The sequence below is a fragment of the Nymphaea colorata genome, chromosome 2 (genome assembly GCF_008831285.2).
Source record: "Nymphaea colorata isolate Beijing-Zhang1983 chromosome 2, ASM883128v2, whole genome shotgun sequence".
Classification (NCBI taxonomy): domain Eukaryota; kingdom Viridiplantae; phylum Streptophyta; class Magnoliopsida; order Nymphaeales; family Nymphaeaceae; genus Nymphaea; species Nymphaea colorata.
The window spans coordinates 10565524-10705561 of record NC_045139.1 but is presented as its reverse complement, the minus strand read 5'-3'; the positions used below and the strand labels follow the sequence as shown (position 1 = coordinate 10705561).

The 140038-nt window shown below is 38.8% G+C and overlaps 14 protein-coding genes and 1 pseudogene across 24 annotated transcripts in view; 6 read left to right on the top strand and 9 right to left on the bottom strand.

Annotated features, from left to right (window-relative positions):
• Positions 1-6430: 6430 nt before the first annotated feature.
• LOC116248346 (PLASMODESMATA CALLOSE-BINDING PROTEIN 4-like) lies at positions 6431-9758 on the bottom strand. 2 transcript variants are annotated; one of them, XM_031621086.2, is made up of 3 exons: positions 9150-9752; positions 8018-8051; positions 6431-6958 (listed from the first exon to the last, which is right to left on the bottom strand). In XM_031621086.2, the coding sequence occupies exons 1-3, from the start codon at positions 9664-9666 to the stop codon at positions 6562-6564; spliced, it is 948 nt and encodes a 315-aa protein (XP_031476946.1). In that variant the 5' UTR covers positions 9667-9752; the 3' UTR covers positions 6431-6561. The 2 variants fall into 2 exon arrangements, with proteins under 2 accessions (XP_031476946.1, XP_031476947.1); XM_031621087.2 differs by having other exon boundaries at positions 6569-6953; positions 9150-9758.
• Positions 9759-13341: 3583 nt separating this feature from the next.
• LOC116249180 (uncharacterized) lies at positions 13342-17582 on the bottom strand. Its single transcript, XM_031622358.2, has 2 exons — positions 16784-17582; positions 13342-15197 (listed from the first exon to the last, which is right to left on the bottom strand). Exons 1-2 carry the CDS (start codon positions 17014-17016, stop codon positions 13766-13768), a joined length of 1665 nt encoding a protein of 554 aa, XP_031478218.1. The 5' UTR covers positions 17017-17582; the 3' UTR covers positions 13342-13765.
• A 2368-nt stretch (positions 17583-19950) lies between these two features.
• LOC116248350 (uncharacterized) lies at positions 19951-24983 on the bottom strand. Its single transcript, XM_031621091.2, has 4 exons — positions 24816-24983; positions 24510-24623; positions 20943-21047; positions 19951-20537 (listed from the first exon to the last, which is right to left on the bottom strand). Exons 1-4 carry the CDS (start codon positions 24913-24915, stop codon positions 20254-20256), a joined length of 603 nt encoding a protein of 200 aa, XP_031476951.1. The 5' UTR covers positions 24916-24983; the 3' UTR covers positions 19951-20253.
• A 1043-nt stretch (positions 24984-26026) lies between these two features.
• Positions 26027-29656, top strand: LOC116246880 (wound-induced basic protein). Its single transcript, XM_031618786.2, has 2 exons — positions 26027-26238; positions 29320-29656. The coding sequence occupies exons 1-2, from the start codon at positions 26165-26167 to the stop codon at positions 29390-29392; spliced, it is 147 nt and encodes a 48-aa protein (XP_031474646.1). The 5' UTR covers positions 26027-26164; the 3' UTR covers positions 29393-29656.
• A 6577-nt stretch (positions 29657-36233) lies between these two features.
• On the top strand, positions 36234-40480 carry LOC116248939 (nuclear transport factor 2-like). The gene is made up of 10 exons (XM_031621978.2): positions 36234-36452; positions 36736-36791; positions 36916-37053; positions 37396-37702; positions 37771-38000; positions 38084-38261; positions 38352-38476; positions 38569-38634; positions 39406-39472; positions 39704-40480. Exons 2-10 carry the CDS (start codon positions 36744-36746, stop codon positions 39991-39993), a joined length of 1449 nt encoding a protein of 482 aa, XP_031477838.1. The 5' UTR covers positions 36234-36452; positions 36736-36743; the 3' UTR covers positions 39994-40480.
• Positions 40481-44873: 4393 nt separating this feature from the next.
• LOC116248833 (protein DMP6-like) lies at positions 44874-46090 on the bottom strand. The gene has a single exon (XM_031621826.2). It carries the CDS (start codon positions 45731-45733, stop codon positions 45071-45073), a length of 663 nt encoding a protein of 220 aa, XP_031477686.1. The 5' UTR covers positions 45734-46090; the 3' UTR covers positions 44874-45070.
• A 1894-nt stretch (positions 46091-47984) lies between these two features.
• LOC116248832 (uncharacterized) lies at positions 47985-57415 on the bottom strand. Of its 3 annotated transcripts, none has more exons than XM_031621824.2 (4): positions 57259-57415; positions 55954-57182; positions 52395-52923; positions 47985-50769 (listed from the first exon to the last, which is right to left on the bottom strand). In XM_031621824.2, the coding sequence occupies exons 2-4, from the start codon at positions 56909-56911 to the stop codon at positions 48330-48332; spliced, it is 3927 nt and encodes a 1308-aa protein (XP_031477684.1). In that variant the 5' UTR covers positions 56912-57182; positions 57259-57415; the 3' UTR covers positions 47985-48329. The 3 variants fall into 3 exon arrangements, with proteins under 3 accessions (XP_031477684.1, XP_031477683.1, XP_031477685.1); XM_031621823.2 differs by having other exon boundaries at positions 55954-57070; XM_031621825.2 differs by having other exon boundaries at positions 52395-52920; positions 55954-57070.
• A 4023-nt stretch (positions 57416-61438) lies between these two features.
• On the bottom strand, positions 61439-72823 carry LOC116247338 (uncharacterized). Of its 3 annotated transcripts, none has more exons than XR_004170846.2 (4): positions 71253-72823; positions 64024-65200; positions 62983-63862; positions 61439-61843 (listed from the first exon to the last, which is right to left on the bottom strand). XR_004170846.2 is itself a non-coding variant. In XM_031619472.2 (3 exons), the coding sequence occupies exons 1-3, from the start codon at positions 71328-71330 to the stop codon at positions 63345-63347; spliced, it is 1773 nt and encodes a 590-aa protein (XP_031475332.1). In that variant the 5' UTR covers positions 71331-72823; the 3' UTR covers positions 62807-63344. The 3 variants fall into 3 exon arrangements, 1 of the variants encoding a protein (XP_031475332.1); XR_004170845.2 differs by lacking the exon at positions 61439-61843 and having other exon boundaries at positions 62807-63120; positions 63290-63862; XM_031619472.2 differs by lacking the exon at positions 61439-61843 and having other exon boundaries at positions 62807-63862.
• Positions 72824-83088: 10265 nt separating this feature from the next.
• LOC116246644 (elongation factor 1-delta-like) lies at positions 83089-87615 on the top strand. Its single transcript, XM_031618440.2, has 8 exons — positions 83089-83224; positions 84276-84387; positions 84484-84600; positions 84693-84786; positions 84974-85097; positions 86150-86263; positions 86351-86512; positions 87319-87615. Coding segments are annotated over exons 2-8 (699 nt in total). The 5' UTR covers positions 83089-83224; positions 84276-84301; the 3' UTR covers positions 87321-87615.
• A 2383-nt stretch (positions 87616-89998) lies between these two features.
• LOC116247997 (uncharacterized) lies at positions 89999-100666 on the top strand. 4 transcript variants are annotated; one of them, XM_031620525.2, is made up of 17 exons: positions 89999-90069; positions 90596-90746; positions 91061-91143; positions 92912-92990; positions 93265-93315; positions 93599-93690; positions 93823-94672; positions 94787-94854; positions 95098-95180; positions 95824-95923; positions 97201-97286; positions 97495-97577; positions 97666-97802; positions 97905-98006; positions 98218-98511; positions 98611-98733; positions 100062-100666. In XM_031620525.2, the coding sequence occupies exons 5-17, from the start codon at positions 93312-93314 to the stop codon at positions 100455-100457; spliced, it is 2418 nt and encodes an 805-aa protein (XP_031476385.1). In that variant the 5' UTR covers positions 89999-90069; positions 90596-90746; positions 91061-91143; positions 92912-92990; positions 93265-93311; the 3' UTR covers positions 100458-100666. The 4 variants fall into 4 exon arrangements, with proteins under 4 accessions (XP_031476385.1, XP_031476383.1, XP_031476382.1 ...); XM_031620523.2 differs by lacking the exon at positions 92912-92990 and adding an exon at positions 92095-92355; XM_031620522.2 differs by lacking the exon at positions 92912-92990.
• A 1203-nt stretch (positions 100667-101869) lies between these two features.
• Positions 101870-105837, top strand: LOC116249094 (uncharacterized). 3 transcript variants are annotated; one of them, XM_031622223.2, is made up of 5 exons: positions 101963-102102; positions 102405-102523; positions 103068-103703; positions 104757-105086; positions 105234-105837. In XM_031622223.2, the coding sequence occupies exons 2-5, from the start codon at positions 102500-102502 to the stop codon at positions 105507-105509; spliced, it is 1266 nt and encodes a 421-aa protein (XP_031478083.1). In that variant the 5' UTR covers positions 101963-102102; positions 102405-102499; the 3' UTR covers positions 105510-105837. The 3 variants fall into 3 exon arrangements, with proteins under 3 accessions (XP_031478082.1, XP_031478084.1, XP_031478083.1); XM_031622222.2 differs by lacking the exon at positions 102405-102523 and having other exon boundaries at positions 101870-102102; XM_031622224.2 differs by lacking the exon at positions 102405-102523 and having other exon boundaries at positions 101870-102102; positions 105295-105430.
• A 3655-nt stretch (positions 105838-109492) lies between these two features.
• On the top strand, positions 109493-112502 carry LOC116248213 (glycine-rich RNA-binding protein 4, mitochondrial-like). The gene is made up of 5 exons (XM_031620872.2): positions 109493-109690; positions 111337-111488; positions 111700-111768; positions 112016-112122; positions 112197-112502. Exons 1-5 carry the CDS (start codon positions 109515-109517, stop codon positions 112347-112349), a joined length of 657 nt encoding a protein of 218 aa, XP_031476732.1. The 5' UTR covers positions 109493-109514; the 3' UTR covers positions 112350-112502.
• A 3668-nt stretch (positions 112503-116170) lies between these two features.
• On the bottom strand, positions 116171-116289 carry LOC116249352 (5S ribosomal RNA; annotated as a pseudogene).
• A 1722-nt stretch (positions 116290-118011) lies between these two features.
• Positions 118012-120289, bottom strand: LOC116246775 (UDP-glucuronate 4-epimerase 6-like). Its single transcript, XM_031618637.2, has one exon. It carries the CDS (start codon positions 119891-119893, stop codon positions 118538-118540), a length of 1356 nt encoding a protein of 451 aa, XP_031474497.1. The 5' UTR covers positions 119894-120289; the 3' UTR covers positions 118012-118537.
• A 19394-nt stretch (positions 120290-139683) lies between these two features.
• The window catches only part of LOC116247843 (transcription initiation factor TFIID subunit 8-like), a 7078-nt gene continuing 6723 nt past the window's right edge, over positions 139684-140038 (bottom strand). The window contains exon 2 of the mRNA XM_031620206.2: positions 139684-140038. This exon is cut by the window's right edge and continues 684 nt beyond it. The gene's annotated coding sequence lies outside the window, so the exon portion shown is untranslated.

Here is a 140038-nt window from a genome sequence, read left to right as displayed (position 1 = left end):
GGCAGGGCTAAGGGTGGGCACTGGGCTAAAGGCAGAGGCAAAGACAGTTTCTAGTGATCGTGTGGGCAATTGTCCACACAAGCCCACAAAAAGTGTTTATTTTCATATTTTAAAACTTCATCTTGATTCTTCTCATTTACATACAGGTGGCTCTTAAAAATTTAAAATCAGACAACTAGTGCCTATTAACCAAAATTTTCTGACTCTGCCCATGGCTGGAGGATTGGTCTGCAATAAGGTGTTCATGATTAGACCCATGCATGGTTCACAATTTCCTGGGGCTCACCTGCACAATAAAATACCAGGTTCGAGAAGGTCTGGTGCCTACCGATTAAACTGGATGTTTTAAAAGCAAATTCATTAATTTATATTCGCATTTTTAAGCGCATGCAGATTGAAATAGTAGATTCATATACACGAACATTTGGATCAAGTTAAAACAGTCATGTATTTCCAAATCTCAAGAAGCTCAACGAAGATTATGGAGTATCTGAATCCAGTTAGACAATCATGAACAAGCTTACTCTCATTGGCAATGAGGCCTTGGACAAGGATAAAGTATCGAATCTATATTAATTAGGCATTTTAATTCATGCATGTGTGAAGCCACAAATGGGCTGGTTTGCTGAAGAAGCAAAACTTCAATAAGATGATGTGAGCTTGTTACTGATAAGCTTCATAGTCACAAAAAATGCGTTTTTCAAAAGAAAAAAATGAAAAACATGATAAATTAAATTACCGTTTAAAACTTAAAAAAATGTGTTTAAAAAAACGTTTAAAGCGTTTTTAAAAAAACATGTTTTAAAGCGTTTTTTCTCGGTTTTTCACATTTTTATTTTTTAATGCCAACCAGTTTTTTTATTTTTTTATTTATTGCAAATTTACTTATTTTTTGATGTTTGTGTTATTAGGTTTTCACTTATTTTATGTTTCTCTCATTTTTAGTTTTTTAAATTTTTAAAAATTTACTGTTTTTTCTCATTTTTTTCATGCTCGTTGTATTATATTTGAGAAAAACATCACCGTTTAAAACTCCAAAACGTTGTTTGTGACTATGCTTATACATTAGCAGATTGGGTTGGAGATCCTGATGAGAGGGAATCATTGGGTATTATCGAGCAAAAGCTTGAATCAGATCGCAGTCAAGTATATCCATGGCGGCAAGGATTTTTGAGGTTGCATGGGTTGAACACGCATCAGGGGATTTGAGAGAAGATGCAACTCAATCTCTATTAACGCATGATAACCAAATGGCCATTAATATTTCTTTACACTTGCTCATGACCACAACTACACTTACTTAGAACATTGAGATATATCAACATTTTATTAAGCAGAAGGAGGATAGAGAAATCAAGCCATAATTTGTATGGGAGGTGGTCAAATTGCTTATTTGTTCAACAAATTTGAACAATTTCTGGACAGTGTACAATCATGTACAACTTGAGGATGAATGTTAAGACAATGTATCGTGTTTGGATCTGAATCGATATTCAAACATGCTTAATATAAGGTCAAGTTTTAAATTGATGCATATGCAAACTGTTTTCATTTATGCCATGCTGTATTTCATTGATGAAACAGGCACATTTTTTGTCCACTTTGTAATTATTCTTAAAAATATAAGGAATTAGGACTGGGGCAAGGAATTAACATTGTTGCCCATCCTTCCACAATATCTATTTCTCTCATTTTCTCTGTTCTCTGCAAACCATATATGTGGTAATTGAATTCAAGGTTGAAGTCACAAAATTTTGTGGCTTCCACTGGATTCACTCCTTCAGACATACTTTGCATTTGAAGATTAAAATAAGAAGCTTTAAGCATTAGAAACTTAACTAGAAAGCTTTTTCTATTGCATGTCCCTCTTGATCTCCTCTTGCTTCTACATTTCTTCTTTACTAAGACATACTTGGGCTCCTTTCATAGGCTGATTGGCAGCCTCTTCTTGATTACCTTCTTCTTCCAGATCAGTTGCAACAAAATTCTCCACAAGATGCACTTTCAATGGCTTGGAGCAACCTTCAACACTCCATGAGCCGAAATTAGCTTAAAATGGAAGTCCAGTGACAAATTGGTGTTAGAGCAGAATGATTTCTTAGAAGAACTTCAAAACGAAAGGAGTGGTGTCGTTGAGCTTTTCTCATTTCTAGAGGTTAAGCGAAGGTGGCATTAAAGCAAATTCGGAAGCTATATAAAAGAGAGTTTCTTCAACCAAGGTTTGCTAAAGTTTGCATCAAGGTCTAGCTGCAAACTAGGCTTCTGCTGATAATGACCTGACCCACTCTCTCATCGGACTCTGGCTCATGGTCCAATGAATCCTAACCTACCTCCTACCAGTTTAGACTTCAAGCCAAAAAAAGCTAAGAAGCAGGATTGCTAGGAGGCAGGTTGGGATCCGTCAAGATTGCTATGGGATAGGTTGGGATCCATCGGATCATGGCATGAGCCCAGTGTGGGGTTAGGTCGGGTTGTTTTATATTTCCCTCCTCTGCAGGGCAAAAAGCATGCAGGAGACGTGGAATGATTTTGTATTTTAGCTGGCTGGCCTCATCTTTGATGGGGAGACACCCTGCTAAATTCTGTTGCCCAAGCAAAAAACCAATTATTTTTCCATCTTGAAACATCAGGGGTCTGGCACAGTAAACTGCATGGCAGACATGATTTTTCCATTTTGTTGAATCAACTTAAAGTCGACGTACATTTTCTAAACGATACTATGATTCATGAAAGTCATCTTAGGAACCAGTGGGGTTGTCTCCAGTCTCCGGTATTGGTTTCTAATGAGGCCGTAGCCAACGGAGTTGCAAGAATAGTGGCAGGTTGCAATCCAAGCTTTGTTTGTGTTCAGTTGGGCAATTGTTCAATTATTCGTGAATGCTCTGCGAGAGGCGCAAACAGCTAAGTTTTGGTTGCTGCAGAGTAGAAATTTTTCATGAGGAGGACCGAATGACAGTTTCTAAAATTTTGACACGGATTGAAATATCATTCTTCGAAATTTTTATTTAAAAATAAATAAAATTTTCTAAAATTTAGATGTACATTTAAAAAAAAAATTGAGGTGCTTGGCTTCGCCCCTAAAGCTGCCCCAGGGATCCAGTGATATCACATCTAAGCTAAAGACTACCAAGCATACACTTTTTCGGATAGAGCACAAGCAAAGTAGATTGAGTTGTGTGGACCGTTATGGGCATACAACATTCATATGTAGAGTCTAAGTACGGGACATTTTAATAATTTTTTAAAAAGGCATGTCCTTTATAGTCTTTTTCTTTAATTTTTTGGTTTTTATTTTTTGTCTTTTTAAAAAGTTTTCTTCTTTGTGTGAAGAGGGGTATTTTTATCATAACCATACTGACGCGTAATTCGTTTGTGGAAATCGAGGCAAAGCCTCAAAGATCTGTATCTAGCAATTCTGAAAAAAATCAGAATGATGCCAAGGTAATGGAAAATGGAAGACGCATTTCTCAAAAATTGGTTGAAGAGAGTTTTTCTTCCAAAGAGATGATGCAGTTTTTTAGTAGTTTTACATTGTCTAGCTTGTTGTTGATTAATTCTCCTTGTAACACAAGAATTCTCCCACCCCTTTGGTTTCTCAACTGAAAAGGAAAAAAGAAAGAAAAAAAATGCACAAAGAACAAAATCTATGATCAGCTTTCCGCCCTTTTCAATATTTGCACCAAGTAAATGAAAGAATCTTCTTTTTTATGCGACGAATTTGCTTTTGTGTCAAGGAAGTTGAAGCAAGCAAAAAAATGTGAGGAAACACAACCGCTCTTGTCCAGTAGTTTGGCGCTTTCTTAGGGAAAGGCATCAACAAGACCCAACAAAGCAATCAGGCAAGAATAATCAAAACATTACTTGAAGAAAGGACTAAAGAATTTTGGAATAGCTTTAGCGCTTCCAAAGGGTCAACCTATCAAGCAGGGCCCTAGTTAGGTGGTGGTTGAACATGGGTGCCTTTGGATCCAATTATATAGGATAAACCTACGAGACCCAAATCACTGTCTCATGGTTAATTGAAAATTTATTAATTATATATTAAGGATTCCATAATATATATATATAAAGGAGGCTCTACCCTCACTACAGGACCTTGGTTCCCACGGGTGGAGCCCTAATTTTTTTTTAGGGAGAATAAATAATATTTCAATATTTTTCAGATTTTAACATAAGACAAATTTAAATTTTTCAAAAATATAAAATGCAACCATAGCATGCAACATAAAGCAGAGACATTAAAGTTGAAAGCGGTCAAGACCCCAGTCCTTCTTGAGTAGTGGAGGTAACCCTACAAAAAGAAGATGAATTCACTACAAGTTTGTCTTTTACTGACATCCCCAACTCAAACGTCGCTAAAAAATCTTTTTATGGATCGCCTTATCCGAACGTCGGTAAAACTACTGAAAGAAAGCTATTTTAAACAATGTTTGACCATTCTCCCATCAAGGAAACTGTTTTTTCGGTGCAAACTACCAACATTTACTATGAAAGTCGGTAAAAGTTCATTGTAATTAGCTAGTTTTACTAACAGGTTACCATTCTCGCGTCATTGAAACATTTTCCCTGCCAAACATTACGGAAGTTCAACCCGTACATCGGTAAAAACTCTCGGGGATGGTTTTCACTGATACTATCTTCACCGACATGTTCCGGCCGTCCGTAATGCCTAAAGTTTTTATGTTGTAGGTGTAGGCTGATACACGACATTGCTCGTATTATGTACCCATAAAAATTGCTTTATTTACAAATTGATACCTTCTTAATTTTTTATTTATTTGTATATAAGTGCCCCTTAAAGCTTAATCAATTAATACCCCTTAGCCAAAATTTTCTAACTCCACCATTAGCGTTTGAATCACGTAAAGGCCTGCCTAAGAAGGCTGCTATGGCTTGAAGACAAGATGGTGCGCTGCTACAATAAAAACGCCGGAAATGCAGCCGAAGAGGAGGATCGTGAAGTTTTCCTTATATCAAAAGTACATGGAGAATTATAAAATTAGCCCTCTTAATAACGTTATATATATATATATAATTTGTCGATAGATACGAGACCACTTGAATAAAAGACAAAAACTAAAGCATTTGTTTGAAAATTATTTTAAAGAAAATGTGAATATGTTATTGTGTTGGTAAATACCAATTTAATGTAAATCATGTTTTAGTGAAAAAACAATATTAAAGTGAAAAAAAATAATCATCTTAATATATGTTCCTCATCAAGTCACTCTTAAGATCAAATCTATAAGGTTAGATTACAAAAAACGCTTTAATAACTATTTTTAGTGAAACTCGTTTTTATCCCTTACCAAAGTAATCTAGTAGTTACCAATTTTTCTCTCTCTCTCTCTCCCTCTCTCTTTGTGTGTGTGTGTCTATATATATATCCAACCCACTTAAGTTATGGGCAAGACCAGACGTCCTAAATTCCGGTAAGACAATATTTTAAACAACATGCCGACATTTTAATGTGTGCTTATGGATACTAATTCAACGATATAGAATGAGCCTTAGTTCAAGTTGTTTCTAAAGAAATCATTGATTTTTATACTATTAAAATTTTGAAGTCATACATTTATTATTTAATTGCTACGAAAATGACTAAGTTAGTGTATAATTTTCGTCAAAACATCTAAAATCATATACATATATATATATATATATGATTAAATTATACAAAAAGGTACTTTAATAATCAATTTTAAGTGGCCTGGATTTCTTGTCTCTGTCCTAGTGGTCTGGTCTTATGAATTACTAATTGTGTGTGTGTGAGAGAGAGAAAGAGATAGAGCTAGCCGGATGGCTAAATAATTAAACTCCAAATGGGTAGATAATATATTGCTAAATCACTATAAATTATTGCTAAAAATACTATAAAGCATGACTCCATAATAAACCATAGTGAATGCCCGTATAGCTAAATACCTCCGGTGATGGATTTTAATTATTTAATCATCTTGCTGTTTAATTATTTAATCATCTTGCAACAACCAGCAGGTAAAGTTCATACCTTTTTCTTCTTGTTTAGTAAATAAGTCCAACTCGAACTCTAGTTAAAACTTGAGCTATAAAACTGGTTGAGTTTGAATTACACGAGCTAGTCTTGTTTAAACTCGATTCAACTTGTCTCTTTTCTGTTTGTTAATCTTGAGGGGTGGGTCCATATTTTTTACGAATTTTAACATCTTTTTTATGGTTTTTGTTTTTACTGAAAGAAAAATAATAGATGAATCAAGTGACACGACCTTAAAACGAAGTCCGAGCTCAAGCTTCTTCCATAAAGCTCGAGTCAAGCTCAAGTCGACCTTGAGCCGAACAGTATGTGACTCAAGCCAAGCCCGATTGTGCTCGGCTTGCTCGTTGTACATCCCTAACCTTCTATGTTTAACCAAGATAAGTGTATTATACATTTCTTTTCAACATGCAAACATAAGGAATTTGTAAATAATATAGTAATTGTACAAAAAGGAAAAAGGAAACGACAATTCAAAATCAAACTAACAACTTTACATTCTTTGAGATTTTTCACTTCATCTTCCTCATAACCATCCTCCTGGAGTTTTAATCCAAAAGGAAGAAAAAGGGCAGCGGCAAGAAGAAGAGAGTGACCACTGCAACTGGATGGCTGGTGCTTGTCTTGGTCATCATGGCATTGGACGCAGTGGGTGAGCCCAGCCCAGGAGGACTATTGAGCCCAGGAGGACTAAGTCCGCCACCTGTGCTGGTGATGGGTGTGGGGTTGGCAGGGTTGTAGGTTGGAATTGTGGGCGTATTCGTTGTGGGTGTGGGTGTAGTGATGGGCATGGTCGAAGGCGTGGTCACCGGCGTGGTCCAAGGTATGGTCGACGGCGTGGCCCAAGGTGTGGTCACCGGCGTGGTCACCGGCGTAGTCACCGGCGTAGTGGTGGGTGTGGGTATAGTTGTTGGTGGTGCTGTCGAGCCGATTCCACTGGCTGTACTGCCAAACTCAAACACAAACAAGCCAATCAACAACTCTTAGCATCTCATCTCAACTAACAATCAGAACGTAAGATTTTCCAGTACTCCAACAAATGGAGCCCAGCTATATAAAGAGCAGGGATGTGAATGGATCGGATTCGCATCATATGTCCAATCAAATGGATTCAAAAAAAACAATTAAAAGTCTGATTGGACTCACATTTAAAAAATGACATCGATCCGATTCGATCCAAATTCATACTCAGTCAGACAATTAGTATCAATGTGGCAACTTAAACTTTCCTATATCAACATGCATGCATTTTAAAAAGTTGATTTTTGACATATCACAATTGTGGTTGAGATTTTTTTAAATCATATACGGAGTCAGCTGTGAATTTAAAAGCCGGACTTAGATATGGCACATAACTCTTTTTTTTTTATTTCAATCTGAGTATATAAACATTCAAATAAATCAGATACGGCAAAGGTGCATGCAATTTTAATTTGATCCATTGACATCCATATTTCAAAATATGCATGATTCAAAATATGCATGATTTGCTGTCTACAAATACACTCGTGATCCATTTGGCAAATGAAACAATTTATAACCATTTCATGAATCTGCTTCAATCTTTGCATCATATTCATGAAATAATTACTTACCATTCCACTTGTGCAACATTCCTAGGATGCCATGAACAAGGCATCTTGTTCTTAGTGTCCGAAGAATTGCTTTCAATCAAACATCCTCTAGGGATAGTTTGGCAACAGTAATACATAGTTACGGTCCTATGAATTTGTACCAAAAAAAAAAAGCAAGAGGAACATTTGTTTTAGTGTTCTATGAATCTACCTTATTTTTTTATAGATTTTTAAGATAGTAACAATGTGTTACTGCTTTCAAACAGCCCCCTAGGTATGTCAAGAGTTGTTTTTCCTTACAAGAATGAGCAAGTGGGTCCCCCAATTCTGTCGGGCCAACCGAATTTTTTGTATTTCCATTGGAGGACTCAAAAGGGTGCAGCGCAGAAATCAGCATAAAGATAAAACAGGACTCAGTATGTTTCTTTACCTTGCAGATGAAGGATAGACGCAAGATCCATAGCCTGGAAACGTATAGCAAGAAGGTTAAGGAGGAAAAAATGGATGCTAACAGAAAATACCAATAAATTTTGCTTAGAAGAACTCGATCTGCTTTCATGGTAGCAAAAAATTAACATCAACAAAAAGAACAGGGTGAAGATCAATCCTGAACGAAGTGCCTTGGAAATAAAACATCTAAATTGGAAGCACTAATATTCCATATTTAAGATGCAGGACACCCATTAGCACCTCAAAGCCAAATGAGAAACTTGATTACGCCATCTACAAATATGAGGTCCTGTAACGTCAAGTTGCTTTTGGCCAACCGAAGATTCTTGTGAATGTGAGAAGTCTGAATTATAAAATTTATAGAAAGAACTGTTCAAAATCTGATTACACATTGGGTCTTATAAAATAAGTTTAATCGAAGCCAAATCTTTGTGACTTAGTTTTGGAATGTCCACAAAAGGGCGTAGCGTAGCTGGCCTTCGATGTGAGTTTGGTCGTTAGTTTGATTATCATGGACGTTATGTTTTTTGGACCGCAAATAGTGGCATACATGACAAGTAAATTAAAAGATATACTATTTGGCCACTAAGGTCCCAAAGCAACCTTAGACTCTCAGGGTAAGAAGAAGAAGAGGGTAGCATTCATCGCTATGTCTTGTTTACGGGCATGCTTAAATTTATAAAAACATTCTCAAATCAAGAAACCCCAATGTTTTTCAGGTGAGTGGAAGCGGTCCAAATAGTGTTGAACTCATTCATTACTTGTCTATTCCTGGGGTTTAAGGCTGCTTCGAGATTCAAAAGGACCCTTGGTGCTATCATTTTTGCAATCTAAAAGAATAATACCCATAAGAATCAAGGACAAAGCTTCTCAACCTCACCTGCCCAACCAACCAGACTATACCCGTTGCAAAGAATTTGAGAAAGACCCATGTTGTTTTTTTAATCTAAAAATATCGGACTGTCAAGGAAATTCATTTCACTGTTAAAAGGCAAAACACTAAACCCAGGAGGTCGAGAGTCAGGTGCATGGAGCTCTTCATGGCATATAACGGTCATAAGGAGTAAGAAGGAGAGGACAAGGAAGAGAAGAAAGGTGGGCAAGAGAGGTACTTGGGTCGGTCATGGCAATGACTCCGGCACCGGAGAAGTCGCAGGAGGTAGGGCCGTGGCCGCTCCGCTGGTAGTAGCTGTTCATGGCGTAGGAGGCGTGCGCCTGCAGCGTGTTGGGAAGGAAGCAGAGGCCGTCGGAGGAGATAGGCGAGCAGTCCGCACCGCCCACGCCGCAGGCATAGTCGAGCGCCGCCTGCAGGGAGGTGTTGTCCATGCTGCTCCTGGCCACGCACCACGTGGTGGCGGCCACAATTACTCTGCTCGTAGCGCAACCACCGTCGCCACCATCACCATCGCCGCCGGCTGATAGGAGCAGGAGGAGCAGCAGCAGCACCAGCAGCCGAAAGGAGAGCATGACGGGGCAATGACTCGGAACAAAGGTGGAGGATAACAAAAGAAAGGATTTAAAGGGGCAAAAGTTGGGAGGTCGAGCGATCCAAAGGAAGCAAAAAATAAAGGGAGATAAGAAAAGGCAAGTTGATGGAGAAAAGTGTCTTCCGAATCCAGAGAGATCCATGGGTGAACATGAACTTGAATATGAAAAGGGGAGAGAAAAGAGAATTTTGGCCGTAAAGTATTGCAGTTCTTTCCTCTGCTGTGTGCACCTTTTTGTGTTTTCTTATTGCTCAAGGAAACTGCATTCTAAACAGTGAAACTTTGTAAAATTTTGACACGATGGTAGCAAGCAACTTTGCCTTTTGGAATTGTGTACATCGAGATCATGCATGGACCTATGAATGAGAAAAATGTTCATTGATAATTTGAACTTTGACCGCCTAATCGACAATGGGGTCTACTGAGCTCCTCCACTGAACATCATGGATTCAGAAGATTCTGAGGCAGTTATTTAGCTTATGTTCTTGAGAGCTGTTTATTTTTGCTTTTGAGGGATGGAATGATGTAAGCTTTAGGGGAGAAAAGGAATTAAAAGGAAAAGGTAGCATAGACATACATATATGGGCAGAGCTGATTGTAAAGTTTAAATAAAATGCATATGATCAGTAAGATCATGGGTTATGACTGGACATGGGACCGGCTGACGAGACTACTACGACCTTTGAAACACATGACCATGTTTTGTAGAAAGAGAAAAAGTATTTGGGTACGAGTGCTCGTTTGGTATTAAGAATACTTGGCGAGTATTTCATAAATTTGTCTCAAATTTGAAATAAAACCAAGTGTTTTATTAATCTTCTTTAATTTTGAGACAAATTCATAGAATACCCACATATTGTTTCTAATGCAAAATCGCCAATAAGGCAAACAGTGCTTAAGAACTCAACACAATATTCAGTTTCAAATTAAAGTTAGTCTATTTGGATTGGGATCATAGGTGAGGTGGAAACCATATTCAACTGGTTCACAACCATGGATATCATGGAACTCATGATTGAATTATTAACAGTCGATTAATATTAATCCCAGTGAAACTGTATTTCATTTAATGGCTAACTTTCTTTTTTTTTGTCGAAATCAGAAAATTGATCTCTTTTTTCTGAACTTCCCAGGGACTTTTGGGGTTCTGAAAGCTCCAAGCAGACGAATGCTTACTAAAGGTTCAACGAACTTGAAAAGAAAAATATGGTCGCACCTCATGCCTATTCAAATCAAATCAGTAGCAAAATTGGCTTAAATGATCTACCAATCTAAAGGCCTGTTTGAATACTTGGAACTTTAGTGTAGATGCAACTTTACTGTAGAGAGAACAGAAGTTCAAATTCGGTGGAAAGCTCCATCATAAAACAAATCCGGAACTAAACACCCGGGACTTTCTATGTAGATGTGGAACTTTACTTCCAGCAATAAAGTTATTCCTGTGCTTTTTTTCTTTTACCATTGAAGTGTCTGCATCGTTTTTAATTCACTGTTGTTGAACTATTGTTAGAAACAAATGATGTTTAAGCTTTATGCATAAACAAACATGGTACTAAAATACCCGAAACAAAAGTTATAAAAAATCAAACAAACTGGGGTATATGGAAGGTAAAACGAGAATTTCACCAAAAAGATATCCAGTACTCAATACCAGCATTTTGATGGCCAGGTGTTTAGTTCCAAGTATTCAAACTTTACCTCAAGATAGTACATGTTATGCAATACTCTTTTTCCAATATTTTTTACTTAGTTTTGCATTTTTTTTTTGTCTTTCTAAAAGGTTGTATAGAATAATATTTTGCCAATTCAACTTACCCACTGAATCAGCGGCTGGGCAATTTCGATCCAATTTCCAATTGTGAGAACAGTGCCTGAAACCAAGGCATTCAAAAGTGGGATGCTTACTTTTAAGATTAAGGCAAAATATCTGTCCCCAAATGGAAACTTGTGGAATTAATTTATTTAAAAAGATTATTTTTTTGAGTCAGCAAGCTGAGATAGGCCCTCCCGCACTACATCTTGTCAAGAGATCACAATTGCACAGTAGCGACCTTTAACACGTTATTAATCAATTAGCTTTACATCTTTCCGTTTGATCTAAACAATTTTATCTGTATAGTAGATCTGGTTGTCTTGCACTGTCTCCTCCAGTCTTTACTCTCCCAGCTACCATATTCTCATGTCGAGCTCTTAGCCTGTGATTCTCGCCGGCCGGCGGCCTTTCCTCTTCATCGTTGGAATCTCTGCTTTCCCCATTCAACGGACACCCAGCTGAATATATAGGCCAATATCGCTCCATATCTGCCCCGCAGTAAGAGACAGATGCCATCTGCATCGCTTGATACAGACTGATACGCAACAATGTGCATAACATCTTCTTTGGAGACATTGAAGAGGTTCTTTTATTATAGTTGTCACTAAACTACACGTGAAGCTGTTCAGTGAATATAATATTTGCTGTTGCACCATTCAATTTATAAGTTGCTTGCAGGATAAAGAGAGAGCAAGTTGTAAGCAGACAGAAAGACGTGAAGGACGTAAGGACATTAAGGTAAGGACTCTAGATGAAGTCATGATACTGTCGGTTTGAACCCCTTTGCCTTTCCGTCGTGTTGTTGGTGGTGCTGGCCGGGATTCACCTCTTCGGGGTCAGGCCAATGCCCATCTGGTCCGGTCTTTGGAGGGTTTCTGCCATTAAAAAGGCAAATGGAACAACACTACCTCTCTTTAAAAGGCAAATTTTTCTATCACGACTTTGAAGTCCGGCCCATGTGGGTGGTAGTGGAACTGCCATTCTCGGTTCCAACCAAGTGCAGCTTAGCTTCTCTTCACTTTTGCCGCAGCTCAAAATTCTGGATTGTTAATGCCTTCATTTTGACATGGTGTGCTGTACATTTTCTTGCTTTTTCTTTCCTTTTGTTAATTTAGGTTCAAGCCAGCCGCTTCGTCTGCAATTTATTATATAACCTGCCAGATGACTTTCCAAAAGATAAGTGTAGTTTTCAATCTCCATTTTCTGCTGATGCCATTATAAGCATGAATGATGTAATTTTGCTGGGCTCCACTGTCTGCGTTTGAAGCCATTGGATGAAACCAAGAATGAAGATGTAAGGTCCCTCTAGAGAGTGATTTGTCAGATGACTAGATCTGATCCTTTTCTCTTTTGTATGATGTGCATATGCATGCCTGTGTGTTGGGAGAGGTGTGGGTTTGTAGCTTCTACAGGCTTAGAATCAGGCTGCACAACTACATAACACATCAGATGATGAAAGGATCATACATTGTCATGGAAGTGCGTGCTTCAAGCCGACTTCCACAGGAATACTAGAACCGCAATTGCATTAAATTGCTTGACTGCAGTTACAGATGTTTTATATGGAAAAATACCAGAAAGATCTTGATGAAAAATAAATGAGTTACAATTCCAAATTGAAAAAATTCACCAAAGAGGCTTAGAATACATGGTCAGATAGGTCGCTTAAAATCAGCAAGTTGAAGAGGTTTGCTGTGCAATGCCTTGCAGTATGCTTCTGCAAGGACAAAAAGATGAAGACGCTTTCTTAGTAGATAAGGAAAAGGTGTCTACCAGGCTCTTACATCAGGAGTCGCTTCAAAGCAGAACATGGAAAAAGTGCATTTCATAGGCCCACCTTTTTTTTAGCACCAGGGTCTCCTTCCTCTTTCCAGGAGCACAAAACGTGGCACTTAAGAAGAAGATTGTACCAGGGTAAGTGCCCTTCATACATGATCAAGTAATTGGCTGGCTCAGGCATGCAGATAAGGAAAAACAAAGTTAAATTTGGACAAATAATGCAAGTAAAACCGTAATGTGGGTCTGCCAGCAAACCCCATGTTCAAATACCATATCATTCACATTATATCATATTAGAATGGGCACAACGTCTGAACTAGATACAGCAGAACTGTGCTCCAAATTTATAATGCAGCAATCATAATCCTTAGGAAGCATTTTAAAAAATTACAGATTTTGTATAAGAGACGAGCAAAGATGCTGTTGATTTCAACTGCCATAAGCTCATCTCATTTCATTAACATATGTGCACTGTTCAAACAAATTATTCTTTAAGAAGTGAACGTGCTACATATGCAATTACAAAAATGGTGATTAACTAACAGAGGGTAAATAAATAGGCATAAGCATAAATAATTAAGACATTCTCAGGATATACAGCAAGCACACTATGCTTGACTTTGAATGTGGTGCCCCAGGAAATCATTGTTCAAAACATCCACCTTGGAGATAGCTGCACGGCACTCAGCCTGGGTTTGACTGCTTGCTGCTCAGTACTGTTACGCTTTTTCATGATTGAAGAAACTGTTGGGCTAAAGTAATCATGAGTCCTGTAAGTAGCAGTCTGTGAACCCATTTTTCTCCCTGTAAACAGGCTCCGCTGTTTCTCTAGCATTGGCTTCTGTCCAGGTATAGAATTTCTGCGAGTGTTGCCCCACCGGCTATAGCTCACACAGCTCTGGCTCCTCCCAACATGTGGAAGCCTCTGCTCTCTTGGGCTGCTGTAGTTTCTGCTTTCCCTCGTCTCAGCCGAATACATTGTCTCATTATCACTGCTATATTCAACTGGGTATCTGCTGTCTATATTCTGATGCGCCGAAACCTCTACAGGAGAACTGGATTGAACTTCACTGTGAGTGTCATCAGCAAACTCTACATTGGAAGCCCCTGCTTCTACATCCGATACATCCAAAATAGCCTCTGCCAGCGGGTTTTCAGCTACTGCTGACCCATTATCCGATACAAGTTCCTGTGCATCGTTATCATGTTGGCTTTTGCCCGATACTCCAGAACTGTTTGCTGGCACTGTGGTCTCTTTGACTGCCAACGGTGGCATCACAGCTTTGGAATTCATTGGTGGGAAGTTGATATCCAATAGGTGCACCTGAGGATTTTCCATCTTCCTAAGAGGGCATGCCGTCAATTTTGGAGACTCGTAAATTTCTGGAGTAGGTATTCCCTGCTCATGACTTATATGAGGTTCTTGACATATAAAAGCAGATGAAGCAGCAGACCCACTCAATCCATGTTCATTTACAGGCCTAGAGCAGATTTGAGAAGAGAGAGTATCATTATCTTCCTCTTCCGTTGATTTAAACACTCTGCGGAGGGTAAAGGAAGCACTTGAAGGCTCACTTTTCTGCCCTGTGGACATCAAGCGCATGAGTGGTATTTTGGGTTTGCTTAACTCATCCAAACTTCCCTCCCAGTGCTGTTTCAACCACTGGCATATAATAGGGATAGGAATGCCAAATTGTGTTGGATGATCCTTCTTTGAAGATGTGGATGATGAAGTGGTTGATGAGGATTTAGTGGTGGGGGATGAAGCAAGCTTCATAGGATCACAGACCATAAAGGCTAAATTTCCCTGGAGATCAAAACCTGCAGATCCTGGACTCCACGTCACTCCATCAGTAGATACCTTTATGAGATTATCAGTTGCAATCACCACTTTTCCATCACCGACTGTTAACTCCTTTTGACCTGTATGACCTAAGAGGTAGACCACGTTGCCTAAGTCAAGGCATGGATTGGAGCACGCCTTCAAGGGGTGAGGTTGCTGGGCCTGGCTGACGTTATCAGACTCCATAATGTCGAAGCCAACCACAGTCAAATCAAGAACAGAACTGGTAATGAAAAATCTGCACCGTCACAGTTCGAGCATAAGGATATAGAAATGCCATAAAAATATCAGGAAAATACAAGTGAAGCAAGCCACAATATTTAGGAAAAGAAAAGGTTATGGACAGTGAACTATTCCTAGACTCTTTAAAGTAGGACATTCACATTTGCCTGAGGCAAGGCCTCTCTTGGAGGATGACAAATTTTAGGGATTTAAGAAAGAATATAATACCAAACCTTTCGTCTTCAAATAAATAATGGTATCACTGCCCAAGAACTTTTTCAAGCTTCCCTAGTGGCAAATTGGCATTAAAATGTTGGCTGCAGTTCTGGTCAAGCACTTCTGTTTCCCTCCCTCAAAACACAGATGCAGGTGCTTGAGACTTGAGAGAATTTTATAAGGTCATTTTGACAAATGGACAACCTAATAAAAGTTGTGATGAAAATCAATCTAAAATGTCAGAATTGAATCCAAATAAACCGGAATGTATCTGAATGTTTTTGACATATAGCTGAATGCATCTATATGCAGTAACTGATGATAACAGGATTTTTAGTCTCCTCAATTAAAAATTTAAAACGAGATCAGCTGTCCAGCATTTAGATTGCAGACCTGGAAAAGTCGAGAATATAAGGATTACAAATTTAGAGTGTCAAAAGATAGGAATCTTCATGCATGCTCATACTGCATTGCCACAGTGCTATCACTGAGATTTTCTTCGAATAAGTTTTCTCTTCCTGTAAAAGATTTCTAATATTCCTGATTCTTTGGCTATCAACTAAGATCAAACTTGCCTATTAATCCCAACAGACCAACTTAGACGGAAAGAAATAATCCTCAGAATTTGCTTTTTCCTTTCCTTCTCAACAAATCTAGCAAAATACCAAGCTGAAGAAATGTTTTCACATGGAAATAGAAGATCGGCACCAACTTATATTCAAGAACTTTTTGTACAATAAAATTTGGCGATTTGCATGTATTGTGAACTGGTTACCAGAAGGATCCTTTCAAGGAACTAAAGTCGATATATTTTCTCAATTTGAAAAGAATCAATTGAACCACCACCCTTTACAACCTCAGTCCCTCAAAGGGGGAAGCATTAATGTATAAGGGGAAAACTACTTGGTCTACAAGCAGGCACTGTCACATGTCTATCTTTCTCGCGAGGCCGTTATACTCTGCACGATCGTCCAAAAGTGCAAATCTAAGTTCTTCTATGACAAAAATAAAAGAAGACCAAAGAAAGAAGGCACAAAAACATTGGTGCGAAGATCCAGCCACTGTTTCTGTATGCTGCCGAACTGCACTTGGATTGTCTTCAAACAATCATGGCACTCTGAAAAAGAACGAAGGAAACGACAACCACTCCTATTCTATCAGATCCTGAACAGGACAAGTCACATAATCAAACCCAACTAGACATTCATTTGGTTGGACGACTTGCTACCAGATTCAATATCCCATTTGTTCCAAAAACCTACACCCACTTAACGATATCATCAATTTTGGTTGCCTTTGAAAACCGCCACACCAATGAACAAAAACCAACATGTAGAAAAGGAGGAAAAGGAAAAACAAAATGGAGTGAGACTCTAGTGAACCAACCTGTGAGGCATCAACTTAGCCGCAGTCTGGCAGTGCAGCCGGATCTCGACGCCTTCGGCGGCAGAAACCGACGGAAGATTGGTGTGTGTAGTCAGCAGCAGAGCTCTGTGAATTAAGAACCCCGTTCCCCCGCACACACTCGCCATTGCCGGACCTTTGCTGCCAAAGATGCTCCCCTTCATCTTCTCCGACTTCCCACCGCCGGCACAGAAACACCACCCGTGGACACCCATCGGCGAATTCCACCAAATGGAGAGAACACACTTCTTCTTTTCTCTACTCCACGAACTCAGATGTCTCTCCTAAGCCATGGGCGATCTAGTTTGTTCGTGAGAATGCAAGGATGGGACTTTGTGGCCGTTTGAGGAATGTGATTAGAAAGAACTTCAGGGGAAATGAGGCGATGCTCGTGAAGAAATTATGGGCAAATTAATGGCAGAGGTGAAAACAACCCTAGAGAGAGAGAGCGAGATGGAAAATTTGTTGGCATGGGAGACAACAAAAGGAAAAGAAACAAAAAATAGACAAGTCTTCGAGAAAGCAGCTTTGTGGAATGTGGGAGTTCGATCTTTTATTACTTGAGTGAAGTTTCCCGAGTGACTTTTGTTTGATTGGTATCAATGAGAAATGGAGAATGGGGAAGAGAGGTTAAATGGAATCACTCACCAACGACATGTGATTGGAGGGTGGAGCTGTTGGTGGTGGGGTTGGAGTGTCCCCATGGCCAAGATTGCAAGTGTCTGGCAACACAATCGTCGAGACTACCCAGTGTAAAGGCCGTCAATATCAATAGCGAAGTTGAATCGTTCTGCAAAATGAGACAAAGAATCGAGCTGTATCATGTTGTATCAGACTCTCAGAGACAATACGTCTCTTTCTCTTTTCAAAAATACATTTACGTCATTAATTTGTTCTAATGATCACAAGAAAACTCTTTACTGGTTCTTCACAAAGCCGCACTACAACTAGCGATGAAATATGAACAGCAAAATTGTGATCTCGAAATTGGTTTGCATACAGCAAAAAATGATAAACTTTGCGTACCAGATCTGACTTATTGCGCTTATAGTAAGACACGGATACTTTTTGGAGTCTTTTCGAGAGCCAGAGATGATTCCGCAGTGTTATTAAAGCCGGCTTCTGAATAGGGATCCAAAAAAGAGTTATGGGATGTTGTTGGTTCTTTAACTGTATTGAGTTCAACCGAATCTGACATTGGATGTGTTCAAATTATCTGGATCAGAACTGTTCATGCGCCGACACATGAGGTGATTCATTTTTCACACAGATCTTAAAACAATCAATTTCCATCAACCAGAAACAAGTTGGCCTCGCCTTAAAAGTCTTTTTATTTCATGCTACTGTTTGGTCTTATGTGAATAGATTCAGCTAGAAATCATTGATGAACTGTAGTCAATTCTGTCGATTCTACCACAAAAAAATTATTAGATTTATGTTGTAATAGAGTCAAACCAAAACGCAAATTATTTAGTGTAAGTTGTTGCGACCAACTCTGCATTTCTTTTTTCTTTTTTTGAACGTCAAACATGAAAGACATAGGTTTCTAATTTTCTAAAGATAAAAAACGTTTTAATCTTCGATACTTGCAAATAAATTTTATTAGATCAGAATGGGATGGGCACTGCCAGCCCGAGAAGAGCGGAATGGGGCCGGAAGTCCAAGAGCGATTGGCAGCTGCGGTCGTCTTTGAGGCAGGACGAGGCGACACGCGAATAAATGGGGAACTGCCCTTCTCTGGCAACAGCTGCCGGCTGAGGCGCGGACCAAAATCATAAAACTCAAAGATTTTGACCGTTACATTGCAGAGGTGGGAAGCACGTACCTCTTGGCGATCGCGGAGCCACCAAAATTTTATGGAGGGACACTAATTCACAGACCCTTCATACACAATGAGGCATTTATCTGAATGTAAAAATGAAAGAAAATTGGGAAGCTTGTGTGGGCAACTGCCCATACCAGCCTACATGTAGCTCAGGCAGTGATGTAGCTCGGCCACTGCCTCTGTTAGTAGAGGAAAAGAAAATAAAAGTGAAGTTGACCCTCATTACTTGATTTTAGCTAAATTGCTTTTCTAGCTTAAGCAAGCGCACCGTATAAAAGAAAGTAGATGCCGCCGGTCAAGATTCCTCTCATCAAGGTCGTCCGATGCTTTTGATCCGGCGGCCTCCTTTCACATACACGCATATGCTGTGAGAGACCAAAGGACTTTACATATGTGGTAAATTTCATATCATAGGGAGATTGCTAACTTGGACTTCTTAAAGTTGATTACTAAGATACTTTTTCATGCAATCTAGTATAATCTTAAGAATGTTTTAATGGGAACATATACTAAGTTAATCTTTTCTTTAGGTTTAGTGATATTCTTATAGTAATTAAAAAATGAACGGCTATTATAACATTTAACAACTTAATGGTAGAAAATTTAATATTATTCGTAAAAGCAACTTGAATTGAAAGCATGTTTTTTATTAAATTAGTATGCATGAACATGTTAGAATGTAAATATGTTGTCTAAGATATTTGTTAACATGAATTTAAGAGGTTTGGTTTCTGTCTCGGATGACTTTTGTACAATATAAGAAAATAAAAATAAGCCAGTTGTTAGTAGAGCTTTTAAGCATTTAGTCAGCAGGCAATATCTGACATCCAGCTGATTTCAATTATCATATAAATAAATGCATACATACATGCATTATATATTATATATATGTATTGTATATTATATATATGTTGTGGGATGGCTAAAATGAATCTTGATTTTCCTTGTGTGGATATGGCTTATAACTGAGTTGTATCTCATTAAAGTCCTTGGCTTGTTTTTTCTTTTTCGGTTTTTAGTTGAAGATTTCTCTGTGGAAACATTTATTATTGGAAGACAAGTGGGAAACTTCTAAAGTTCAATAAACTAATCCGAACCAGGCTTCTTCAAAAATAGTGAAACTAAAAAAAGGAAAAGAAAAAAAAATCAAACCAGCGCTACAAGGATACCTGCAAAACCCTACTTTCCATATCAACAAAAAAAATCCGAAAAAGGAATCCAAAATTTGCGTCCATTTAACTACTCCAGATTGATTAAAATCATTCAATTTTTTTAAGCTCATAAAAAAAAAAAAAAAGGCAACAAAAGCCGATAGCCATCAAACTGAATTTTATAAAGAAAAGGGCTGAATTTCCATTATCGCCAACTTTTTGCGCAGTAACAAGAGCATCAATTTTGGATATAGGATATTCCAAAGTTCTGCAATAGGCCTCGGCTTTATGCAAAGAGCAGACGCTCGTAGGAGTCGAACCATGTCCGTCCGCAGCAGCAGCAGGGCCACCCTGCCAACCTCTGGTCTATACAGCTTTTATGTTGCTCAAAAGAATCAAAGACACAATATATAGGTCAGAAAGACCAATCAGCTGCCTCAAATGAATTAGACATACAATAGAGAAGAAAAGACCAATCAGCTGTCCAAGGACTCTCTCTTGTCCATTTTAACCATCCGGCGTTGTGCAAAGAACTGTTTTTCCTGCTCCTTTTTTGCTTCAGCTTCTTCATCATATAATTGAATCGGTGCCCACTCAGGCCAACTCCACCAACTCTTCTTCTCACTCTTTTGCTGAGAGTTCTCAAGGACAGAGTCATTGCTGCTCTCTGCTCGAGACTTCATTCTCAAAGCCGCATAATCTAGCGCAGTACCAGTGCATGCAAATATGACGGCATATCGAACTGCACCAACTTGACCACCTGAAAGATGTTTACAGGACAGTCCACTTGAGTAGCTCTACTAATGCATTATGCAATAAGCAATAACTCAGAGGGGTAACAGCCACTTGCAGAGCCAAAAATTTTGGCTAGAGGAGCAATAATTTAATAACTTTTAATGCTTTTAGGGGATCCTATATAGATAAGCAATCAAATATATCAAAGAACTAACGTAAAAATAAATAAACTTTCTGAGGCTGGTGTGGGCAACTGCCCACACCACCAGTCATTCCGCCACAGAGAATAAACCACCCAGGTCAAACAATGAACTCGGGCGCAATACTAGGCTGATATGTTTCAGGTGGCATAACGAATGCCACCTAAACTGCAGCTCCACTTACTGCAAGTGGGGAGAAGAAAAGGGACTATTGAAGAAATCTTCCCTACCTTGAAGACGTCCAAGAAATGCTCCACTGGATATTCCTCCAATCACCGAGTTCAAAAGGTCTCCATTCTCAGAAGCCCGAAGCTCTCTGGTAAGCTCACGTGCACCTGAAACAAGATTCACCAGCAAAGTTCAACGACAATTGAACTGCTTGTTTACAGACAAAACATTAACACCAGCACAAATCAGGACAGAGGTGCAGACAGAGAAGAGCACAAGGCAGAGAGATTAGTTCTCAAATGCTTAAAGGAGCATCTCAACAGGCAAGTCACAAACAGATCGGCCTCTTCTCTGGACAGACGAGGTTAAGGACCCATATATGATCGGTTCAAAGCTGAGAAAGATGTGAAGACATCAAAAAGGGGTTCAGACTGGAAGCAATTTCCAATCTTGGGACATAAAAAGTACATGGAAGAACCACAAAAACCAATATTGTGGATCAGACAAACTTGACAACACCATCAGTGTCTACACTTTACAGGATGCTAAAGAACTGCTTGGACTTTGGTCCATGATAACAATGAGATTCATGGTGGTGGTATGAAAAATCATCTATCTCTATTAGGTCTACGTTGAAACTTGGTCACAAGGAAAGATGGGATGACATGAAAAATGAGGTAAAACATAATTGAGCAAAGAGATGCATTACTGTCACTGTTCAGTAGTAAGACTGAATGAGGAGAATACAAAACACAAACAAATAGAAGCACATGATCATGTTTAAAAACATGAAGGTAGCGTTTGATAGGCTGGAATTCTACTGTAGCACAGGAAATTTAATTCAAATTTTCAAAATTTTTCCAGTTTCATCAAACATGGATTTTTTTTTTTTTACCATTGCGGCTCAAAACGGAATAATATTTCCGGAAATATTATTCCCGCTGAGAGCCGGAATAATATTTCCGGTTTTTTTTTTTTTACCATTGGGGAGGAAGAAGGGACGGGGAGGAAGGAGGAAAAGGGAAGGAGGGAGGAGGAAGAAGAAAGGAGGGAGAAGGAAGAAAGAGGGAAGGATGGAGGAAGAAGAAGGGAAGGAGGGAGGAGGAAGAAAGGAGGGAGGAGGAAGAAGGAGGAAGAAAGGAAGGAGGGAGGAGGAAGAAGGGAGGCGGAGAAAGAAGGGAAGGAGGAAGAAGGGAAGGATGGAGGAGGAAGAAAGGAGGGAGGAGGAAGAAGGAGGAAGAAGGGAAGGAGGGGGGAGGAAGAAGGGGGCGAGGGAGGAAGAAGGGACGGGGAGGAAAAAGGGCAGGAGGGAGGAGGAAGAAGGGAAGGAGTGAGGAAGAAGGGGGCGAGGGAGGAAGAAGGGAGGCGGAGGAAAAAGGGAAAGAGGGAGGAGGAAATTTGTTTCCAAAAATTTAATTCCAAGTTAACAAACGATGAAATTTGTTTCCAGAAAAATAATTCCAAGTTAACAAACACAACCTGGTTTTAGAAATAAGGAAATTTCTTTCCCATTCACCAATTCCAGAAATAAATTTCAGGCAACTTCTTTTCGGAAACATATTTCCAGCCATCAAACGCTACCGAAAAGAAAAAAGAGAAAGAAAAGAAGGAAAGATGATGACAGCAGGACATCAACACCAACATATCCATCAATTTTAGGCTACAAATGCTGCATTATCATTCATACGCATCACATGTGGTCAAATAGGGTAATATACTGCTTGGCAAAGTTAGGGCCAAGGGCAGGAACTAAAGGCCTTGTGGCAACATATGACATAACAGAGAGCCTTGCTTTGGAAGAGACATGGAAATCAACATTCGTTGGGTCTAAGCTACTTATAGAAGTGTGACTGCTTATAAGCCCAATATTCTTTTCGACTTCCACAAAAGGCTAATATTATCTTCATAATGCAGACTAGTTATCAATTTTCAGTGGCCTTAGTATGCCAGAGTTCCATACTTTTGAAATGGCCCGTTCTGCAGGACTATGTTTCATAATGTGTACAACAAGTCCTCTATGTGAACTAGGCACTATGAATTTGGCATGGTGGCATGCCACATATATTGGTGGCAGAGACTTATCTAACGAGGTAAGGGTGCAGGAGGAGGCCAGGAAGCCAAAGGTCAATAATATTAAGATCCAATGAAACTTAACAGTGTTCCTCCAGAGGAGTTTTCTTATCAAAGTATCAAGCAAATATTTAGTAGTCATTTGCCATCTAATTTTTGCATTATGCTTTGCTCGAGCTCAACCTTTAACATAATTTTTTCTTTTGTCTCAAAAAGTTTTTAAATATTTTCACCAGACTATGCCTATCTCACACAGTCTATTAGACAGAAAATTGTGCCGCTTTTTATCAGCAAGACCTCACGGGAGTCGAACATGAATAGACCAGTTACAAAGCATCTTGATGATGAAGGAATAATTAAATGAAGTGCAACATTATATCTGAAGCCTTAATTTAGGATCCAGAAAGAAAATCACTTGCTACGACATGTTGGTGAGGCCAACTATCAATTACCCATTTCATTTCTCAGAATGGAAGAGGACAAAGTGCCTAAAGTAGCTCCTAGGCCCATTGATCCAACAATTATATTATTAGAAAAACTGATTTTATTCTACTTGATAAATCCAAAAGTGTGCAAAAAAAGTGATTATGAAATCAGAAAATCGATTACAAGGTACAAAAGATCAACAGTACAAAGATAGCAAAGGTGAAGTTATATATACAGTAAGAACATAAAAGTCAATAGCAATACTAACACAATTCTACATATGATTTGGCTAAAATATGCGGGTTGTAGAGCTCAAAGAAGGAAAGGTCTGTTTTTAAAAAGTTCACTGATGCAAAGAATCACAAGCTATACAAATAGACCTTGCTTGTGGCATCATCTTCTGATCTTGTTTAATCTCCCGATCAGCCAGAATCATGTGCCATTTCATGAGATTGAAATTCACATTCTAAAGAATAGGAATATAATTTTGAGCTTTACTCGCACTAATTAGTATTTAGTAATTACAATTATTTCTGTCATCACAAACTCAATACTATTGTGTTATTGTAACATATGATGCAGCAAGTATCACACAATGAGAAAAGGCTCAAAGATGGCAGCGATTTTCTCGCTCTTCACAATTTGTTTTCCAAAATTGGTTGATCACGACCATAGCACTTGATCATTGCACTGCACACTTCTAGATAAAGTAGTTGGTCGATTAGGTAAGAATTCTGGTAAATGAGTACCCTCATCTCCCGTCACTTATTTTGTGCTAACAAATCTTATATGAAAGATGGCACATAGCTCAAAGAAGCAATAGTGATCGATCAACAGACTGGAAAAAACATTAGTGCGAGATATTATATCATCCAAACGTTTGAACCTGATGTATAAGAGGTGTCACTCGACTCACTTCCCCTCTTTCTCTTGTGGCAGCACAAGATTCAAGAGTAACGCTAACTAATAGAAAAAGACAACGCACAGATAAAGCATCAATCTCCGGTTCTTCCATACCTCAACATACACAAGAAAATGAACAGAAACCACTTTGATTACCAACCAAATGGAGACCCTAACATACTGATTAAAACAATGAAATAGAAAGCCTAGAATTGGCAGCCGATTATTACCACAATAGCAACCGGTCACTATAGACAAGTTAGCAGCATATGTTGCACACAGCTTGGCGACCCCAAACGCCTTCCTACGCTGGGACAAGATTCCACCCACTCCACCGACAACACCTACGAATTCAAGAAACAGAGCAAGTAAGAATCGTCTGTGTGTAGTCCCACAAAATCGCGCATGACCCACCAGTCATCAGAAACTTCAATAACCGATATTCCGCCACGATAGACTTGATCGTTCATGTTTCCCGAATCTAGAGATTCGAGAAGGACAAACTATATACAAGGGTTTTGTAGAACGTCGGTCACCTGCAAGAAGTGTGGGAACGATGATACGCTTCTCCCAACCTTGTGAGGCTGAACTTCCGGGCGGTCCCTTCTCAGATGAAGCCTGATCGGGAGAAGACATGGCTCAGTTGGATCCTTGAGCAGTAACGAAGGCTAATTTTGTGCCCAGGGAGAGAGACGGAGAGACTCAGAGGGGCGACACCGGATTGGATTTATTCCCCTTACCTGCTCCAACCCGGTTCCGGCTGCCGTTGTTGAATAAAACTGAATCCATATTACTAAAGTTTATTACGTACGAAACCACGGCCCCATTGATCCAAACCCTCTTAGATCTCAATGTCCATCTTAATATAATGCATTTCAAATCTTATAGAATTTCTTTTCCATTTTACTTGGCCTTGTTGAGACTCGTCTACAAATGTAGACGGACCAGATATATCCAACCATCAACCATCTCAAATCCATTTAATCAGATCTGGTTAAGAAATGTGCACCTGATAGATCCAGATTTAGCATCCAAATTCTTAACTAAAAACGTAAATCCAAGATGGAGATTGGACTGGTATCCCGTAAAGATCCGACTCCATTACATATAATGTCGGTTATTATATTTCTTTAAATCAATTTTTAAATGTTTTAAATCGATTTTCGGATTCATATTTATTTAGATGTCTAAGTTATTTTTAAGACAAATACATTTAAATTTCGACATAAATAAATAGGAAGCAGATTATATGTTATCGTATGCGGATAAAATGACCAAAATGTCCTCAATAGTTGAACAAAAAGACCCCTTTTTGTATTATAACAGCAAAACTGGGGAACCCTATGAAAAGACTCAGATCCGTTTTGTGTGTTGTCAAGTCCCACTAATTTGGTCTGGCCTGATCAAATAAAGATTTGGATTCGAGTCCAGATGCGGTTTTATCTGCATCTAGCTAAGTTCTAAAAATTGGCATTTTGTATCCACTTGAGTGTATATCAGATCTCGTATTTGAGTCATCCTGAATCCAGATATGAGTCGGGTCTTGTTTCTTTCTTTACAAATCTCCATTAGTCAGAGTGGGTCGAGTCGATATCCGACCCAAATCCATCACCAATTTACTATCACATTATGGTAGTCAAAACCCTAAGGGACGTTAAGGTCGTCTTTGACGAGCAAGGCTCGGGGCAATTGGGTCAATCACGATATCTATATCTTCTTCCAGGTCACCGTTCCCTTCCTCGGGCTATAAAAGCCCGCCACCGCTTCTCGGCCCTTGGGCGGTAGACAAGAGAGAAGAACAAGTTTGCGGAAGCAGCCAGAAGAAGGGGAAGAAGGTTTAGGGTTTTAACGTCCCAGGCCCCTTTCCGTTCCAATCGTGGTCGCCATGATTTACGACGTGAATTCTTCTCTCTTCCGATCCTTCCTCAGCCAGAAGGGAAGCAGCGCCGCTGATAAGAGGTCGGGCTTTCTCTCTCTCGCTCTCTGATGTGGTTTTCATGTTTTTGGTTTTTTATCAATGTTAGGAAAGAATTCGTAGTCGTGTTGTTTTTCTTGGGTTTCTACTGATTGTACTCTGGTAGTTTTTTGTTGATTTATTATCGGTTCCCTTCTGGGGTTTGAGTTATGAGGTCATCTTTATCTTCTAATCTACCGTGATTTCTGTATCGTGCTTTTGTTAAATGGCTGGTTAGTGTCCTGTGTATACTTTCCTGGTCGGGGTCGATCGGTTTGTGTTCTCTGTAGTTCTATGGTAGTAAACTTGCTAATCAGCAGTGTAAATGTCCGCATTGGGTTGAAGTTTGCAACTTTCCATGGTTGTAGTCGTGCAGTTGACGTGTTTGGTAATCGTATTTTGCTTCGGGTATAGTCTGTATATTGAATGGGTATAGGCTGAATTTTTTTTTCTGAAAAAATAAAAATGCTGAGATTTTGCTTGCCTAAATTTGTAGAGTAGTTCAAATGGTAAAACTCATGACAAACAAGTTTTTAGAGTTGAAGAAGGTTTAAAGGAGGTTAATGTTAGTTGTAGCTGAGGCTTTTTAGGCTCTTCCCCTCCTTCCACCACACAACCACCGCCCCCCCCCGCCCCCCCCCCCCCCACTAAAAAAAAAAAAAAACCAATTATCTTCCTACTTCCTAATGCATCAGAACAGGGCGTAGCTCCCATGTATTTCCAATGAAGCATGTTAACACTACATATGATGGGGCTTTTCATCTATCAATCGATGATATAATCTTCTATGAACTATGAAGCGTTTTAATACTGCAGATGTTGGTTCCTTCATCTATAATTTGATGATATAACCATCTGTTACGTTTATTCACTGGAAACGAAATAGAAAATATGAAATTCCTGCTCAAGGTTGCAGAAGTAGACTAGTGAGTGTATGACATACTTGAATTAGGATTTTTTGCATGTGTTTATAGGATCTGATGCATGTGTGCGATTATGTGTGTTCCTTTAGTCTGTCTACCCAGTGTTGTAAGTATTGTACAATACAGAGCCATATCGATACGTATCGTCGCTTTTTGAATTTACGATACGATACACCACTTGTGTCGCAAACAGGTGGTGTATTGTATGTGTATCGCATGTATCGTGCGAAACACTCTGTATCGCACGATACATGTCTATTTGGAAAAATATGGGGTTAAAAGCGTAAAACCATCCTTTTTCAAACCAATTTTTAAAATTTGCCTCTCTCTTTATTTTTTAACATATCTAATAGTTGAAGGAGGGGAGACTGTGGCAATTTTCAAAAGAAATAATCATCAATTTGATGGCAGATTTATGCATGGATGATTAATTCTTGTTTAGATAAAGAGAGTTTATATCGGCTACGAAAGATGAAAATGAGAATGATAAAGATTATGAATGAAGCTGTTTTTGTTTACTATTTGCATTAACATTGAACAATTTCGTCTTGTGATGTGTTGTATAATGTACGTAAAATTTGATTTTTGATGTGTTATGGATCTTATGACTTACTTATGAGTTATTATGTAGATCATCTTATAAATTATGCTTATTGATGTCTTAGATCATGCTATGTTACTATATGATATTATGACCACTTTTTAATGTTTGTAACTTTGTGAAGTAACTTCATACCTATAATAAGCCTGCCATTATGTATAACATGTTTTTTTTCCTTAAAAAAACATAATTTTTATTTTTCTTGGTTTATCTGATTTTGTTTTATGTTTTCTATTCTTTTCAAATTAAAAAAATAAATTTACGATACACATACAATATATTACTATACTTTACAATACAGCATATCTATTGGCTGGACCGACACGGCTTATGTTATGCTTTCTACAGTGTAGCTGCCTTTATGAGGGTCACAACTAACTTTGGTCAAAGCACCTAGTTTTGTTTAATTGAATTTAGTCGTATTGAAATCTGTTGTTTAAACCTTTTGTTTCTTCGGGCACAAGAAAAAATGGCCATTAAAATATGTACATCACACATTGAAATTGATGCTCCTTGAGTTTACCGTGTCATCTTTGCTTTTTGAACTACTGCAACAGGACACTTTATCTAGTTCCTATCAAGGATTGAAGTCGTGGAACCCAGTTATTCATTTCCAATGATGTGATATAGATAGCTTCAAGACTTTGTAGTCTGTACGATATGGTTAAGATCGTAGTGGTGTAATGAGGGAATTGTCAATTGATCTCAAAAGTCGGCGTCCTTAGCCAAGGGTTCCTTTCTTCCTGTTCCCTTTCAAACTTTAGCTTCCATGTTCATCATGTGCATCACCATTTTCTCCTGTTATGAGCCTGGGTGTCTGCATATCATGCACTACATCAACTTCATCCATTATATGCTGTGGCTCCAACTGGAGGTTCCTCTAACATCGTGGAAGTTGTATTTATGTACGGCTCATAAGTAGCCTTAGTTTCCATGGCTATCCTAGCAGCTCCTATCTTCCATTTCACCTTCCTATCATGTAGGACAATGTGACAGGTCAGCTTCTTTTCAAACTTTATCGGAGTATCAACAAACCAAGTCCCCAGTGTTAGACTCTTCAAATGGTTTATTGGAAGTAGCAGTTGCACACATGCACTGATGGCTTTACCAACGTAAACAATGAGAGCCACTAGCTGCACCAAGACGGGCTGTAGTTATCGCTGAAAACAACATTTCAAATAAAAAAAAAATGGTTCCATGTAATACATAACTAACCTGTATTTTATATGTAATGCCTACGTCCCCATGTTGGCTGTTGAAATGCTGGACGAGTTGCCCTGCTGATTAATGGATGCGTTATTGTTTGAATAGTGGTTGTTTTTTAAAATTAATGTGGGGAGTTGCCGAAGTTGTTAAGAGTCGATTTCGAAATGGCGTGATTGTCTATGTGGTACTGATTGCATGCTAAGATAAAATGTGCAAGCATGCTGAGCTCCTTACTGCTTTTTCCCCTCAAAGCTCTCATTTATGTGAAATGGTTCCAGATTGGTCATCTAATTCGGGTATCTATACCTAAGAATTGAATATTTTCTTGTGACGTTGGGATTTTGATAATTTATCAGGAAAATGGAGGAGCAGAAGCCCAAGGAGCAGAAACCGAAAGCAAATGAAAACAAGCCTGTTATGACTGAGTGATGCGTCCGACTATGGAGTTCTCCCCCCCTTCCTGTTCTCTTTCCTGAAACTTGCGTGGTGGGTTCGAAATGTGAAAATCCAACTTCGTTCACCTGGATTGGCTGAATTAACGTGGTTTTATCTGGTTGCACGAAAATGAGGTTGAAACGTGAAACCTAACATGGCTATTTTAAGATCAACTTCTTGGTGGTGACTTGTTTTGCTCTTTTTGTAGTATAGTACTTTGTGATGTTTATTTAATCCAGTCCGTATCTTTTAGACCCATCACACTCATTTTGATCCAATGAATGATGAGCTTAGCCCCAACAGGAATATAGCTGGTCGGCTTGAAGGACACACAAACGATGCCTAGTCGGTACAACATTTATCAGAGAAGTCCTCAAGTTCTATTGGTCTGTGTGTCAACATGGGAAGAGCTTGGAACCATTCAAGCCAGTACAACTTTCAGATCTCTCTTAATACTCACGCCCAAGTTTTCTTCTGGACCGCCTTTCGAAGAGTTGCAAGCTTCTATCCTCGGTTTCCCAAGCCAGATTAGGGCGACATGGCAATGCACGGCTCAGAGGCCACAATGCATTGACAGACACTTTCTGCTGAAAGTAAAAAAGATTAAAACGTGGAACAGAACCGACGAGAGTCACCTGAATATGGAGGGAAAAGGAAAATTTAAACGCCATGACTGTCATGCAGCGGTAACTGGAATTCAATGTGGGACAACCGTACGCGTGCTTTAGCTGCGGTCTTAACTCATGTCACAAAATATGGTTTGACTTGACTTGGTCAAAACTTGCTGTGTCTACCCAGGGGGAGTAGATGGTCGAGTTTCCCTTTTGAAAAAGATGAATGCATTTGAAATTGTTTTAAAAATCAGGAGAAATAAAACAAAATGAAAAAATAGCAGGTGAATTTCATGGTCACATCCACGAGTCGCGGAACTGAATTGCCCCGTAATACTAAAAACTCCGAACTCTGCTGGTAGGGCGAGAGAGAAACAAAGAATCGTGCTAGTCTCAAGATTTTTCTTCACCACTAATGCAAGAGGTGAACTGGACTTTGTACTCTCTGTTTGCCTTCAACTTGAAAGTTTCAAATCCAGTCCATTCAGGGTGGAACTCTCAGGTGGTGCTAAATCCCTTTGCGCTATATGGCACTTTGAATTTTTATCTGTTTTTCTCACATTTATTTAGTTGTGAATGATCGGACTGACTGTGCCAATGGGGTGGGAGCGCAGTCCTAGTTGACATATACTGAACGCACCAGACAACAACACATCCTTGTTTAAGGTGGGAGGCATAGTTGGCAAACTCATGACTAGAATTCGGATCGGCTGAAGACTAGGTCACTGCATCAGAATGTTGACTCGGCTAGGTTAGCGCCACAAATTTTTATAGTGCACTTTTTTTACAAATAGATGAAGAAGGTAAGTGGTACTTCTCATTTGATTTTTTTATATAAACTAAATTGAAAAATATAATATGAATATATTTGTACATATTTATTAAAGTTTATGATATTTTACAATTCACAAAGAACAAATTTCAGTATTCAGCGATGCGCGGCAAAAAACATGTACTTAGTTGACGATCCCAGCGGACTTGGCAAGCCTTGACTCATGTGACCTAATAAAGAGGCGATCCTCGCTGACTTGGATAACTCATGAGTCGGATCGATGAGTTTGCCAACTATGGTAAGAAGGGCTTCGGCTTTCATTCTGAGTCATGGGACACAATAGTCCTCTCACTCCCCTAGAGAAAACAGACACCAGAAAGTTAGACACCTTGACTGAACTTACCACAAGAAAAATACATGTACTTTCTTTAGATGTGCTCAATCCAGACACTTTTGAATTTTAGCAGACCCACATTCGACCTGTATAATGCTTGCATTGATCATCACTGGTTCAAACTGCTTGCGCGAATCATATCTGGGTTCTACAACGGCCATGCATATCAGATCATTAGAAACTGACCACACACAGCAACAATGGCAATTTTTCTTGTTTTCTTTCCAAGCTCCAAAAAGAGAGAAATTTTTAGCAACACATCTAATGGTGCGATAATAAAAATTCAAAACCACACCTAATTTGTTGATATTGTTGAAAATCTACATAAGTTTTTTCTCCACTAATAAAAAGTAGACATCCATCGAATTATAATATGTTATCATTGACTTGGAAAAAAAAAAAAAACTAAATACCCTCAACATAAGAAAATCATGCTCAATAGTTTGCATTTACCCAATTGTGCTAATACATCAACTGTATTAAGTTAGGTTCTTAATTAATATCAATGCTGGTTGGGAGAATGTTTTGCTCTTAGGAAAGTTATGTGAAAAAGAAACCTGTGCGTATTCACGAAGTTTAGACATTTTTTTATGTCTAGTGGAAAGTCACGACCGCTTCCGTGACAAGAGAGTGTTGCGTGCGCCGTTGCTCATCCAACTTATATACACAAATTTTGTGCACCTGTATGGCACATATAACCAGGTTCCCTCCGGCCCGGTTCTCTCCCAGTACTGGGACTCCATTGTGCATGAATGGTAACTTCTTTATCTTTTGGTTCTTGGACTCCGTCGCAAATCTGCATTTGATTCCAATTCACATTTGTGTAATGCATTGAGTTCACAAGGTCGTACATGTGATGAACTTTAAGGTTTAGCAACACCCTGTTTCCATAATGCCTAAGGTGACTTATGAGATCCAAATAGTTGATTTCTGTTTTGAATGTCTGTGGCATCAAGCCTCTGTACTGCAAAAGCGGGGTCACTAACGTGTAAGATGAAGAACGGTAAAGACAACAACCTGATGCACCGAAAGCAGACCATGTACCTTAGGAGGATAATTGGTTGGGTAGAGGAGACACCCTCGGCGATGGCCAAGAAGGTTTGAAGGAAAACATAACTCTTCATGAAACTCACCAGCATGCCGCTGCCTTCTTATATAGCATGGGCGAGAGAGAGATTCACTCAAACTTCAATAGGCCATCAAAGAGGCATTAAGATCTTACTTCGGGGATCTCAGATCCAAGGGTCCTAAAACCTATTAGGTCGAAGATCCGAGGGAAACAAATGCAACCCAACTTTATGGTGGATCTCTAATCCATGAATTTGAGACAGGAACTTGTTATGCCCTCGGATCTGTCATGAGATCCAACCTTGGATCTCAAATCCAAGGGTAACAAATGCCAATGCCAACTAAACTCTAATTCACCAACAAAACCAACTATACACATGAGCCCAATTTCTCTCTTTTTTTTTTGTTTTTTTTGGTTATTGGCACTTTTTCCTAAAGAGTGCCAGGAAAAAAAAAAACTATGATGAAAAATGAATAAACAGGACCATGAGAAAGAGTAGACAAATAATTTACATAGTAGTCACCATCCCTGAAATCTATTTTATGCACCAAATATTTCAGATCAGTCTAGAAATTTTGAAACATTCTTTCCTTGCACTGGCAGCAAAGCAGATGCCACTTGGCAGGCACCCAAAAGGCCACCCATGAAGGTGGGGTGACTCTTTCCTCAAGGTGTCTAATAAATGGAAAAAACAAAAACTTCTCATATCCGAGGCAACCAAACGCAACCTATTTTCCAAAAACTTTTCATATCCGAGGCAACCAAACGCAACCTAACTCGTTTGGTTGATCTTTAAGTCGTGGATTCGAGACAGGAACTTGTTATTCCCTCATATTTGTCTGTAGCGGAGTACTTGTTTGCTGGAGTGAGGCCACTGCCCATGCAGTCCGTTAAAAATCGCATTACAATATCCCAACATCACATTCTTATGACTAGCATTATATGTAGTGCATGTAAGTGTCCAACAGCTAAAAATTTCTGGCTTTACCGTTAAGATCTGCCATGCTTGGATCGGAAATTGCAAAAGTAACAGATGCAAATACCAATTAAATTCTATTTCAATAAAAAAAAAAGCAACACACAAGCTCAATTTCACTTTTTTATTTGGTTATTGGCGCTTTTTCTTGAAGAGTCCGAAATGAAAAACTATGACAAAAGATGAACCCGAACAAACGGGACCATGTTAAAGAGTAGACAATTAATGTACATAAGTCAGCGTTCCTGAAATCTCTTTATATTTCAAATCAGTCCCAAGAAACATTCTTTCCTTGCTCTACTAGCAAGGCACGTGCCACGTGGCAGGTGCCCAGAAGGTCGGATGGGCCAATTGAGATGGTAACTCTTTCTTCGAAGCAACCAATCGACGGGAAAAAGAGACGGCTCTCAGATCAGGGGAATCAAACACAACTTTAACTCTTTTTTGGATTAGAAATCCACGGATTCGGGATCAACCTCTGATCGGAAATCCAAGGGTAACAAATGTCAATACCAACTAAATTCTAATTCAAGAACTAAAATGCTGCACGCAAGTTCAATTTCACATTTTTGTTGTTGTTATTAGCGCCTCTTAAAAAAGTATGATGAAAAATGAATCCTAATAAACCAGAACATGAGAAAGGGTTTTGTTATAATTCATGTCACCTTTAAATCTATCTTTTGCACCCAATAAATTTTTTTCTTTCTTATTCAGGGTAAGTGGTTCATCTTCAATGTCCATAAGAGATACAACTACCTATCCTCTTATACCCATCAGTTTCACGGACTACAATACTTATTATGGTTCAAAGAATGAGAGTATTGGGTCGTGACAATAACTACGGGATTTAAACCTTTAAAATAAACCACCTTGCCACCCAGTAAAAAAAAAAAAGGCTTCCAATAAATATTATTATAAATTTTAAAGGAGCCATCTTCCATCTTTTTTTTTTTCGTGTGTACGGATTCATCAAAATTTCATGCTAATTATTTCTAAAGGTCCCTTTAGGTGAGTGGAAGGTTAAAAGGTTAAATATCTGTTGTCTCGATGAGACTCGAGACTCATCTTGCTTCTTTTCCTTTCCCTTCATGATCTCAAGTTGTGTCGGAGCTTGGATGGGTAGTGGCTGCTTTTAAGTCGATGGAGTTCACCTCACCTTTTGCGGCTCAGAGAAATATGGAAGTTGTAGTGGAAATGCATGTCTATACATCCCCAATCTATGTATTTTTGAAAGTCCTTGGTTAGATATTTCCTCTCAAAGAAACATTAAGAAACATTAGGGAGGTGTTTGTATGACATCACCAAACTATATTTTTGAGGCAAAATCTGATTTTGCTTTCAAAACAAGACTTTGGAGTATTTAAGTGCAATTAAACCTGAGTTTAAGGAAAACAAAATTTCTGCAAAATCTGGTTTAAAAAAAAAGTGAAAAATCTAATTCCATTCATGTTATTTATGAAAAACCAAGTTTTGAGAGTGACGCCTGAACAAATAAACCAAGTTTTAAAAAACCCATTTGAGAACTTGGTTTTTATAAATGAAAGAGAAGAGAAAGAGCTTCGTGGCACGACTAAGGTGAGTTTGTTTTGGACGACTTATCCCCTCAAACACGGAACCAAAGCTCACAGGATAAATATTCGAGTACGAATGTGGGGACGGCATTGGAGAAAAGAGCTTGTTAGAAGTACGAACGTCGTCTTAGTATTGAAAGTTGATCGCACGGTTGCAAATTTCATTTATTGCATGGTCTATTTGTTGACTTTTTAATTAAAATAAAATTAGTATTGGACTTATATAAATGTTTAAACTTGGTTGTGTTTAAAATATAATATAGGAAACATATAGCTATCAGATCTATAGATATGTTAGATTTGGTGACAGTTGATTCATCCAAATAATGTCTAAGGATCTTAGGTCATCAGACGGAAGATCCAGCTCCTTATTTTATTTTATTTTTATTAAAAAAAGTTTGATTTAAGATCCGGAGATGGTAAAACATAGCACAGTAATTTCATTTCGTCGTTTTTTTTAGTTTTGAAATACGAAATCTGTGAGAGAAATATGGAAGATTATGAATTACATATTTGTCCTTTGTTTTTAATACATTTATCGTAAGAGAAATATGGAAGATTATGAATTACATATTTGTCCTTTGTTTTTAATACATTTATCGTAATTTGTACCGACGTTATGTGACCAAAATATCGGCGAACTTAAAATAGTAAAAAAACTGAAATTTCGTTCCCGCGGCGCCCATAAAATGGGAAGGCCTCAGTGAAGGCTAACTTTTAGAATCCATTCCATTATGAGGATCTAAAGTCCAGAAATTCCCTTCTCGAGCTTCATCATATTGAACGGGCATCGGCGTCGGAGCTTATTTCTTTTTAAGTTGGCCTGTTTTTATTTTTACAAGTTTTAAAAGTGGTTCAAGGGTTTTACAAATACAATTAGTATTCTTTTTTATTTTTTTCAAAATCCAAGTTTGAGGGAATTATTATGTTAATTTTCTTCCATTCAACTTATTTTTTAGAATATATTAAACAATAAAAATTAATAATGTAAAACAAGTTTAAGGGACTCTTTGGATAATATCCAAATACTACATAAAAGAACCACCAGAAGTATTGACCATGAGGAGAAAAAATGATAAGTATCAAGTTGAAGACCTTTCATCATTCTCAAATATTGCCGTTAGCTTTTCTATTATGCCACCTTCATGATAATCGTTGATTGAAGTTCCAACAAAATTGCGGTTTGGGCCGACCCCTTATGAAAAGAAAAAGTACTGTTAGGTATTTTTCAAAAGTTGTAGAGTTGAATAGAAATTCCACAAATGTAATCATTCTTTTGTCATTAAGGGGAATAAGTGGACCCCGCCGGAGTTCCGGCGAAACCCTAAACCGTCAAATGTGGGGCGTTTATGCAATTTTCGTGAAAGGTAAGGGTAATGAAGTCGAGGAATATTGGTTTTTAATTTCCTTTTTTCTCTCTCCCTTAACCCCCTGGGTTTTCCCTCCTGGTTGTTCATCAAAGGAAGCATAAAAGGCAAACCCTCGTTTCCTCTCTCTCTCTCTCTCTCGATCCCTCTGAGCTCTCTACCCCTCGCTGTTGCAGAGCCGAGAAAAGAAGAAAGAGAGGGGAAAAGGAAGAGAAATTCGTCTCTCCTCCTCCCCACCATCTTCGCTCGTCTCGTCTCGTCGCGATTCGTATCGGATTCGCTCGATCCGATCAGGTCTCTCTCTCTCTCTCTCTCTCTCTCTCTCTCTCTCTTGATCATTTTGCTCTCGGCCATTCGTTTCGCGGATTCCTTGTCGTTGTTCTTGTGATCGCTGGATCGGCTTTTGGAGCTGTTGACGCGCAGAGTTGGTTAGGGTTTGTCCGCTTCCCGGATCGGGCCGATTTTCAGTGTTTTTCTTTCTTTTCGCGCTTTCGGAGCTCAGATTTTTAGGGGTTTGTTGTACTATGGGCATTAAGACTTCTTTGTTTGATATTTTGGTTTTGCTGTGATGTTTTAGGGTTTGGGATGGCTTCTCAGCAAGCTGCTGCGGGATCTTGCCCTACCGCTCAAGTGGTGCGCAGTTTTTTGTTTCTTGTTCATTTCATTTTTATTTTTTATAGTTTGGGATTGAGATTGTTGAATTTTTGTTGCTTCTGCTGCTTACGCCATCGTGTCTGATGGCCGTGCTGATGTTCAGGTGGGGAATGCCTTTGTGCACCAGTACTACCACATTCTTCACCAATCGCCGGAATCGGTGTACCGGTTTTACCAGGATTCGAGCAAGCTTGGTCGTCCTGATGCGCAAGAAGCGATGAGTTCGATCACCACGATGCAGGTACATGGTTGTTACAATTGTTGGCTGATTTAAGTTGTTGGTTTTGTTTTGAATGGTTAGATCTGCGTTTTATACATCTTTTATTTCCTCATTTGTCTTGTAAGACGATGCGTGAAATTGATATTCGGGTTTATTTTTCAATTTCATGTAATAAATTGTTGCGCTTGCGAATTTTATTTTGCCGTTCTAAATATTCCTCAACTGAGAAGGACAATGGTGCTTCAACTCTCTGGCGATTTTTAACGTTCCCGTCAATCTTTTTCTAGTTTTTATTAATAAGCATTTTAATTTCCTTGACGTGGATTCGATGTTCCTGACTTTGGTATATTAAATTGATCACAGGCGATTAATGAGAAGATACTTTCAATGGATTATGGCGAGTTCAGGTCAGAGATAAAGACGGTGGATGCTCAAGACTCCCTTAACGGCGGGGTCCTTGTGCTTGTGACTGGACACCTGATCTCAAAAGACAATGCCAAGAGGAGTTTTACTCAATCTTTCTTTCTGGCTCCTCAAGACAAAGGAGGGTATTACGTATTGAACGATATTTTCAGATACGTGGAAGAGGTAGGACGGATGGAAGGAATTGTTGATGTGGTGAACGCTGGAACCGAAGCTGCTCACGGAGCAGCTCCACCACCTGCGGAAGGTGCGGCATCCTCACTATTTTGCCATACTTGTGTTTTATTTGGTATCTGACATATGACTTGTTCGCAGAGCCAGCTCCTATTCTGGAGAATCATGTGACTGAGGAAGCTGCTCAACTATGTGAGGAAGATCTTGATGTCGAGGAAGCATATGAACATTCTGAGGGGGAACGCTCTGGTCTGGAAGAGGAAGTTGTAGTGGAAGAGGTGGTTGATGAGATTCAAAGTGAACCAGCAGCTGCTGCTGACTCAACTTCTTCAACTCTAGAAGAGGCTCCGAAGAAGTCTTATGCCTCGATTGTAAGCTTTTGGCTTTTATACCTGACTTTCATTTGTCTCTGCCACCACATTAATGTACTCATTGTCGCTATCGGGTGTTGTAGCTGAAGCTGATGAAGGAGAATGCATCTCCTTCCCCAGTTTCTGGACCTTCTCCTGTTAGGCCAGCTGCCCCAACTCCAGAAAGAGTGGTAGCTCCTCCACCAGCACCAGCTCCTGTAGCTGAGGTGTCTGCACGCAGTTCGAATGCTGCTGAAAGCATCACCTCACAAGAGGCTGAAGGTCTTGTTTCTGATAACATGTCCTGAAGATTTTTCGACTGAATTGATGCTCGATTTTATACATCGTACTGAATCTTTCATGTTTTCACAGCTGCTGATGGGCATTCAATCTATATAAAGGGTCTTCCTTTAAATGCTACTCCTTTCCAACTTGAGGAGGAATTTAAGAGGTTCGGTCCCATTAAGAGTGGTGGTGTTCAAGTGAGGAGTAACAAGGTGTGAACCTATCAAAGGGCTTCTTTTAGACTTGTATTCTTCTCCAATCAATTTAACTTTCTAACACATAATTTACGTATTTCTTTCGGCAGCAACAAGGATTCTGTTTTGGTTTTGTAGAGTTTGAGGCATCAAGTTCTGTGCAAAGCGCAATTGAGGTGAATTTTGAGATTCATTATAATTGTGTCGTTAAAACCATTTTATATGGCTGCATTGAAAATAATTCTTTTCTGGTATTGCACAGTGACACGATTTAGTGGCATTTTTCCTTTCCGAGATTTGCATTTGAAAAATTTATAATATGGAATGGCTCTCTTTGGTCCTACGAAATGCTATTCAACGGTTCCTCAAATTAATTTTCACATTATATGAGTACCTAAGCTTTTCAAATGATGAAAGTGGTGCGACATGTTCCAAATTTGTAGCGGTAAATTTGTTTGCGACGATAGATTATTTGGATTGCGTCAATTGTATGCCATTAAGCGGACGGCTTACTTTGTCTGTTTGTCTCTTTTACATACTTTATTTTAAAAGTTAGTTTTACCATCTTGTCCTATCTTCCCATTTGTTAATTCTTTCCGTTGCCATGAGTAAATATTCGGGAATTTTAAGACCTTGTGACTTGAGCCACATCCTGTTTTGTGAACTCTGCTTTGTGACCTTGAAGTGACGTGGGCAGTCTAGCTTTTCATTCATCTGGACTTGGTGTTCTTATATGTGGATTTATATATGAACAAACAAAAAAGAACACACATACACGTGGTGAACATGGAATTTGTGGAAAATGCGTGTGAGATATGGTTACACGTTATGGCTCATGTTTATTTTTCATTGTTTTGTTGTTGCCTTCATTTTCTATTTTTTTAAAGGCCAAAATGTGTCTTCCGTCTTCTAGTTCGATGTCAGAATTAACTTCCATGATGTTGCAGGCTTCACCTATAACTATTGGTGGTCGTCAGGCGTATGTTGAAGAGAAGAGGCCATCTGGTTCACGAGGCAAGTTGTTGTCTTTCATAATTTCATTGCTATCTAATATGCATGCATGCAGTTATGAGCCTAATTATGGCAGAGCACCTGGGCGTCATGAGTGTATGTAGGAGTGGTTGACACATCATGTCTGGCCAGCCTGAGTGGTGTTGATCTAGATGTCATACTTTGCTAATTATTCATTTTAATCATGTTCTTTTGGTCCATAATAAGTGACAACATTTTGTGGTCATGGTGCAGTTGCCAGGGGCCGCTTCCTAAGTGGGAGGGGTGGGTATCGCAACGATGGGCCAAGGGGAGGGCGTGGCAACTATGGTGGTGGGAGGGGCTATGGCAGAGGAGATTTCAACAGCCGGGCAGAGTTTGCAGGAAGGGGTGGTCGTGGAGGTTCATCCAACCGTGGCGGGGAGGGAGGATATCAGAGGGTCGAGCATGCTGGGAATGTAGGCGGGCGAATGAATCGCAGTGGCAGTTTGGGTATGAATTCATCGACGAAAGCTGTTGCACCCCGGGTGCCAGCACCTGCTTAAGAATTGCGATGAGCTCTAGTTGGTTGGGATCTTCAGTAATCATGTGAGTGTTGGCGTGAGTAATTCTTGGGACGATTCTGACATTGCAGGAGGCGGCAGGTAAAGTGAAGCTTCAACCTGTCTGCTGATTGAATTTTCAGGCAACTTGAATCGGGCTTTCCTAAAATGTAGTCTGTAGAATATGATTGTTAGGCGTAGATCACATTTTGACTTTATTTTAACCTTTTCTTTTTCCTTACGTGGGTCTATCGAGTAAGAGTCTCTTGAGTTAAATGGTTAGTTCACTAGAGTTGATGAGTGGTAGCGCGTCCAATTTTTCAGTTTGTTCTGTTGTCCCTTCTTTTTTCCCTTTTCGCCTCTGCCCATTTTGTGTAAGTAGGAAAGAAGGGGATTTGAGTTGTTCCTTCCTAATATGATGGCAGGGTAATGACTGGCCGTAGAATCTCGAACACATTCTTATAAATTTGTTGATCTATTGGAATTGCCATTCTCCCTCCCTCCCTCCCTCTCCCCCCCCCCTCCTCTCTGTCTCTCTCTCTCTCTCTACCCCTTTCACTCTCATCCTATGGAAGTACTTATGGTTGCTTGCAAATATCCTCTATTCAAAATATTCTAATTATGGACGCATTTTTTATATTGTTCTTTTGGGCATGGCCTTTTTAGGCAATGCTGGATTTTTGTTTTTTTTCCAACGATGCCCTTTATTTTCTCGGCAAAGCCCTCTTATTGACGTGTCAGGAAAAAACGAGACGGCATCGAAACGAAGCCTCTTTGCGGTGACAAACCCCATTCACCATGCACCCCTTGGTAAGGAATAGAAGACAAACTACGCAACTAGATGGGAATCACCATGACCCTTGAATTTGATTTCTGGATCCTTCTGCGGTAAAGGTTAATGGCAGACAAACTCCGCAATAGTTGAGAATATCCAAAAACCCTTGAAGTTAATTTCTGGGTGATTCTGCGATGAGGTTAATAGGGTCAGACGAACGTCCGTGGTTCAATAAGTTATGCTCTTGTTCCTGATTTGGAAGATCTAACGGGTTTGGCTTAAATGTCAAGGCACGCATCATTCTTTTGATTTCCAGCTGAGCCCTCTGCCCGTTGCCACACCTACTCAGACACTTGCTGAGGGGGAGTCGAGCCTGGCCCGTCCATCTTCAAGGAGATGAATATGACTCTGCGGACATAGCTGCTCAGCATCGAAAACAATTAGCTTCCCGCATTTCTGCTTGCCGATCTTTTCGCTACCATTTGTGAATCCTTTTGCCTCCCGCTTCATCTAACCTTCTTGTACTTAGCACGGTTGGTTCCAGCTGTGGGTCCCTGGTGAAAGAAACTTGTATCCAATTACTAATTGGATTCGGAATTGGTATGCAGTTTCGTGACCGAACCCAAATTTGAATGAGGTGTCTGTGTGGAGCAAGAATAATGTTGTCTGTCGCTTCAGAATCCATCAGGAAGGAAAGCTAAGCTGCTTTACTCGGCCCATTGATTTTTTCACAAAGCTGTCTTCATGCTGTATGCAACTAGCTTGAGAATAAATTAGTATAAGTGAATTGCATAGTGTAATATATCTGAAATCATGGACCCGTATGTGATCCTGTTTCTGAATGGGGAATATTATTGCGATTAATCTCTACAAGTCAGTGCGAGAGAGCTCTTAATGTTTGGGTTTTTTTTTGAGTGGTCGGCCTGTCAGCAGGGGTGGAGCTTAGAAAATTCTCTTCAAGGGGTCACTAAGTATAAATTTTAAAATGTTAAGGGGCACCAATATGTAAAAAGAGAAAAAATTGCAGCAGACTTTACTGCACAAAGACGTCTGCAATCGAAAAAATGAGCAAGGATATCTCTTGACTTTCCATTGGTAAGCAATCAATTGAAAAATTTTTGAAAGTGTAACCTGAAAGTGAGAAGGCACTTCACATGAAAGGTCAATTTCATGTGAGTTTTCATGATAAAATCTTTACGCGGGATGATTATCAGGTCTATGCATATGAAAAATCTAATTTGGAGAAGAGCGTGGGATCTTTATGAAACAACAGGGATGGAATCTCGCCTAACGAATCTCTGAGCTGCATGTAAGTTGCCAACTCCGAATGATGTCAGAAACTTATTCGGATTCAATGTGAAGAAAAGGAGATCAGTTTCAGGTCAGATATCCAATTCACGCCCATCTGCTCTCCATTTATTATATTAAGACACAAGGAATGACCAAGTTCCAGCATCAGCAGGCACATTGAGAAAGAAGTTCTGCCATTAAAGGGGTGGAGCCAGAATCTTTTTTTTTTTTTTTATGGAGCACTAAATATATAATTGACAGATTTTCAATTGGCCTTCCGGCACCATCTTGGGTCTTGTGGGGCTGCTCCATATAACTGGACTCAAGTCCACCAAAATCCAACATAATTCAAATTTCAAATTGAGCTTTGTGACCCATAAAGCCCCTACCTATCTATGCCCCAGAACTCTAAACTAATCCTCAATGAATTTTGTGTGACAAGAAATGAAAGGAAAAAAGTGGATTACAAGGAGGACTAGAACCAGCATTGCAAATAATGGAAGTATGAAACATCTCTTTACCTCTATGGATAATGACTAAAGGTAGGGGGAGGAGGAGGTATGTGTGGGCATTTGCCCATACAAAGTAACAAAAAGTATTTATTTTTATATTAACACCTTAGCGTAATTTTTCTTATTTACATTTGATGCCTCCTAAAAATTTAAAATTTATTACTAGCACCCTTTAACCACAAATTTTGGCTCGGCCCCTAAGGGGGGGGGGGGGAGTGCTTATAAGACAGAACCCTTGAAACAATTGCAGAAGACAGAAGTAGACTGAGGACAGGACGATCATGTTGGCTCATTTCACGATGCTGTCCAAATCAATGCTAAGGACGAACCTTGCTTACTAGTCAGACTGGTTTAACTAAGGCGGGGCTCTTGAAACCAGAACCAAAGATGAAGAAGAAGAAAGGAAGAGAAAGAAAAGAAAAATAAAGTTACCAATAAAAACAAATACCGGAAATTCCCATTCATTTTCAGTTTGTGTGTAGCTCAGCTAAAAGATAACAGGGATTCAACATGTAAATGAGAAAAATTGCTTTGAGATGTCAATATAAAATGGGTACTTTTTACGGGTCTGTGTGGGCAATTGCTCACACCTATCTTTGCACATGCCTGCATGGAAATAGCCTCGAAATGTTGTAGCCATGTGGCCTAACATGGCCAGTGGAAGAAGAGACCGGCTACTACGGTAGGACTACTGGGAAAAACCTCTAGCTGCCAAAACCATCTCACTACTACTATAATCACTCTCATTTATTGAGATGCTGTCAATGACTCAATTGCTTTCTTCTTGAAGTTATGAGAAGCCTCTTGATAGAAACTATGAATTTGACAACTATGGATTTAAGATCCCATTATGCCTTCAAGTTGTTTGATTGCTTCAGATTTTAGAATCTAGGAGTACGTTTAATATGAGGCCCAACTTATATTTCTGGTTCTACCAAATTATGAACTTGAAACCTGTGCGTTTAAGGTCTCATTACACATCAAATCTATGGATATCAAGTCACAATACTGAGGATTCCAATTTGAGATTCATGAACTCAATATGCAAAGTTTGCAAATCCTTGTTGCAATCATGACATTTATGAATCAAAGGTCTAAAATAATCAAACACCCATTTAGATTTTGACAATAGAGTGTCGATTTCTAGTGCAGATTATAAGTTAGTAGTTTGATAAGCTGTAGATCTTAGTAAGAAACCCTTGGTATGTCAACAAAATTATGCCACATCAAACTTATGAAGTTTGGATCACTGACTCCATTTGGTTACTTCAAAACTTAACTGATTTTAAGATCCTGAAAAAATTTTTAGACCTAACGGCGGTGCGGTTTTGTGAAAATGTCAGATCTAGTGCCTGTCGGACCTGGATTCAGTTTTAAAAATTCAGTCTCAAGGCCTAGTCCCAACTGTAAATCCAATTAGGAGACACCCAATTCACGAGGCTGGATCTGATCAAGTATCAGAGATCTGAAAGATGGATCCGAGCCGCTCAGAATCCAAATGGTGATGAATGCGTATGGCCCTGCTAATGATGTTCAACTTTATAATGGACCAAAGGCAATGAAAAAATGACTTTTAATGTTTACAATGAGAAAAATTGCGTGGCTCTGCATGGGCAACTGCCCACACAAGCCTTATGAGGCAGATATATGGAAACATATGTATTAAGGTGAGAGCCTTGATTGTGCTGGTTTAATCTGTCATTGTAGTCATCCTTTTAAACAATGCAATATTTTTAAATTTAGAAAATCAATAAAATAATGCCATGCAAAGCTGATATACCTCATGATGTGTATTGGCAGATACGCCATACGGGCATTGGTTGGATGTGCAGAGTAATATAATCTCTATTCTTAAGGTGAGAGACTTGATTGTGCTGGTTTAATGTGTCATTGTAGTCATCCTTTTCTTTGCGTTCTGTTTTTCGCTTGTTTAGGCAAAAAATTTCCTCTGGCCGAAGAAGGTAGATAAGAACTTGAAGATTTTTTAGTGAATGTTTAATGTCTTCATCACGATTTTAACCCGTCACATTCATGAATTTGCGGTTTAAAGAAAAGAATGGACGTGAAAGTTGAATGTCTAAGAGGAAGGCCAAGATTGAAGTGAAGATCGATATCCAAGGAAAGTGTTACTGAAAAATGTGCTCCCATCTAGTTAACTTTCGTTCTGACATGATATTTCATTTTCATTTCTGCATTCATTCGATCATCGCTTTCATTTGAATAAGAAATCGAGTATAGATTAGTGAGGTATACTCTCCGCTTCAATAGCATTGAAGATGTATGAATGATGGACAGACACTATGGTGCAATCGTTTTTGTGGACCTTAGCCACAGAAGAATTATCATTTCTTGTTGGATAGTTTGTACAGGCAAAGGAGAGGAACAACCAACAAATTTCTTCTCCAAAACTGAAAGAAAGGGCAGAAACAAATGGAATAGGACGAACGATCAGAGCTGCAGGATTGGAAAAGGAAAGAAGAAGAAATTAAAGACCGCAACGGCATCAATCTGAGGAGGGTGTTAAGGGGAACCCAATTCCATGGCGCTTAGTGGGGAACGCGACGAACAGCATGCTGCACAAGACCCCGATGCCCACGGGCAGCGACGAGAGCACCTCCTTCATCTCCGCCGACGGCAGAGGGTAGAAGCAGCCGACGACGTTCTGATCGAGGAGCGCGACGGCGGCAAAGACCAGCAAGGACGCGAAGGCGTGGACGAAGTCGATCCACCTGATCCTGAACTCCGCGGCCTTTTCGGGTGCCAAGCTGCCGGCGTCGCCGTCGCCGTCGAGGACCAAGAGACCGCGCGGGGTGGCGATGCCGTGGCGGACGGTGCCGTCGGGACGCTTGAAGCTGTCGGTGAAGGAGAGGAGGAAGCAGGAGATGCCGCAGAGGGAGAGCAGGGAGGCGGCCATGAACCGGCTGGCGTCGGTGCACCTGCCTTGATTGGTGAAGACGGGCGACAGCAGCTGGAAGGCCAGCACCGTTCCCGTCGGCAGCAGGTTTGCGAGGTGGGCGGTGCTCCTGAACGTCTGGTTGATTGCCTTCTGCATTGAGCTGTTAGCGCTCCCCGCTTGCTGCTGTTGCTGATCCTCTACTTTCTCCAACAACGGACTTCTCATCTGCTGCTGCTCCTGCGACTCTACGTCTGATCCCTTCATTGCCATCAAGAAAGAGAGATTGGAAGATGTTGGGATTGCCTGGAACGTGGGTTAAGCGGGGATGAATTTAAGCAATGCGGGAGAGATGAAACAGAAAGGTTGTTGCTGTTTCTGGTCAGTTTTGTGGGGAAGGAGGAGGAGGGCAAGATGGTTGGGAAAGAGGCGGAGGCTTAACGCCTCTTTCCCTCTCCAGAGTGGCTCCGTCGTTGTGAATTCCAAGAGAGGAGCGTTTGCTTACGGTTACACCCGTCGTTAAGAACAGTATCTGTTACAAAGACGCAGTGGCCTTCCATGGAAGAACGGCCAGAGAGAGAGAGGGAGGGGGCGAGGCAATGACCTCCATTAGAGGGCAAGCAACGAACATTTCTGTCGTGGGGTTGGAATCCAAGCATACGTGAACAGCGACCTCGTTGGTGGATATTGTCCATTCGGGGGTTTAAGCCGCGTGATTTAAAATTCCAAAAATTGTCAAGGTTTGTTTGACATAGACACTTGTTTTACACCCAAATTCCAACAAGAGGAGACTGATTTATTTCACCAATTTTTATCTAAACATAAGTTCAACCAAATAATTCTATAATAATGTTCAAATGGCATATTTATTATGGAAATTTATAAGAATCAATATATGTAGTTCATATGTCTTGCCGGCTTCAGACCAGTGAATATAGGTTCTGCCAAAGTAGAACAACCAGCCGTTTGCTCCACGATACGATATGCAGCAAACAATCTCTGGAAGGAAGTTTTTCAATGAAAGGTAGGGAGTGATCCTCCCAAGCAACCTTTCATTGAGATATCTGACCTAGTAGAGTGTAGTCGGGTATAGTTCAAATGGGTGGGCTGAGACAAGTCATGCGGTGTATTTTCAGTTCAACTCATAGATAGCTATATTTATGTACGACAGAAAGGGTTGGTCCTACGTGCAAATTGAAGCATGTTGAGAACTCAGTGCACTGGTGCCGATACAGAAGAAATAAGAAAAGTTTCCGCTCTCGATCGAACAGTGGGATTAATTCTCTTGCATACTCGACATAAGATTTAGTATAAAGATAACCTTACCCCTTGACTTAGTAGTAGCAAGAATGCATATCCACCTGACGAAGCAAGAATGAACGTCTACTCCGCCTACGCTAGAAAAACCGTCAATGTATTTGAGGATCATGATAATGGCGAGAAAAATTGTGTCTTGCATCTTTTTACTCTGCTTTTATGCACCGCTTTATTCCAAGTCAACAGCGAGAAGGTACCACAAACTGAAATTGCATTTTAGGTAAACCACCAAACAAGCGCGAAAGCATAGTCTTATTGAAATATCGTTGACTAGACTCGAGAAGAATCTTCTCATGCTTTTTTTTTAACCAGATTCCTGTCAATATTTATATGTTAACTCATGAAAAACTCAGTGAAGGTACAGTTCATAGCATATTGTAGTTTTTTGGGTATCCATTAAAGGACAAAAAAACATGCGTTATGGTTCTATACTCATCCCTACATCCATATCTTTTTTTCTAAAACATGTTAGACAGAGACAAATTAGACCTCAGCTTAGGCGATATTTGTTATCATAAGGAGAAAAAAGGAATACGAAAAGATCAAAGATACAGCTAAGGCAGTTTCTAGAGATCCTATCTAGAGGAAGAGAAGATCAATGATAGTCTTACTTCCTCAATTCAAATGTGATCCTGAAATACTAAAACTGCAAAACCCCCATGATAAGAAATGGACTCTCCCTCGTCTTATATTTTTCCTCAAAAGCCTGCTGTCACCATCGTTGCATAAGCTGTAGACCAAATCTATCCACCGTTATCCATCTATTGCTAAGTCACATAAGTACGGCCATTTTGCACAACTACCGGTACCAGTAAGGCAGTACTTATACAGAAGATTTTAAGTCGTTCATTTGCTTAATTACAATTTCAACATGTTTCGAATCAAAACCAATTCAAAACACAATTGTTTTTTTGTTTTTAAGTTTTAAGCATTGTCTTCGTGATATATTTAGTATGAATTTTGCTTTTTGTGTTTTTGTAAAAGTTTTCACAGATGTATGTACACATGTTTGTATATACTTGTCTATACATACTTTTTTTTGTCGTACCATCGTATCTAAATTTTCTAAAATCGCCGTACCAGCACAACTTTCTTGTACCCGTGCCAATGTGACTTAGATCTACTGATATTTTAATACCGTGGTTGCAAAAAACCATGCTTCCTAACAGAGGAATACCTTCAATGTTATACAGAGGACGATACCACGTGAATAAATGACAAAGTTCCAAACAATATCAGTCTCTCACAGAGTTACAAGAAATATCTCGGTTCAGTCTTGCCACCCCGTGACAACGTACTGCTGCTCCCCGTGGGCTCTCAAGCACCAAGATACTAGTAGAAAAAAATAGACCCCAGCATTAGCCAACTATAGGGTTCACATCTGATTTTGATGGTTCAGCATTAAAATAAAAGAAAAAAAAAAGGTATTCTTTGAGCAGCAACATCCTTGAAAATTGATCTTTATATCTTTTCCACAAAAGATTCGGTAGCTTCCTCACTAGTCATGACCAGTCATAATTACCCCTGTCATCAGCCACCAACTTGTCACGCTTTACTGATGGAGATCGTGGTCATCACCATGGACCTCAAGACTACGGATTGGAGGAGGCTGAACGTAAGCTGAGGCCACAGAAACGTCCACATCCATAGATATCTCTCCTTTTCTGTTGGTGGTCTCGCAAAGTCTTTCATTATCCAATTTTACTTTCTTTGATTTCTCCTCGTCTTTTTGTTGATCTGAATCATACTCACCAGATTGCCTGTGACGGCGAGATGTCTCATTAGTATATCTGTGATGAGATCTCCTCTTATCCACCTTCAGGTCTCCTACATCTTCCTTGACAGATGACCGCTTGCTGGCAGTCCTACTTTCATGTTCCCTATCGTCCGATTCCTTAGCATGTCTATGAGACCTGCTCTTGTCATCAGTTGATTTTCTTGAATATTCTCCAAGTTGTTGATCTTTGACAGTGTCCTTACGATCTGATCTTGATTTTGTGTCATGGTGATCTGATTTTGACCTGTCATGAGTGTGCCTACTTGATCTACTCCTATCCTCCCTTGTTTCTCTTGTATAGCCCTCAGAAAGTCTCTCATCAGCCTTATCAACTCGATCGGACCGTGACTTCTCGTGACCATGTCTATTAGATCTCCTTCTATCATCCCTGGAATCTCTTGATTCATCGCCTGCAATAGGCTTGTCTATGTGATCTTTGGAACGTTCTTTGTGGTCTGATCTCGACTTGTCATGAGCATCACTGCGAGACCTTCTTCTATCCCTTAAATCACCGTCTTCCTCAATATATTGACCGTGGGATGTCTCCTTTTGGCTTTCTAGATCTTTGTGATGCGATCTTGATTTATGAGATTTAGCAATTTCATTCAGGTTGTGCTTTGATTCCTCATAACAATGTCGACGACATCTATGTTTATCATCCCTCCCATTCAGAGTTTTTTCTTCATGAGATCCATCATTCGGTGTCTTGTTCGTACTGTCATGTTCTCTATCATCCATCTTTGACTGGCGGTAAGAAGAGTGAGACTTGGTTTTGCACTTTCTTGAATCATCTTCAGCTCTGGATGGATTATTTGCAACATGTTCAACTCCTATCAGCACTCTGACATCTGATTCTGATTTCTTAGATGCACGCAGATGAGGTTTGTCTCTATTGTTTTCTGAATCTACAGAACATTCCCCTGCAGTGGACTCGCTGATAATCTCATGCACCTTTACAGTTCCTAAACTTTCTGATTGCAGCTTATCATCATCCTGAGATCTGCTTGTATCATCACCTCCAAAATTTCTGGAATCCTCACCATCAAGAGTCTGGTACATTTTAGTCAATTCAACATCATGTGACGCATTGTAAGTACTATGTGGGTCACTCTCATCTGACTTTTGGCATCCTGAATCTTTCTCAATCGAAAGTTGATTATCAAAGGTCACATTAAAATTATAATTTTCCTCCATATCCAACTCTGACTTCTCAAATTTGCCCGTGTCTTCAGCGAACTTTCCAGTGAATATGTCACAGCCATCATCCTTCAAACAGCTTGAATCGTCCTCATTAACCGCTTGATCCTGTTCAGACTCACTATTTTTGCCAAATTGCCTGATGTCTGTATCCATTATACCACCCTTGCTCTCATATTTCACATTGTTAGGTTGATCTAAAACTTCTAATCTAGAAGATTTAGAATGTGTACCATGGGAAGGTGATGCGTGGCTAAAATCAGAAGGTTCTGGTGAACTTTCTCCAGCAGTAACTTGATCCTTGGCTGCTTCATCAGCTTTGTCTGATCTGGAGTCAACCTTCAGTGTCTCAGAAGGACTCTTTTTGTCCTCAGGATGATGGCTGTGGTCTGGCGATGAATACCTTGGATGTCTGCTACTGCGAGATGATTCACGTGTATGCCTGTCATCCCTAGAATTTCTTGAATCTCCATCAGCTATAGATTTGCCTTTGACAGAATCACCTTTATCATCAGTTTTGTCATCTCTTTTCAACTTCCTCGATTTACCATCATCTCTTCTCTCATCTTCATGTCGCCTACCTTCTGCTGATGGAGATCTAGAGCGCCTACTATGACGACGTGACCTATCATGATAGGCTCGACCAGGTGATGATCTCGACTCTCGACCATACTTTGGTGACCTTGAACCAGCATGAGATGATCTTCTTGTATGAGGAGTCCTACTCCTACTTCTGTTTCTTCTTGAAAGTGATGAATATCTATCCCGTGATCTCTCCCTTTGATATCTTTCAGGTCTTCGACGGCTACTTGTATCATCTCTGTAAGGACGTCGTTCAACACCATAGCTACGGTAATGATGTCGAGATCTCACAGGAGATCTGGATCTTCGAACACTGGAGTGCCTTTTTGGAGACAAAGAACGTGACTGCCGGCTCCTTCTATATCTGATGGGTGATCTTGACCTGGACTTTGATCTCGACCTGGACTTTGATCTCAATTGCGGGCTGGAGCCTGACCTGCTCAGTTAGCCATTCAATTCAGTAGCATTCACCACCAGAAACACAACCGGATAAGTTTTAAAGCACTTCTGTTTGTTGGAGGAAAAAAAAAATCATAAAAGAAATAAAAAGAAATGTGCCAAAGAGATGGATCCCCACAGCCAGGGAGATAGCATAGCCCAAGTGTATTATAAATACACATCAATAAGCAGCACTTAAATAGTGAGATGTGCCGAATAATTTATATACAGAAGGCTTGAACAGCTGTGGATAAGGATTGGTCAAGCTTGACTAAACTCAAATAATATTCCTTGCATATTTAGCACAAAATTTACCATCTTTATCTCATGAAAACACCACTTTGACAGTACGTTATTAGCAACATAAACGAACATGCCTACTAAGATGTTGAAACATATTTCATTAGTTAAAGCTGTTTTGCTTTTATGTACTTGCTCAACTAATATAGTTAAAAAAATGTTCCCCAGAGCCCCCCTATGTGTGTTGCGTATATAGCAATATTGTAAAAAGCGTATCGTAAGCCGTATAAATATCGTAATTGTATCGTATTTTAAAAAAAATCAGAAAAAATAGAAAAAATCCGAAAAAATCATAAAAAAGCAACTGTATCGTAACGTATCGGTGTTTGTATCGTACGATACGTGCGATACAAGCACGATACACCACCTATTTACGATACAGGTGGTGTATCGTATCGCATTTTTGAAACGCGATGATAAGTATTGTACAATACAGCCTCATATCATATGATACGTACAACACTATATAGTATATACAGAATTCAAAACCCATTTCATGTCAAAACCCAAAATTTTTTGAACCAGTGACAAACCATGGTGAAAGGAAAGCAACAGGTTGAAAATCTTTGACAATCGTATCCAGACGCTTGAAAATGAAAAGAAAAATGAAGGGCGGAAAAGCATTTTCCCATCACGGTTCCGAACAAGAGAATTATCTCATGTAAAGAAAAATAAAAAATACAAAAATTTCATGCAAAAGGAATGTCTATATAGAATGTAGAGATCCTTTTCATAAGACAGATCTATCCCCTTTCTCCTATCCTTTGCCTTCTCCCTTTTCCAATTAAGCTCACATGCACAAACAGAAATCCTTATGTGTTCTTCCATATAAAAAACTCAGATATAAAAGTTTTCCCTTCATAGCAAAAACTTCATCTATTATCATATGTAAAACTTAGAAATTTGTTACTTTCTTACTTAAAAATGCACTGTAAAATGTAAATCATTTCAACAATCAGAACCAAATTGGAGATTATAAGCTCGGATCAGACTCTAACAATCCAAATAAAAATGAAGCTTGAACAGAGTCTGGATCCTGTTAACTTAAACAGGCTGAGCTTGAACCCTTGCAGCTCTATCCAAAACTGCTAAACCACAGACCAGTCAAAAAGTGCCAATCACATACATATTATTATGTAATGTGCTGGATAAACAAAACAGGAAAAATAAAATGCAACTGGAGATAGATTCTTATGTCATGCAAAGTGCCAGAACAGCAACACAAAAGAAAAAAAATGGTCACAAGAGATATATAGACATTTCATTTTGTGAAAAGCAAACTTGAATATTTCAAAATTGACGAAGGACTGCAATGATAAATACCTCTGCTTCTGGTCTGGTTCCTTATCGCCCTCCATATTCCCACTGCCATCAACTTTCAGCATCTTGCTTATTTCTGCAGCCCTGGCTGATGCAATTTCTGCGGCGGACTTCACAGATGCTGCCTTATTGGCAGCATGCTGTGCAGCTAGAGATTGTTGCATGACCAAGGCCTGTTGAAACTGCATTTGTTGCATGGCAACTGCTTGTTGCATCATCAGGGACAAAGAAGATTGCTGCACAGATGAGTTCAGGATACTTGTTTTTGCAGGAAGAGATTTTGCCATTTCAACATTCAATGGACGACCTCCAACATCCATGTTATTTAGTGCCAAAGCTGCAGTTGCTTCTTCGGGTTTTGAATATTCTATATATGCAAAATGCTTTGAATCTGTGATGCTACATTCCACGACAGTCCCACAGTAGCTGAAGAGCTGTTTTAGCTGTTCCACAGTTAGAAGCGGACTTAAGTTGCTAACTTGCAGTGTTCTTTTCAAAGCGTCATTCTTCTCCTCTTTACCCGAAGAACCTGCTGAAAATAAAATAAAATATTTGATGCCAGTGAGTATTGTATGGGTAAAAAAGAAGCCACTAAAAGAAAGCATGATAAAAATGTGTCAAAGACGCTTTAGAAACAGCAACATTTTGTTTATTCTACGAAAGGCAGTTTGTGAGTTTATATGCATCTTGGGAACATCTACTTCTCATTTCTTTGAATGTGACTCTTTTTCAAATGAACTGCTAATTCAGATTCTGAAGACAATCACCTCTGACCCTGCAAGGAAAATTTTGACGACTTCCAAGGTAGAAAGACAATAAGAAAAGCAATAGGTGGCTGCACTACAAAGATGATGCACAAGATGCCAACCCAATCAAAGTTAAAGTGATAAGATCACTGTGCGGTTAAGCCACAGCCCTGGTTTTTTTAACTTTGGTTCCTCTTGGACCCAGTAGTATCCAATTTCAAGCCTGCCTTAACTGTAGTACACCTGGTTAAACAAAAAAAAAAAAAGAAAAGAGAAGAGAGAAACAAAAAAGAGAAAAAAAAAGAACAGAAGAAAAAGCTATCAGCCCACAAAGACCCATCTTTGACCAACACCATGAATAATCTGAGAGTTTCTGATTCATTCAACATATAGTAACAAAAATTGCACACAAATTAGAGCGTGCAAAAAAATAAATGCATATTCACTAAGATTCAGTAAGTCCATCAGTAAAGTAAAGCTATTCAGTGTGGATCAACTGGAATCAACAGTTAACAGAATAGCAACTAGCAACGATTATAGCAATACGCAAACACAAGACCAAGCGAGGCAGATTTTTAAGAGTAGAAACCAGTATAGGAACAAGCAAACACGAGTGGGACAGAAATCTTTGCAAAATACAAGTTTAAAATAAAACAAGGATATGGTCCTATGGATAAGAATGTCCCACATTCCATGCAAGATAATAGACCTAAATAAAAACCACAAAAGCCAAAATATGTTTAATGAAGTAGATCATTCTTGAAGTAGCTAAACCATCCACACTAAGTCTCAATGTCAAACAATTAACTGCACAGCATTTGTTATTGAAAAGATACGTAAACACAAGAAATGGGAGAATACCTTGGGAGAAGATACATAAGGTATGATTGTGTGAATATATACTCATTTTGATCCATTAAACTAAAAAGAAATCTCTACAGATTACACTGATACCTTTCAACATTGTTATACAGAACACTTACAAATGCAACTCAAAGCATGCATTTTAACACTACTAAAAGTAAATAACATCAAGGATTGACTAACTGTCAGGAACAGGCATCAAGATCCAGGAAGGCAAGTTGTCAAAATCTAAAGTGAGACACAAGTTGCTCAAGGCGGTAAAGAGACTAGCCTGGACTAGTGGGTTGGATTCAGTCAACTAAAGTAAATAAGAACAAAATATGGAAACACAAACATATTGATAAACAAGTATACATAAGATATACACATACAGCACACACATACTTGTGTATGTGTGTGTACATCTAATGTTAAATAGATAACAAGTCATTAAGCCTGAACTCTTCACATGACATATGGAATTTAATGGTGAAACATCAGAATGGTCTACAGAAAACACTTCATGCAAACCCAGCTTGTCCTTGTAAGCAGGAGCACCCATTCTCTGCACTTCTCCATCTTTGAAAACTGAGAATAAACAAATAAATAGTGAAACAAGAACCGGACCAAAACAAGGATGTGAGAGAAGAAGTCTTTCTGAGTTTGTGTCTCCTGTCAACCACGAAAAATCTACAAGCTGAGGCTGGAACTTTTCAAAATTCAAGAGTTAAGTGAGTAAATAAACCACTCAAATAAAGCCATCGTCATGACCATTTGGTTAACCTCTGCCTCCTGATGAAAATAAGGGCCCACCATCAAAGATTAAAAAATAAGCCTGTTTGAGAGGGACACCCCAAACGATAAGCATTTTCACAATAGTTTCCAGGTAGTACTCGCATAAGAACCTATATCAAAAGTTTAATCTGACTCTATTGCAGTAACACATTCCCACTAACCTCTCTCTAATGCAAACCACTACCAAATTAACCAACCCAGCATCCATGAGCATATGACCAAATTAACTCCATCCCACTAAGCACATTATATTCTTGTGTTTTCTTGATTTTTTTTCTTTTCAAGCAACTACAGAAAAAATGGTGCTTCTAATAACCAAACAAAGTAATTGTGGAAATGACATTTACTAGTTGCAATAAAGAGCAAAAATAAGCAACATGTTACTGAATTGAAGTTGCATTCAAAACCAATCTAGACATTCTTCTGGAAACTCCAGATTGAAGCTCAATGTATGTTAATCTGATTTTTAAGTTTGTTTTGACCACATCACGTCATTACTCTCCCAGCTTAGTACAGGATTATCATGAAGTTTGATTATTTTGCCATATGAGCATCAAATACCTGCTTTTCAATTCAACATGATGTAACTTTGTATTATCTCAATTAAAATGATGACTGTTCCCATTTGTCTTCCAGAGAAAAGTTGTCAGCAGATCAACTTACTTGCTTATTAAACTATGAGTTTTGAAAATAATAGTCCATACTCACACCCTTTTTGTTTTTTGAGAGTCAGATGGGCAATAACCCCAACAGAGTTGAAACCAAATCTTGGTGATGGGCCTGACTTACAAATACAACTGTCTCGTTCAACCCCACATAAAACCATAAACCTAAAACAAAATCTAATCCATGGGATGCAATTTGGTGATCATGTTCACACATTTTATCGCTTCATGGGTTAATATTCATGCTTCTGTGATGGTGACAGCACCTACATGTGTGGGCCCCCTGGTTGATCGCCAGACAGATGATCGGATATGTTGTATATCCAGTTTACTCATGTTACCGTTAAGATGAGGTTGTCTTCAAAGTCAAGAAATAATTAACAGTAAACCACGACCTCAAAACATAACAAGGAGTAGGAAGAATGAAGAAACAGAATATCAAGAAACTCAAATCCATTTAGATAACTTGGAAAGATAAAACGCCTACAAAATTAGGCAAAGAAACATGCAAACCTGAAGAATTTGCAGATGCCTGTGCCTGAGCTGCATGAGCTTGAAGAGCCTGTGCTGCGACAATTGCCTGGGCAGCCGCCATAGCAGCTGCAGAAGGTGCCATTGGCACCTGACTAACTGTCCCCAGTGTGGTAGTTGCTGTGAGTGCAGCCATCAGAAGATTATGAGGAGGATGGTTGAGCTTGCAATCTGTTTTTATGCACCGCCCATTCATGTACTCTCGGCAGATTTCCCCCAAGGATGCGCCAATCCCTGGCAAAATCGCCCCACCAGATGCCCCAGAAATGGTACCAGGGATCATTCCCAGCAATCCAGGGAATGCCCCCGATACTGATCCTGAATAATTGGGCATGTTCGGCATCGTCTGGTTCACAAGATTGGGATAGGGAGAAGTGGTAGGAAATGGTGCAAGGACGCCAGCCGCAGAAGGCGTACCAGCAGAGAAGAAGACAGGAAAAGGGCTGCCCATGATCGACTTGCCATTACATTCCACATTCACCATGTAGTTCCCTCTTTTGGGCACCACATAGGTGACAGCGTACGTTCCATCACCATGGTCCTTCACCACCCCTTCCTGCTCAGACCCACCAACCCCAACATCCGGACTAACCTTCACCTTCAGCTCCGCCCCACCTGTCGTGACCTTCCGGCCATCTGAATCCTTAGCGACCACAATGAAAGAGCAGGGAGCACATGCTGCTCCACCGGCGATACCGGCACCAGCAGCCGTGCACTTCGAGGGATCAATAGGACCGATGGGCTTGTCTTTTAGACTCTCATCCTCCAACTCGCTATCGGACGAGGCCGATTCCTTATCATCAGGTTTCTGCACATCCTTGAATGTGGCTTCAAACGCCGCCTTCGCTGCCGCCGCCTTCTCCGCCTCGCTCTTGAGCTTCGCCTCCTCCGCCTGTTTCATCCATATCGGTCGTCCAGGCGCCGCGCCACGATCCGCCATTCGGGCTCGACGTCCCTCAACCCAAAAATCTAAAACCTAGTCCCGCTCCCAGAATTCACCGGTTCAGACCGCACCGGTTATTCACCAAATCCACACATAAAAACCCTATGATTCTCCTCCTTTTCCCCTTTCTTCTGGACGACCTTCTAACACAAAGCCCTAAGAAAATATCGAATTCATGAATCCACAAGTATAATAAGAACCGATCTATGAACGATGAAAATGCAAAGCCTTGGAAGAATAAAAAATCGACATCGACGACCATAAGTTCCTGAAATCCGAAGAGAAGAAAAGGGATTTCATTTAGAAACAAACTTCAGGAAGAAACGAGGACAGAAATGCAGTACCTTTGTAGGAAAATGGGGACTCGGCCAGACGCGAGGGAGAGAGAAAGCCTAGCCTAGGGTTTCTGGAGATTCCAAGAACCCGTATATCGTCACGTCCACCAAACTCGATCCTCGTGGGATGAAGATGAACGTACGGTTCAGGGATGTTAAACGGACCGGACCCAACATGGCATGGTTCGCCCTGCTACTGTATTTCAAATACGGAAATTTTCATTCCTAGTTCCACAATTTTACTTATAATCTCAAACAAGAGCTTCAATATTCGAATTTTTCCAACCTGTACTACCCCGTAACCCCGGGCCCGAAGTAGCCTGAACGCTCTAAGGGGCCAAGACTGCTTAAAGCCTAGTCGAACACCTGAAGCCTAAGCTCGGGCTCAGTTCAGTTCGGTTAGTTAACATAAAAAATATATTTTTAATATAAAATAATATATAAATATAATTAATTATAATAAAATATATATAATTATATATATATAGTAAAAAATAATATTAAAAAAACTTATCGAACCGATTTGAACTGACCTTATATCATTAAATTAAACCCAGCCCTAGGTTATGTTTGTACTTGATATGAAACCCCAAGACATATAAGTTATCAAGGGGTTGAATCCATGCCACTTGAACTAACGGAAAACCACTCAGTGGCCATTCAAAGGGAGAGGGAAGGCAGCAGCCATGACCCCCTTGTGTTCTTGAAAAAATAAATTTTACAAAATAAAACTTCTAAAAATTTTGTTTGGCCTTGATAACAAATTTTTTATATTTTTGATCATTTATTATACTTAATTTTATACATAAAACATAAAAACTAAATATAGATAAAAGTCTATGTGAATTATCAATGAACTTGATTAATAGTTGACAGCAGTAGTCACTGGTCATTGGTCATGCCAGCTCCTGAAATAACTTTTTGTAACTGAGTTCAGTTATATGTTGTGACCATACCAGGTCAGTGCTTCACAAGCATTATGCTAAAGGCTGGCTAGCGCCCTTTAGCCAAAATTTTGCTAGCAGAGTTGATAGGATACTAAACCTAAATTGTTTTCAAAAAGGTAAATGACAACTAATATTTTAATCATACCTCTTCATAAACTACGATTCATTCATATAACATTTTTAAAGTGTTTCATGAATGTGTCCCAATCTTTAGGCTATATTCATGTAGCAGTTACACAATGTTTTGTTTGCCGAACAAACCCTTACTTGTTTGCAATTTTCCTTTAGTGACAAATTTCTTGCTTTTTTTTCGAATAATATAGCATATCAAGTGAAGTATTAAACAAAAAAGCGTTCAGTTAGATAAAATGATTTTAAACATTTGCAATTAGAATGATAAATATATATACTCCATTAGTTTTCCTATATAGCCATCGTTTCTTAAAATTATTGGAGTATAGAAAAATGTTGTTGCATATTGTACATCTGGTAACAAATGATGTTTTCAAATAAGTAGACAAATTAATTTTATCAAATGGTATGGTCTAAGATCATTAAAAGCTTGTACTTTCATAGTTAGACTACTATCATTTTCACATATAAAAGCACCTCTTAATGACCTTCCCTTAACGATGAAGCCCAATTTACTGTCAAATTATTTACTTGAGATACTTTGTCATGTAATGGAGTGACATGTGGAATTTTTATTGGTGGTCTTATCCATTTGAAAGTGCATTCCTGTGGTGTCGTCCATAGTAGTTGAATTATACCCTGAACTTGTATTTCTTATTCATAAAAATTTCCGTGAATATGTTATTTTTACTTTTTAATACTTGGATGTTCATAAACTTTCTAAAGCATTTTTATTTACCATTCCATTGTGATGTTTAAATTAGGCTTAGCATGCTTCAATTTGTTTTGTATTTTCTCAAATATTTGTTATCTACCATAATTTTCAATCTTTTTTTTTGTGAGTGCATTTCTAAAGCTTCTCTGAATTTTCATAGTAAGAAGATGAGATTGTTCGGTCCTTGGCCCCACCTCAAAAAAAAAAAATTAATTTACATGTACATTTTAAAAAACTTCAGTTGTCCTGTATAAAAATTTTGAAAAATGATATTTCGGCCCCAATCAAAGTTTAAAAACTTTAATTCGGCTCCCTTCATGAAAAAATTCTGGCTCCACCCCTGGACCTGCAGTCAATAATTGCACTTAGTCATCGCGCCTTAATAGCTTGTCCTTTTTAATTGTAACTTAACCATCTCCATATAAATCCAATGATGCATGTAATAGAGATATTAACACTCATTTAGGCATAATCAGGTTTTCAAACATCAGATATTAAATCAATTTAAACATGCATGTAAAGTTTATATACAAAAAACTTCATAAAATTCGTGAATGTAGAACTTCTAAAAAGCTCATTAGCATAAACTCTCGTACAACAAAAAACAATGAAAGAATGAAAGTTAACCTTCAGTTAGATCAAGTGAGCAACTCCATTGCACATTCTGGCACAACTAGACACCATAAAAATTGAAAGGAAGAGAAAATATAAACCTAACTAAAATAATTTACAACAAACATAATGGGAGAATAACATGAGGAAAAGAATGAATCTCTAGTGGATTGGAGCAAGGTAATAACATAAAATTCACTATGAAATCGAAAACAATGTATGTTAGCATCCTGCTTGAATAAAACCCATAATCAGATCTCTCTTTCTCTCTCTCTCTCACTATATATATATATATGAGAAAGTTGGCAAAAACCAGACCATTTAGGAAAGAAACAAAAACCAAGACCATTAAAATTGATTAATAAAATAATTTTTTTGCAATCTAACCTTCTAGTAAGATGTGCCACTTCCAGCAGTCTTGCATCGGAACCTTATAGATATGTTCTTAAGGGTGATTTCGTGAGAAACATATATTAACTTAGTTGTTTTCTTACTTAAATAATGACTTTTTAATAATAAAAATCAAAATTTTGATTATAGAAAGATCAAAGTTTTTTGTAAAAATGACTCTAACTAAAACAGAATTTATATTAAATTAGTGTTTATAAGTGTATTAGAAAGTTCACATTTTGTTTAAGAGGTCTGGTTTTAACCCTACTCAAGTGGTAGGGTATCTACCAACTACTCATATATATGTTTAACGTTTGATTCTCATATAGTTTGCATTGCAAACACACATTAATTTAAGCATATGAAGGCACCGCATTTTTTTCAACTATAACGCTTGCTACTTTGACATTATTGATGCACAGGATAGAGTGAAATAGATGTTAATGTGGAAGATGAAACTAGTGGATCATCTCATATATGTCACAACCACCAACTCAGTTTCAAATAGCACGCGAGTTCACGAATAAAACGTTATCATAAAACATGGATGTATGGGCAAAGATAAACCACATGATGCATTTAAGAGTTATATCTAGCGAAATGCACATAGAAAGAAAGAATAAAAAAAATACAAATCTTTCACTTAAAGTGAAATGTTAGGAGTATTAGTTTCCATTCTCTCTCTCTCTCTCTCTCTCTCTCTCTCTCTCTCTATATATATATATATATATATATATATATATATATATATATATATATATATATATAATACAGGAATTATATACACTAATGACAAAATCCTTAACTTTAAACAGTTACAAACTATTCCATTTATCAAACAGGCCCTCGTGGTGTGATAATCTCTTCTCCATCATCATCCCTAACTTGTCTTTAGAATCCATGACTTACACTAAAACCTAGTTGTCAGCGGACTTTATTTTGAATTCAAACATTTTTTGCAACTTAAACAGCAAATTCAGCCACCCTCTTAGACTTACTTTTTTTTCCAGGGTGAGTAATTATTTTTCTACTGATCCAAAGAAAGGTCGCAGCTTTTATCCTTGTGCCCCTCGCTCCCTAGGTTTACAAAGAATGCTTTGGAATCTTTTACGGTCCAAAAGAACAGTGTACTGGGTTGCAACAGTCGTAACACAGACTTCTTCGGAGTGGACCACCTTGCCGCCCAATGCGAATTTAGTTTTTTGTATATGTTAGGTTTTTTATTTACATAATTTTGCTCAATATGTAACTTATACCTCACATTCAAATACTCTTACGTAATTAGTGATATTAGTTTTTCCCTTCAAATAAAAATTTCGTAGTTAGTTTTTGCATCAAATAAACACAATTCAATCCAGTTTGTATCCTGACTTGTTGACCATAACGAATATTTTTAGGCGTTACCATGGCCGCCATAACAGTAGAACCGCCTATAACCTAAGTATGAATCTAAGATTTTCACACATTAATGTGACAGGGAACAGTTTGGTAATGATGTAAATTCAATTTTTGCTTTAAAGGCAGAATGGAAGTCCACCCAGTGGAGACCGGCCTTGTCAAGCCGACAATGGTGGTGCAACCCTATCCTTACATAAGCCACAGTTTTCCCCTTTCTCTTCTTCCGTTTCTTATTCAGAGAACCGCCCGAGGTTGACCGCCCGAGGTTGAGAGTCGCTAGTATCTTCGTCGCTAGGGCTCATGTCATGCTTGCTCAGGTTTGTACAGGGAACTTTGCACAGGAACTTGATGTTGCCCATAAGAGACCCTCACAGCTGTTGGCCCAACCGGCCCCTTGAAGCTGCATAAGCCAAAGATGAATATATTTTTTGAGAAATGTACACCTAAGTAGTTGTTTGGTAGTGGGAATGCTAACATACTGTTTCATGGATATACCCTATATTTAGGAGCAGATTCATGAACCACTAAGGTAATAAACTGGCCTTAATTTTACAACAAATGCATGAAAAAATATGTTACTCTTCCACCATCAAACCATCGCTGAAGGGTTTCACTTAATTTCTAACAACCATATTAAAGTAATGCATTGACAAAGCAAGTAAAACTTTTTTTCCAATAAAAATGGACAAAAAAATTTCAACCAAGTAAATTTTATAGATCAAGAACTGCCAGCTGAACATGAGTTATTCAGAAAAAACTAATAAGGAATTTGTTCAGCAGTTGTTCAAAGAAGTTAACAACTCATCAGCATAAATCATCCACAAAAATGGGTAGTTGACCATGTGCTCGATATTGAAATAAAAAATAAGCATTGACAGAAACAGGGAGATATGAACAAAATTTTCAAAAAGGAAAAGTATTACAACAGAAAATGAGACTGAAGAACATGACAGAGGCCAAGCTTGAGTTGGATCAAGGTGGGCGTTTTACATTCTGATTTGACCCATCATACTGGAGGAGTAATTGGGAGAGGGTGATCAGGTGCCGAACCAGTGCCCCAAAGTGGCTCCACCACTGGATACAAGCATATCGAAAATTTTACATAGAAACTAAAACACAAACTGCAAAGGCATCCTCCCTAGAAGAACTCCAAGTTCTAAGAATTATGTTGAAAGCCCAATCCCAAAGTTGCATTAGTTCAATAGGAAAATCATCAGAACGAGATGCAGGAATTTTTTTATAGTATTTGTTGTCTCGTGGTATTTTTATCAGGTCTCAAAAATGCAATAAATCAGAACATAAATATGTCATCCATATTTTTAACAGAACCCAACAGAAAAATTTTGAATGAAGAACCTGGAAAGAAGACCCAATAAATGAATGGCATTTCTGCTTTTTTTCTTTTTTTTCCTTTTTTTTTTTGGTTATGGTACATTTCACTTACTAAAACTTCTATTGTACAAATCAAAATTGTGTGGTGTGCATCATGACCACCTCATTTTCCAATCATAAGCCTAAAAAGAAAATTTTAAGACGTACAAAGCCAATTCGCTCCCGACACTTGTAGACAGTTCGCTATTGTAGCCTGCCGCATGTAAGGAGCTTTTGAGCATGAATAAGCCTTGAGATCAATTTCCATCAGTTATTAGATGCAGCACAGGGAACTCATCGCAAGCCCTGCAATGCGCAGCAACCTATCAGCCGAAGGACAGTGATGAATGCCTTAATCTCATTTCAATAAACATTTGTGGAAATGTCTCCTCTCTTAACAGGTTGGCATCTCTACATGAAAGAACAAAACCATAACTGCAAACAAGAGAAGACATAGCCCTTCACTTTGCCATACCTTTGATGGGCAACTCTGGCTCGGCACAAAAAAGCTACAAGCCCAATCTCGGCTATCAATAGGGAATAACATATGGCAAAGCGTGCACGTCAGCTGGCTCAATGTGCAAGGTCTCTGCCCATACCTGCGGCGTCCCATCAATCTCTGACTGAAAACTTGGCTTAGTCTGAATGTTATTGTCACTGAACAGCCACTCCTGGTCATCAAAATCAGACCATTCAGGCACTTTGGGCACAGTGAGAATTTGATTTAGATATTGAGAGTCAGGATGGGGCGGTCTTATAGGTTCTCTGCCACTGATGCTGGTGTCTACAACAGTTGCAGCACAAGGCCGTAGGTTAACGCTAGAAAGCCGAGGTTCTAATTTGCCATTGATTTTACGATCTTTATTGTATGGAGACGGACTACATGCATTGCCATCAGTTACTCTTTCAAGCTTCCGGTTATCAGCTTCTCCCTGTCTGTCAGGGGTGCGCTGAAGAGCACTGTGAACGGTTTCTGGTCTACAACCATTTTCCAATGGCAATATGGCACCAGAAGCTGCCCTTGGGAGCTTATTAGGTCGCAGTTCATCTGTAATCACATATTAGAAATAGGAAATAATTAGACAGCAACTGAGAAGTATACTGATCTGGAAAATAAACATATAAAACAAAAAAAAAAACTGATTCCTGGTTATAAAACAAAGAGGTTCAGAAGCAAGCAAATACACCTCAGGCTGGAACAGCACTCACCATGGAGAACTCCATTCCTCTCCAAATCCTTCCTCTTTCGGGTGTTTGGATCCTGACCAGCATTATTTGTAATGTCCTTTCCAAGGTATACTGCTGCAACACTAAAAGTACCCGACTGCAGCTTATTGCCACTTTCTCCTAATATCTGTTCTATCTGCTTATGAGCAATCCGTCCTACCTTCTCCTCCTCCTCATCCTTCTTATCCTTTGATTTACTTTTCTCCTCTCGCCCTTGCGCTTTATCCTTGTGCTTTGCTTTCTTTGTGTTAACTTCCTTTTCTTTATTTTCTCCTCTACCCATAACAACCTCCTTTGGCCCATTAATACCCCCAATATACATTTGTTTGGCCTTCTCCTTACCTGTAATATCTGCTTTGTGCCTCTCTATCCCCTTCGTCTGCATTTCCTTGGCCTTGTCTTTACTAATAACATCTGGTTTTGTTCTATCTGTAACTTCAATTTGCTTCTCTTTAACCTTTTTACTACTAACAATGTCCTCTTTTGGCCGATGAATCCCCAAAGCTTGTCTTTCATTGTCATAGTCTTTACCCAAAATATACTCGTTTGACTTGTCAATCCCCTCTGGTTGCCTTTCTTTTCTCTTGTCTTTAACCACAACTACTTGGCTTGGCTTATCGACCCCCTCGGTTTGCCGTTCTTTGTTCTTGGCCTTATCTCCAATGTCCTCCTTCGACCAACCAATAACCTCTGTTCTCCTACCTTTATTTTTCTCCTTGTTCTCAATGCCCTTTGGCCTCTCAGCCCCCTCAATTCGGTTTTCTCTATTTTTTCCCTTAACCTCAATATCTTTTGTCCTGACTGTCCCATCAAATTGTCTTTGCTGCACCCCATTGAAGTGCCCAACCATGTCTTCAGCCTTTTTTCCATCATCTCTGATTCTCCTAATGAACTCATCTGTAAATTTTTTCTCCTGCACTGCATGATTTCTTTCCACAAGCTTCCCAGGAGTGTCATCTGCCTTTCTTTCTTCACCTCGCTGCTCATCTGCTGTCTTATGTCTATCCTTGTCCTTATCTCTCTTCTTGTCCTTATGCTTATCCTTCCGGTCCTTATCCCTGTGCTTTTCCTTGCTTCTGTCCTTCACTTTTTTATCTTTGCTCTCTTTCTTTTCTCGGTCTTTCTTTTCCTTCTTCTGCTTCTTCTCCTTGTGCTTTTCCTGAAAATTTCATGTAGCAAGGATGCTTCGAATAGTCAATAATCTAGGAAATCTCAATCACAGGGATAGTCAAAAACAAACTTACAATAGCATGAGAAACTAATAAAGATCCCAAATGCCACCAAAGAATACAAAAGTGCAACTTCAAAAGTCAGAATGGACCGCCAACCAAAACTGAGATTTACACTCCAGAAAAAACAGGAGACTCATACAAATCATCCACTGGAGTGTCAAAGGCATTGAGCTGATTGTAAAGAGTTAAAGAAGATGTACATCTTTCCATTAATGCCATGATTGTATTAAGAAACAAGTTTTCATTGCATCTTTAAGTTGACATGGTTCATGTGCATAGAACAAACACTAAAAGAAGAAACTAATAGGACGTCACAAACGCAAATTTCAGCATAACACGGGAAAGTACTGTCGAATAGTATCAGAACTTGCTGAAGTTCTTCAACTTTTCCATAATTTTACATGCTGAACATCAGTGTACTTCACGCAGTTGCAGCAAGAAGCAAATTTGAATGGGCTTATTCCATTCAAATGTTAATGCAATCAGTAGGGTCCAAATTGATTTCCCTTTAGCAAAGGATACCAGCAGACGAGAATACCTTTCTTAAATAGCTGCTGTAGATTAAATTCCACCTTAGATTATTTACATGCATCACAAGTTTGAATTTCAATGCAGATAAACTTTCAAAGATATTTCATAGCATCCATAGACCACACAGAAAGGTGTCATTACAGATTAACAGCATTTTTTCGGACCAGCATGTTTCAATTGATTTGTTAATTTATATACTGACGATGAAGATTTAGTCCAGCATGTGACATAAGGAAATTATCAACAGAAAACATGGCAAAACAGTGTAACATTCTCTAAAAGGGAAGAGAAAGGTGTTTTAGTATGTAACTGTTGTATCTGAGCATTTCTAGAACTCACATTGCCAATCTATAGAGAAACAAAGTACCATAACACAAAAGCATGATGCCATCAAGAAACAATTCAAGAATCAAACATGTTTTGAACCCAAGTCATCACTGTAACCAAAATAGCCATAAGTGGGATGAAAAAAATTGAGCTTCTGTTACCGATGTCTCAAACCAACTAGCCAACTACCATAACCATCACAAACGTAATGATCAAATTCAGCATCAGTAGCCAATGATAGAACAGGCAGCGACCAGCATACATAATAGAAAATTTTTCCACTACAGCAACATGACCAAATGGAAAGAACATCAATTGCTACATCTATAGCACCCACTAGGTTAGGCGATCATGGTCTTTCATAAAAAAAAACTGACATTGTGGTTCATTTCAGGCCTTTTTGAGCAAATGCAAAGTATTCTTGGTTTGGAAATCTAAAGCATTTAGGTGATCAACTTATAGCCTTTGACATTCTTAAGATTTGAAATTAAAATTTTGTTTTTAAGCTATCTTGTGGTGTCAAACAATTATTTAGGGCTCCTCCTTCAGAGAAAAGAAAGCAAGTTTACAAATATACAAGTTGCTAATTTTTGCAGAATTTTGTAGATTTAAATATTTGTTTATATATAATACATCGTTAACAATGAAATTCAAGCCTTGAAACCAAAGATACAGTTCTTGTTCAATTATTGAAATGACAATTCAAATTATGTTATGCAATTTTAGGTTCACAGGATGTTTACTCACTTTCAGGTTGTCCAGTTTTCGTCACAATACATCTTTTCACAACAATCCCGTTTAGAGATTGTAATGGATTGAATTACCAACAGAAAAATGATTTCTCCAACCTGGCTATGGTTCCTATTCCAGCAGCGGCCAGTGATGCAGGTCCCTGGCCTCATCCTTCTATCACATGTGCCAGCCGAAACAGGAGGCAAACACAGTGCATGAGAAGATTTCAAGTCATACTCATAAGATGCCAATAAGCACAGAATATTAGGCATTCTTCATTGGCATCCTTTAGCTAAAGATTTAAACATTATAGCACGTCAACTGCCAAGCATTACGAAATTGTTACGAGGCAATAAAATGACATCACTGCACTTCTGGCTTAAAAAACAGCAATGCACATCAAGATGGACCAGTTCTGTCTCAAAATCCTTTAATTTTTTGTCAAGCATATGACCTTTTGATTGCATGTGGAAGCATAGAGGCTTTACCTTTTCGATGCCACCACACTTTGACATTGTTGTATGCCCCCAAAACAATAGAACGAAGTATGGGATTTATTGCTTTCAGGCTTTCAGCTTAATGTGCTACTTTTAGCACTCTGGTTTAATCTGGACATGTTGTTGGCTATTGTACCTGATTCAATAAAACTGCCTAGAAGGTTTAGGATGCTTAGAATCTGATTAGTCCATTAGAAGAAAATAGTTTGCAATATTGCATACTATTCTCACCACGTTTTCTATACACTTTACATATCTTTGATGAAGCTACAGCAACATTAGGACAAGCCGCATTTTTTCAGGGAAACGTAAATAAATAAAATTATAAATGTATGAAAATAACCATTCTTCCACTAATTTGCTCAACCATAGAATAAGATCCAACCCCAGGCCAGCATAGGAATTATATACTCTTACTTCATACACTATAAAAAAAATGGAATGTCAGTTGCAGTTTTATTCTCAACATGACAAACATGTCCAACTTCTATAGCATTTTCATTTATTATCACAATGATAGAAGAAGGAATATGTCATGTTCCTGCTCTCATGTTTTCAGAAAAACATAGTGAAAGGTTTCTGACATGAAGGAAACATGGTCAATTTTTACAGAATCATACTAAAGAACTTTGCTGATGCCATGCCAGCAGGCCAGGGGGTTCAAGGATGATATCACAACTAAGCACGATATACTAAGAAATAAGCATATTCATGAGTCCATGATGATTTGTCCTACATAAGTTGTGGACAAAAATGAAGAAAAAATGTGCAACCTGAAGAAGATCTGGACATACACTGTCTCCTTCCTTCCAGGGTCAAATTCCATTTATTGCTAGTATCTCATTTGCTGCTGATGTCAATCCTGCTAGTTAAAATGTCTTGAGATTCTATCACCAACATACATAAGCATCCCAGAAATTGTTTTTCAGTTTTTCATTCTTATTCCAAAGGATTGTTCATCATCCCACCTAGGATCATACTTTACCAGGAAATCCAACTCTTGGATCATAGTTACCAGGAAATCCACTTCTTCTTTTTAAATCCAGATCCCGCTTATAATTTATCTTCCACTCCACAACAGCTCGAATTTGATCAGCTATGCTATAATATCTTCCAACAGCACATTTTCTAACATTCCTGTGCCCTTCTCATTTACTGGTAACTGGTAACTGCAACATGGATGCTTTTCTCCTACCTGTTAAAGGCACTGCCAAGTTGACTATATAGATGCACAGCTGTCTAGAGGACTGCTCTTCCTACTATACTTCCTTACGATTTTGTTTCACTAGCTATTGTAAGGAGTCTCTTATTCATCATGCATCACACAAAATACTTACCCTAGAAAATTCTCCTGTGTACCAATTTCTGTTATTTACTGGAGGCTCTTTCACATAAATTCATACATATAGCAGCTTTCGTCCGTTTTTAACATATGCCTATGTCATGAAGAATCTCTACCAATTATAACCTTTCCAGTCATCAAATGGTATTTGTCTACCACCTACACCATCCAAATAAGACAATCCTGCAAAACCACAAATCCTGTGGATAAATATCCAAATAAGAGTAATTAACTAAATGAACAACATGAAACACAACTCACATCCTTTATCCAACGATCCACTGTAATTGTCAAAACCAACAGAATATGTGCCATCTCTTTTGTACAACTGGCTCAAAAGCGCTACGGCCTTGGAGCATAGCTAGGCACAACCTGTGCTTGTGTTGGGTCCCACCTATTTTTCCTATCTCTACAAGACTGTAGAACTTTTGCTAGGAAAAAGTTTGGCCATTTGGCTCCTCTCTCGCCTATCTTTTAGACAAATTTTCATCCTTCCTTTAAGATGAAAATTTTGTTTATTAATTAAACTACTTTTTCTTCCAGGACCTGCTCCTTTAAACATAAAAAAAAAATTACTTTTTTTTTTTACTATCAATCAAACAGGGCAAAAATTTTTACTGAACAATCATTTCAATGTTGACAAGCTTCTAACAATTTAATGATGTGACCTAACAAGTCCAGATAACTGTAACAAGTTTCATGTGGAACCTGATCCCTTTGTCTGCCAATCCTGGAATCACCGTTTAAATTAAAGAAAAAAAAAACTTGACCATGCCACCATATCGACCAGCATAATGCACAAACTGCTCCATCGAGAAGGAATACTGGTTACAATCCCATAGATAATCCCCATTTCATCACAATGGGGGATTTTACCTTAAGGGCAAGGTTAATTGCCCGCAGATTTGTTTCAGGCTTGATGCAAAAGCTCGGGATTTTCAGTCAGCCTCAACCAGGTCCACCAGAAAATACAGAAATTCCATACATTAAGCTATCCAGGGTTCTTTTCAACAGTGTTTAATAGGTCTTGTACAGAGCAGATTTCTCACCTTCATAGTCAAGTTATCCAGGCAATTAAGCTTGCCCTAAAAGTTCTTAGTTGCACTAGCTTATCTTCTAAGCTTTATGGAAATTCATAAGACCAAAGTATCTAGTATCTATAACTAATGCAGTCCCAGATAACATGCTTCAAGTAAATTCCATGCATACGGAAACCAGGAGGCAATCCACGGTGCAAGCAAAACTTGCATGTGCAATGATTTATGAAGCTGAGTTGCATATTGAGTATGAGGATCAAAATTTCCAGGAGGACATCAAGGAACAAACAAGTAATTGTGTTTGATGTACTCTGGAGCACACCTCCCTATGTTTTGTGACGTTGACAAATGCCGACCAGCATTCTTTTGAAACAAGAGCTAAAATAATATCAGTCCTTCCCTTCAGGAGCCCAATAATGTCAGCTTTAAGACTCTTCAGGTATATAGGCTTCACAGATATTCGTGATAACAAGTACTGTGACTGATGCGGTTTGAGAGAACATGTTGTGTGTGTATAATTTGCACAGGGTAAGAAAACCGGAAAGCCAACCCAAGGTACAAGCACAACTTAACGTGAAATGAGTTATGAAGCTCAGTTGAATATTAAGTTTCAGGATCTCAATTTCTATATGACTAATTCTGTTTGACATCCTTTCAACAAGAAACCCTAAAGATGGCTTTGACCATGATTTATGTTTTGTGATGTTGAAAAATGCTAACTATCATTGTTCTGCAACATGTGCTAGACCAATATCAGCCCCTCCATTAGGAGCACAAAGACATTGGCTTCAGTTCAATAATAAAAAAACTGCAAAAAGTCCATAAGCTGGAATTTGACCATCAATATGTCACACAAGTTCTCTGTCACAAAATTGTTTCTGTGTTACAAGTACTCATTTAGACTTTATAACATTGACCTACTTTGGCTACAAAATAGTGCTCTGTTATCCACACTTATCCAAATAAGAAGAATGAGCATTAAGATAATTAGCAGTTGGAAGAACAAGAAAAATGTTTAACACTTATTTCAGTAGCTATTTTCTGTTGAATGAGACTTCAAATTGTTTCAGATATAGCACGTGGTAAGAAACTATGGAAGACACCCTAGAACCATAGGTCCCAGTCCTCACATGGTATATGAAGCTGGACATGCCACGCTACCTGAAGAAGGCCTCTGGCTGGTAAGAATAGACTCGGAAAATTCTAGTAATCAGCCGCCACAAAGATATACAAACCAACAAACCATTTATCACCATGCCACATAAATCACTGCCCATAGCATAATTATTTAAATCAGTATTACCACTTAATTTTGAAAGCCTATATCAATCATTTACTGAAATCATCCAACTATTGAACTAATACTACCATGAGAGTCATGGTGTGGTAAAACATTAGCCATCCAAACTGCACATACTGGTGCAGAGGTGAAAAATAATACTCCCCCCACCATGTAAAGATGCTCATTTAGTATCTAAATCAACTGAGGCAGAATAGGGAAGAGGTGGTCAACCTTTAATAACGAATCTAAATCACCAGTTCTGGTTTTCTTTTCATATCCTGGTGGAGGGAACGGAAAGCAGCGAGACATTGCACGCAAATCCTTTGACCAGCAATATATTTTTTTTTTGCCAAGCACACAAATGTAATTAACTGCCGATAATGCTGTTCCGGAAGAGGAACAAACCAACGCTCGTGCTCTCGTTCATCCACCATGTCCCCAGTTTCATTTCCAACTTCAAAGAAGCACCATTTCTGTATCCACCTTATAAATGGAATTTGTTAGTCAAACGCCAGTACTTTCAATCCAGAACCAATGATACCAAACTGATGAACCACCCTCTTCAATTGGAGAACGTGATATACCAGCGACTCACATAAATCACCGAAAACGATTGCACGCAAGCAGATGAAAACTATTATGCTAAACCTAAGATCTGTTGGAGAAGATTCATTTATGTAATAAGCCAAAACAGGATCCCACAATGCCGTGTCTGACGAAAACCTGACAGTTTAACCATCACCCACTTATATCTGATTAAGTCCACCTCCAGCAAACGCAGTTTAAGCATTTCCCAACACCGACGCCACAGAAAAGCAGCTCCAGGATAGTAACAACCTCCAACAAATTCAATTTCTCTTAGATAGAGACCACTTTTTAGAGTCCAACAAGCTCAAACAATGGAATCACCAAACGGCACCGGCACAAAGCAAAACCTTCGCCAGCAATCCTAATCTACATCCTTCTTCCATATCCCAACTTAGAATTCCTCGTTCCACCGCAACGAGACATGGAATCAGTCACCAAGAGATGACATACAAAACCCTAATTGCAAAATTTCCCCTCGTCAGGTGCCTTTTTCCGTCAAGATCCCACCGGAACTTCACCATTGGAACAACCAAGATCTTCAAGAATCTCCAGACCAAATTCTATATCCACAACTAGAGGCTAAAAGTTGATGCTTCTTCTCGTTTACTCCACCAAGGGACTTTGATCCCCACCCTACTCTTCGGTACCACCGTCCGCCTCTTCCTTCAATCCAAATCCCAACACCCACACGCTCCAGAAACCCTCCAAATCACAGTGTGTGCGAAAAGATGAACCCGGAGAAAGGAATAACGCGAGGGATTCCCCCCACCGAAATTGGACACCCAGGTGCAGGAGCAACGGCAGTGAGAAAGGTCGAACGGGGAGGCAGATTTTTTTCAACAAGGGCGGACGAAAAACGAACCACAGACAAGAGGGAACTGAAGATCAAGCGCATCAAAGGCGGAAGAAGACAAATAAATATATGACAGACGAAGGTGGATATGATCCTTGAAAGTGAGGATAAGGGAGATAGACAGAGAGATACAGGAAACGGCCTGAGTTCCCTTGACCGCCGACGGAAGAGGAAGGAGACAGGAAGCAGAAGAAGGGAGATAGAGAGATCAATGGTGAGCAAAAACCGGGAATGGTGGGAGAGATTAAGGGAGAGTACGTTGTTTGTTGTCTTCGATTGTCAAATGGGGAGTGAAATGCTCCTTCTCTATCTGTGAATATCTGCGGAGAGAGAGAGAGAGAGAGGGGGGGGAGGGGGGAGAGAGAGAGAGGGTTTGGGGGTTTCCGCTTGGAGACTCACTTTCGTTGGGGGTCTTGTGGGTGATGTTGAATTTCTTCCCCAAGGGTTTCTTCGGAAGTTACACGCGACATCAATCTCTCCCTCTCTCCCCTCTTGGTCTTTTGTGTACTTCTCCTTCAAGCTTCAAACGTTTTCCCGTTCTCCGTCGTCCGAAACTGAAACCGGTTCTCCTCCGAGCTTTCCAAAAGTTAGAACCGGTTCTCATTTCATAAAAACAAATCCTTATGAATATGATATATATTGTCTTTTCGGTCTGCTCCTCCTCCTTCAAGCTTCAATTTTCTTTAAATTTCGATTTTAAAAAACAGATCCTTTATATATATATTAAGGCTGCCAATTACTTGGTACCCAGTTCTACCTTGAGCCTGAATGTTGTAGCATGTCAAGTAATAGAAAACATGTTTTTTTTTCAAAAAAATGTGAAAAAAATACGATAAAACTTTAGAAAACACATTTTTTTCAACAAAAAAACTTGTTTTCTAACCCATTTTTTCAAGTTTTTTTAATATCAAACAGTTTTTTTATTTTATATTGTGATTTGTTGCAGTGTTATTAGTTTCTCGTTTATTTTATTTGTCATTTATTTTTAGTTTTTTAAATTTTTTAAAAATTTACTGTATTTTTTCATTTTTTTCAAACTCATCATACTATACCAAAAAAACTTTAACTGCTTAAAACTCTTAAGACATTATTTGTAATTAACTATGCCAACCAAGCTTACAATCAAGTGATCCATCAAGGGCTCGGTAAGCCTTCCTTATCGTTTTTTAATCTTTAAATTTGTTTTTTAAGTTCATTTAGTTTAAGAACTTTAGCCAATCACGCACGGTGGTGAAGCCATATATTGGCTGTCCAAAATTTTTTTGTTTATCTTACTTCAAATATTTACTTATTGTGTTTTTCAATAAATAAAATATTATAAAACAGTACCCATTAAATAAATAAAAATAATGAAATAACTAAATTGGTAAGTGCTAAACACTTACATGTTTATATGTTGTACAAATAAAATAACAATATTATATTTTAATTATTTCGACGTGTTAAAAAAATGACGAAAAAATGTAAATTAATATTGAATAAGTGTTGGTAGAAAAACACACTTGATATGTGCTGTGTTAGATGTTTAGATTTAATATTTCATGTCACAATAATTTAATGCAAAGAATGTGACTTATCAGCTTGATATCATCCATTATTTGGAAGTTGCTTGTAAGTTATTATAAGGTAAACTTTTTTTGTTTTCCATTTCATGAGTTTTATGAAATGAAAGTCTTAACATTTTTTTTTCTTTCATACCTTCAGAGGAGCTAACAAGTTAAAAAAAGAAAAAAACCTTAAAATTTTGGTTTTTGAATTTTCATAAAATATTTGTACTTTAAAGGAACATGTTTTTTATCTTTGCTTTTAAGGTTTTCAAGTTAAAGGCTATACCTATATAGTTTATTTTAATTTATATAAAAAATATGGACGTAGTTTTTATATAATTAAGTTTTCCAATTCTGTATTACCTTATTTAATTTTTTACATTTTTAAAAATATTATATATTTCAAAATTTTGAACCTAATGTTACCACATCACATCGTTACATTATAAGGCTCCTTACATTGCTCGGCATCAATGCATTTAAGAATATTGTTTTAGATAATGAAAATACATGATCACCTTTTTCTTCTTGTTTTTATTTCAATAACCAATTTAATAAAAACGATCAAAAGCCGAATTTTTGTTGTTCTACCTAAGTGATTGGTCATAAATACAACAATCTCTTTCCCCATCGACATCTTAATTTTGCAGGTAATTTTTGCAACAAAAATATATTTGGAAAAACAAAATGCCTTGTTCTCACGAATCTCATTTAAAAAAAATATATATCGAACTCTTGTAAGTTCGATTTATTTGTTCTCATTTTTAATACTAAAAGGTATAACTTCTTTCCCTTTAAATTTTTAATCGATTTTTTTTTTTTTTGACATTCTTAATTTTTTTAAAATTTTACAAAATCTGATGAATTTTTTTAAGAACACCCAGGATCCAGATCCAAGATCCGACAACCAAACCAACGGATTTAAGAAGACCACACCTTGGGATTCACCGAACCGGGTAATAAAACCATTAACTCCCGCTTTCTATTTAAGGTCCACCTTTTTTGGACGTTTTACGGAAAGACGATCGCATCTTTATCATTTCCCTAAAAACCGAGGCACGTTTCCCTAAGATGTTGGGTTTCCTTCTGTTGGCCCAAACTTTTCTCATGCGTTACACGTGGCAAGGTCTAACGGTACTCCCTCCAGTCAAAGCCTTACACGTTTTCTGTTGCCGTTGCGTAACCTTCTTGGAAGTTCTGTTTGACGGTCCAAGGTGGGACCCACGCGGTGACGTCTGCAGCCTTCCGGCTCGGGATGCACCGAATTCATCTCCAGTTCTGTCCGTTGGATTTTGATCTTATTTTTTCGCAAAAAGTAAAATAATAAAAAGTAAAAAGGAAATTGCACTTTTGACCCCAAAAATATGTCTGAAATTTATATTGTATGAGTTATTACTATTTTTTTCATAATACTGATAGTTATTTTGTTCGCTTTATTAATGACCAAGGTTTAGTTGTGAAGTTGATTATTTAATTGGCATATGCATTTTAGAATAAGTGGATTCACGCTCAGTATTTTTATACTTTTATTTGAGCGTATTGAACAATGTATACTTAGGAACATTATTTGGACGCCTTGGAGTGTTTGGCAAGAATCACACTAACAAAGTGCACGTGAATTATTTTAAAGATAAAAAATATATATATCTTATAGCTTAAGAATGATGTTAACAAGTAAAGACTCCTTAAAAATAAAAAGGGAAGGTAGAAGTAAGGGGACGTATCCTTGGCTTTCCATTGTAGCACGAACAAAAAAAATAGAAGTTTTTGTGAAGTCACAACAAATAGTAAAGTTCATATGATCAAGGGATATAATGGAATGGAACGACAAGACAAGTCACACTCAAATGGTCTCAAGTTCAAATTTCATGGTCATTATGGGTTTAATGTTCACACTCGAGTTGAAAGATGTATTGTAAGTCCACTCAAAACCTCGAAACAAAGCAATTTTGAAGGCATAAGGGTATGACCTTAAGAGTTTTACCTTGAAGGTGGTTTTCCCTACGTAAACATTAAACAAAAAAAAAACAGCAAAAATTAAAAGGAATAAGGTATATCTCAAGAAAAAAAAATTAAACATTTGATACTATGGATGTCAATGGATCAGAGTCGGATTGGATATATCCTTAATCATATCCATTTTTTCGAACATTTATATATTCAGTGAAGAAAAGTCATATCCGAAATCTGATTTTACAATCTGAATCTGATCATAATATTACTTTTATAGTCATACACGGATCCAAATTTTGAATTGGTTTTGCCAATTTTCAAAATTTAATAGCATTAGATAGAGGATATTTGTGTAAAAACGAATTCGATCCGAACCCGACAGGATATTTATGTATATCTAAATCTGAATCCGATCGGATGCCATTTATTAAATTCGAACATTGAATATTAATTTTTTTTCGTGTTCAATTTTGGATTGATCGAATATCCAATTCAAAATCAGATACATAAACATCCTACGACTAAACGCGCCTGAAAAGTTTTCCTACTCATTAGGTATGAAAGTGCCATATATGTACGATTTTGTGAGTATGATGGTGGGCACTTTCGGGTTGACAGCGTTGTCACTTTTCTTGTTCATTTTATATCTTTTATCTGTTGTCGTGCGAAAGACAGCTTGAATTGGACCTGGTCAATCCTTAGTTAAGATACGCTTTTGGACTTTGACCGATCCAGCTCCTTATTTTTCACATTGGATTATGAGAATGACTTGTTCATTCATCTGGTAGGATGAAGTAAAAGCTTAATATGCAAAACTTTAAAAAGATGTTTGCAGTGAAAATTGACAAATTTGTGTATATATATATATATACATCTTTTCTCTCTCTCTCTCTCTCTCTCTCTCTCTAAACCTACTATGGGACTAACTTGAGTGCCTTAGGATAAGTTTATATATATATATATATATATATCTTTTCTCTCTCTCTCTCTAAACCTACTATGGGACTAACTTGAGTGCCGTAGGATAAGTTTCACCGTCCACTTGGCGAGGGGGTTGGACTTAAGATCGGTGTATTGGAAGAGGTCAAGAGTTCAACACACGGGAATGCAACTCTTGGCATTACATTGACGGCGACCCAACCAGCCGACTGCCCCCATCTTGTTTATGAGATGAAGATATGCATGCACTTGGCTGACATGGGTGCCAACTACTTGTTTTCCCCATGAGGAAGCTTTTGCAATTAATAAGGGCAATAAATAAGGAATATTGCGTTCATCGACCAACTTCAGACAGTCAAATCCCAATTTAATGTTTCATTCTATCTTTCCTAGTCTTTACATAATGATGCGTTTTTTTTTTTTATATATAATTGTGGTTGATCTGTTCTTTACCCCTTGCATGTATTTGTGCAAGAGAACATGTTATTGGGCACACAGCCTCGTTTCATATCGTAAGAAGATTTCTCATTAAAATAAAATTTTTCACCAAGTTTGACAATCTAGCTAGGTTGATGGGAGTTCTAAATGTGTATGATCACGTTTCAGTCAATTTCGCGATTAACATTCAGATATTGATAATCTTATAGTTTAGCTCATTGGTCAACTAAGTAAATATAATTTGTAGTTGAATTTCATCTGTCGGCGGTGTTATTCATAAAATGTTTGGCTTCCTTCGGATGAACATGATGTTAACAACCTAGAGCTCGGAAATAAAGCCCGAAGTCCCTTTGGCATTGTGAACATCATGGGAGTTTTTCATGAATCTAACTCAAAATCAGGGAAGATGTATGAGATACATGAGATGTATGAGATACATAACATTATTTATGTATCTAACCTAATTTTGAGGTATATTCATGCATCTTATTCCTAATGCTAATGGCCATTAAGGAGTAGTTTGACAATGTGAACAGTAACATGTTATTTATCTCCTTACCCCAAAGATTGAATTATATTAATAGAACACAGTAACATAGTGTTCCATGAACTTGTGCAAATACAAAACAATGCGTTACTATTCCCATTGTCATGCAACCAAGCCTTAAAGAGATGCCACTTAAAAGAACTAAAAGGGTTTATATGTTGGAGGCCCAAACACGCTAGTCGTTGTACCCAAAGCTCCGAACATGTGGGTGGGTGTTCAGGCCCGAACACCCACCATGCTCTCATGCACTACTGATTCTATATTCTACTCCATTTTTACATGACTCATAAAAGTCTCACGCTTCTTGTGCTATTTCTCATAATAACTCTGCCCTAAGCCTGGGCATTGGGCCCGCGTACCTGGCCCGAGGGGGTCCGATTTTGTCTGATTTATGTTTGAATATTATTTTTAAATAATATATATTTTTTATTATTAACAATATATTTTATATTTAAAATTTTTATTTTATATTTTAAAGAATAATAATGTTTATTTTAACCAGGTTGGACCGGGTCGAATGTCGGGTATCGGACCGGGCCCAGACTCAATTTTCGGGTGTCGGGTTGGCCCTATGTCCAACTCTTATCAGCCGGCCCGATGCCCAACTCTTATCGGCCCAGCCCGACGCCCAGGCCTGTGTTTGTGAAGATCACATCATGTTTGATTTGATGCGACAAAAATTTATGTCAAGTTTGGCAAGTGTTGAGCAGCCGGCAAGAGGCTGGGAAAGTTAAGTTGAATGTCCTGGAACAAGTCTCAACTCCATCTTCAACTTTTTACATGATGTTGTCTCACTCTTTTCATTTGTTTGTGCAGTCTCTTTTTGGGGTTAGATGATGTTGTCTTGACAATACTTGGTGGTTGAGGTTGGGCATCACAAAATTATGATGTCATGACTTGTAGTTGGGTAGTTCGATCCAAGTTATTTCACATAAAAGATGCGCAAGAGATGTTGAACTTCTGCCATTGATGGGATAGGTGCATTATGCGCTTTGAAAGAGCTCGGGGTTCATCGTCGTTATATATATGCCTCAAGGGGCATAGCGTAGCTGGTCGGGCTAGTGGCTTGTAAAAGGCAGGTCTTTAGTTGGATTTCCGTGGGCGTTATGTTCATGTGTCTTAAAGCGGTAGGGTGCGACATCCAAGTTGAAGGGTGCCATGTTCTATCACTAACACTGATGCAGCTCAGAACCCCAAAAGTAGGAAGAATGGGAGGGCCTTTGGGCTTCCCTTCGGGTGGTGGGATTGACCATCTCGTTCACCCCATCGTCGTTATACATATATATAATAAACAATGTTTCAATAAGTATCCTCAATAATACACCACAACTACTTCGTTAAAAACTTAAATCTCTTACGAATTTTTTAGTTGCGCTACACAATGACAAAAGTTTCGTCATTTCAAAATTTACAATATGCATGCATTTTGACAATAACATTAGTTAAGTCGAGCTAGCATTTTTTGGCCTGATGAATGTACAAGACGCTTGTCTTCACTTTGATTGCAATACAATCAGGTTTGTGACATACATATTATAGAAAAAAAAGCCTCCAGAGAACACAATGGCTCGCATTCGTATGATTACTGACAATTTGCAGGTGTGAAGGCGTTACAGAAGATACAAGAACCACTCTTATAAATCAAGAACAAGGCTGTGTACTATTCCATTTAAACGACCTTCGCAGGGTCTTGTCAACTTAGATTTTAACACTCACTTACAATTAAACGAGTAGGGGAACGAGATGTGTTTCCTTCATCTAATCCCTCCAAATTAGGGGTGCACAACTAGTCGAGCTCCTCGTTTAAGCTCGACTCGTAAGTGAGTTCAAGCTGTTTCATTAGTTAAACGAGTCGAGCTCGAGTTCACGAGCCGACTCGTTTAACTAATCGAGTCGAATTCGAGTTCACTCAAGTGGACTCGTTAAAACTCGACTCGGCTCGTTATTAAAATATCGGTTTTAAAAAAACCGGTTCGAGCCTTAGTCAAGCCTTAATAGAGCTCACGTATTCGAGCCTTAGTCGAGCTCACGTATTCGAGCCTTAATCGAGCTCACGGTCGAGCTCGAGCTCAACAAGTATGGATGACTATAAACGAGCTTATCGAGCTTAATCGAGTCGAGTTCGAGCTCGACAAGTGACTATCGAGTCGAGTTCGAGCCATGATAGTCGAGCTATATTCGAGCTCGAGCCGAGTCGAGTTCATGTCTTAGTTAGTCGAGCCAAGTTCGAGCTGACCGAGCTCGGGCTCGACTCGGCTCATGTTCAGCCCTACTCCAAATAGCTAAATTGGAAACCTTAGATCTTGATAACCATGTTAATTCTACAATGTAAATCCATGAACTTTTAATTTTAAGCATCACATATGCAACATAAACAGGTCCAACTCGTGTCAAACACAAAATATTATAGATATAGTATAATAAAGTTGGATATTTCAGTTGCAAAGTCGGGAAAATATGTCATGTTATTGACCTTTGAATGAATTCATATTCATGTTTGAGTTCATATTCATGTTTTTTATAAGAAAAAACAAAGGGAATTGGCCTGGGATCCGATTATTAATATTGGACGATGTGTCGGAGTATTTCACTCTATCACCTAAGAAAAGAGCTGGAGCCACCTGCAAAGTATGCTTTCAATGTTTCAGGTGTTGCTTTCACTATGCTTTAACTTGTATATCAGCCGGCCCCTTTCCTTTGTTGCACAAAAGGTTGACACCTCAAAAACTAAGTGTAGTCAGTTCGTACATGCTATGAGTTTGTACAACTACTTTTTTTTTTCTTTTTTTTCCTAAAGAAGAAAGAGATAAAAGTTTAATACACCAAGTTTTGCCAGACCCAAAACAGTGTTATTGGAAAGTTGCCATGCTCTTGGTAGTAGAACGTTGATATAAAATTTGTTTTCTTTATTTATCTGCATCAATCTCTTATTGTTAATGGCTAAAGAGCGAAGTTTGGTAACTCTCAAAACTTGGCGATTAAGAGGGTTTCAGAGTCCTCTTTCATATTTCATACCGTAAAAGTATGGCCTTTAAAAATCCGTATTTTTCAGCAGGGTTTTAAAATAAACGTGGGCATTGGGCCCGGATACCTGTACTCTGCCCGATCGGGCTTGGGCCTGAAAAAACTGGTTCGGACCCAAAAAAACCAGCTTGAGTAGGCTCAATTTATTTTTTATATTATTTGTATTTAATAATAATATATATTTTTATTAATTAAAATATATTTTATATTTTCATTTTAATCGAGCCGGGCTGGGTCCGAGCTCAGGTTTCAAGAATTTGGCCCGACCCGATGCCTAGGCCTATTTCAAAATCTACTTTCTCGTAAAAAACAAAACAAAGAGAAAAAAAAAAGGTCATAAAGCTTCAATTTCTTATCCCTCTTCTTTTTTTGGGCCTTTATAATTCCCTAGTAACTTTTTGGGCAGGGTGGCATAAAGTGGGTGTGGATGCTATATAGATGAGAAGTTGGATTGGGTTGAGGGGTTGTTGTGCAAAGTTAATTACTTATTGTTTGAATGCCTTTTACAAAATAAACCATACATGATCTCCATGTATGAAAATCTAAAAGAAGCATCTTTTCTTGATGTATGTACATCATATTTCATAAGTTATAAATGGTATATTCATTTCACTTTTCTATTCTTGTGAACTCCTGTCTATGTCCTTGTGGAAAAAAACCTATTAGCCATTTGGAATGTGTCCGATTGAATCCAGCTTCCACTTAGCATTGAACCTATTAACCAGCAAATGTTTGAGATCCTTGAAGGGGTTAGAGTAGGGTCAGTTATTGGTTTGATTCTTTGGAAAGTCAATTATATATATATATATATATATATATATATATATATATATTGTAAAATAGAAGCCATATGATCTGCTAACTAAAGCGTGTTAGGGACGGCACATCGAAGCTAGGGGTGGGCATCGGGCTGGGTCGGCCCCGAAACTCGGGCCGATGAGGAAAGGGGGAAGAAGGAGAGGTGGAGGCGGATGGGGGGAAGGGGGAAGATGGAGAGGCAGAGGGGAGGGGGGTGGGGGAAGGGGGAAGATGGAGAGGCAGAGGGGAGGGGGGAAGGGGGAAGAAGGAGAGGAGGAGGAGGAGCATGGGGGACTGGCTGCCACCAGGTATCCGGTACTCAGTTCGGTCGGGCCCGGGCCCGAGCCCGACTCGGGACTCGGTTTTCTCGGCCCGAATCGGGGCCCGACCGAGCCGAGTACCGGGTACCCGGTGGCGGCCCAGTGCGATGCATCGAGACATCAAAGATTCAAAAGCATGTTCTATACCATAGAAAGATAGGGAGTTGGGTGTAGTATCTGGCTCTCATATAAGTGGTATGATGAAATACTCTTTCTATTCAACCAAAACAGGTGCACGTAGCCCAGGGATGGGCATCGGGCCAGGCCGGGCCGGCCCGATTCGGCCCGTCGCCGCTCAGCCCGGCCCGATTTGGCCTGTTGCCGCTCAGCCCGACCCGATTCGGTTGGTCGGGCTGTTCAGCCCGAGAACCGGAGCGAAAAGGGAGAGCAGGAGCGGAGAGGGAGAGCGGGAGCAAAGAGGGAGAGGGGGACGGAGGTTGGGAGTCGGGCCAGGCCGGGACGGGCCGCCGCCCAAGTTTAACTTAGCCAGTATCATGTAACCACACAAGAATCAAACTTTCAATTACTGAAATTTGTTTCTATAATAATAATAATAATAATAATAATAATAATAATAATAATAACCCAAAGCCCCATTGATTAAAGATTAAGTGCAAACCTGAGCACGTCAACGGATCGGTATGGCTTTATCTTGATCACTCATTTGAGAAGAGATTGGATTTTACATGAAAGAACGAGACCTGATCACTCGGTCTATTTGCTTTGAATCTGGTTAGTAACTTCACCAAGTATTCGTACTAATACTTGGGTCCAACACGAAGTTTGGATCATGATGTGGGTTTATCAATGTTAAAATTGACCAAAATAATTATTTTGCCACTACCATGAACTGGAGATATTTTTGATGAGATCCAAGGATGGTTTTTCTCATAAAAGATCCAAATAAATATGGATCCGGGGCTGGGATAAAACCGTAGACATGAGTATGGATCGAACTCATTCGTAACGGGGTCCGGACTTGTTGACATTGGTCCCGCTTCTCACCTTGGCTCTTATTCCCACATAGACAAACAAATGGACAAGACCTTTGGTTCCGGGTCGGAATGAGGTGACGCGATAAGCGATCCCGCTTGAGGTCCCATTCCCTCTCTATAAAAGGTTATCATGCAAAAACCCTATCGCTTCTGTGGAGGGTTTCCAGGCGTCGGACGGAAGGCATCGGGGCTAAACCGAAGGTATGAAATTTCTTGAGGCCGCCTTCATTTCGTTACAAAGTTCAGATTTCTCTTCTATTTGGTTCAGCAGATAGTATACCGATTGATGCATTAACTTTACAACCCGACTTTAATCCCTCGCATTTGGAGGAGATATGATAGTGATTCATTTTTTATGCAATTATAAAGTTTTGACAAATGACGATTCACACTCACCTTGCGATCATGTTTGGGATTTAGTAAGTCTGTCTTGCTTAAGTTGGATTTGCGTCAGATCTGACTGTTGAAACTTAGCTTCTGATTTAGAATGGTTTCACCTCGTCATCTTATTTTTCAGTGAGCTACAGGCCTTTGGTTTTGTGTATTTTTTATCGTGGTTTTTGGTGCTTGACAATGGGTACTCAGGTTTTGTTCTGGTCAACCTTCATACTTCCCTTACGTCGATGAGTAGGGATCTTGTTAAGCCCTTAATCCATAACTCGTCTACATCAAAGAAAGAAGAAAAAAAGGGTCGAATTTGTGGCATTCGAGATGCTTCAAATAGGGTCGCATTGTGATCTACAAATTATTAGGAACTTATTCGTTTATCAGTTCCCAGGGAGCTGTGTTATTATAGGAGTAGATCAGGCAAAATTGTTAGTTGGGTTCCTAATCTGTTCACCTATTTCGAAACTTGTGATTTATCAGCTGTGTAATTCGTTGTCACCCATTGGTCCCATTCGTTACTGTGTTTGAAAAGAAAGACGATTTTCGTAATAAACTTCTTGTTGTAATAAAAGAAAGTTTGGATGAGAGATAGTAAAAAATAAAAAATGCATCTCTTTTTCAAAATAGTAACTGAAGACAAATGAAAAAAATTTATAAAACCCTAATCGTTTCAGCTGCCACGCATTGCTGGGACGCCGTAGTACGTTTCCTTTTCTAATTTCTTCTTCCTCCTTCCCTTCTCCTTCTCCGCTTCTTCTGTTTTTTTGGGTGAGTGACGCACTCTAAAATGCCGTGTCCCATGTTGCACAAATTCGAAGGGTTCTGATTTTTCTGAATGATGGATTTTTTTCAACCTTTTATGCAGGAACTTGCTGGAAAATTTTGGTGGAAATGGCTGTTTCATTCAGCAACCTTCACTCTGAATCTGGTCTTGAGAAGCTGGACAGTTACCTCCTTTCCCGTAGCTACATTACTGGGTTTGTTCTCTTGTGCTTGTAGCTTTTCTTTTTTCTTGCTTTGTCTTTTGTTTTTTTCCGCAATGTTTGTTTATTTGTTTTGTAAAACAAATGCAGCTACCAAGCTTCCAAGGACGATCTTTGTGTCTACACGGCCCTGTCTGGAGCACCATCATCAAAGTTTGTGAATGTCTGCCGCTGGTATGATCACATCAGCGCGCTTCTCAGGTTGAGGTGGGTGGTTACATCTCATCTTATGTTAACCTTTTTTGCGTCCTTTGGATAATTTTCACTTTAAGTACAATATTATTTTCTCGTATATGCAGTGGCGTGTCTGGGGAGGGTGAAGGTGTCAAAGTGGAGACTTCTACTTCTTACATTGAAGAGGCCTCTATATCTCCTCCTGTTTCTGATGCAAAGGTTTTATTCAACTTATGCAATAAAACTTTCTATATCAACATGTCTATTGAAAGAACAACTAATTTAGGGTATTCTCAAAATTAGTTATTATTTCAGATCCGTAAAGGATTTTCATTTTGGGTGCATGTGACAAGTCAAAAACCAAACAGTCATGCAACAGTTTCTAACGTTATCATGCTTTTTATAGGCCAAAGTAGATGAAGAAGATGATGATGATGATGTTGATCTCTTTGGTGAGGAAACAGAAGAAGAGAAGAAGGCAGCTGAAGAACGTGCAGCTGCCGTAAAGGCTTCCGGCAAGAAGAAGGAGTGTAAGTTGTCTCTTTCTTGAACATTATGAGATTCCCTCGCGTTTCTGAATTTAAACAGTCTGAGTTTAGAAAGTTTCATATTTATGACTGAGACATTGTACGCATCTTATGTTCTCATTAACTATACGTGTCCATGAACATGAATTGTCATGTTCGAAAAAAGATTTTGGTTGTTTATTGTTTTCATCTTCTGTACGGATGTGAGTTCTGTTCTTGTCAAATTTGAGAAATTTGCAGGTTTATACGTTCAGTTATTTAAATTGTTTGAAACTTTGACATATACCTACACGTGCAAAGAGAGAACAGACTCAAATGGATAAACCATCTGAAGCTCATTAATCTGTAGATGTTTTCATTTTTTTGTCTTGGTATGCATTGTACAAATGTGTGGGGAAATTATTCCCTTAAGGTGGTGTTCTGGTGGGATGCAAGTCAACTGGAATTTGTTCTTTTGGATGTTAGCTATTGTCACAGTCTTTCCTAGTGGCAGGAGGAAAGGAGACTAATCTGTTGTATGGAGTGTTCCTATGTATCACTTAAGCAAGTTAATACTACATAATTCAATAAAGTCTATAGGAATTTCTTTCAACTGGTGACAGCAATTACAATCTTATGAAAACCCTGAATAAGTTTATTCTTGCTAGCTCTTGAATGTATTTTCAAAATGAAATGTTCACTCTTCTGCTACTCCTGGTGATTGATGGATGCTTCCTTTTCTTGTGGTGTCATGGTATCATTGCTCTTAACTTTTTTGAGATGTTTGAAACCAGTGATTTTCCCTTGTCCCAAGAAAAATGATTTTGGCATGCAATGCTTCATTTTTGCGTCAGGTGTATCTTCATGACTTTGTCTTATGTATGTGGTCTACAAGTATAGCCATACTTGGACTTTGTGTCTATGTCCTAGTACTGCTATTTATGTGAGTTAAGATTTTATATTTTTTTGTTGTGTAAAGCAGATTTGAGACAACAATCATGTATTCTGACTGAAGAAGGAGCATGTTTATTTTTTTTTACTTTTTGTATTTATTTATCTTATTATTGTTTTTTTAGCGGGTAAATCTTCGGTGCTCTTGGACATAAAACCTTGGGACGATGAGACTGATATGAAGAAGCTAGAGGAAACTGTAAGAAGCCTCCAAATGGAAGGCTTGCTGTGGGGAGCATGTAAGTGTCAAGGGATTAAAGTACTTTATATTCCTTAAACTGGTTTTGGTACTTCAAAATATTAACTGATGTTTGTGGGGAATGCAGCTAAGCTTGTTCCAGTTGGCTATGGCATCAAGAAGCTGCAGATTATGATGACAATTGTTGATGACCTTGTTTCTGTGGACAACCTTATAGAGGAGCACCTTACCGTTGAACCAGCCAATGAGTACATTCAAAGCTGTGATATTGTGGCATTCAACAAGATCTGTGAGTGCCATTGCTTCCCAAGTTTTACTCTTCTCTCAATGGCACCCTTGGTTTCTAAATTGCATTTTTAACCTACTTTATCTGGCATGGATGTGGACCAATAATTTTGTTCAGATAGTTTCCTGATGATGTGGCTATGGAGATACTGTACTTCTACCTGTCTATCATTGCTCTCATGCACTCTAGTATTTTTTGTTGGCTCAGACTTGTCAACATAGAAGTTTAGCTCCTGTAGATAGTCCATCTTTTAGTTGCATCATTCTGTGGTTTAACACTAGTTTCTTGTTCTTGTGGCCATTTATTTTAATTATTTGCCTCTTAGCCACATGACTTTGAAGATGTAGCGTTCATTTAACAGTATTGAATAAGAAATACATCCTTCTTTTAGTGCACCTATTCATCTATCATCAATTGCCTCCATTCTATTCTGAGTTGAGCCTGGCCTCTGGTGAAAGTTCAACTTGAGAAAGTTCGTTACAAGGAACATTCTTTTGACTGGTTTTCTCATGGATGGAAAGTCGCAAGTGATCCAGACTCTTGGCAATTAATTCCTATATGCATTTTTTGGCAGTGGCTTGGTCAGTTGAACTTTCTGAAGAAGCTTCAGGAAATTTTGAGTTTCTTAACTGGTAGTGAATGTAAAAATGGTTTTCATTGCATGTTTGAGTTACAATCTCATGGATGATGGTTTAATCTTATCGAACATTCAAGTTGTGTTTTGTTCAAAAGCAGTTGTGTGGAAATGCTTGGCTTATAAGTGTCCATTGGTCATTTTAGTCTGTTCTCACTGTTGCCTCTTGTCGCAGAGAACGGAGCATGTTCAGATGCAAGCGAATGGTCTAGGTTGTTTTTGGAGAATCTGATAACCAAACGATTTTGCTGCTGGCAGCTGGGATCTTTTTGTGGCATATTTATCAGATATGCCATTATTTTCATGCTTGGAATCTTATTTGTGTTATTTGGCGTTGGTTCAAGTGGTTTTTGCTGCGTCTTTCCTAATATCCTTTGGTTGAGGACGTTTAAGGGGTGTTGTAGAAGTCGATCTCGTTTGATCCGTGAACTTGTTAAAATTTAAATAATACCGATTTTGCTGTTTCTAGTTACTTTCCATGTAAAGAATGCTTTCTCTCTCTCTCTCTCTCTCTTTAGCAAGTGGGCGTTACTACAGAAAGCGGTGGGTCGTATGCCTATGGCTTCATGCTGCTGATCTGCCATTGCAACTTTTTGGATTTGGCATGGTAGGTTCTCTTCAGAAAGGCTTTCTTGTATTTAGGAAAACACTGGTTGAATGCGATGTTACTAGAAGGATCAGGTCGATGAGAGGTGCTGGAAGTCTCATGAGGTGGTACGTGAAGCCCACGTTTTGAAACATATAAAATATTAAAAACCAACAAAAATGTGTAATTAGATGTTGTTAGTGGATTATATTTGCATATTTTAATAGCCCAGTCTTGTTTAACATATTAAATTGTTTCTCCTGCAGTCAAAATTTTAGTAATAGACTTATTATTTCATGTGATGAATCTTTTTGTTTTCTGTCACGAGTCGCCTACTATTTTAGTTGTCTGGCTTCGTATCGGATGCTGAACATTTGTTTAGTGGTCATTGTAGTGTTTGGGTGGTGATGATACAAATATTATGGTGACGGAGTTGAACATGCAAGATTCACCATTATTGTTATAGAGAATTATTCGGGTGAGCGGTAGATTACCCACTGCCTGGAGAGTGAGGCCCAAAGCCCTCTTCACTCTCCCTACGTCCAGGGTTCTGTGCTTTGTTGGGTTTGGATGGAGTACAATGTACCCTTCAGTTCGAATCTGTTCAAATGGTTATGCTGAGACATTGGGAACACTGATGCAAATTCAATAAAGAACTTTAAAAGGAAAAAAGAAAATTAGAATGAAAAAATCTAGGGAAGAATGTAAAGGAGTGGAAAGATAGTGCACTTAAGTTGATCTTTTCTCCCCATTTCTGTTTGTCTCAAAACAAAAGGAGCCTAGTGACGTTGCTTAACCAACATGATGCAATTTGTGTGAGAGAGATGGGTAGCCAATGTCAAGCAGCAGCAGGAGGAGACTGATGGCGGCCAGTGCAGGTATCAGTATCAATATGATAGTAAGCACTTTATGTGGGGATTGGTTTGAGCAATTACCCACACCAGACCAGCCCACATGTCTCTTCGCCATCAAGTCCCTGTGGTAGATGTAGTCAACAGTGTTGATGTAGTTAAGGTTGAGGAGCCACAGTAGCACGAAAGAAGGGACCGGCAAACGAAGGACCTCGTTGGCTGTTAGGATGGAAGAGAGTGAGAGTCATTCTGCAGCCGTCTTGCTTCCTTACTCTTTGATGGCTCAAATTCTAGTAATTTTAAGTCTCATTTCTTTCTCCCCTTCTGCTGAATTTAAATCCCAACCTCAAAAGCTAGGACTCAACATATTTAACTATGATGGACAAAGTTTGCAGTTCAATTCATCAGAGAATGCATATATATATATATATATATATATATATATATATTAATCATTGGCAGAAACCGACTTTGAGAACTCAGCAACATGGATTGTAACTTGTCTTGCAGCCACAGCTTTGGATCGCAATTATACACCACCAAGGAAACCACAATGTGATTGAACCTTGATTTTGGAGGAAATTGAATACTGGGTTTGGAAATCTAATTTGGAACACGAGTCCAGAATAAATTGTGATATGGTTGGAAAATAGAATTTGAAAAATGATTTTAGTGAACAAGTTGGAAGATAACATTTGAAATCAAATTAGAAACTTGAATTTTGAAAAAAAAAAAGAGGAATGTTTAGAACAAGTTGAAAGATATGATGCTAATCGCAATTGTGCCTTACAACATACCAAGATGTTTATCCTTGTTAAGCTAAGAAGATTCAGTCTTACTCTCTTATATAGATAGGGAAATTGATAGATCCCAAACAGCCAGGGGTAAAAACCAGACCCTTCAAATTTTTACTATAGAAAACTTTAAACAATATACAAATATCTTAATACATTTGTAAAAACTAATTTGATATTAAACATGCTTTATTTTAAGCTGTTTTTACAAAAAAATTGATGCTTTCTGCACCATCAAAATTTTGATATGATATGAGTAGTTCAACTTGAATTATTATAAAAATGTGATTAAATTCTAAAATGGTTAACTTATGATATGTTTCTCATCAACTTATCATTGAGATCATATCTCCAAGGCTAGGTTCAAATCCACTTTGAAGTCAATAATAAAAAAAAAATATAGAATCGCGCTTTTTCAGATCCAAAATAATAGGTATAGACTTTGCATTTAAATCCAACTATACAAGGTTTTGATAAGGCCCTTCTATGTCAAAATCTGATCCGATATAAGTTGAAAACAAACCTTTCCCATGTCGTGGGGCAAGTCGGGCTGGATTAGGGTCAAGACCCGGATCCGAACCCCACCCGCTTGAAGAGAAGCCCGACGCCGGGGCTCTCCATCTTCGCTGCTCTTGCTGGTTCGTGCCATGCACTGAAAACCACAGGCGGAGGTGAGGGGCGACGGCGGCGCTGAGGTGAGTCGTCTCGATCTCTCTCTGTCTTTTCTGTTTTCTCCTTCTTCCTCGCCCACTACCGCATTTCTGCCCCTCTACCTCTCGTCGATCTCTGTCGTCTCCCTCTCTGTCCGAGTTCTCTCCGCTCGATCCCTCTCTCTCCCGCAAGCTCTCAGCCCTCGTCTTTTCCTCTCCACCCTTCCGTGTGCTGCCCTCTATCGCTCACACCCCCTCGGGTTCTCTCTCGTCTTCAATCTCCCTCTCTTTTGCTTTTCCCGATTTTCCCCTTTTGTTTCGAGACTTCAGCTCACGCCCTCTCTCCCGCACTCTCTCCCTCCTTCGCTACTCTCTCGTCCCTCTGCTTGCACTCTCTCTACTGCCAGTTTCCTCTCACTCTCACCGTCTTTCACCTTCAGCCGAGCACTCTCTCTCTGCATTCTCCCTCTCCCCTGTCCTTTACCGGATGCCCTCTTCTAACGGCAGACCTCTCTTTTGATCTCTATTTCTCTAATTCTCACCCTATTTAATACTGTTGGTTGGATTGCAGCTTGGAGAATGCATCCTTCCCCTCATAACAGTGAATTGAAAGCGTTGGAGGCGACGGCCACATATAATTTTTGGCCGCTTGGGGATCAGTCGAGCACTTGAGGTTGGCTGCCGGGGACACTATGGCAGCGAAGACACTAAAAGCGGATTGAGTACGGCTAAACGAACTTAATTCTATTGAATTTTTGCCCTAAGACTTTTTAGCATGATGAGTTAATATGTGAAGCGGTTAGGAAGCATTTTGATGTTGTGGAGAACCATTTTAGCTAACTCATGAAGTATGTTATTGTTGATGTGCATATTACTTTGCTTATTGGGAAAAAACCTATTGGAGGGCTTTATGGGCTGATACTATCTGTCGGCACCTTCCTGAGGCGATGACCTATGCTTCAATGATCATATTTCATACTTGTATACATTTTAAAGCGAAACGAACAGAAGACTTATTGCCTGAATATTTTTGTAGGTACACCGGGCACGTCAAGTGGATCTTGAACACAAGATTCGAAGCTCGAGGTGATTTTGGGTATTTTTGGCCACGCGTGGCAGGTATGACGACATTTTAGACAAATCCTTGCCTGGGGCCAACTTTAGAATGCGTGCCTTTCAGGATCATTGGAACCTATGATTGTGTTGTGTTCAATGGATGAATGCATGTGATTGAATGATTATGAGATTTGTTTTGTTTTTAAAATTACTACGCAATTGCATGTGCATGATAGCAATTATAATAACTTCTTAGGACATATTAGACGGGGTATCGAGTCGAGTATCTCTTCGACCCTGATTGTGTATTAAAAAGCATCGTAGAATGATAATTGCATAGGACAACTACGAGTCAATCACAGATTAATACTACTTTCTGTGGTTCAACTAAGTTTTGTAAGATATGATTGATATGTTTGATTGATGTGAATGTTGCAATATTTTTCGTGTGCATTGCTGTGGGCATGATGCAATTGAATGAATTTGAAGGATGGATGTACCCATAGGGTTATGACGGTTAGCTAATATTCCTGGGAAGAGCGAGTTTCTCTCGAAGCGATAGAGCGAACTCTAAGAAAAAGACTGATACAAGAAAGCTAAGAGTTCTATAACAGATAATTAAGAACTAAACTTAGAACAAGTTTAGGAGAATCAAGTTTGACTGTATGCTAATATCGTGTCATCTACTGTTTGTTGAGATCATGTGTTTGTCCTTGATTGATATGGTCATTATTATAATCTGCTCGCTGAGTCAACAAGACTCGCCATTATATGTATTTTTCTTTTTCGGCTAAGCAAGATAGATCTTCCAGGGAAGGCAGCTAAGTATCAACTTATATCAAGCCTCCCGAGTTCCTAGTGTAATAGGTAGATAATAGATTCATCTTTATTTGTTTATGTATTTGCATGACATGTATGCGTGTAAAATATTGATATCAGTATGTGTTATTGATGCCTTTCTTTGCTTTGTTGCGTGGCCGTTACATAATGCTGCACTTGTTTTATGTATTTCAGCTTTGCAGAAATTTGCTGCATGTTATTACTGAACTCGGGGGTTCACAACTTGAACCACTTCTGTATATCATCAAGTTGTCTCTTTAGTAGATTCAACTAATCTCCCCCTCAGAAGAACACTTTGCCTGTTTAAGTGCATATTGCATTATATGCCACTGGGTTATCTCAATTTCAAATTTGTGGTCCAAAGGTTAGGAGCCCAACCAAACACGTCTCTACCCTAGATGTTCACATGTTGCGGCTGCAAATGATGGGGGTCAGGTCTGACATCTGACTGAAATTGAATTTATTTTGCTCAGTTGGATATTAGAAGATAATCCAAGTTGGATTTCTTTTATATCTGAATTCGAATGCTTGTAAAATATGGGAAGACATAGTTGATCTGGATTTGTTTTGGCTAATATGATCCAAATCTCAAATGGATATGTGTATATCTCTATGTGTATGTATGCATGTATGTGTATATCTCTGTGTGTATGTATCCATGAATTCTCTCCCTCTCTTGCTCTGAACTTTGTTCGGGATCAAGTCTCTTAATACATAGAGATTGTGATTAAATGCCAGATATATGTAGAGTTGAACATCAGATATTTATCGGATCTGCAAGTCACGTTCAGCAAAATTCAGTGATAAAACAGTAGTTACAATGTTGGAGGCACCTTCTTTTGGTGCTGATACAAATTGAAAACAATCAGTACTTTAATTATTAATACAGTAAATTAGTAATATTGCGTCAATTAGGCAAACTGCAGGTAAATCTCAATGCTTCAAGTACTGGATTGGTTGTGTTCTAATTTCCAAATATTGTTACTGCTAGGTGCCAATGGTAACTTTTTCCCAAGCATTTTGTGCAGGCCCATCTGTAATGATTATTCCAGAATATCAAACACACCTTGGTATGGAACAGAATTATTGCTCTGATTATAATTCCAGGAAAATAATTCAGGGCCATCAGCTGGTCCCTAAGTCCCTCTCTCTCTCTCTATCTTTTCTTGTGATGGAAAACTTGGAAGGACCATGTCTATTGATAACAGGAACTTGTTTTTGATCTAAAGACGAATTGCTGCTAACATTTAAGATTCTTAAATGGTGAAGGTTTAGTCTTTACGAGGAAGTTGGTTTAAGTAATAATTAATTGATTACATATAGTCCGGTTTTTGTTGTCTGCAGAAAAGAAGCAACTTAAGCGGAAGTTGTATGAACTCTGGTGAAGAATCATGGGTAAGATCTGTTCTTCCTATGTTCTCCTTCTCTTACATCTGTTGTAATTTGCTTTTGTTTCAGTGTCTTTGAATTGCATTAGTGAAAGAAAAATGTGCTACTATTTGTGTTGAATTTTATCTCTGTTGATTCTCTAATATGAATCCTGTGACTTTGCTTATAGGATTAGGCTTCACTTTGTAATTTTTTTTCCTACCTATGCCTTTTCTTTTGAAATTGTTTTTTTTTTACTTATTTCAGTTACTGCACAAATTTTAGTATTTTTCTCTTCATGTTCTTATAGAGAAAAATGGTGGAAAATCACGTAAGGACAGAAGAAAAGAGGCAAGGCTAGTGAAGAAGAAGAGGCAATTTAGTTCGTGGGTAAATGATCAGGCATGTTTCTTCCTTTTTGCATTCTTAACTTTATTATTTATTTTTTCTTTGTGAAGTGTTACAAATCGATTTTCTGAATGGGACTCTTATTAGTAACTTCCTCATAGTTTTCTGAATAAATCTTCATCACAGAAATCAATCAAGAACATTGCAGTTTCACAAAGCTTATCTTCGTTTGATGGTTTGTGTAAAAAGAGAAAGATTCAACATCCAACACAAAATGGGAGTGATAGGGACGTGCATAGCTACAAAAAATCAAGGTTAAGAACACCTGATATGCCTCAAGTTGATAACCTTAAGGAAGATACGCATGGTGATAGTACTACTTTCACTAAAAGTAAAGGGTTAAGTAAGATCGACAAAAGAGAGAAGAGCATGGGTGATCCTAGAAAGTCGAAAACGAAATTTGAGAAGTATCTGGAGATGGAAATGAATAAAGGAGCTCATGCAGTAGATGATTTAAAAATGGAAGAGAAGCTTGCAAAGAAACTGAAGGTGAAGTTCAGAAAACTTGGTGGTCCCAATGATGGGATCAATGAATTGCTTGATTATACCAGTGAGTTGGTAGAAGATTATCAACTCCTTGATTCTTCAGGGTCCGCTTCATCAGATGGGGAAAGCATGGAGCAAGAGCTAGAAAGAGCTTCCGAATCTTTGGATTCTGAAGAGGATTTAGATGGTTCAACAAGTGATGGTGAGGGGCAAGTGGAGAATGTTGATACCACTAATGACATTCATGATTCTGGTACCACTACAGATGATGTATTTGACTTGACACAGGCAGATGATATACATCCTGACATTGCTGAGGTGAAAGCAGTGTCTAATGCTGAGAATCTTGACAAGGAAGCAGCACAAGATGACCTTTCGAGTATGTTGGAATCTTCAGTACATAAGAGCATGAAATATACTGCTCCTCATTTGAGACGTCTCTCTGATAATGAGTCAGAGGAGCTTGGTCAGGTTCGACGTCAGATCAGAGGTGCTACATTTTGAAAACATCAGGCTCTTGTTTTATTTATTTATACTTTATACTGTATATATGTTATTCAACATGGAAATGTAGAATTGGTTATTTAACTTGTATATATTGTAGGGTTGTTGAACAGGCTTTCAGAATCCAATGTTGAGTCAATTACTAAAGACATATCAGTAATTGTTCAAGTAAGTCTTACTTGTTTTTATGGATTTATTATGTTCTCCTTTTTGCTCTTTGTTTCCGTTAAGTGGGTTACATCTTTGTCAGTATTTGCTCAAGTAAGTCTACACTTCTTTTTTGTTTTAAAATGGGTCTGTAATATTATTATATCTGCTGTTGCTTCTTCTTAAGATGGATTGCCTGTAGCTATACGTCTAGTTGTTTTATTAATTTTAAAACTCATTCTTTCCCCACTAATTTTTTGGCAGTCATTTGGCCGTAATAGAGGCACTCAGATGGTTAGTGAGGAGGTTTTGGCTTCTTGTTCCAGAGGTCCACGGGGTAATGAACAGTTAATACTCTCACCTGCCCAGATATCCATTCTGTAGATTGGTATTCTTTTCTTGTTTGTGCATCCATTATTTGTTTTCTGTAAATGGTGGCAACTTGAGCTCGTCAAACCAGTGGGAATGTTTGCAATGTATATGTTCTGCTCCTTCCAGGGTGCATTTGGTTGGAAAGTGAGAATTGCATGGTTTATCTGACTTTTGTATTGTTCATGGGAACTGCTTCTGCTTTTTCTACCTTAGGGGGACGGATAAAGTTAATGGTCTTTGCCAACCTCATTTTAAACATTAGTCTGTCTAGAAAATTTCAAGTGTTGATGTTCTTATTAATGTTGCAATATTGGTATAAGCATTTTAAACAGACGTATGTTTTTAGGTAATTTACACATGATTATCCATGTAGACATGGTTATATGTGAATTATTATCATTGTTTTATTGTCTTTTGGAAGCTTCAACAAATTGATGCAAACAAATTCTCGTTTTGTATCAGATTTGAAGTCTTTTGGCTGAACATTTGAGAATTTATGCATATAGACATTTGCATCTAAGCATGGTTCTTATTGTTTCTTGACTTTTGTCTGGGTATGATTCACATGGCTTGGGGTTTGATACCTCTTTTTCGTTTTATTTTTTATTTTGGGTGAAGGTATGCTGCTGTTTTTGCAGCATTTATTGCAGGAATGGCATCAGCTATTGGCATTGATTTTGGGGCAAAGATTCTTGCTTCCATCGCTAAAACCTTTGAGGTACTCTAACATGTTTTGAAAGGGAAATGTAGCTCTAATGTCTATTAGCTGGGACTTCAATTTCTTCTTTCACCATGTTCTTGCTTGCTGAAATCTCAATGGTTCTGACTTTCATCGGTAAAACCTTTGAGGTACTCTGACATGTTTTGAAAGGGAAATGTAGCTCTAGTGTCTATTAGCTGGGACTTCAATTTCTTCTTTCACCATGTTCTTGCTTGCTGAAACCTCAATGGTACTGACTTTCAACTATGTTAAATAAGTAAAAGCAAAATCAACACTCATTTTTTCAATTGGGTGTTTGTTCCAAAATTCAATGGGTTCCCTGTGGCTTTTCTGCCCATTTTTGCAATCAGTGGATGGGTTTCTTGCTCATATAAAAATTTGATGTTCAGAGGAAAAAAATTTGACATGGAATGTTTTGTGTTACCTACATCTGGGATTGATTAACTCAGCTGTTATACTTGGCTTGCTGTATTATCCTAGGCGAATGAGTGGAATAATCTTTATTATAGAATTTATTTTTCTCTTTTAGGCACTTCAATGCAACATTTTGTCCGTATTAGCACCATGTATGTGCCCCTAGATGGAAAGGGGTATTTAAGTCCACCCTTTTCTGTTATGTCTTAATGAGGCAAAGTTTTTTATGCACAATAGATTGTAAAATTAGAGTGTTGGGCAGTGGTTGGCAGAAGCTTAAACCTTCTTGAGGTTGAATATAGAATCCACCTGGAGATGAGCCATGGGAACTCTTGAACGAGTGCACCGTCAGCATGTGACATAGGACTGTTCACAAGTCATGTCCATTTTTACCTAGGTGCAACATTTATCTTTCCACCTAATTCTCCCCAGATCTTCTTCTTTCTACATCCTCAAATGGTTGTCCAAAGCCTTCTGAATCCCACTTTTTTCTTGAGGTTCACTTAATTTAATTTGTGCCTGGGTGTACACCAACAGCTGGTTAAGTTTGCAGTTGTAGTCATGTGAGTTAGGACATCATATGTGATATGACTTTCTTATAGCTTTGTCATTGAAATTTGGCAACTGGAAAGAGGAGTTCTGCAGTATATTACAGGCGACCTAAAATGTTTATGAATATTTGCAAGTAATCAGCATGGAATGATGCTAGAAGTTCTAATCAGTTGTTAGATTTTTCTGTATTTTAGGATTAATGGCCATTACAGGGTAATTCCAGCTAAGCCACAAGTTGACATGAATTTTTTTATTTGGTTTATATTTTGGGTCATTCTTCTTATATATTAACTTTAATCTTCTTTTAGGAGGAGTATGTGAAAGGAGATGGCCTTTCTTTACGAAATCTTGCCCTGCTTTTGTCGCAGTTATGCATCTTTGGGGTTTGTTCCAGGTAACGTTGGCTACCCTGTGTATCTAAGATTCCAAGTAGTGCCAATGTGCACATGTTTGTTTAATATGCTTTAATGCAAGCATGGCTGTGCATTTTGATTACTTGAATGCTTGTACATGTTGGGAATCTAGAATGCATCTTGATCCTGTCCTAGTCTGTGAGAATGTTTTGATAATATTGTTTGATAATTCAGTAATTTGTTTTGCAGTGATTTAATATATGACCTTCTGTCTGTTATGAGCAAACACATGATGGAACTGGATGTAGCAACAATCATGACAATCTTGCAATGTCAGTCTATTTGCTACCTGGGTTCCTTGGGGTTTACTATTATCCACCGTTACATTGTTGATTTATAGCTGCTGGTGCAATTTTGCAGGTTGTGGAATGAAGCTAAGAGGTGATGATCCTGCTGCGATGAAAGATTTCATTCTCTCAGTTCAGCAAAGGGTCCTGGAACTGAAATCTCCTCTGCAAGGTGCATCAAATGGTCAATCTGTCATGAATAGCAAACGGGTAGGTTTTGCTAGTAGTTTCTGAGTGTCTCTGCATTTAGTCTAGACTAATTGTGAGTATCTTTCTGGGAGTGACTATCTTTTTTTTTTTTTTACCTGGCAGATGGAATTTATGCTAGAGACCATATGTGATATAAAAAATAACAAAAAAAAGACAAAAGAAGATTCTCCTCATCACGTTAGGCTGAAGAAATGGTTGCAGAAGGTAGTGTCTGATGTTTCTCTGTTATACTTCTCTTGCACAAGGCCAAATTTTGTTGGTACACTCAGCAAAAAATATCCGTTCAGCTGGTTGATTGTTTTTTGCTACATCATTAGAGGGGAGATAGGGTTCTCATTATAGTTCATTGTTGGAAAGGTGCATGTCGAATGCATTTGTTGTTGAGGTGGTTTTACTTACAAACCTCCTGTTGCAGTTAGGGGCAGAAGAAATTCAACTTAGAGGACTGAAATGGAGCAAGCTTCTTGATCCTGCCAAGAAAGGCCAGTGGTGGCTGTCTGGTGACGCTCGCCCTATTGAACACTCTGTCACAGAGATCGCTGAAAAAATTGACAGTGAAGCATTAGAAGCGCAAAAGCTGTTGCAACTTGCCTCAGCACAGAGGATGAATACCGAGGCCAGGAGGGCAATCTTCTGTGTCATTATGAGTGGTGAAGACTACATGGATGCCTTTGAAAAAATTTTAAGGCTAGACTTGCCGGGAAAACAGGTGTGTATTTGTGTGAATGTTTGTTTTTTTATTTTGTTCTTTACTGGTTTTTCATGGTGTAACTTAAATTTAAACAACTGTTCATCCAAATTGGAACAGGACAGAGAGATAATGCGGGTTCTTGTTGATTGCTGCCTACAAGAAAAAGTCTTCAATAAGTACTACTGTGTGTTAGCTTCTAAATTGTGCAGTTATGACAAAAATCACAAGTTCACTTTGCAGGTAAAGCATTGTTTATGTCAATATGCTGCTTTGTTTATGTGTATGGCAGTTGGATGTTCATGTGAAGGATTAAATGCATGTCTTTTAGATAGTCTCATCCGTTCTGGTGGATAACACATGTCCACAAGCATAATTACACAGACAGAGGAGAGAGATGGTTGTTTTTCTTGACTAGCAGATTGGAGAACGCCCTTACATATAATTACAGAAAAGAGTAGTGGTAGGGAGAAGAGAGGATTTAGAAGATAAATGAGAAGCAAATCCTCTGTCCTCAAGGTCCAAGGACAAAAGAATGGTGAGTAGTAGGTAGCATTTAAATATGCTTGAACCTAGGGTAGAAATATAACCTCCTTCCAGGAATGAGGCAGAGAAGACTTAAAGGTTATCATCTTTTCAGCATATGGTCATACTGTGAAAGAAGAAAAGAGGTGGTTTATAATACCTGATGCGTGCTTTAGCTTTGCAATGGGGTGGATCGTCCGGAGCTTGACATGCCATGCGCAGCAAGCAAAATATTGGGTGCTTTGAAGTACTAAGAAACCTATATGTAAGCCATTTCAAGGTGTTATGTTTTTTCATTATTTTTTCGAGGTCGTGCTGGACATCTGAGAGTGTTAGGTTAGTGCTGGACATCTGAGAGTGTTAGGTTAATATAGATGGTTAGAATTTAGAAGTCTGTGTGAATCAACCTATGTACGTGGTGTTGATAAAGCTGAACATAATTGCAAAATGCTTTCCTATTGTCGGCCAAGTCTCTTGGCCCGGTACGTTCCATTCTTCTACTTCCCTTTATATATTAGCCAAAGGTTTAGCTTTCCTTGTTTTCTCTGGCTAGTTGGCGCACCATCTCAGGCCGGTGGCTGGCGCTGGTTCAAGTAGCATAGGTATCAACTCAAGCTGTGAAGCAGCTGTGGACCCCGTGGGCAAGGGGAAAGGAGGGAAGTCTTGGCTCCTTGAGATATCATCTCAACGTTTCTCTTTTCCTAGGATGCAAGAAATAGGATGTCCTATTATCGGCATTCCAAGACCAGGAGATATGTAAAATGTCCTGTAATATATACGGGATTTTCTCATAAGCATGGAAAAGGAGACACACAACTTCTAGACTGGCGTTTGACCTGCCATGTCATTAAGTATTCTCTCTTCCGTTAGTTTTCAGCTCTTATGCAATATGTCTAGTTTAAACTTTAAAGTGCATTGCTTGTGACCTTGAAATACAATGTAGTACCTTACTTGATAGGTTTAAATACAAATTACATTGCTTGTAGGCAGCTGAAAAATGAATTGTTTTGTCAAATATTTTGACTCTTCCATTTTCTTCTTGTCAGTATTGTTTATGGGACCATTTCAAGCAGCTTGATTCGATGGAGTTGAGGAGATCTGTAAATTTGGCACGGTTTGTGGCTGAGATGTTGGCTTCCTTTTCGCTTTCTCTTGCATTGTTGAAAGTTGTGGAATTTAGCAATCCAAAAACATTAACGCCAAATCGTGTCATGCATTTCCGGCTTCTCGTAGAGTCTGTTTTTGAGTATCCAGATGATCAAATATGGAACATTTTCACACGCATCGCTGGCATTCCTGAGCTCGAGGCATTGCGGGAGGGCATACAGTTCTTCCTCAAAAGGTATGTTCTTGGGATGGCTACTGAGAAAGGTGCTTTCCTTGCCGGAAAATTTAAGATTGCCAAGAAAGCTTTGCATAATGTGGCTGGAATCCTGAAGTGAGTTTGTCTTCACCAGCTGCACAGGCTGCTGGAGCTGTACAGTACAATTGTCAAGCTTCCCTCCACTCAACAGTTTTGTATTTAGGAGTTAAGGTTGTTAATACCGGGTACATATGCAAGTTCATTTTTTGGATGTAGTGAAATTATATTTCTAGTCCTACACTGATATTTCAATAACAAATTTGGACATCCAAAAGGAAGTTGAAGATCGATTACTTGTTATGGGCATATGGGCACCTGGACTTTTTAGTCTTTAGCTCACGGCTAAGGGAGTATTGCCAGTAAGCATGTTTGAGAAAAAAAAAGAAGTCCCAGTTAACAAGGTCACCCGCACTGTGTGTACCTTGCACTCGGTGTTTCGTAATCTAAGAAATCGTTATACTACCTGTATCCTTGTCATACGACATGAGAAAGTTCCTTTATTGAAAAGGGAATCCAAAAATAGACGGTTCAATTACGTTTACTTAGTGGTACTGTGACAACTCAATAATTTGCCAGTCACGCTGGGAGATGTAAAAATGTTTATTGATAATTATATCTCGATGCACCACCTCTTCGGAAAGTGGTTGGATGATATCAAGTGATTATTAGGGTGCTGAACTTGGCCAAATATTATGACTTATAACTATCTAGATCTTCTCTCATTAAATTTTGTTATATTGATTGCCAAAAAGGTGTTCGCTATATTTGGTTGTAGAACAAACCAGAAATGTCGAGAATGCAGAAGCCTTTTGTTCAGGTCGGAAAAATAGGACCCTGAAGTTCTTAAGCCCCCCTTTGTCTAGCCGCATAAATACTGCTTCAAGTCCTTACCTGAACATTTCATGAATTTGTCAAGTTGAGCTATACAACACTTTTTAAGGCGTTTTATGACCTTTCTCAGTCTTTGGATCATATTCACAAAAAACAATTACATACGCTTTTCTTCTATTATAGACTAGACCGATGCTAATATGGCTTAGAAACCTTTATTTTTTTTTTCTCCAAACCCTGAAGCCAAAGTTAGCCACTAACTAGCCTAAGAACCGGCGTTTAAATTGACATCCAGATTCGTGACTGATCTGGGATCCTTTTATCTTTTTCGTGTTTGATTGCATGGGATTCCACTTACTGAAGTTGATGTAAAATTTAAACTTTTGAGAAAGCAACCAGGAACGTGGAACTAAGATACAAAATCTGAAAGGTTTGAAATAACTGGAAACAAATGTAATGTAGCAAACACGCCCTAAGGTTAAAATTGCCAAAATGCCCCTTTTAATGCTCCCCATGCTATAACGGGAAAGTGGTTTTGGGGAGTAAGAGAAAAAAAGGGGGGGGGGTATCCTGAAAATCCTAAATTTCCGTCCGCCTATATGAAAATAAGTTAGCGCCCGGGGCGTGCGCAGGTTACGAAGCGCCGTATGGGGAGTCGGGACTACTGTCCCGTGCTTTGCTTCTCTCTCCTTAACGAATCGTCTCTTCTGAAAAGTTGTTGTTGATGCCTCTTCTTCTTCTTCTTCTTCTTTTCTCTCTCTCTCTCTCTCTCACAAAAGACGATGAAGAGGGGAGGAGGCGGAGATCGAGTTCCGGCGACGCGTGGCTCTCGCGCTTATAAGGGAGCGTCTCCCGGTGGGCGGAGGCAATCCTCTCGATCGCCTTCAGGAACGGTTAGATTTTCGATGTTCTGTCGTTTATATTTTTCGTAGCGTTTTTGGTGTCATTTGATCTTATCTTGCTTTTTTCTCCTTCTCGTCGATTCGGAAGGGTTTATCTTAGTACTGATGGTTCACAGAAAACCTTGCTGAAATGCCAGTATGGGTGGGTGCATACTGCAGTGTTCTCTTGTTCACATTTGTCGGTTGTGGCGGTTCGGCGTCTAGAGAATTTCTTCAATCGAGCTTAAGGAGTTGAAATTTATGACCTTTTCATTTCCGTTTTTGCTTATCATTGAACTTTGAATTATACACAGTGGAAAAAACAAATGAAAGAAGAGGAAATAGTTGCATAATTTGGAAACAATTTGCTCCGAACCATCCTCTTTGACATCCTTGGAGTTGGAAGGTGATGCAGCTCAGCACCTGGCCTGGGGTGAGTTAAGGCCTTCAGTTGAAGAAGGCCTATAATTTGCTGATAGTTGATACAATCTCGTAATGGCTAATTTCTTGTCAACTAGGAAAACAGATAAATTTTGTAATTGCAGTAGTCAATACATGAGAAGAAATGAAAATATGTTTTAAATCGTTTTTTTGTTTTTGTTTCCAACTTGTCTTGTTTTTTTCTTCCTCATGTAACTTTACTAATTTCTGACCTTGTAAACTGAGATAGAGGTGCATTGACAAATCTGACCTATGAAGCATGTGGAGCAAGGAAATATGGGAAGCTTCCAAATATTTTATTTTTCGATCATTTTCTTATATGTTTACAGTAGTGATTAGGTGAATCTAGATAATTAGACATTCGAATAAAAGTGGGCAAACTACGTTTCTTAACTGTCTTATTGGTCATTATGGTGCAGATAATTAAACGGAAAGTATCCGCGCTAGAGTTTCGTCTGTTGGTTTGCTTCTTATTTTCTTGTCTTTTGTGAACCATAGTCCACGTGATGTGAGTTTGTGTCTGGTCTAATTTGCAGATCCAAGCTGCAGGCTCCGACATCAATTGCCGTAAGGATGGCTCTCCACTCAATTGTACTTGTCACAGCAAGGGGCACGATGGCCACGCAGAGCAGCGGTTTGGGTTAAAAACGCCACGCAGTGGAGATGTAAAGGAAACATCATCACATTCGTCCCCTGAGGGCTTGTTAGAAACAGCCAGCAAAATTAGAAGTAAGAATACTAATGAAAGGGAGGCATATTCAGGTTCACCTGTCAGCAAGAATGAAGACCCTTTTAATTTTAAAGAAGTAATGGCCGCGACATATTGTCCTTCCCCTGAGAGCTCATCGAGCGCCATCCATGAACCTAAACATGGAACCAGCTCCTTTTCTAAGGACTCTAAAAACGACTTCTTGAACACTCCTCCCCATTTCTCACCATGTAACATCAGTCCAGCCTATTCAACAGATGGTTCTGGAGATCAACCATTTGACATATGTGAGTCTACTTCTCAATCGTCTAAGAAAGGTGGCCCCGTGAAGCTGAAGCCTCCTCTTCTTGCAACAAACAAACAAAGAAGAAAAGAAGAAGAGCGTAGTCGACTTGGTCTAGGTTTGGAAGATCTTAGACCTGGAATAATTTGTTTGAGGAATTATCTTACTGTTGCTCATCAGGTGCAGTTCTTTTCCTGAACTTTGTCTATAATTTTTTTCTTTGCTGGTTTCCTCATGTTGGTGCAATATTTGCATTACTGTCTGCCATTTTGCCCTTCGCTGTCCTTATTGTTAGGCGAGGTTGTTTCTATCTATAGTGTTTCAGAGATGTTATTTATATTAGGTAGGATTTTGTTATGGGTAAGTGCTAATTATGTAAGTAATGCAAATGCACCGTTTCACCTTAAAAATTGCACCTTTTGTGTTTTGCCATATTGTTCGGGGCTGTGTTTTATGATTTTTTTTAAAGAAATTTCAATGTGTTTTCAGAAATCAAGATGTTTTCATATATAACTTCTCTATTTATACCGCTCAGTGGATTGCAATTCGTAACTTATGTGATGTAAAGACCTGAGTGGATGTAGGAAAGTTTGTGGACATGCAGTCAGTACCTGAAAGCTTCTTTTTTTCATCTGTTTGTATCCGTATGCCACATTGGATTCTTTTGAGGGACAGGTTCAAGTGGCGATAAACGGCATGACAAGCTATGTCTAACCTGTTGTCTCTATATAAGTGCATTCATACGAGTTAATTCATTGGATTTGTATGTCTGGAGCTTCTTCAATCAAAGTTGGCCATAGGATGTTGATAACTGTTAGTAAACTTTGTTATAGCTACAGAACTCTCTTTTATATGGAATACTTCTGTTTTACGTAATTGTGCCGACCCCTATGTAGGCCTTTATATAGTATGAGATCCACTATTATAAAATATGTGGCCTGCAAGTGTACCTGTAGCTTGCTGGCATTTTTCTTCTTGATCTTCGTTTCATGATAGTAGTTGAGACGATTTAGTAACAGAACTTCCTCGTTTTGCATTCATGTTGACTGCCTACGTATGATTATCCTAAGAATTTCTGTGGTCTGATGTCAACCATTTATATAGATTCTTATTTCTAACTTCTAACTAATGTGATCCCGCGTGTAGTTATGACATTGCACAATCTCTTTTTTTTTTTCAATGTTTTCTGTGCTGTGGTTTCCAATTGGAGCCTCATTTTGTTCTTATTAATAGGTTAAAATTGTAGAGGAATGCCGTGAACTTGGAAAGGCGTCGGGTGGCTTTTACCAACCAAGTTTCAGCAGCGGAGATAAAATGCACCTCCACATGATGTGTCTTGGCAAGAACTGGGATCCAGAGACATCGAAATATGGGGACTTCCGTCCTCATGATGGTACTAAACCACCCTCCATTCCTGATTATTTCAAGGGGCTGGTTCAAAAAGTGCTTCAAGTCGCTCAAGGACATCTGAAAAATGATTCAGAACTTGGGCTGCCGGCAATGAACCCTGATATTTGCATTGTCAATTTCTATTCCAAGAGTGGAAAACTAGGTCTCCATCAGGTAATCATCTCTGATTTTGTCTTTGCAATCTCATGTTATTTGTTTCTCATCAGTCAAGGGCCTGTTCTGGTTTCTTATAGGAACTATGCATGAAGGCTTGCACCCTCATCGCATTGTTAGCTTCCATTTACGTCTTTGTTAATGCAGGACAAAGATGAAACCGATGAAAGTATAAGAAAAGGATTGCCTGTGGTCTCATTTTCTGTAGGCGACTCAGCAACATTCCTATTTGGGAAGGACAAAGATGTAGAGAAGGCCGAGGAATGCAGATTAGATTCTGGTGATGTGTTGATATTTGGTGGCAAGTCTAGGCTAATATTCCATGGGGTCCCAACCATTTTCCCAGATACAGCTCCCGAACAGCTGATCGAGCTCACAAAGTTGCGGCCTGGGCGACTCAACCTTACTTTCAGACAGTATTAGCAGATATTTCTCGTTACTGTTGATATTGAGCCCATCAGCCTGGTCTGCATTAGCATGTACGATTTTTAAATCGAGAGATAAGGCTGTGGTGATGCTCCTGGCATTTGCAATTCATAGATGTTTTGCCATCTTCCCGTACAAATCTTGCCCGTTTTCCATGTGCACATTTTAGTCTGCTGCTGTGTTTGATCCATGAGTTTATCTTGGTTCAAGCCACAGCGAGGCATGTCTTCATGTAAAACTGTGTGTATATAGCTTGTTGTCGAGAATTTCACACAGGTGGATCTATCTAAAAATGCTTTATGTAAAGGTTGTTTTTTAACTGTCACGGTACCTCCTTAGCCGGAGACCTGATTCCGTCACCTCCACTTTACTTGGACAAAGAATACGCTCACCTAACATTGTCAGGGACATGGCGATCGTTGGAATAAAATAATTAGGTGCTTCTTATCGCGGGCTAGCCTTTCACCTATATTTCATGTCAGTATGTGCTGTGTTTCCCAATTTTTGTGACGCATATTTGTACTTTTTCCTTGATAATTGTAGCTCAGATGCTAAGAAGAGTTGCATTTTTGATGGAGAGTTTTGCCACCTGACTAAGAAGCCTGCAAATATTTGAAGTGTCAAGGGTTCTACACCTGAACGCGTCTGCCTTTGCAAAATGAAAAAAACCTTCACACCAAATGGTGCCTTTTTTATGTTTGGATCTGCTATTAATTTATTATCCATGCCAATTGTCGAGATACATCATACAAGAAACTGTTCCTGAAAAGGAGATAGTGATCCCAAAATATTATAGTTTTTTTATTTTTTTATTTCAAGGGTGAGTGGTCCATTGGATCGCCCTTAAGAGAGATTCCCACCCTCCTCATTATGTCCTCCACCCCATAGTTCATATAGTATGCTTCGCGATCTGTTACTGTTCAGAAGAACAATCTAGAGATTTAGGAGGTAGACCACTTTGCCGCCTAATACGTTACAATTGTAATTACCATTAACTGAGTTCACGTGCAAAAGTGCTAGTTACAAGGAACACATACTCCAGTTGAGTGTATCGCCATCGATGATGGGAGAGCAGGGAACCGTGAAGGGTCTTGAAACGAAGGGCTTGTTAGACAACCTGTAATTTTGAACTTCATAAGAGAGCAATCTCCATGGCATTGACTAGTCATTGTGATTGGGTCCACTTGAGAGTTACTTCTTAGAGGACAAATGTGACCTCTAAAATGATCTGGTCCTTAGTGGGTCGTTTGGCTAGCCCTTAGTGGGTCGTTTGGTAACACAGACACTCATAGAGTATCCAATTAATCTAACCCACAATATTGAGACCAGTTTATGAACAATAATTCTATTGTATCATGAATCCAAAACAATATTTGAAAGAAATTCATTAGACACTTTTAGGTGTTCTTCATATCAAATGACTTCTAAGGGAACACTTGACAATAAAAATAGCTTGTTATTGTTTCACAAATCTATCCCAATGATTGAGGCAGGTTATGGAACATTACGTTACAATGTTTGAAGAACTTGCCTCAATCTTTGGGATAGATTTATGAGATAGTAACAAACTGTTAGTGTCACCAAACACCCCTTAGAAGATTTCTTGGGACACCAGAGAAGGAAAGATAGGGATGAAAATGTTTCAAATCATATAGAAGCCACAAGTAGACCAAGTTGTTCATAGACCAAAAAGCCACAAGCAAAACGAGCCACACACACACCCACACACCCACACACACACATATATGTATATAGATAGATAGATAGATAGATATGCTTATATATCGGGACACCAGAGAAGGAAAGATAGGGATGAAAATGTTTCAAATCATATAGAAGCCACAAGTAGAGCAAGTTGTTCATAGACCAAAAAGCCACAAGCAAAACGAGCCACACACACACACACACACACACACACACACACACACACATATATATATATATATATATATATATATATATTCATAGCATGGGCAACATTTTTTTTCTACTAGAGAAACAAATGAAGCACCACAACCTGAAACTAAGATAATTGTGCTCCTGCCATTATTTCTTGTTTGACGCAGCATAGACTACAAGACTCTACCTTTTGCAAAACAAACCACCATCTGCCAATAAGATTAGAACAGATTAATGAAATAACAGTATTCATGCTTCTCTATAGTATTTTTAAAAATTTATGCTAATTTTTAAAAGACGTTCTATAATTTGGTTCGTAAAACTGTTCCTTTTCAGGGAACTTATATATATATATATATTGTTAAATGCGATAAAGCAAAATGGGGAGTTCACATAAGCAAGCATGTCGCCAGCATCTTCACCTTGAGCCTGGATCCAACTCCTCATGAGAATCATAGTTGCATTGCTTATAGTTTCCTTCTTTTGAATTTGAAGTATAAGCTTCAGGGTCAAATTGTAAAATATATGATATTTATAAAATAATGTAAACATAATCAGTTAGATTATACGTATTACATAAGTACATCTATTTTAAATAAAAAATTACATGCAAAACATCAATGTGTAATTAATTGGGTTTTGCTTGCGAGCTATGCATCTATGTAGAAACACAGTTATGGTCTCGACCTATATGTTTCTCCACGTGTCTAATTGGCAAGACAACATAACAAATTTGTCCTTATAAGTATATAAATTCTTCTTAGCCAACTTTGAAGCAAAGTTTCTATAAAAAGTTACCTATGTGAATCAATGCCAAACTCAAACTTACATTCTTAGATAATGATTTGCATGCAACCAATTGAATAAAATGATGCACAATTATGCGTTAATCATGACCCTTTGGTTCAATAGTTTTATGATCCTTTAGATGCATGCATCTTGAACTATTTCTAGTGATTTTTTTTGGTGACCTGACGCCCTTCAATAATATACAAAACCTTTATTTTCATTTCAACTTGTTGAAAAACAAAAGTTTAAGATATATGCCTTGTTGGAACATGAATATTCACTAGATGAGGCATGTGTCAAATATTCATGTCCATTCATTTTTTTAAAGAATCTATATCGCATATAACCACATTTTCTACTATTTCTCAAGAAACAAGAACGGTGGTCTTTTTGGCAATAAGAATGCACCAATGTGCGTTTAATGCTGCATGCCATTAAATTGGTGTATGTAGGAAGGTCGTTAATCACCCATAATAATGTTGTATGCATTTGGAAGATAATATGTACACATCTACATTATTTCTTTGATTGGGTGAACTACAAATAAGGGAAGATAATATGAACTAGATTTGCTTCATAGACATCGAGGGTGTAACTCCTCTTAGTATAAAAACTTGCATATTATGTCATTGATACTTGTTTTTCTAAATGAATTACCACGAGATGCTAGCTCACGCATCTCATTATGACGATCATAGAACCGTTCGAACATTTGTTTGAACCATAAATGAAGTATTTCTAGTGATTGGCTTTTTAAAGTCACTCAACCATTTAATTAGAACCATTATAATGGACAATTAAAGAAAAACAAGAAAAAACAGAATAGATACTTTTGTCATCCAGTATTTGTTTTTATTTTTTTTCATATTTTTCTCTCAACTATCCATCGATGTTGGGTTCGATAGCTAAGTGACTACATATATAGGCGTAGTCATCATTCATTCGCTAAATAAGGAAAACAGAACGGTGTTTCAAGGCTCTTCTATGTCGATGATCCTATATGACACACCTTATTCAAGTCGTGCCTTGTAGATATTTTTAAGTTAACATCACAAGTTGCAGCCTATTTGAGTTTTGATGCATTAAAGCAAAAAGTTTTTGATGGGGTTAGTTGGCCTTTTGGGAGTTGAATATATGCATTTGAATTTAATAATTTGTTGAATAAATTGTGTAAATTTTGTCTATCTTAATAATGATTTTTGGTTATCAATTTGTTTAAGCGAATGGTTTTAAATTTTCACCGAAATGGAGGCATTTCAAGTTCGGGTCTGATTGAATCGGGCTTTAACAGATCCGTTTTTACCTCAACAGAAAATGCCCTCGCTAGGGCACGAACAAGATGAATTGGGACGCCCGCCTTCGAGATATTTTCAGGGTGCTATATATTGCACAGTAGCGGCATTCTTTACTTCTCTCTCCCTCTCTCAAAACCTCTCCAAAACCCTAGTCTGCGATTCTCTGCTCCACTCCTTTGTAGTGGTATTCTTAAGGTGCGTTTCTTCTTTGATCCTTCTGTGTTTATCCTTCCATCTTGTATGGTTTAATGTCGGAAAATTCCTGTGTATTATGGTTTGAAAGGCAAGATGATCAAGCGCGTAACCCCATTTTTTTGCTTTATCCTTTCCATGCTTGGTCTCCGTGAAGGATATCGGTAGCAACTGTTACCCTGCGATGCTCCCGTCGGGCATTGTTTCTTTACTTCAAACGTGTTTACTGCTGGTGTTGTTAGTTCTCTTTTTATTTTGTCTCCTTTTGTATTGAAAATGATACGTTTCCAGTGTTTCTCTCAAGATGGTGTTCATCTTTTTACTTTTTTTTTTTCCGGGGTTTGTAAGGAGATCGTGTGTTTGGAATCTGTTGTCTTTGCCTTCTGGTTTTTTTCCTCCCCATTTTCTTCTATATATATATATATATTATTGTTTGTTGTTATATCTTGTTGGTTGACACTTTGACTTCCGTGATCATGGACGTTCAGCCAAAAGATTTAAGCGCTTAGAACAAGTGCCCTCACATGGAGCATCTGTATGATTTATTTTTGGTCAAATAACAGCTACGCATAAAATCAAATTTGTATATTTATGAGATTGAGCGAGCCTGCCACCCCCACCCCCCACCCCCCCGCGCAAAAAAAAAAAAGACAGTGGCATTAGAATCCCAAAATTATCCAACTCTTGCAGGTTGGTAAATGCATCTGAACGTATCCTTCTAGGCAAATGTTTGTTTGTCCAAGTATTCCTCTTATTCTGTTATTTCCCCGAGTTGTGGGTAAGCTCTTTATTGAGGATCTCAATGTAAACATTAAGATTGAACGACAAAAATGTTTCCGAAGAAACACTGACCATAACTAGTATCTGCAAAAGATAGATCTTATTATTTTGTAGTCTACCCACATGTCAGCTCCAGTACGAATACGTATAACCAAGTCTGGATAGGTCGTTACTTAAGTCGATAGGTAGTCTATACTCTATAGGTAATATTCAACTTCTAAAAGACTAAAACAAAGGTGAGATGCTCTTGTGAAGTCCCTCACTTGATTCTTGTTGCCTAATATGGGGAGTATGCATGATCGCTGTCATTGAAATTCTCTAACTCCTCCGTTATGTTCTTCAGCATATCTGAGACAATCTAGAGAATGTATGTGCCTTCTGCAGGCAAGTCTGGCCTGTCATTATGAGTTTCTTTGCAAAATACGTCTCACGGTCTCAGGTCTGGTAGAATTAACTTCCGTTGATATGCATTGGTTTTTTCGTTTTCATTGCATATTTTACTTTCTTTTAGAGCTTGCGAGTTGCTTCTTCATCATCTATGTTGATAGTTTGTCTTCACAATGCATTTTGAATTTGAGATTATAAAACTATATCAAAATGTGGCTATGTTGGTGGCATTTCTGTCTCTGCAACTGATTACTAGGACTGATGATGATAGGTGGTGTATTTTTGTTTTGGTTATTTTGGTTACAATATAATCAGATCAAATTTTGTCTTTTTTTCTTGAATGTATATTCTTAATTCTGACTTCAGATTTAAGTACTGTAGAAACACATTTCAATATTCTGTATGGTCTGCCTTCTATATCTTAGGAGCTTTTCTGATTCAAATTTCTTATCGTGCTGCATTGGCTTTGCTGCTGTCTCCAGTTTATTTAAGTTCGAAATGGCATATTTGAGAAGCATTGGAGGCTTTATAAAGCAAAGTGCATCCAGAAGTGGAGTTCCTGGTGGAGTAAATCAAATGATGTCTATGCTTAATGCAGTACGCTATGCATCATCTACAAAGCTATTCATTGGAGGTACATGTGCATATTTGGTGCTTTCTTCAAATGGGTTTTTACACAATACACACCCACACACATCTATGTATGTATGTATTGAGCAAATTGTTATACCATAGGTCCATATGTATTTGCTTTCTCCATGTGGTGTTTGAATTCAAGTTAACATTGTTTCTTTTATATAAATTGTTTGAGGAATGTGTTACTGAAATTACTTTCTCATTTGAAGGACTGTCATATGGGACTGATGATCAATCTCTCAGGGATGCCTTCTCAGGTTATGGAAATGTTACTGAGGGTAAGTTTTTATTGGATACTTTACATAACCACATTTTTTGTCATGAAAGGATGGGTCTGTTAACTGGATAAAAGGTTAATTCTTGCTTTGGATGTGCTAAAAAATGGGGCTTATGCTCTTGCTTTCGAGTCCTTTTTTCCATTCATCATTAGCGTGAGAGCAGAAGCAATATAACATGTACTAGTTCTTATCGGTCTTTATTTTAACTGAAGTTTAATATATTTGATGGCATACCGTGTATAAACAGCTAGGGTTGTGACTGACAGAGACACTGGGAGGTCAAAGGGATTTGGCTTTGTGAATTTTGATAGTGATGACTCAGCAAGCAGTGCCTTATCTAGGATGGATGGTCAAGTAGGTCTTTCTTCAATAACTTATGCATTTTGGTAGGTTGTTTCTGTGTGAAAATAAGATCCTTGTTTTTTCAGGAATTAGATGGTCGGAACATACGTGTTAGTTATGCAAACGAACGTCCTAGTGGTGGTTTCCGTGGTGGTGGCGGCTTTGGTGGTGGTTATCGTGGTTATGGTGGTGGAGCAGGCAATGATGATTTTGGTAGAGATTCAGGGAAGGGATTCTAATTTTTTGCTTTTCTGCTTTTGATTTTGGTAAGCTTTTGTGTTTTGTAGGACACATGGTGTTCTTTTAATGTAACGTTTGGGACATTGAGCATCTGTTTTTGGATTGGCCTCCAATCATTCTAATGACAAATTTCTCAATGTGGCTTGCCGTAATTTATCTGCTGAATGGGCTATCGAGGTCAGATTCATGTGTATGCTAGTCACTGAAGGTGCGTATACCAAATGGGATGTTTTAGGTGCATCCAGTTTTCGTTGAGTGAGCTAATATTCTCTTCATGAAGATTTGGGGTCAAAATTATCAGCTTTGTTGGTCGTTGTGGGGCCAGCTGTTCAACATTAGTTCTAGTGAGTGCAGTTTCTCTACATGCTGCTAAGCTCGGGCATCATCTTGATATGAATAACTATATTCTAATAATTCTTTGCCCTGGGAAATGTGCACTATTAGTAGCATGTGACAAGAAGTTGGTGATTTCTGAAAAAGCATAATACTGCGGAATAATTCTTTATTGGTTATCCTACTCCCCCATGATACATGCATCTTTTCTGCCTCATTTATCTATTTGTTTCTAGTATTCGCTTTCTGATTTCCGATGTGTTTATTACCTTAACAAACAACCATTATGTGAAACCCTCTTCCTAGGAGTTGTTTCAGGCTTTGCTAGAAGCTGCTGGGAAAACATGTTTCCTTGTTGGCAGTGACGTTTTTCCAGTGAAGGGCTACTAATTAATGTTAAACTTTGGACACCAGGGCATAATCCCTGCTGATGGTCGTTACATTGTTTTGGCATTCCCATGGTTATTGATCATTTGGCCGTTTGTGTGTTGTGAATCTGCACAACGGATTCTGTGCTCTTTCCCAAGCCGATTTACTAAAATGCTGGTAACTGTCCAATTACGATTCATTTGCTTCCTCAAGTTGAGACGATAAAAATTTGGATGTTGTATTGAGGATCTCGGTCGGGATCAGTTTGTTGAATTCTACCTGTATGCATAACCGTCGAACTCTGTTCATAACTTTAAAAGACAAATGATCTAAGATGGTAAGGTACTTGTTGAACTTCTTCAAATACCAACTTATTTGTTACGTCTGGATGAGGTAAATTGCATTGTCATTTGACAAGTATGGTCCATTCTTTTGGTTACAACAAAGAAGAATGTTAGAAACAATGAAAATTGCAAATTTTAAAAGACTCTCTCTCTTTCTCTCTCCCTCTCTCTCTCTCTGTGCCTTTCCCTGTCTGGCCCTATCTGTACATTTACTCTCTCTAAACCGCCGCTAAAAAAACACCTTTGACAAAATTGTTACTAACGTTTCTGTTGTGAGGTATTTTAGCGATGCTGTAAAACGTCCATTAACAATTGGCGGTAACATTGCTTGCTTATTTTAATTTACATATGTATATTAACACACATACACTCTATTGACATTGGCACTGCATCTTCCAATTAGCTGATCGACACGCTTCAATTCCATCAAGATATCACCATCACTTTTTAAGATCAAATTATATATGTGGGTAATACATGCTCTACGATTCAACCGTGCTCCAATATATATATATATATATATATATATATATATATATATATCAAGAGAGGGAGAGAGAATATAGGTTTGCATGTGACTGCTTTTGGCTAGGGTTGGCTGCGTTGCTACCTCATCATGACAACCCTTTTTGGTGGCGGTTGTTGGATTCCCTTTCTCAATAATTCAAGCACGGGATGGCGATAATGGTGCTCCTCCACTTGCCGGTCTGTCCATGGAAGTGCACCGATCTCGTGTTCAAATTTAACCAAACATCGAAGGGGGTTCAAACACAAACAAAAAGAAATATCTCATACCGGAAACCAATGTTTCTGAGCCTTCCTGTTAGCTGCGGTGTGTTTGCTAATAAACTCAAACGGTAACCTGAATTGATACTTGAATAGGTTAAGTAGATCTTTTTTCGGCGACCTCAGCCCTCATCGGAGCATCACTGGAAAAAGTTTTCCAGCTGTAGAAGACTTCTGTATATTGAGTTTTAAAGCAGATAAAAACCAAGAATGTTGTAAACTCGGTTTCGGGTTTTTCCTAAATATGAATTAAATAAGGTTACAAATATTGTGACCAATTTTGCACCTAAACTAACAACTAAAATGAATATTTATAAATGTAATTATAAGTTAAACTTATTAGATGAATTACAATTGTGCAAATAAATGACCTAAATCTCTTTCATTGCAAGGCGTAATTGTGATTTGTAATTACAACAAATATTGTGAAACTATACAGATTTAATTGGATTAGTCTTTCGAGTGGTCTCTAAGTTTTTTCTCTCTCATAGGGCACACTTATAGTTTGGTGGTCGCTTGCCTTACTATGCAAGTTACTGCTCGGATCTCAAGCCCCTGGCCCCACCTCATTTGTTTTTAAAAAATTACATATAAATTTTAGAAAATTTTGATTGTTTTATATAAAAATTTTGAAAAATGATATTTCAGTTTTAGTCTTCCGCCCTCTTCTTCATCAAAAATTTTTTCCTCCACCCCTAAAAATAACTAAATGATTGCAACTTGAGAGATGAGCATGAATCAATGCGTGCACATCATCCCCATGAGCGCATCGCATCATGAGGGCTATACGCAGTCAACAGGAGCCCACATGTCATGGTTCATGTGTGAAGCACATATTAAGCACAAACACTTATTTTTTCATGTTTTTTCACTGCCTTAATGGTTTTTTTTTTTTTTTTTACATTTTAATCATTTAACTCTCAAATATTACTGCCAAATCAATTTACAGCAACATCGTGCTATATCTCTCTAACAGGCTTGTACTTGTTTATTTTTTTAGATTTTTAATTACAGAAGCAACTTAAATCTTCTAAATTAATTCTGAAAATAAAAACTAATAAACCCACATCACCGATAGGACCGGTACACTGTTAAGTAAACATAAAAAATGTCAAAAAAGGTTAAAATGAAAAAAAAGAAGCTTTAAGTAAACACAAAAAAGTAAAAAAAAAAAAAGATTTAAAAAAAATAAGGGTAATGTGAGCTCAACATAAACATGGTTGAGCTGAGTCCCTACAACACACAAAAAGGGCAGGGCTTCGTGAAGGGAACATAAAGTTACAGTTGTTTAACTTTTTTAAAAATTAATTTTTAAATAATAGTGGACTCAACAACTGGACTATATGGCAATTATATATCTAAAAAAGCCAAATAGATGAGGCCAAGCATTTTAAATATCTTTTCATTGGGGGTAATGGAAGGGTATACCACTTGAGTAGTAGTATGAACCAAAGCCCCAATCTTCCTCTTTTATCTAGGAAGGGCCTTCATTCCTCAACACTCGCCATCTAATATATTGATTCCACTTCATTATACATGAGGTGACAACTATACTCTACATATACATACATATATATATATATATATATATATATATATTACTTTTGACATTATTTTTGTGTATATTATATATTTGATGTTTTTTTTGAATCTTGATGCTTATGCATCATTGTGCTATGCGTCCCTTCATAGGCTTAGCACATAGCTTGACATCAACACACTTAATAACATCGATCTTAATTTCTAAATGCAAATGTCGATTGTGGAAGAAATTATCAATGATTTGTGGGTGGGAAGACAGGTTGTGCGTGGGAGGTCGCGGTTGAGTTTCCGACTTGTGATGCTTGATTTAAAAAGTTTATTAAGAAAAGAGGAGGCAATCTGGTCTGTAGATAGATAAACATGATCATTGTGTATATATGTATATATATAGAAAGAGAGAGAGAGAGAGAGAGAGAGAGAAAGGAAAAACAGAGCCAGGGCAAAATGGAATGCAACATGAGGACTTTCGAGGAGGTCATCCATCTTGATTCTACTCTCACCCAAGCACGCTTAACTTCGGAGTTCTGATGTGATTGGATGCGTTAGTGATGGTATGATCACACGAGAGAGGAAGATAAAACGATCATTCCTTTCCATGTTGGTCCACTTCAGCTAGCTTGTAGCTGCTAATTTGATTCTCCTTCCTCCACCGTTCTAATAATTCAAACCATGTGAGTGGTGCTGTTCATCGTCATCATAATCATCATGCACCCTCTTTCCGCCCCTTCTTTAATAATCTATCTGCACATGATCATTAATAAGACTCCTTTTCGAAACATATAAAACTAGTGACATGTAGTAAATCATAATTGGTACATCTTTCTATTCCTCCAAAAGCTTCCACCATGATCAGAGGCCCAAATAAATAGTTTACTCCACCTTTTCTCTTCAGGATGTTTTCACTTGTAACAATTTTCTATCGAGAGAGGCCCGCCATCTTTTGAGATATCATGAGCTGGATCGATGCTGTGTGGGCTCATCCCCAGATCCGACACAGGGCATCAGATCACACGCCTGGGATTCGATCCGGCGACCTAAACTCACTAGAATTTTTTCAAATCAGGAGCCAACATACAATGTTTATGTGGTAAGGGTATGAACTTTTCAGAACTTAGGCACAAGAAGTCATGAACAAATAAAAATGAGAATTATAGATTTAAGATACTTTTTTTTTTCAGATTAGATTGGTGATTTAGTAGTTGAAGGGTGTTACTGCTGCCATTCTTATGCCGATGCAACCCGAGGAAAGGTTGACAGATCTAAGACCAACTGATCTGAGGTTTATTAAATCTGATAATACTTTTCAGATGCATTAATTGACAGCATTTTTTGTTTGTAGATCTTGATTCAAACTTGCTTTAAAGGGCTCCCAGTTCAGAAGGCAATCATCATCACTCAGTGAAGGATCTCAGGATCTGATGCAAGTCTTAAACAAGAACTGGGGTTGGGGGGACGCCTTGATCCAGATGTCCATTTTGGATCTCTTAAAAGACTTACACAAACCCAAATGCAGGCAGTGTCCTAGAAATGTCCTTGTGCTTGACTGCCACGAGCTGGCAGCAGTAGCTCTGCTAACGGTCAAACCGCGTTTCAGAGCTGGCGGGCATATATTCTTCCAGGCTTAAAGGCAGCCATGGCTTTGTTGGTGTGACTTGGCTTGGTCCTCTTTATTGCCTGCAGAATAAGAACAAGAATCTGCAGGTAATCAACTGTTCCTTTTCATAATCTGACTCTTGACTGCGGTTGCGGTCAAGTTGCGCAGATCAGATCTGATGAGCTGCAAATGCTTGGCTGTAGATCAATGGAGCAAGCACCTACCATTGTGGCTCAACCGGTTTCAGCGTGTCTGAGAAAACCAAATTCACACTTTACATATATATGGGAATCAAGTTTGTTTGACTGCGCATTCTCTGGCCGTTCTAGTTTTTTGCAGAAAATCTGGGCTTATGTTTGAAATAGAGAAATAAAAAAAATCATGTAAATCTAATGCCAAGATTGAATTTTCTGCATGCTTCCTGTCAGAAACTGGCAAATCGGATCTAATTTATGGATACCCTTTTGGCGCATCAGCTTTTGGTTTGACGAGATCAACAGTTTTAATTAATAGCAGAAGATGATTGATCAGATGCGTTTGTGAACTATCATCTGCGTAAGTAGCCATTGATGATCGAAGGTGAGATCTGACATATTCTGCATGAAGCGGTGGAAGGATTTGACAGATTGGTCTCTCTCTCTCTCTCTCTCTCTCTCTCTCTCTATACGAAAGAACAATTATGTGTTGGTGACGTAAAACTTAAGCATGCTCTATTATTTCATCATAACTTGAACATGATTTTGCAATATGAATTGAAATTTTACCACAATTGCCGGATGCCAAAACGGATTGGTCTCATGCCTCATGAATGCAGATAACAAATCTTTCTACTACTTCCACTCCACATGTTCTAGTAGAAAGAAAAATAAATAAATAAAATTCCACAATCCACAGAAAAATAAAAAAAAACAACGAATTGAGCCTCATATACACATCGAAGTTCTTAAATCGATTCACCAGTAATTAACTTGTCGTTATTCAACACCTTTAAATCTTTTTCTAGTCACTTTTGCTTTTTCTGCCTTTTCCCCTCACAATCCGTCCAGACACACTTTCTGCAGAACAGGCTGTGATAGCTTCTTCTTCTCATCATTTCTCCCCCACCCATAATCTATAAGAGGAGAAAACAACCTCCAAAAAGAACAAACGGAATCTCTACAAAGCATAATTGTAATAAAACACACCCAAGAATTTGAGTGTTTAAATAAAATTTCAAGGCTCAACTCTGTGACAGTAAATCCGGCGACCCTCCTTTTTTCACCTTGCTCTGAAGCCCATAGTAGCTCATATACCACTTCACGAACTTCCTCAACCCCGTGGCAAGATCGGTGGTGGGCCTATAGCCGAAGTCCGCCGCCGCCAAGCTCACGTTGGCGTGAGTGAAGGGCACGTCCCCGTTGCTCGGCATCTTGATCAAGTTCTTCTTGGCCTTCAAATTCAGCAATTCTTCCAGTATGGACACGAGCTTCTGTACCGACACCGGGGAGGTGTTGCCGAGATTGTAGATTCTCAGCTGCGCCGGGCCCCGCTTCTTCCCGCCGCTGCCGGTGCTCTTCTGGGCGGTGACGATTGCACCAATGCAGCCGTTCACCACATCGTCGATGTAGGTGAAGTCTCTGGCTACGTCCCTGCCGTCTGGACTCGTGAAGATGTCGATGGCCTTGCGTTTTAGTATGTTCTTTGTGAAGAAGAAGTAGGCCATGTCGGGGCGGCCCCAGGGGCCGTAGACGGTGAAGAAACGGAGACCGGTGATCGAGAGGCCGTAGATGTGGTTGTAGGTGTGGGCGATCTCCTCGCCGGCCTTCTTGGTGGCGGCATAGAGGCTGGCGGGGCGGTCGGTGCGGTGGTGCTCGGAGAAGGGGTTGTCTGTGTTGAGGCCGTAGACGGAGGAAGAAGAGGCCCAGATGACGGCGGGCTGGGGGTTGGCGGACTTGACGGCTTCGAAGAGGGAGACGAGGCCGGCGATGTTGGAGTGGACGTAGGAGGAGGGGTTCTGCATGGCGTAGCGGACGCCGGCCTGAGCAGCGAGGTGGACGACGTGGGAGAAGGAGACGGTGTCGAGGAGTTGGGAGAGGATCGCGCCGTCGTTGATGTCAGCCTCGACGATCAAGATCCCGTGCTTGGCGAGGAGGGCCTGGCGAGAGCGCTTGAGGGAGGGTTCGTAGTAGTTGTTGAAGTTGTCGAGGCCGAGGACTCCGTCGCCGCGCTTCTTGAGCGCAAGGGAGAGGTGGGTGCCGACGAAGCCTGCGGCGCCGGTGACGAGGATGGAGAGGCCGCCGGGCCGGCGAGGTGTGGAGGAGGCAAGGATATGCTTCTCCCATGGGGAGCCGCCCCGAAGGGAGGAGGAGGTGAGGGAGCGGCGGCGGCGGTGTTGAGAGGAGTCGGTGGTGGTGGTGGGAGGGGCGAGGGTGATGAAGAGGACGAGGAGGAGGGCAATGAAGAGGCAGGTGCGGAAGAGGAGCTTGGAGGATGTGGCCATCATCTTGGTGGTGCCGATCCGCCGGAGGTAGGTGTTGTAGCGCTCGAGCTTCGCACCTTTGCTCCCCGCGTCAATGGCCGCCGAGGACGATCCCATTTCCTTCTCTCTCTCTCTCTCTAGAGCTTAATGTGCCTTTCTCTCCCAAAAAAACTGGTCAGGGAGAGAGAGTACGCGAGCGCACTGTGAAGTGGAGCGAGAGCTGCTGCCCTTTTTCACTGAGGTCCGGAATTAGTGGGGAAGAGATCGGAAATCCGCAGAGAGGAAAACGCTTCCCTCCCACTAGGAACCACAGACAAGGAGGAAACTTATACAGAGAAGTAGACAAAGAGAGAGCGCGATCTGTTGTGGATAGGCCACAGGAGAATCGCAACTACTGAGAGAGATCTGAATCAGAACTAAAAAAAAATCCGATAAGCACAAGAGAGAGAGAAGAGAGAGATCCTGAATCAGTTTCTGGATTGTGGAGAAAAACCAAGGGAAATCCTCAAATTTAGATTCAGGGATTTCTAGAGATTTTGAGCGGAATTTATAAGCGGAGGGTTGTGGGGTCACCGCTGAACTAATTTGTTGGGTGGGCCCCATCTTGAAGATCTGATCCAGAAACAAAAGTTTGTCAACGCAGACCCACATCTTCCCTCAAATTTCCTGTTCGGGATTCATTAACTTTTTTTTTTTTTTAATTTATTTTTTTCTACGATAGGGAACGGGGATGAATCATGAATGGTGAGATTAAACAAAAAAAAAATTAAAGTAAACTGCACACATCTTTCTTAAATTGTTAAATAGACGCCTCAAATTATTTACCCATTATAAACTTCATTTCAACAACAAATTATAGGTTACATAGGCAGTTTGGTAGTTATAAAAACAGAGAGGCGTGCCAGTGAATTAATGAACATGGGGTTCTTGATGCGAATTGAGGCCACAATAAGTAGTTTTCCAAAAATTTTATATAATACACAAACAATACGGCGGCATAGTTTTTTTCCTTTCATTTTTTCCTTTAAATTTTCAGTCAAGTCTCTATATCTATTATTTGTACCTTTGTCCCCTCAAAACATAGAGTTTGCTTTCGGTGCTTCAAAGTACCACCTACATCACACTTTCCAACCCCTACCCTGTAGTTGTGTCAACCCTTAAGAACTGTAGTGCCATCACTTAATTAAACACAAAAAATCTATTAAAGTCTATTAAATATGCTTAATGTAGCACGTAATATGAAAAAACAAAAGGATTTTGGTACAACGTGATCATGTAGACCATTCACCATGAGAATTAAAATCCTTAGTGGGACAAAGTTGAGCGTTAAATCAAGCTGCCATGTAATCTAAAGAACATGTTCCATCTTGTGTGTTTTGGAAGATTTAACACAGGGTTTATCCAATTAATATATACAACTTTGTTTCTAGAGGGAACTCATAGAAATTAACATGGAAGAAATTGTATCGCATACCACAATATCAAATATAGCATGTCCCTTCAAACTCTCTCCTCATATCTAAACTTACATCTGCTCCCATTACTCGTTGTTATTTGGTGAGGATTTTCTTTCGGTTAGTTAAGTCAGGGTTCATCAGTAAAAGAGGTTGTATCTCAGTCATGGAAGCACTTCATTTGCTGATTTGCTCAATTATACTTATTTTAGGAGGTTTGCTTTTGGGAGAATAGGGCCACAAGATTGCAAAATAGAAAAGATATAAGTATCTTAATATCAAGACAATCAATTTTTGCTGACTCACTTGAGTCACTTAATGTAACCCTTCATTCCAACTCCCAATGCGGGTAGCACCCACAAAAATCGAACCTGAGACACACATTACTCACATACTGTAGGCCGAGTAGCTATGCTACACATCATTTAGCAATAGAACGGACCCAACTAGCTACACTACACACTATTTGGCAAGAGAGAGACTATATATATATATATATATATATATATATATATATATATATATATATATATATATATATATATATATAGACGCAGATCACTTTAATATTGTTAAGACATTAATATTTTGAAGATGTTGCCCGTTCATTAATAATGGACCACTTGTACAGGCACCTTGGCTTACGCTTTAGCAAGAACAATGACCTGCCAACTGCCATCTTATTACCGGAGAATCGATCCTGCGACCTTCTTGTTAGTTGCTCCTTCTTGCCAAATGTGCTGTAGAGTACGTTTAACAACTTGATTTCTCACAAGACGAATCCAAAATCAGTTTTTCGTGGTAAAATAACTTTCAAAATGCTAAAATAGTTCATCGGGATGGCCGGTTAAAATGCCAAACTTTCGAACCCTGTTTGGTAATTTAAAGGGCATAGAACAATGGCAAATCCAAACAAACGAATGGGGAAAGAATTGGAACCCTAAGATGCATTATTATATATCTTGCTTCTATGTTTATGCGTCTCATAATTGCTCCCCAGATAATAGCTTTTTCAATTCCCCCCCTCTTCATATTTTGCTTTAAGCTAGGCACGTCCCTTTCGGACCCTCAGTGATCACGCAACTCGTCACATTCACCACCCATCACATCCATCCTAGTTTTTATTAGGTGACTTTCTTGATGTATGCAAAAAATAAAACAAAAAAGGAAACCCATTTCAAATCAGACAAAAGTTGATGATTTTCTCCCGAGGTGATGAAACCAACTATTCTTGCATCCGCTTCATATTTTTATGAGTATATTCCTCCTTTATATTTTTAGAAAATAAAAATTTTATTTGTAAATTTTATAAATTTAATTATATTTATATAAAAATTTTTAAAAATCATATTTTGGCTTTCAGAAATATAGTTGGCCCTCTGTAACAAAAAAAAAAAAAAAAAAATCATACCTATGCCCCTAAAGAGTAGGGAGGACTTTCAGGGCCTATCCTCTTATAGGCTAACAAAAGATAATCCGTTTAATTTGTGGTTGATTAATAATTTTCATTTTTAACACACATGCAATTGAGTTGAGACGCCTCAACTGTCGGTGAATCTCCAGTTACATAATTTCCTTTTAAACCATATAATATAAGCACACAATGACACATTGCTACCGTTATTTGTCCAATTGCATTTTTCTTGTTAAACATTTTCAGTTTATTGAATCCCATCGCGAGCATGTTTCCTGAAAAATACCTTTTAATTGGCTCAGAATTATATATATATATATATATATATATATATATATATATATATATATATATATATATATATATATATGTGGGGGGTTATAGTTATCATTTCTTTTGAAAAATAGGATTTTATATATACGATATATTAAAGATTTTCTCTCACCCACTTCAGGTGGGCAGCTAGGCCTGGCAACGGGTCAGGCTCTGGTGGGCCCCATGCTTGAAACTTGTGTCCCCTTTGATCAAACTACTTTTTTTTAATATAAAATAAAATTTTTTGAATATAAAATAATTTTTAATAATAAAATATATCATTATTAAATAAAATAATATAAAAATTAAGTCAAGTTGAATTGGGTCCCATCGGGCTTACCTGGGCCGGTTTTTCGGACCCGGGCCCGATGCCCAGACTTATAGACAGTAGGTCAGATCCGACTTTGGGACCCTCAGTTTCGGTCAAATAGTTTTGGACCGAGACAAAAGTGGGTCAGATTGTTATATTGTTATTTATTTTTTTAAAATAAATCAATTTGAGCTGAATTGAGGCCCGCCAGGAAAGTGAGGCTAGGCTGGACTCGACTTTGAATCAGACCAGCCCGGCCCAATGTTCACCCCTGGAGCAAACTTAAATATTTCCTTTTTCATTTTTGTTGTTTTTCTTTTGGTTTTTTTTTTTTTTCTTGAAAGAGTTTCGCTGAATTATAACCCTCTAATTTGACGTAAATGGGTATTAAGAAAATTTTATTTCTTCATACATTGTTGGTTTTTCTAATCATGGGTTTGATCGTCGATTTTTTTGGTTTTGTTGGTTTCTTTTTGGTGATCAATTGTATCGTGGACGAGCATGGACAATGTGTCTACCTGTCCACATTTCAAGAGTGTCGGCAGCTTGGCCTTTTCCGGGCTCTTTTATTTAAGTTATTGCCTCCGTTGTGTGTTGTTCTTCATTAGAAACCTTTTTTGGGGGAAGGAAAAGAAGTTAATAGTATTTTCAAAATTTGTATATGTGCGAAACACTATTTTAAAATTTTACTTATGTCTAGTAAAAAAAAATTCAAAAAATAAGCATAACTTTTTAATTTTAAATTGTAAGTGAGGGTCATGCCAACCCCCTTGGCTCCGCCCTTGTTCTCTGGTTTTATGGTGAAACCATAGACAGTCACTTTCAATGGATAAATTTTTCCGCCTCTCACCGCACATTGTTAAAAAAACAAAAATTTCTATAATAGTTGGCCCTTAGTAAAAAATTTTTAGCTTCGCCACTCGTCTAAACCCAGTTGACATTTTTATGATGAGAAAATTTACTTCATAATGGTTGGAAGGGCTGACATCAAAGCATAAAAAAGCAATGTCGTTGTGACTATAAAATGTTAAAAGTTAGATGCCTACTTAATTATGACATATTTGTTTCACGGACTTTTTGGAACATGTGCTTCAAAGGTAGAGGGCACGACAAACATGTCAAGCTGGGCCAGTTTGGCACATAGTTGGCAACCCGGTGACTCTCGGTAGATAAGCTGGCCACGAGGTCAATAAGTTGACTCGTCAACTCGGTCGAGTTTTAAAGTCACCTGAATTGAGTAAGTCAGACCGAACCAGTGACAAGTCGGGCCTAGTCAGGCCGAGTCAGAAGCCAGTTAAGAGCGAGCCGGACCAACCTCGACTCGTGACCATGTTTTTTAGCAATCCGAACTGACTTGGGCGATTCCCGAGCCAACTATGGTTTGGCAGCATAGAAAAAAGTTCAAGTGAATGCAAAGAACCTTGTGAAGAAGGCCTTCTCAAAGCATTTGCCACCAAGTCACAGCGTTTTGATGGGCAGACAGACTTCAAGCCAATAACAGTAAATACGCTTATGTTCAGCCCCAACAGTTGGTTCATTAGTTCGATTCCAATAAGCATTAGTTTTCAGGGTCAATGGAAGTGAGGTTAATACCGATTGAAGATACAATTTCTCCATTGTTTTCAGGGTCAATGGAAGTGAGGTTAATACCGATTGAAGATACAATTTCTCCATTGTTCCAGACTCTGCCACAACCCTAAAGCATGGCAAAGGGGGGCCTCCTCATTCTCTTACAGCCAGATGGCAAAAGTAAGGATGCCAACTGATAGACATAGCCACTTTTTTTTGGATATTCACATATTCAGATTCAATATAAATAAAGAAAAGTCCTATATAGATTCAAATCCGAAATCCAATTTCACTAGAAGAAATTCAAAAACTCCTAGAACCAGAGTGTTGGCAATAGCCAGTTGGGCAAACGCATTCAACACTTTGACCTCTTTGTTGAATCTCCGCATGAATTTAGGTGATTTGCAGATCCAGTAATCTTCGGCCAACTTTATCAACCTCCTCACTAATGCAACTGGTTGGGTCAGTTGGTAGGCGTCCATTCACTAGCGGTCACTGTTCTTTGCGAAACTCATTGCAGACTCAGATGTTGTTTGACAACAATAATAGTATATAACTATTTCATGTATCTACTACAAATACGGAGACAGATTTGTGAAATACTGTATTATAGTACCTCATAAATTTGTCTTAATATTTGAAGTAGTTATATAGAATACTAACATACTGTTACTATTGCCAAATGTGGGAACAAAAAATTTCTTTAAATATAACGTTAACACCAACAAATAGGAAACACCATGATATTGAGCAAAGAATAACAAAAAAATGATAGAAACGCATATGGTTAGAAAGCAGGAGTCTATGAATCATGAATTGGAATGTAAAACTAAATACTATTGGAAGCCTATAAGAAGTTGAGTAAAACGACACATATTTTGCATCAGTTCCATTTAAACCAAAGCATTTTGGCATGAGAAATTATCAAAATTAGTGAAACCTGAATAATCTACAAAAGCCGAAAACAAATAGGTTTAGGATTAATGACAAATCTTGTGAAAGTTTAGAAAAATGCAAAGTAAAGATGTCCATTGATTTATCTAATTGAGAGTTTAGTACAAAATTTTGGACGGCTATGCAAATCTAGAGCACTCTTAATTGAATAATAATCAAGCTACATGTTTGATTGTAGTAAAAGAAGCTTCGGAATCAAAGACCATTATTAAATACGTAAGGAGATTCCACAATTAAGTAGGTTCGTGTTTTTCGTTAAGGGGAGCTGGCCAACCTCATTTCATGGTGTTGTTATGGCATGCACATGACACTTTGTTTGTATAATGAGCGTATTCTGAAAGTGGATCTTAATATTAATATGTATATTTACTTTAATACTCACCATAACATTTGAGATTTTATGACATGGAGTAGTATGAGATCATGATTGAGAGATGAAATAACAAAAGAAATATAAACTAATGACAGATGTATGAGATAATGTGTATGAAATAATGAAAGAGGTATGAGATAATGAAAAAATGTATCACGTAATGCTAAACCAAAGTATGAAATAATGTATATGAGATATCAAAATAAGAATGAGAGTGATGGCAAAAAACCAAGACGTTTCTTTTTTTTGCCAATCAGAAGAGCATATTGGTGATAACGATATACATATACAAATTGACAAAATATTATTTTTACTGATCATTCTTTGTCTTTACACTTAAACTACAACAACACTGTTCAATCTAATTCAACTTTCACGGTGTAGCGTCTACGATAACCAAACAAGAGATCAACTCATTACGCTTTTCCTTTCCACCAACTATCAACTATGCAACATTCTAATTGGAGAGAGAGAGAGAGAGAACTTTCTTTTTTTAAGTTTGAGTATAAGTAACAAGTCACTTACTCACTTAACCTTTTTACTCTTTTGGATTTGACATTAATCATTGTCATTTAGTGCTATAAACAGATGACATGACATAGGACGGAGAGACACAAGAAGATGCTCCGGACACTTTTCCCATTGACATCGACCACCTTCAGTGTATGAAATGACATCAGAACATTAATTCCTAAGCACGCGAATACGCAATATATATATATATATATATATATATATATATATATATATGCACCAAACAGTTTCTAACATTTTATATGCAAGAGAAACTCGCACATAATCGTGAAGCGCAGCCATTAATGGAGTCATTCATACTGTTACAAGTGATACATTGTTGAAGGTGTACACTATGTCACCACTGAAGTCATTCGTACTAAAGAATACAGGACCTTACGGCCCTTTACGTCACGAAGAGCACGCGAATTCACCTTGGTTTCATGAATAGATTGACCGAAATAATAAGAACAAAGTAAAAGACAAGAAGACAAGTTGATCATTTATAAGATGCCGTATGGAATCCAGTAACAGCTTTTGAAACCAAGAATTTTAGGTCCAAGGTGGGGGCAGGAGGGGTTCTAGACTCAAATCTATGGTTCAGAAACTTAGGGCCTGTTTGGCATTAGGAACATCATGTTTCATGAATCCGCCTCAAAATAAAATTTCACCAATTTTGCCAGATTTTAAGGCATATTCATAGAATACTTAGTGTTCCTAATAACAAGCAGCCCTCTTAGGGTTGCTTGACAACTATAATGGGATACTACAGGTTCATGTAACTGCCCTAGAAATTAAGGTAGGTTCATAAAGTACTTTAAAATGTTTCCATTAATTTATCACAATTTTTAGAGAAAATACATAAAACAATAACATAGAACAGTAACAAGTCAAACATCCTCTTGGAGGTCGTTTGAGAATGAGAACAGTAGCATAATATTTCATATACTATCCTAAAAATTGTGGCATATTCATTAAACAATGTAACCTAATGTTCCAAGAATTTACCATGATTTTTTTGGGCAGATGCATGAAATAATACATTACTATTTCTTATTTATCTAACAATCCCTTAGGGTTTGTTTGGCAATAGATGAATCTACTTAAAAAATTAAGGTATATTCATAAAACATTAAGTCACGACATTCTACTTCAATATTTGAAGCAAATCCTTGAACAGTAACAAGCTGTTTCCTTTGCCAAACAGCTCGTTAGTGATCGTAGATCACCTTGGATCTCTAGTTGACAGTAAACAAACATTGGCCACAGAGTTGAATTGATGGCCCCAAGAGCGTGCTCTTTATTTCTTTCTTTCAAATGTTCTCTCGATACATATTTCTTATCTTGTTATAAATCAAGCAAGTGAATTTTCATCCAAGCTGCTCGTCCTTCCAATCCTTTGCTCAACAATAGCCCATACATGCTTATTATGAATTTGGAATCCCATGTTTCCGGAGCTCGTGCAACATGAACAATGAACCATTTCTCTTGAGCTGGTTTTTAATCTTTATGTGTTATCCTACATACATCTGCCAAAGCTATACAGGCTCCAAATGACTATGAAATAAGTTAAATTCCATTGTAGACAGCCATTTCTTGAGCGGAGGGATATTGACAACCACCACCACCAACGCCTTTCTTTGTTTTCAGAACTTCTTTGCTTGTCTCTCTAATGTCTGCAGCAACTTTGAGCACCTCAACTACAAGCTGGTGACGGGACTCTACCTATGATCTGTACATTAGAAAGCATTTGAGGCCGCCGGTATTGTGCAGGAATTCTTACTGGAAAGGAACAATGTCGACGTGACAATGAGTGAGCAAATTCCTTCCACAGCTCAACTCCCACAGACTTTTGGTTGCAATTTCCTTCTGATCATCTGCAAAATATAGTGATTTTTCACCGTTTTCCGACTTTTCCAATTGCAACGGGGTTCACCCTATTGATGACAGAGTTCCGCGGTGCAACAGATTGAGGATCATATGCTGATCAGTGATCAGCCTGCCTATCAAGTGGGAGTATACGGTTTCAAATATTAAATAAGAACTGTATCACACATGATAATATCAAACCGTATAATGGTTTGATCGGATGGATGCTGATTTGCTAAAAATATGTAGATATGATAAGCTTCAAACCTTCTACATTGCTGCAATATAAATATTTTGATTCAAAGACTCTGGAACCCAAGTCTTCAGCATTTTCCTTTTTATGTCCGAGGAACATGGTGTAGCTGGCAGGGCTGGTGGGTAAGTGAAGGGCTGGTCATCAATTCAATTCCTATGCACACTAATCATTTGAACTGAATTGGTGGTAAGTGCTATTCTCGAGTTGAAGAGGATAACCATAAGTTCACCACGATTCCTAAGCAGCCCTGTACCCCAGTGGCAAGAAGAAAGAGTGAGAGGTTTCAGCCTCTTCGGGTATCTCCCCCATTTTTTTTGTATTGCCACTTTTCTCAAACATCATTCTTACCAAGCATTCTTACCATTATTCACAAGAAGTGCTCCGATCTAGGAAAACACACAAGTTTTGGGCCAACTATCATTACTTTTTGGCATGTTCCAACAGCGATCCCTTGACCTCCTACTTCATCATCATATATAAGAAATAATCAACAAATATTTCCAAAAAAAAGTTGTTTAACGCGCCCAACAATTACAGGAAAACATCTGTAACTAATTCATTCGACGCCACGGCAGAACGGAATGAACGCTGCACTTTATTTTGCAAATGGAAAAACTAGAGAGATTATAGTCACTTTAATCTACAGTAGTACGAAAGTGAGCAGCATCATCCAAGATGGAAGCATACTCCAAGGCCATGTTTGACAGCCTCAGATCTCAGGTCCAGGGCTGGCTGATTTCAGTCAACATTAGATGAAATCCGCAGCTTAGCAAGCAGTCGACTTCACAAAGGTGGATCTTAGATCCACTTCACCAACAATACACTTAGCTGTGGTTATTGGACCACAAATTAGCAATTTGATCCCTGAAGATACGTGGTATCTTGGATATGAGATCTGCGGCCATCAATCATAGCCTAAAAGAGGGACATACTCACCTGCCAACCAATACATATCCTAAGAAGAACTGGAGGTGGATCAGAAGGAGATTTGATAGGAGCATACCCCTCAGTCATGAGATGAAGGATGCCATTCTCAACTGGTAATCAGTGTTATGAAATTTGTTCTGTGAATCAAATTGGGAAGCTTATGATTCAATGAATCAGTTAACTTGACTCATAACTGAAATTGTTTGTAAGTCAGACTAATTGGACACATGAAAGACTGGGTGACTCAGGCTCCTAGTTCGTAATCGCAGTTCATACCCTAGTGAATCAATCTTTCGTTTCATCTGATAAGGGCCTACAAATCGAGGAACCAGTTTTGCATCTACTCTTCATAAGGCAGGACACAGTCCATGAGTAGGCCGTCGAAGGTTAGACCCAATCTCCGACTTCATACTGCTGGTCTTAGTGCCGCCTATTATATTGTATCACCATTTTATTCCTAGCAGCAGCAAGGTGCTGTTTTAGATCCTTAATTACGTGATCTCAACGCCGAAGCTGAATGTCAACCTCTTCTTCTCTTGCTATTCTCGGTTGGTAGCGACAGAGATTGGGAGGTGGTCTCCCATAAACAGCTTCAAAAGAGGTGATTCCCGTGGAGAAGTGTCAGATTCGGCCCATGATAAATAATTTGTCCATAACGTTGGCCTACTAAACATCGAAGGTAGGTTTCTAAGCTTTTGTGGACAATTTTTATTTGTCCATCCAATTGAGGATGATATGATGTGCTCATCTGCAACTTAGTGTCCCGCAATCGAAAATATTCTTTCGAAAAGGCACTCAAGAAAAGTGAGTTGCGGTAACTCATAATTGTTCGCAGCATTCTGTGGAGCTTCTCCACTTGATCCTAAAAAGCTTTTGCTACAGATTTTGTAGAGGAAGGATGAGCTACCAGCATGAAGTGGGCATATTTTGAGAGACCGTCTACCACTACTCAAATAACTATCTTGCCACGTGATATGGGGAGTCCTTTTACAAAATCCATGGAGATATCCTCTCATACCTGCTCTGGCGCAGGCAGAGGCTGCAGCAAACCCGCTCGCCCCTGGGTCTCATTTGTTTTGTTGACCAATGTTGCACTGCTTAACAAACTGCTGAACGACTTTCTTCGTTCCTAGCCAGTAAAAGCTGTTTCTCAACCGATGGTAGGTTCCTTCACAACCTTCGTGGCCTGCCTCCTCTGAATTATGAAAATGTTCTAGAAGAATTTGTAGCAAATCAGATTCTAGTGGAATAAATATTTTTCACTGATAGTATAGGTAAGGATCTGTCCATATATAAACATAGCATTTGGTTGGGTTATTTAGCAGTAGTTTCCTGATTTTTCTCACAGATGCTGCCTCTTAATGAGTCCCATTGATCTCGTCCCATAGCTTTGTCTGGACCTTCTATGCCACCAGCAGCAATTCTGCTGGTTCTCCACCGTGATAGGAAAGGCCATCAACGACTGGGTTATCCTTCCCTTTTCTAAATTGAACTTCAAAGTCGAATCTCATCAACTTGAAGATCCAACGTTGTAAAATGGGAGATAGTTTCTTGTTGCAAGCAATATCTCAAACTATGGTGCTATGTGGCCACTACAAACCTGTACCCTATGAGGTAATGCTTCCACTGAAGAAGAACTAGCACAATAGCCATAAGTTCACATTCATACATGCACTTTGCCTTAAATGTTGGCCCCACAGCTGGAAAAAATGCAACAGGATGTTGGTTTTGATGGAGGACAACACCCACCCCCATATATGACGCGTCAGCTTCGACAATAAATGGAATAGTAAAATTGGGCATTCCAAGCACTAGTGCTGTTGTTATACCTTGCTTCAATCTGTTAAACGTGTGTTGTTCTGTCAGGCCCCATTTGAACCTCTCCTTCTTAGCCTCTGTCAAAGGGGCAGGGAGGACACCATAGCCCTGCACAAACTTCCTATAGTATCCCACGAGGCCAAGAAAAGATCTCAGATCCGTGCGCGATTCAGGTTGATTCCAGCTCCTCACAGCTTCAATCTTCTCGTTATATGCCCCAAATAAGCTACTTGAATGGTACCGAATATGCACTTAGACGATTGCTACTACAGGTACTTAGCACCTGCCGAAGGTGCTCAAATGTTCCTCTTCAGCTGCAGTAAAAACCAAAATGTCGTGAAACAACACTGATACAAACTTGTAGAGGAATGGTCTGAATAAGTCGCTCGTAAGTGATTGGAAGGTGGCTGAAGCGTTCGAACGGCATTACTTTAAATTCTTAATGTCCATCATGAGTGTGGAAGGCACCCTTGGATATGTCTTCAGTTACTACCCTGACTTGATGATATCCAGCACGTAAATCAAGCTTGGAAAAGTACTTAAGTCCTCGATGACTGGTATAGGGTAGTGATTTCTTACTGTGATGGCATTCAAAATGCGATAATCAACAGACAACCTCCATCCTCCATCCTTTTTCTGGACTATTAGTGTGGGGGAAGCAAACGGGCTCTGTTGGGCTGAATTATACCATCGACCAGCATTTTTTGAATAAGTTTTTCAAGCACTTTTCGTAGGTGCAGGCTGTACCAGTAGGGCCTCCAGGAGACTGCTTCACTTCCTAAACACAACTGTATATGGTGATCATAGGCTCGGGCAGGGGGAAGTCCCTTCGGTGCTTCAAAAACTTCCTTGAACTCTAATAACATGTTTGTTAACCTCTGTAACAAACTCTGCTTGTTGTTGCAGCTTACATCATATGTTGTTCCTGCTCATACGTTAACAGTAGCATTAAGGGAGTCAATGCCCCCTTCAATAGTTTGGCCATGGACTGTTCCACGTTGGCCTTCTGAGCTGCTGCTACAAAGGTTTTTTTACCCTCGCCCACCCTGCAAAAATGCATTTTCATGCCGACGAAGTCCCAAATGACTTCTCCAAGGCTCAGGCATTGAATTCCATGGCTAATGTAAAGAGTTCAATAAGGAACCTGTGTCCTTGTATTTCCAGAAGTTACTTGGTGCACTTACCTCGGCATTTCAGCATCTACCATCCCCCATGACTACATCAAAAGTTGGCTGATTCTCCACTCGACATCCAAGAGCCTTCACTAATTTCTCACAAATGAAGTTGTGGGTGGAACCTGTGTCCATCAGCACACTCACAGACCTCTCACGCAATAATCCTTCCATTCTCATTAGCTACGGTACTTCACCACCTGCAAGTGCGTGCAGCGATATCATGGGAGGTCCTTCTTCTTGTGCCTCTGCGATCTCTTCTTCCCTAGGTTCCAGGGGATCATTTGGGGGATCTTCCTCCTCATCTACTAGGTACATGTGAAGCCTCCTGCAGGTATGCCCCAGTCGTTGATTACAGTGAAAACAGATTCCCTTTCAAGGCCTGTCCTTAAGCTGTTCAGGACTTCAGGCAGTAAGTGTCTAACCTGGTCGATTCGCTGGGTTTCCTTGTTAAGTGGTCGTCATCCCCGCTAGGTTTCCTTGTGGAGTTGTTCCGATTCCTGTTGGTTGCAAGAAGACTTTTGTTTCAACCCCTATCTTGCCGCTAGGTGGAGCCTATGATGCTTCTCCCCCACCATCCGAGCCAGCTCAAAGCAGTCTGGCATACTTGCGAGGCTTAGCAGCTTGGACCTCTATTCGAATCTCATCCTTGAGTCATCCGACAAACACAGCTCTACCGGCCATCTCGAACCATATTGTTGAGTTCTTCGAAGTTTTCTCGACATTCTACTACCAATCCCATCTGTTTGATTTTAGACAACTGGACGTTATAGTTGAGGTATGTCGAGGGGCCAAATCTCGCCTTCATCGCTTCCACCAACCCCAATCAGTCTGGTTCTCCCTGATGAGCCAGTAGCCAGCGATACCACTAGATGGTTGTCCCTCCACATGCATCGCAGCCTGGCTTACTGTGTGCTCGTCGGATATTCTTTGACACTCAAAGAATTGCTCTACCTTAAAAATTCCGCTCAACAAGTCTTCCCTGCTGAAACGAGGAAATTTCATTTTAGCTGGTTTCCAACTCGACTCATCGCTTCCCCTCCTGGACAACGGGACTGAGGTTCCTCCCTAAGGCAGATCAGTCTCCGTGTGCTCAGTGCTATGAGGGTTCGAAGGCTGACCTTGGTGAAGGAGCTCTCTCATCATCGTTGTGATCGATTGCTGCTCGTTGAAGATAGACTGCAGGCTGGCATTGAGTTCCTGATGCTGGCGTTCGATGGAGCGCAGTCAGCGGTTGACTGAGTCCATCGATTCCTCTATGCGAGACCTGAGCGCATCAATGGCTTGCATCGCTTCTGCCGCCGTTGCCCTCTCCCCCGTTCTGCAACTCTGATACCATTGTTAGCTCTGCTAATCAATTCCCTTAAGAGTTACGCACACACACAACGAAAGCTGAAACTTCATTACGATCAGGATATAAACCACTTTAGCTTAAATACAATATCATGAGGAAGGGATTATTACATTTAGGTTCTCCACTCAACCAGACTCATCCCACTAGGAGATGGAACATATCATGTCCCAAGGACTAGAGGCCCTGGATCCTTTAATTGGGTCCTACTCAACAAAATATATTTTAAAATTAACTTTTAAAAAATACACATAGTTAAAAAGTGTAAACACTTTGGACAACAACAATAATAGTCATTGCTTAAAATAGTAAAAACAGTAACTTCAAAATGATAATGCTTTAAGAATATTTAATAAACAAATGAAACATTTTTCTCTTTCTTAGAACAATTTGCTTTTTTGGTATGGCACAGACACGTGCGTACGTATATTTAATAAACAAATAAATCATTTTTCTCTTTCTTACAAAAGAACAATTTTTTTTTTTTGTATGGCACAGAAGCGTGCCTACGTTGGCGAGCGCACTCATGTAGTCACTTTTTAAACATCGGCCGTCGTAACGTTGGAACATAATAACGCCCCACCCACACTAATAACTCCATGAATACTTATGGTAAAGTGCGTTAGAACCGGAACTTGAAACGGAAAAGGACCAATTAAGATGAATGTGCCGATTCATGGCCGGATTTAACAAAAGATCGGAAGACTTCTTGTGACTTTTGAATTGGCTCTTGCATCAAATCGGGAAGAGATGATCGGAATCGGCTGACTCAGGCTGATTCAACCTGATTTTAATAACAGTGATTGGAAATCAACTGGTTATGAGGAGATGGCTATCAGACATGCAGCTCCACGAGAAAAGACTGCTGTCATCACGAATCTGGTGATGTATTGGTGATTAAGCACATATCTCAGTTGTCCATGTACCAGCGGAAGATTGGCAAAACTCCCAATATGCATGCAGGAGTTGCTTCCACTTTGGGGCCAAGAATATGGAGAAACCATTGGGGGAAAATGCATGGCTTCACGCTCAGGCTTGGCGCACCACATTTTTCTTCTGCAACAATTTTGCATCTACCCGGTCCAAACCTTGCAGTAAATGCTTTTTCTCTTCTGCTGAAAACTTGCCACGTTAGACGCTTTCCCTAATTGATTTTGTTCTACTGTGCATCCCCATTTTTGCTAATAAAGCTTGGGGGGGGGGGGGGGGGGGGGGGGGGGGGACCTCCCGCACCAGGTTTGCAATGGAAGCATAACCTATAAAGTACCCCAAAGAAATAAATAGGGAAGTGAATCTATTCCCAAAAAAGGAGTCTAGATGGAACAGGTGATTGGCCCAACAACTCGAATGAGGCAAAAGCTTTGTCCACATATGTAACGATAGCCACTTCAGACTACCAGGCATGCAACCGTAGCAAACAAGAAGTCATTGATAGGTAGTTGACTACTGGCTCAAACTCTGCCTCCATCACTTCATTCCAATGAAATCTCAAGCACCACGAGTTCCAAGTATCAGCACAACCGAAAATCCCAAAGGCCAAAAAGGCTCTAGGTGTGTGCAGGATCAACCAGTTGAAGTATAGTTCTAATTTAAGGTATCAAAATGAAATGCAACGAGGGAAAGTCTAAAAAGACAACATAGATGATTCAAGCTCCTCCGTCCAAAAGAAGCAAGAAATCAAACAATAGGGTTTTCTTGAATTAAATTTTGCTGGTTTTGGGAAGCATTGAGGAAACTGTAGAGGCCCACCAGATTCTAAAAAGCCAAAATGGCAAACGTAAGGAAATTTGCTACAGAACATAAAGCTCACGAGAAGGAAAGAGAGAGGGAGAGAGAGAGAGAGAAACATTGCAAATGGCCTCCGACAGGTCGTTTGGAGGCCACAAAAATCCTGTTGGAGGCCACAAAAACATACCGCATAACCCGGCGGTGATACAACATATAAAGCAGAACAGAAACTTAAGATGAACCCCGATGCTCCCAGGGAGAAGGACCACATCATCAAACAAAACATACGGTGTACTTGTTTAATGCGCTTTCTATCAACCATGGTGAAAGATAATTTACATTTTATGATGGACACAACAATCACAGAGACAAATCAATTTACTATTAACTTCAATGGTAGTAACATCGTCCAACACCGTCAAATTCTGCCCGGCTAAAAACCAAACAGCTAACTCACAACACTTAGCACATTCACATAATCCATGCACAGGTCTATGGCCATATCTTCATATTGGACATGAAACAAAAAAAGAAAGCAGACAAGTAATCAATGATAAACTCAGGCGTAGATTGGATCTTGTTCAATCTTAATGGCTCATGCAAGTTCACACTGAGACTTTACCCTCGAGGCACCAGGCCATTCAAATTGTGAGTATCAACATGCAAAATGTACGAGCCAATAACACGTGATATCATCCAAGTAATAAACACTACAGTGTTTGATTTCACACGTTAACAGAATTTCGTGGACGTTGATGTCTATAGACAGTTATTCAGACTGATCACCAAGTCTTAACCATGTGCAATAAAGAGAAGTCTTGCAACCCAATTAAGGACATACATGCAGCAGGAACACACTCCAAGGACCCCATTACAGAACCCAAAAACTGTACAAGGAGACGCAATTAGAATGACAGGCAGAAATTGCCATGGGCAGACAAACCGCAGTTCTAGGACTGTGAATCCAACCATCGGCCTCCTGATGTAGGTCATATTGGAGAAAGTCATATTGGAGAAGAGTAATTGGAATATGAATTCCAGCTTCAGCTTTTTCACATCTATAGGTCATGGTTGGAGAAGATTGTAATCTTTGTAAAAAAGAAAAGGACAAATAAAAGCCACCGTGACGTTTTATAATCCATTGCCACCTCCCTCCTGCCGCTTCCATGGCCATCTCTTTCTCAAGTTGAAGATGCATAGTGGGGATCATAGAAGATGCACAAGCAAACATATGCTCTTCCACTAGTAACATTTTGTATTCAGCTGTTGCAGGAACGGTTCTTGGCTTTACAAGTTGCCATATTTATGCAACTGTTGTGAGAATAGTTAGGGCTTTAGGAGTAGCATACCTTGTAATAGATGTAAGATAATATTTATTGCACTTTAAACACGTTGAGCTCCCAAAACCATGTCACATGAGTGTGGAGTGCAGGTGCTGGTATTGGTACAGATGCAGATGCGGATTCAGCAATTTTGAAAATACAGTTGGATGGAGTGCAGCAAAGACGTGTATATATATGTGTGTGTATATATGTATACAAATAATTTGTTACATAGTTATTTAACTATTTAGTAGCCTTATTTATCTATACCATTTTGTATTAGAGATAGTATAGCTATGTAACACGGGTACTGCTCTAAAGGAGCAGTACTCGCACCGTACCGGTATGATACCAGTATGGGTACGGGTGCGGCGTTGGGTGCGGCTCGGGTAATGCCGTTGACCGCACCGGGTACGGTCAATGTACCCAAGGTCGAGTCCGACCATTTTCGGACTCAATCAAAGTTGACCAAGTCCAAAATTGTCCGCTTTTAGTTTTTAACGTGTTTTACATTTTAACGTTTTTTTACATTTTTCACATTAAAAATATCGAAACCCATCAAAATCTTTTGTCGACAGTTCTTCTTCACTTCGTCTTCTTTGTCTTACCGATAGATACCGACGAAGAACAACAAGCGGCGAACGGCGATTCAACTTGATAGTTCTGCTTCTTCCTCTTGGGCGAGCTCTTTCTTTTGGTTTTGCTTGGTTTTTAAGGTTTTGTGAAGATCGAGCTCCTTTCTTTATTTTTTGTTCTTCTGTTTTCTCATATGTGCCTTTCTAATCATTCTTGACCACTTGATCGAGCTTCGTTCTTCCGTTAATGCATAAGACTGTATATTTTGTGGTTGTTGCTGTGTTACTAAGGGAAAATGGTATAAGCGAGAGTCAAACCGCAGACGATTCACCTCCCGCAAGTGGGAAACCCAAGCACCCGCACCCATTTGGGAAACCCAACCCCAAGTGGGAAACCCAAGCAGCTGCAGACAGTTCGCTCTTGTCCTCTAATCTTCCGTTGTACCTAAGACTTGTTGGAGGATCGAACTCAGATCAATCCCAGTTTACGTTTTTCTTCATCTTCTTTCTTTTGTTAAGACTGTGTAGGGAACTAATTCATCATTGTGTCGGAAGATTTCCTTTCTTTGAGTCGCAGTAAAGGGGCTGACAACAAATTTGCGAGCTAAGCTAAACTGGATGTGAAGTATAAAAAGTAAAATTAGATGACTAATCGACGATGGTCTCAAATTGACTTTTCCGGTTTTCCCCTTCCTCCTTTTACCTAGCGCCTCTTCGTTTTTCAATTTTCTCAATCGAAAATTGTTCAAAGTTGCTTGTCATGAGCAAGAGTGACAAAGGTTTGCGAGACTGCGAGCTCTTTCTTCCAATAACACGATTTCCATCTGTTTGGTAGATCATCTGTTTTTTGTGTTTTTCTTCCATGTGTGCTTGCACTGTTTCTGGTAGATAATCTGATTTTTTTTTTACATGCTTGAATTGTTGATACATATTTTCAGTTATCGCCCTAATATAAGTTGTAGTGGCTGATAAAGGAAAAGAAACGATGCCTACAGTTGCTGTAGTAGAAATGGATAATCCATCTCAGCCTCTTTGGTGCTATGTAAAAAAACTAGAAAAAGCTAGTGATGGTGGTGGGAATATAATTTTTTCTTGCAATTTCTATCAGTCATTTTCTGGCTCTTATACACGTTGCAAAGCACATTTATTGCATATCAAAAGCCATGTAAATAGACCATGCGAAAAAATTAGCAAAGAATCAATGAAGGTATTGAAAAAAGAACAAGATGCAGCTAAGACGAAAAAATCTTTAGCCAAGTCAAGTGAACTACTGTTCCTCTTTATGCTATTGAAGATGGTGAAAATGCATCAAAGAAAAAAAAAAAAAACTTGACGATTGGACCTACCAAAACATTAGCACAAACATTCAAAAATATGGAAAGGGCAGAGATGGATAGAAGGATAGGAAGGTTATTTTTTGCAAGTTCACTTCCTTTTAATGTAGTTAGAAGTCTTTATTGGAAAGATGTTGTTACAAGTTTGGCTAATAGCAGTTTGGTTGGTTATGTACCCCCAAGTTCAGAGAAGTTGAGAACACTATAGTTGTAAGGCCCACGATTTCACTTCCTTTTCCTTAATTATTGAAAACGTTAATATGGGAATAAATAAATGAGTTGCTAACTGAAAATATTAAAAGAAAGGGGAAAGAAAACTGATAAGTCATTTTCTTTCCTTCAGAGAGAGACTGCAAAACTCATATGGCAGTTTTGGGAGGCTTGAAAAGGGTCTATTTAACCCTGTTTTACAGCAATGAACCATTCCTTTTGATGCAGTCATAGAAGAGGAGGTTCAACGATAGAGAAATTGGGAGAGAGAGAGAGTTAGGTCCTCATTTCCGCTCTCTTTCTAGTCAAGATCGAGGTTGGTGTGAAACTATTGTAAGGCCCACGATTTCCTTTCCTTTTCTTTAATTATTGAAAACGTTAATATGGGAAGGAATTGTAAACGGTAGATTTAAATGACTGTTAAATATAATTGAACTGTCAATTTAATCATAAAGGGAGCAGTTATGGTAAGAAATAAATAGGTTACTAACAGAAAATATTAAAAGAAAGCGGAAAGAAAACTGATAGGTCATTTTTTTTCCTTGAGAGAGAGATTGCAAAACTCGTATGGCAGTTTTGGGAGGCTTGAAAATAGTCTACTTCAACAGATTCATATCTGTTGGAAATTTATTTTGGATTTGACAGGTATGAAAATGTTCGGTTATGAGTGCATCATGTAGCCCTTGCATTTTTGTTGCTTGTAGATAGATATATATATGCATGGTATAATAATGGATTTATGTAGTTACACGTCTAGATATGAATCGATGTGTGAGGTGTTACATGCTGGAAATGATA

What these genes read in the sequence shown, in the direction of transcription:
- LOC116246775 (XM_031618637.2), bottom strand. Translation starts at nt 119,893, where the DNA reads ATGGGATCGTCCTCGGCGGCCATTGACGCGGGGAGCAAAGGTGCGAAG.
- LOC116248346 (XM_031621086.2), bottom strand. Translation starts at nt 9,666, where the DNA reads ATGGATCTCTCTGGATTCGGAAGACACTTTTCTCCATCAACTTGCCTT. An exon ending in CATTGCCATGACCGACCCAA is followed by an intron (nt 8,052 to 9,149) that starts GTACCTCTCTTG and finishes ATACGTTTCCAG; the next exon opens with GCTATGGATCTTGCGTCTAT. An exon ending in GTCTATCCTTCATCTGCAAG is followed by an intron (nt 6,959 to 8,017) that starts GTAAAGAAACAT and finishes TGAGTTTGGCAG; the next exon opens with TACAGCCAGTGGAATCGGCT.
- LOC116248833 (XM_031621826.2), bottom strand. Translation starts at nt 45,733, where the DNA reads ATGGCAATGAAGGGATCAGACGTAGAGTCGCAGGAGCAGCAGCAGATG.
- LOC116246880 (XM_031618786.2), top strand. Translation starts at nt 26,165, where the DNA reads ATGATTTACGACGTGAATTCTTCTCTCTTCCGATCCTTCCTCAGCCAG. An exon ending in AGCAGCGCCGCTGATAAGAG is followed by an intron (nt 26,239 to 29,319) that starts GTCGGGCTTTCT and finishes ATAATTTATCAG; the next exon opens with GAAAATGGAGGAGCAGAAGC.
- LOC116248939 (XM_031621978.2), top strand. Translation starts at nt 36,744, where the DNA reads ATGGCTTCTCAGCAAGCTGCTGCGGGATCTTGCCCTACCGCTCAAGTG. An exon ending in CTGTGCAAAGCGCAATTGAG is followed by an intron (nt 38,635 to 39,405) that starts GTGAATTTTGAG and finishes ATGATGTTGCAG; the next exon opens with GCTTCACCTATAACTATTGG. An exon ending in GAGGCCATCTGGTTCACGAG is followed by an intron (nt 39,473 to 39,703) that starts GCAAGTTGTTGT and finishes GTCATGGTGCAG; the next exon opens with TTGCCAGGGGCCGCTTCCTA.
- LOC116248832 (XM_031621824.2), bottom strand. Translation starts at nt 56,911, where the DNA reads ATGGCGGATCGTGGCGCGGCGCCTGGACGACCGATATGGATGAAACAG. An exon ending in GGCATCTGCAAATTCTTCAG is followed by an intron (nt 52,924 to 55,953) that starts GTTTGCATGTTT and finishes TTTTATTTTCAG; the next exon opens with CAGGTTCTTCGGGTAAAGAG. An exon ending in GAACCAGACCAGAAGCAGAG is followed by an intron (nt 50,770 to 52,394) that starts GTATTTATCATT and finishes CTAACTGAGCAG; the next exon opens with GTCAGGCTCCAGCCCGCAAT.
- LOC116249094 (XM_031622222.2), top strand. Translation starts at nt 101,992, where the DNA reads ATGAAGAGGGGAGGAGGCGGAGATCGAGTTCCGGCGACGCGTGGCTCT. An exon ending in CTCGATCGCCTTCAGGAACG is followed by an intron (nt 102,103 to 103,067) that starts GTTAGATTTTCG and finishes TCTAATTTGCAG; the next exon opens with ATCCAAGCTGCAGGCTCCGA. An exon ending in GAAAACTAGGTCTCCATCAG is followed by an intron (nt 105,087 to 105,233) that starts GTAATCATCTCT and finishes TTGTTAATGCAG; the next exon opens with GACAAAGATGAAACCGATGA.
- LOC116248350 (XM_031621091.2), bottom strand. Translation starts at nt 24,915, where the DNA reads ATGTCTTCTCCCGATCAGGCTTCATCTGAGAAGGGACCGCCCGGAAGT. An exon ending in CGTTCCCACACTTCTTGCAG is followed by an intron (nt 24,624 to 24,815) that starts GTGACCGACGTT and finishes TTGAATTCGTAG; the next exon opens with GTGTTGTCGGTGGAGTGGGT. An exon ending in ATTTCTTGGACGTCTTCAAG is followed by an intron (nt 20,538 to 20,942) that starts GTAGGGAAGATT and finishes AACATCTTTCAG; the next exon opens with GTGGTCAAGTTGGTGCAGTT.
- LOC116247997 (XM_031620522.2), top strand. An exon ending in AATCATGACAATCTTGCAAT is followed by an intron (nt 97,578 to 97,665) that starts GTCAGTCTATTT and finishes GCAATTTTGCAG; the next exon opens with GTTGTGGAATGAAGCTAAGA. An exon ending in ATCACAAGTTCACTTTGCAG is followed by an intron (nt 98,734 to 100,061) that starts GTAAAGCATTGT and finishes TCTTCTTGTCAG; the next exon opens with TATTGTTTATGGGACCATTT.
- LOC116246644 (XM_031618440.2), top strand. Translation starts at nt 84,302, where the DNA reads ATGGCTGTTTCATTCAGCAACCTTCACTCTGAATCTGGTCTTGAGAAG. An exon ending in AGCGCGCTTCTCAGGTTGAG is followed by an intron (nt 84,601 to 84,692) that starts GTGGGTGGTTAC and finishes TCGTATATGCAG; the next exon opens with TGGCGTGTCTGGGGAGGGTG. An exon ending in CTCCTGTTTCTGATGCAAAG is followed by an intron (nt 84,787 to 84,973) that starts GTTTTATTCAAC and finishes TGCTTTTTATAG; the next exon opens with GCCAAAGTAGATGAAGAAGA.
- LOC116247338 (XM_031619472.2), bottom strand. Translation starts at nt 71,330, where the DNA reads ATGTCTCGCTGCTTTCCGTTCCCTCCACCAGGATATGAAAAGAAAACC. An exon ending in ATTTAGATTCGTTATTAAAG is followed by an intron (nt 65,201 to 71,252) that starts GTTGACCACCTC and finishes TGAAATTTTCAG; the next exon opens with GAAAAGCACAAGGAGAAGAA. An exon ending in GAGGAATGGAGTTCTCCATG is followed by an intron (nt 63,863 to 64,023) that starts GTGAGTGCTGTT and finishes ATGTGATTACAG; the next exon opens with ATGAACTGCGACCTAATAAG.
- LOC116249180 (XM_031622358.2), bottom strand. Translation starts at nt 17,016, where the DNA reads ATGGGTGTCCACGGGTGGTGTTTCTGTGCCGGCGGTGGGAAGTCGGAG. An exon ending in GCTAAGTTGATGCCTCACAG is followed by an intron (nt 15,198 to 16,783) that starts GTTGGTTCACTA and finishes GTGACGGTGCAG; the next exon opens with ATTTTTCATTACCAGTTCTG.
- LOC116248213 (XM_031620872.2), top strand. Translation starts at nt 109,515, where the DNA reads ATGCCCTCGCTAGGGCACGAACAAGATGAATTGGGACGCCCGCCTTCG. An exon ending in TTTGTAGTGGTATTCTTAAG is followed by an intron (nt 109,691 to 111,336) that starts GTGCGTTTCTTC and finishes TGCTGTCTCCAG; the next exon opens with TTTATTTAAGTTCGAAATGG. An exon ending in TTATGGAAATGTTACTGAGG is followed by an intron (nt 111,769 to 112,015) that starts GTAAGTTTTTAT and finishes GTGTATAAACAG; the next exon opens with CTAGGGTTGTGACTGACAGA.